The sequence below is a fragment of the Coffea eugenioides genome, chromosome 10 (assembly GCF_003713205.1).
Source record: "Coffea eugenioides isolate CCC68of chromosome 10, Ceug_1.0, whole genome shotgun sequence".
Classification (NCBI taxonomy): Eukaryota; Viridiplantae; Streptophyta; class Magnoliopsida; order Gentianales; family Rubiaceae; genus Coffea; species Coffea eugenioides.
The window spans coordinates 17,257,680-17,388,621 of NC_040044.1; the positions used below are offsets into that span (position 1 = coordinate 17,257,680).

Consider the following 130,942-nt stretch of genomic DNA (forward strand, 5'->3'; position numbering starts at 1 on the left):
CATTCCCGACACCATTCTAATCAAATCTCCTCCATTTTTTGCTCTTAATTCTTCTCCCTTTTTCCTTTCACTCATTGATGGCTTCAAATGTTTTCTGTCCTAGTATGTCACTTCTATATGGCAACTCAAGGGTAGTTTGGGAATGAAACTCAAGGTCTTTCCAAAGGAACTATGTGTACACATTGCCACTAGATTGCATAGCCGGTTACAGGTTAATTTTCACTTTAGTTATGAAGTTTATGGTGTTTATGTGGAGGTTTCTAAAAATGCTAAGGGGGTAAGGCATTTTATCACTAAACCACATGGGGGTTCCGTGTTTTTTACCAATAAATATGGTATCACAATTCCAATCCCATCAAACCCACATCCCAAATTTTCAATACCCATCCTGCCTAAATTATGGTTGGACATGAATATTTAAATGAGACTTGGGCCTTATTGCCAACTCTAGGAGCCGGTTACATGCTCTGGCAAGTTAAAACCAAAGGGAGGTAACTGTTATGTTTTTGAAGATCAAGGGGTCTATTTGTAGTTTGGCCATTGTACAAGGGAGATAAATGTAATTAATTCTAAAATATAGTAACTTAGATCATATGAAATTTGAGTAAATTCTTTTCTCATCGCAGGTTTTTTATTTACATCCCCTATCCATGAGATACCCAAATAAACTCAAACAAACCCATCAAATAAATAGGTATTACAATCCCAATCCCATCAAACCCATATCTCAAAATTTCAAAATCCATCCCACCCGCCCAAATTATAGATGGGCATGAATATTTAAATGAGTCTTGGGCCTTATTGCCAACTCTAGGAGTTGGTTACATATTCTGACAAGTTAAAATCAAAGGGAGGTGACTATTATTGTTATTTTTTGGAGATCAAGGGGTCTATTTATAGTTCAGCCAATGTACAAGGGAGATAAATGTAATTAATTCTAAAATATAGTAACTTAGATCATATGGAAATTTAAGTAAATTCTTCTCTCATTGAAGGTCTTTTATTTACATCCCACATCTTGGTTAGGTTGCCAAATCATCCATTCTTGGTATTTGAAAGCATTTAATATAAGTATGATAACATAGGCATAGTTCACAGATGACAGAACGTGAACTACTCAAAGATTTGGCAGGATCTCCCCCTGCAAGCTCTTTATTTTAGTTGATTTGCAAGTTCAAAAATTTCATGTACATCAAATTGAGGAGTTTAAATTTGTGTATACAAGGTCTTAAATTGTTTTATTGCTCTTCTATCCCGACGTAGTGCTTTGTTTTTCTTTTTTTTTTTAATTCCAGAAAAGATCAAAGGATGGACTTTTGCTTTGTGCTCCTATTCTATTACTTCTTGTTAGTGGTGGCGGGTATTTCAAAGTTGAAATGATTCTTGTGGCAAAAACCAAATTAGGAGCTTGCATACTTTGCTTTTTTTTTTTTCCGGAATGCGAAGTGTGTACATTATGCACTAGGGCAACTAGACTCGTGTATGAATCACACATCTCTCTTTAGCTAGGTAAATATGTGTAGACAAATTGTGAGACCCACGTCAAAGATATATAATCTTTTTTCGCTGAAGATATATAATCTTTCTTTTATTGAATGGATATAAGAGTTAATATCAGAACATCAATGGGGAGTTGCCAATCGGGCAACGTCTCGCAGATTCAGGAAATTAATCAAACTTCACTCAGTTAGCTTTTTGGTTGTGCTTGAGCCAATGGTTGATACATCAGCACTGTCAGGGTTTATGGCAAAGTTTGGGTTTCATCTTGGCTTATTTAATATTTCGAATAAGATCTGAGTTTGCTGGTCAAACACATTTGCGGTGAATGTTCTCAGCAACGGGGACCAATTTCTTCATTTGGCGATCACCCACGAGTTCATCCCAACAGTCTTCTATGGCAACTTTGTGTACGCGAAGTGCACCAGGCACGAGCGACAAGAGCTATGGTCAGCCCTATTGGAGATACGCAGTATGATTGGCCACCATCCATGGCTCTTAGGAGGAGACTTCAATACAATAGCCTCCCTGGAGGAGTACTCAGGCACCTCTCCTCAGGATATAGGTGCGATTGTGGACTTCAACTCCTACCTTCATAGTTGCCTGCTTAAGCATGCGAGGATGGTTGGAAATAAGTACACTTGGACGGGGATTTGCAATGGGCGGAGGATTTGGAAGAAGCTGGACCACGTTTTGTATAATAACGAATGGGAGCAACACTTCCTGCGACTGTGTGTTCATCATCTCAATCGCACATCGTCGGACCATTCGCTCCTACTGTGCTTGTTTGATTATCCCTCTCGGCCATCCTCGGCTTCTTTTAAGTTTCAACACATGTGGATTCGGCATTTAGCCTTCATGGATATAGTTCGCCAAAATTGGAGCTTGTCGTTTGAGGGGTATGGGATGTATGCCCTGACTGGCAAGTTAAAGCGCTTGAAGCAGTGCCTATAGGCTTGGAACAGAACTACCTTTGGGAATGTATTTGACAACGTGGTACAAGCAGAGGAACTTGTTCGTCAGAAAGAAATTTGCTTGGAGCAGGAGAATATGGCGAAAGCTTGTCTGGAATGGAGCCAGGCCCAAGCAAAACTTCTCCAGGCATTGGCCAATGAGGAGCTTTTTCGAAAACAAAAGGCTCGGGTCAAATGGCTTAAAGAAGGGGACTCCAATACAAAATTTTTTCATGCGTACGTGAGGGATAAGAGGGCGAGGCTGAACATCAGTCGCATCAAGACCTCTAGAGGAGAGTGGATTGACGATTTGGACGCTATAGCAGTGGAGGGCGTAGCTTTCTTTCATAAACTGCTATCCCAGAGATCAAGCTGCTCCCACTGATGCCCCAGCAGAGGAGCAAGCGACACAGCGCCTAATGCAAAATATTCCTTTGTTGGTCTCTCCGTAGCAGAATACCAGTCTCATACGAACGGTGTCTCTCGAGGAAGTCAAAAACGCGGTGTTTGGCTTGGATGGCGATAGTGCAGCGGGTCCAGATGGGTTCTCAGGGTTGTTTTTTCGACACTGATGGGATATTTTGGCGACAGACATCTTCAATGCAGTCCAGGAGTTCCTTATTGGTGTTCCCATCCCCAAATCCATTTCAAGCACGCTCATAGTTCTTGTTCCGAAGAAGGAAACATATAGCTCCTTTGACGACTTTAGGCCAATTAGCTTGTGCAACTTCATTAACAAAATTTTCAGTAAAGTGCTCTGTAATCACTTGAAGCCCCTGCTGCCATCGCTAATCTCAAAGGAGCAATCAGGCTTTGTTCAGGGCCGAGAAATTACAGATAACATTTTGCTGGGACGGGAGTTGGTGGCTTCCTTGGATAAAAAGGTACGTGGCAATAATATTATCTTTAAGTTAGACATGATGAAGGCTTTCGACAAGATCTCTTGGTCACTTGTATCTAAAGTATTGCAAGCATTTGGTTTTCACTCTCACTTTGTCGCGTTGATCTTGAGTAACTTGACTGCGAGCTGGTTTTCTTTATTGATCAACGAGAAACCCTGTGATTTTTTCCAAGCTTCGCGGGGGCTTAAATAGGGGGATTCGTTATCTGTTTATCTTAGGGGTAGAAGCACTAAGCAGAGGACTCAATAAGCTTTCCGAGACTGGGGCAATCGCTAGTTATAGGCTACCGCGTGGGTGTCCGTCAATCTCCCATTTGAGCTTTGCTGATGACATTATGATTTTTGGGAGGGCAAATAGAAAATCACTCAGGGGCTTGATGGATTTTCTAACATTGTATGAATGCGGGTCAGGCCAAAAGGTAAACACGATGAAGTGTTTCTTTGTTCTGCCTCGCAGGTGTTCCACGGCTCAGTCGCATCTGGTATCCTCTATTACAGGAATGCAGTGTAAACAACTCCCAATAGATTACTTGGGTTGCAAACTATTCAAGGGGAAGACAAAATCGTCTTATTTCCAGTCTCTAGTCGATAAGCTTCAAAAGTGTCTTGCGGGATGGAAGGGCAAACTTCTGAGTGCAGGAGGCAGAATGATACTTATCAAGCATGTGCTGGCGACTATCCCTCTATACACGTTGTCGGTGCTCGATCCTCCGAAACAGGTGTTAAAGCGGTTGGAATAGTTAATGTCTGTCTTCTTTTGGGGGGCTTTGGATGGGACAGCCAAAAGGCATTGGCTCTCTTGGGACAAGTTATGCTACCCGAAGGAGGATAATGGCCTCGCCTTTCGGAAGCTAGGGGAGGTTCAACGTGCGTTTGGTTGCAAGCTTTGGTGGAAATTTCAAAAGAGCTCTTCCCTATGGGCTAATTTCATGGCGGCAAAGTATACTAGGGATTTTGCTCATGCCTCTCTGAGCACCCCCCGGCAATCTGATTCACCGGTTTGGAGAAGAATGCTACGATCAAAAGATATCGTGGTCGGGAACACTCGCTTACTAGTACATGATGGATCCTCGTCTTTTTGGTTTGAGAACTGGCTGGGTGAGGGGCCGCTAGCAAATGACCAGGCCGCCGTTCCAACTCCAGAGGCTCGAATCTCAGACTTCTATAACGCTGGTACTTGGCATTTGGAGACGTTGCCGTTATTCATTTCCAGCGGGTTGCGAGATCATATATGACAGTTTACTTTGGCTAATGAGGTACGGGACGAGGTAGTGTGGCGTCGCACTGCCTCTGGTCGCTTCTCCATTTCATTTGTCTTTAGCATCATCCGCCAACGGCAACCACCTATGATCTCCAGGAGATACATTTGGAGCTCCCGCATCCCACTACGAATATTAATTTTCATGTGGCGACTTCTGAATCAGGCTATCCCCTTGGCGGATGTCTTGGAAGGGTTAGGGTTTAATATGCTCTCCAAATGTTTGTTCTGTAGTAGCTGTGAAACAGTGGACCATCTGTTCTCCTAGTGCCCACTTACGGATGATGTCTGGAATTTCTTTGAGCGCTTGCTGGATATTCCAAGTGAACGCCACTTGGATGTTCTTACCCGTCTTCAAGGTTATTGGGCGCGTGCTTCCACCTCTTTAACAACTGGTCATCTTCTAAGCATCTTGCCATCCCATCGTCTGTTGGGAGATTGGGAAAGCACAGAACCTCCAATTCTTTGATGATGTTGTGCTATCCGCTTTCCAAATCTGCCGTCGGATTCTAGCTGAAGTTCATGCCATTCCATTACTAGCCCTTTCACACATAGGACGACAGCCAACACGAGGCTCCTTTCAACGGGTGTGGTTCCTTGTCTCAAACCACGGGTTCCCCCCAAAGTTACTACCCTAAATTGGCAGGCACCAGCATTTCCTTTCCTCAAGCTAAATGTGGATGGCTCCTCGCTAGGAAAATCTGGGGCACTCAGGAGGGGGAGGAATTCTTCGAGACTACTTGGGTCAAGTGATCACTGCATTTTCCACGCATTATGGCCATAGCACCAGTTTGCAGGCGAGATACAGGCTCTGTTGGAGGGTCTCAAGACTTGCGTCACGCTTGGCCACATCAAGGTGGTGGTTGAAATGGACTCTAAGCCCTTGCTAGACGCGGTTCGCCGGCAAACTCACTATCCATGGTGCATCGATGCTTTTGTTCGGTAGGTCTGGAATATAGTTCGGAATGGGCAATTTCATCTTGTACACAATTATCGAGAGGTCAACTCTGCAGCCGATGCCCTAGCTTGACACGCAAGTACAACCCACTCATCTGCTACTTACCGCCCTCAGAATTTGCCGGGCCTAGTTAGAGGTTTCGTTAGCTTAGATAGATTGAATTTCCCTTACTTAAGAGTTTCATTACCATGTACTCCTTAACTTTCAGATTAATAAAATATTTTTATTAAAAAAAAATCAATGATATATTGTTTGCCAATAATGGTAAAGAACACTATTATGCCAATAACGGTAAAGAATACTATTATGGGACATATGAAAAAGGGAATTTTGATACTATCAACGAGATGAAGGAAGTATCATTCATACCTTCAATATTATATACTATTTTGATGTTGTATAAAGATTATGCTATTTCTACTTAGCATATACTAGATAAACTTGCAAGGTTGAATATTTGCAGGTAATACTTATTTTTTCTGAGTTTACGTTATGTTAAGTAGGGTTGAAAGCACTAGACCCCCTAAACATTACCCTTAGTTACACTTTATTCCTCTTAACTCAATAAATAAATACTTTGTCCCTGCACCTCCCTCCCCTCCACCAAGTTTTTATGTTTTAGGACAAAAGTGCCCATTCCATATTAATTATTATTTTATTTATTTTTTCTCCTTTTTTGCCCTTTTCCTATTTGTTCTTTTCCTTTATATTTTTTTAATTTTAATTTTTTCTCTTATGTTATCAACTACTTTGTTCTTTTTGCTGTTATTATCCATATATTTTTATTTATTTCTAGTTTTTCTACTTTTTGTTATTAGAAATAATAATTATCATAAAGTTTATGCTATAACAAAATATATGTCATCTATGCACATAAACTATTTTATACATTACTTAAATCAATATGCCTAGAGTTTAGAATAAATTAATTTTTAATAGCAACAATAATAAATTCAAATCATGCTAACATAGTGATTAAACAAAATATTGGTTACTTCATTTTTGGGATGTATTTTTAATTATTAAATAATTTAAAATTCTAGTTTGCTAATATTTTTTTAAACGGTCAAATTGCTAATAACATACATTTTTTGATTATGATAGGCATAGATCAAATTTTTACACTATGTAGTTTATCTTGAATTTTCTAATAGTGGTAATAAATAAAACAAGAATGAAATTATAAGTAAAAAATAATTACAATATTATAATAAACATACAAATTAGTAATACAAATAGAAAACTAAAATAGAATAGTAACATAAGAGAAGTGAAAATGAAAAAAAAGTGAAAGAAGAAAAAAATACAAAAATAAAAGAAAGTAGTGGATAAGGAAAAATAAGGGAATGAATAAAAAAAAAAGAAATAAAGTAAAATAGTAAGGGCACATTTGCCTTAAAATCTCAAATAGGGGGTAAAGTGCTTATTTAACGAGTTCAGGAGTGTAACGCATAAATGAAGGTGAAGTTCAGGGGGTTTAGTACATTTAACCCTTTTAAGTATTGTAATACATGATCGATAATTACAAAGTTGTAGCTATCTAAAGTTGAACATCTTAGTTCATTTAGTCTTTCTCATGCGAATGTCACTTTACACCAAAAGGTTTGTCTCCATGATCATTTGTTCTGTTTGCCTATTTTTGATATTTTAGTGAGTTTTCTTTTAATTATAAACCACGATGATAGACCAAGAATTTTAGTTTAGGGACAAACCATCAAAGGTATAATAGCAAAAATATATCATATTAAATAAAGCATACTAAATGTAAAATGAAATTTCATGATAACTTACAAGAATAAGATATTTTTCATAATAAAGTAAAACATAAAGTAAAATGTGAAAATTAGACTCTATACCATTCTATTCACTATCAATGTGAGACATTCAAAACTATGTTTGAAATTTCTTATTTTTGTATAATAGTTAAATATTCTTTTGTTTGTCCTTGATTTGCTATGTACATAATATAGTTTTATCTTGCTATTTTATAGTAATCATGGAAACTAAGAATTGGCTTGTTATAATACACTTGCTTAAAAGAAAAATTAATGTTTCCTTAATTGTTATTTAAAAATAATACTAATTCTATTGTAAATTATATACTCCCTCCGTCCCATTGATAGTGTCATACTTTCCTTTTTTATCTGTCCCAAAATAATTGTCACTTACTAAATTTGGCAATGAAAACTTTCACACATTTCTGCTCCATACCCTTCAATGTGACAGCCTTTTCTTATCATTTAGTGGGCCCAATGTGACACATTTCCTCTCACTTACCAAGTACCAACATGCACTTAATAGTTCGTGACTCCGACGTGAAATGCAAATAACACTCGTGCATGACACTTTCCTCTAAAGTAGTGTGGAGACATTTCATACTTTTGGGTCCCACATGTCTTATCACAACTTGTGGCCCTTTTATCATTCAACCACATAGAATACATTAAAAGTCAAGGGGGTATTGCCGGAACTTAAAAGCAAATCATCTAAAAGTCTTGCACTGTTGATAATAATTGCAATTCCCGAAACGCGACATACTTTCTGGGACGGAGGGAGTACTAACTATAGCTATTAAACTTGACCTAGTAAGGAATCCCGTGAGAGACCGGATCGATAGGTCGTTGGTTCAACTAGTGGGTCATTGTTATAAGAAAATCGGTCTTTTGTGACAACAAAAAGTCATCACTAAAAGCCAAAAAGTCGTCATTATACAGATATAGTGACGACTTTTTCCATTGTCACATGGTTGTCACATATTCTATATCACAAATGGGTCCATGTGACAGCCCTTTGAAAGTCGTCACATAATCTTGTTATTCAATGACGAGGACAAAGTTGTCACTAATGGATATCATTTTGTGACGACTATTCTTGTCACTATTTCACCTATGTTTTTGTCATAAATGTAGTAAAAGTCATCACAAATTTGAAGTCTACAGTGACGACCTGAGCTTGTCACAATCAGTCCTATTATTCAGTGACAAAAATGGTCGTCACTTAGTGAAATTGCATGTTAGTGACAACCTTCAAAGCATTTGTCTTGAAGAATTGAAATTGACCATTACGAATATAGCATTGCCATAGCATTTCCAACAAATTATAGCAGAATATTCAATTTGACAAAAGACAAAATTAACGTAGAATGAAACCACAAATTCATATATATGGCCATAAACGTCTATAAATTCATCAAAACAAAAGTGAACCACAAATGTTGGGTCCCAAAGCCCACATAATAAGTTCAAGCAGTAATGACCAATACATATCCTTCCCAAAAAAAGAGTACTAGATTTCTAAACTAAAGCATAGACCACGACACCAATGCCAGACTTCAACCATCTCTATCATCATATCCAACAGCCTCCTCATGATCAATATCAAGCTGGACTGCATTGAAAATAAACTATTAAATGCATTAGAGTAGACTTTAGTAAGAAAATATTCTATTACAACCTTATACTGCTGAATTTGAATCAATAGTCATACGAAACAAGACTCCAACTACTGGTAACTTGATAAGAAGTAAAAGAATTAGTCAAAATAGAGTTTCAGCCAAAATAAATGCAAAGAATTTATCTCCTCACCTTTTCAATAGTCTGTCATTTGCGCAAGTCTTTCATTTGGGCAATTAACTCCTCGTACAACCCCCTAGTTTCAAGTTACTGCTCTTGCAAGTTCTTAATTAGCTCCTTTTGGGCACTGAATTCTTCTGCAATTTGTATAGCTCATTCATCTGCTGCAACTACCCTTCTTTGATGCTCTTCAATTTCACTTCTCAAACGGTCAAGCTCAATTGCTTGCCTCTTGGTTGTGCTGCAGCCACGAAGCTGTCTAGGTATGAGATAATAATTAGTACCTTCTTTAAAGAGATAAGTTAGATATGAAACAATAAAAAAAAGAGGTGAATCTGTAAAGATATAAGTGCAATTCCTACTAATAAACAAGGAGCTTACATGTGAAGTTTTAATCTTCAGTTACAGTTGATCATGCAAGTGCTGCCAAAAAAAAAAACAAATTTAGATTCCATGAGCCTAATTTCTATAAATTTGTAAAATTAGCAAGAATTTTTTCTACAAGCAGTATATTCTTTCCTAATGTACATAAGTAGCCATAAGGTAAAAGACTAAATTACAAATTTTCAGTATAATTACTTATCAAAAGCATACGTAAAATGAGCAAAAGTTAAAACATATATAAGAGAAATAATAGATTATGCGATTCTTGATTAGAAACCAATTCATATAATTGCTGTCTTATAATTTACACTATCTTAAAACAATTTACACTGTCTTATAATTGCTCATCACAGTACATGTCTAGTTCTAATGCTAGAAAATGACAATCATGTTGGAGATAAAAGTGGAGAGTAAATTGATTGATCTCAATGGTAGACCTCAACAGATACATGGACAAGCTTCAAGTAATCAGGTGTTCATATAAGACAGGACAATCTAGAATTCTCAATGTTTTTTCCAGATTATATGTTAAACGCATACTTTTGCTAACTTAGACAATCATCCATGAATTTTATTTTGAAGGAACAAGGAATGGAAATGTTAAGTGGTAGCAACCATGAATCTGTTAGTGTTGTTCCAGTTGCATCTTTTAAAAGAGACTGGCAAGTGATTTAAACACGAGTTGTTGGAAGAGTGTTATCTGATTTGGTTTGAGTTTCCATTGATTCTTTGGCTTTTGGTCATTGTACCAAGAATGCTTTGTGGTGCACAGTTTACATCCAGGAAGTAAGTAGATTGTTCGAGTAGACTGGACAACCAATTAATCACAGTTCCAGTTCTAAAGTATGTATTAGATTTTCTCAAAAAAAGCTGAATGTATCAAGCATTGATGCTGGCTCTTCCTCCAGATACAGATATACAACAGTTTTCATAGTACTCCTGATAATTCTAGTTGTAATCTCATGACAGTAATGAAGTGGACAATGATGCCTGTATCAGATATGTCATCATTCTCCCAAAGATATCAGATATGTATCAGGCTAGAGAACCTAGGTAAGTGATTCTAAAACCAATTGTAGGATCAAACGTATTAATTGAAAGGAAAAAAACCAAAATGTTAACTAAAATCCCAATAGAAAGGCAACTTAAGATTTGTTTCAGAGTCTAAGAAGGAAATTAATGGACATTCACGTTGTCTACTTGTATACTAAAATAAACGGACAAAGTCATGGTCCATGGCAAGATATTGAATATTCCCTCCATCCCACCATCTTGATCCATTCATTTCCTTAAACTGAAGATCAAAAGAGAATACTTTAGTCCAAGTCAATCAAGAAAAATGGTTCAAAATACAGGTGACTTTCCCCTTTCCCTCATTTTGCCTCTTTCTGTCACCATATGAATTCAGTTAAAGTAATAATCAATCTATGTGAAGTAATAATATGCACCTCAATAAGCTTAGATAGTGATACAAATTGTAGAATTTCAAGTGGAAAGATAACTAAACCTTAGCTGCAGTTATCACAAGCTCTGTGTCAATGCCAGAGCTCTGAATTGCCTCTTGAGCTTTCTTAGATGCCTCTGAAATTGCCGGGGAAGCAAGCTCAGAAGCTTGCTCTGCTACTTGCTTTAAAATAGGCAATGCAGCATCAATCCCAGGCTTCACAACTTCAATCGCAGCACCAATCACTTTCCCAATGACATCAAATATACTCGAACCCACATCTTGAACTTGATCAATCGTTGACTCCACTTGAAAATTTCAGCAAAAAACACCTAAATTTTCCTGAAATCTGCAGTCCCTTGTGAAGAATGTGTCAAAAACTTGGGGAAAACTCAAAAAAATAGTTCGCTACAAGAAAATTTCCACATCCAAAATTGAAACATGAATTTTCTCAGGGAGTCTGGACAGTTCGTTTCACAAAGGATAGCTGCCCTTCCACTTCGTGTCACTCTCACAACTCTGTCAATCTCTCACCATTGAAAGATTAAAGTGGAAGATTGGGCCCATAAACTCAAGATTTAGCTCACTTGACCTACATTTGACAGAAAATATTGAAATTAGATGGATAAATGTAATAGATTATTTACCTCAAATTATGCCGTGACAACCTTAACTCTTGTTTTCCTTAAGATTCAGTCTTCAAACTCTGGCTTTCCCCCAAAATTCATGGTCAATTTTCTGTGTTCTTGCCTGCCCTAAGTTAGGGATTTTTGCTATCTACAACTCCACTAGAGCTGTTGGGCAGCTCAAATTACGGATGAAAATGGCGGGTTAAAATGATTTTCTGGATAATTTCAACAAGATGATAGTGGAGAGAAGGAGAAGATGTAGTGTCCAAAAGTTGGCAAGAAAGGGGAAAGCAAGTTTTGTCCAAAATTTTTCTAGGTGTTATGGTGTTATTGTTGAACTCTTGCTAAAACGACGTCGTTTCTGCTTCTTTTGTTTACCCGCCTCTACTCCTTCAATTTTAAGCTTCCCACTTCCATTTTGGCTTTAGCCAAAAAATAACAGTTTCAACTATTTGAACCTTTCTTCACAAAAATAACGCCTTTTCTAATATTTCTCTTTTTTTCCCATCTATCTGTAATTAAAATTGTTTATTATTTTAATCTTTTTTTAGCTCACAAGCTATATTAAAACTTTATTTGTTATATTAAAATTTTAGAATATGAAAATTTAGTGTTTTTGGATAATTTTTTTTCTAACACAGGATTTTTTTTTGGATCTCTGCGAAAAAATAATGTTCAAAAACTAAAAAACTTGTTACATATATGTTTATGATTCAAAAAAAATATCTTTTAATGAAAATATTTTTGGTATCAATTTAATAATATCAATTATGTACAAATTGTGGTCTGACAAGACCTAACAATTAGTTTAGTTGATCAAATAACCAAAACAGTTTGCTAATACATGTGTGACAGCCCCACCTTCCCCTAAGGCGAACCAAAGGGTTAGCGGACTGCCTGCCCAGCTCTCGCCAGGACTAACGGTGCAGATTAGAGCGGTCTATCGCGTTCCGGAACTTATAACTCGCGTAAACAAGGCAAAAGGGCAAAATAACCCAAAATAAAAAAAAATGAAATTCGGAGTCGGCCATGAATAGTAACCGACCCGTCAGAACGCAACCAAATATCAAACAAACATTCACATCTTGAACTTTAGCAATTACAATCCAAAGTGACATACAAAAGTTTTCAAAAGTTAATATATACACGGTTTGCCAAATTGAAAGTGAAAACGGCCCTAAAGATACATTTAGGGTTTCACTTCATATACAATACAAAAGAGATATACATCTAGTTCATTCGGCAACCATCTATCAAGATTCATTCCAAAAAGAGTCATATTCCTATAAGGAAAACAAAAGGAACGGTGTGAGCTAATTGCCCAGTGAGATACTATCACTTACGCAACCAAGTGCATATAAGCATCAAGCTTTCATTCACTATAGTAAAAATAAGCAAAGGCACACGTCAAATATGGTGATAAAAGGATACAGATGGCTCTCAAGAGCCCTTTCCTCGTTTGCATTTCTTGATCGGACGTCATTGACTCTCCGTCAATGTTCAAAAGTAACCAACTGTAGACTCCACTTTACTTCCACTCCTTCCACCTAACATACCCCTACCGGGCCTTAAATCCAAACACTTGCACTTTGGTATTACTCGAGTAAACCGGAATCGAGAGTCTCTCATACTACAAGATTCCATATAACACTTCCCCAAGGCACATCAATTGGCACGACCAAACCCTCGCCGGCTCGATTCAATCAACTACCAATGGGGTTGAGCTCATTGATAACAATTGTAGTCGTTGGATACTCGTCCAAACGACACCAAGTCATGTATTTTCATTTCAAGTAACACTTCGTGTAACATTCCAATCACATGATAACAAGGATATAAGGCACACAGTGAGAGTGATAAAGTACACTTTCACTTCAAGCAATTAACATTCAAAGCACCAAGTTCAAGTATCAAAGCCATATATTAACACACAAGTGAGTAGTACACTCACCAGGGTCAGTGTAGATACCTCCCAAAAGAGAGCTTTAATCACCAAGAAACCCTAAAATAATCCAAGGAAAACAATTGAAGGTTCCACTTTCAAAATCGAGTATACAGAATGCACATGTGAGGCTCGACTACCAGTCGTATGCCTCACCAAATAATTACTAAAGCAAGGGTGCAAAACATGATTTTTGGTAACGAAAAGGTAACATGAAGACCTAGGCTCAAACAACTCAAAAGCTCTTCGTTCAAATCACAAGTAAATCCAAGTAGCTTTCAAGAAAAAATTTTGGCAGCATATCACTTGTGTTTACCTATTTTCCAGCCATCATGGCTTCATTATTTCCTCAAATCAGTCCCAACATCTCGTACAAAAATAATCTCATTCCCAAAAGCCGTTCACTAGGCTTAATGGCATTCAAGTACAAAATTTAGCTAGGAAATGACCGGATATGAAAGTCAAGCCCTAAACTATTCAAATAAACACAATAAGACTCGATTACAAGTCATAAACCAATTCTACATACTACCAAAACAGGGTTCCCTAAGCATACACAAACAATAGAGGAAACCAGAAAAATCCGGAAACGATTTAGCTTTGGCCCTGAAAAAAAATAGTTTTTGACCTCTTTTTGCGGTAATGGCACCAAAGGCACTACAATTATCGGATGAAGGTGTAAGACCAACCGTTTCGAACCTAAAATATAGGGATACAATATTACAGAAGGTCACTTAACCCATTTTTGAGGGTAATCAGGTCAAAAATGCAAGATACTACACCAAAACCCGTAAAACAGAATCACAGAACGTATTCTAGCGGAAACATCATAACTCAGGCTCTCCAAGTCCAAATCCAGATATTCCAAAACCAACTGAAAGCTAAGAAATAGGGCTACATTTCATCAGAAGGCCGTAACAACCAATTCGGAATCAATTCCAGCCAAAACAACCAATTACAGGCGCAATTCTTACATTCGGGTAAAACCAGAATAGCAATAGTAATTTCGACTTTTCTCATTCTACACTACTCCGATTGACCTGAAATTTTGTAAGAACCTCTAAAATGTCATTCCCTACAACTTTCATGTTTTAATCCAAGGCCAATTCGGTCTCTAACTAGGAGCTAAAAATTCAGGCAGAATGCTCCCACAAAAACCCTAATTTTCTGAAATTTCTTCCAAACCAGAAATTGGTTGCAATTAATCACTTTTTCCACCTCCTAGAGTCATTATATACCATTTCCAATCATCATAGATAGCCACACAATCATGATCATATTAAAACAGAAAAATCCCCAAAAATAATAAAACTTCATCACTTCAACCACAAATCAAGAAATAATCCATAAACTTGCATCTCATACTACCACTAAGCATGATTTAAGCATCAATTAAGGGAGGAGGGTGGTTCTTCACAACTCACCTTAAAAACAAGAGAGAGAGAGCAATTGGTCACCTTAACTTTCCAAATAACTTCACACAACAACTCACAAACACTACTTGAAGAGGTTTTATGGAGAAATTGCTAGTTTCAATGGTTGGTTTTGATGATTTGGAGCAAGCTTGAAGAGTTTTCTTCCTTGTGCTTAGAGTAAGAGAGAGAGAAAGAGAGAGCCGGCCACCATGGAGGATTTTTTTGATGATTTTTGGTCATTTTTAGTTTATTTAAGTCAAATGGTAAGACCATGAATAGTGGTCTTAAGGTAAGAAGCAATCACATGGTGATACTTGTCACCTTTTATTAAATACTTACCTAACTTGTCTCTCTTATACCAATCCACTTAACCTCCTCTAATTATCTCTTAACATCTGGTAAATTAATTCCAGTATCCAAAACTTAACCTAATTGGCCAAATTTCTCCGAACTTTTCGCCTTAGTGGGTCCCACGTCCGGCATACGCTCTTAATTTCTCAAAACCTATTTGATACTAGAAAAATCATCTAAAAACTATATATGCTCATAAAAATTATCTAGAAAATTTTCCGGATACAGAAAGTGCAGAAAACAAGCCATTGAATATAATAAAACCTAGAAAATGGGAGAATTACGGGTTCTCACACTCTCTCCCCCTTAAAGAATTTCGTCCTCGAAATTTCTCACCTTGGTTCACAAACAGTTCGGGGTATTCCTTTTTCACCTCCCAGGTAGCCTCTTCTATCCCATGATTTCTCCACTTTTTTTTTCTCATGAACACTATTCTCTCTTCTACCCAAATGCTGCGATCCTTACAAACCATACCAATGCTCAAACGATGTTTCCCCATAGGAATACTACTTTCAGGTCGTAGGGTATCATTGGAGCCACAACAGGTCCCCGATTCTCCTGAAATTGAGGAAGGTACGATTGTGGTATTTCTGCGGAAATATTAGTAGATCCCGGTGTTACTCATTCATTTGTCAACCCCAATTTTGATGGACAAATATACGCGAGCTGGCACCTTAGGTTTCGTCCCATTCCCTTTATCTAGTCCCATACTGGTCTTTGGCGCGATTTGAGCTCCCCTTTCGTCTTGCTTTAAGAGTGGACAGGTAGCAAGCTTGTGGTCTGCGCTTCCGCAACGCAGACATTTACCTCCCTTCTTCCAGCAATTATCTTCAGAGTGATTCGGCTTTCCGCAGTACCCACAGGGTCCGCGTACTGCAGAAGCCGAGCCTCCTCTCTGGTCTCTCCCCACTAGGCCGCCTTGTGACGGGCTCTCTTGTGACACTCCCGGCATCCTTTCTCCTCCAGTTCCTCGCCCAAACTTGGAAGGGGTACTCTCATCCCCCTGTCCAGAACTGCTTCCAGGAAAACCCCGTTTCTTCGCCTGAAAGTTCCGTACTTGTACCCTGGCGCTCTCTACCCGTTGGGCCTTCTCAACGGCCTCGCTAAAAGCGTTAATCTGGGCCACCGCGAGGTCCTTCTGAATTTCTACGTTCAGGTCCTGGACAAATCGCCGTATTATTCGTTGCTCGGTCATGATGAGTTCGGGCGCAAATTTGGATAGGCGGGTGAATTGGCTCTCGTACTCCGCTACAGATTGAGCCCCTTGGCGGAGGCGGATAAACTCATCTTCCTTTCTCTCTTGAACCAGAGGAGGTAAGAATTTCGCGTTAAACTCTCTCATAAAATTTACCCAAGTCCTGGGCGTTTGTTCCCGCTCCCATTTTTGCCGAATGACATTTCACCAGGAGCGGGCCGCCTCTTCCAGCTGGAAAACAGCAAAAGTCACCTGCCGTTCTTCGGTATAGTGCAGGGCGGCGAAAATATCGACCATCTTTTCGAGCCACCTTTCGGCGACATCCGGATCGGGTCCCCTAATGAACTTGGGTGGAGCAAACTTTTGAAATCGTTCAAGAGCTCTGTCTTCGCTCTCAACATGATTGCCAGGGTTTCCAGGATTAGGGTTTGGATTCTGGCCTTGTTGCTGCACCACTTGTGCCAGCAGGTTTGTCATTTGCTGCATAGCGGCAGCTATCTGTACATTGGGGTCAACTCTCGGTTCAGGATGGGGTCCAGAGGAGGTTTCCCCAGCACCCCGGTCTGGCGTAGGTTGCCTATTCCCGCGCCCACGCCCCCGTCCACTACGTGTGCCTTCCATACAATCTAAGTCGATCTAGGTCACAAAATAAATATACTGTTAAAGGGCACCTAACCCCTCCTTTTTGCAGCACTAAACAGGAACAAGTAAACAAGAACAATTAACTACACAACTCTCTCGTAGAGCATTTAAACACATAACACATATACAGAGAACATATAATAGGATCAACAAGTATACAGAACAGTCAGTCAGGTACATACAAAGTCATCCATAGAATCACAATTTCTAGTTCGCCCAATTCTTTCTAACCTAGACTCTCATCTCTTTCGTATCCGGGCGCAAGAATCCCGTTTAAGATAATTCACAACTCGAGCCGGCCGGTCCCAAGCGTAAATCATCCATATTATAGATTCCTACTCGACATACATATCTATCTTCCTCAAGTTTCACGATAAAGAGTTTTACACTTATAACATGCCCCGTTCATAACTTATGCTCAAAGAGCACTTAGACATATCCATGAAATCAGGACCATAACACCACTTAGCCCAAGCTCACTCCGCGCAGAGACCACGCGAAGTGGCTCTGATACCACCTGTGACAGCCCCACCTTCCCCTAAGGCGAACCAAAGGGTTAGCGGACTGCCTGCCCAACTCTCGCCAGGACTAACGGTGCAGTTTAGAGCGGTCTATCGCGTTCCGGAACTTATAACGCGCGTAAACACGGCAAAAGGGCAAAATAACCCAAAATAAAAAAAAATGAAATTCGGAGTCGGCCATGAATAGTAACCGACCCGTCAGAACGCAACCAAATATCAAACAAACATTCACATCTTGAACTTTAGCAATTACAATCCAAAGTGACATACAAAAGTTTTCAAAAGTTAATATATACACGGTTTGCCAAATTGAAAGTGAAAACGGCCCTAAAGATACATTTAGGGTTTCACTTCATATACAATACAAAAGAGATATACATCTAGTTCATTCGGCAACCATCTATCAAGATTCATTCCAAAAAGAGTCATATTCCTATAAGGAAAACAAAAGGAACGGTGTGAGCTAATTGCCCAGTGAGATACTATCACTTACGCAACCAAGTGCATATAAGCATCAAGCTTTCATTCACTATAGTAAAAATAAGCAAAGGCATACGTCAAATATGGTGATAAAAGGATACAGATGGCTCTCAAGAGCCCTTTCCTCGTTTGCATTTCTTGATCGGACGTCATTGACTCTCCGTCAATGTTCAAAAGTAACCAACCGTAGACTCCACTTTACTTCCACTCCTTCCACCTAACATACCCCTACCGGGCCTTAAATCCAAACACTTGCGCTTTGGTATTACTCGAGTAAACCGGAATCGAGAGTCTCTCATACTACAAGATTCCATATAACACTTCCCCAAGGCACATCAATTGGCACGACCAAACCCTCGCCGGCTCGATTCAATCAACTACCAATGGGGTTGAGCTCATTGATAACAATTGTAGTCGTTGGATACTCGTCCAAACGACACCAAGTCATGTATTTTCATTTCAAGTAACACTTCGTGTAACATTCCAATCACATGATAACAAGGATATAAGGCACACAGTGAGAGTGATAAAGTACACTTTCACTTCAAACAATTAACATTCAAAGCACCAAGTTCAAGTATCAAAGCCATATATTAACACACAAGTGAGTAGTACACTCACCAGGGTCAGTGCAGATACCTCCCAAAAGAGAGCTTTAATCACCAATAAACCCTAAAATAATCCAAGGAAAACAATTGAAGGTTCCACTTTCAAAATCGAGTATACAGAATGCACATGTGAGGCTCGACTACCAGTCGTATGCCTCACCAAATAATTACTAAAGCAAGGGTGCAAAACATGATTTTTGGTAACGAAAAGGTAACATGAAGACCTAGGCTCAAACAACCCAAAAGCTTTTCGTTCAAATCACAAGTAAATCCAAGTAGCCTTCAAGAAAAAATTTCTGCAGCATATCCCTTGTGTTTACCTATTTTCCAGCCATCATGGCTTCATTATTTCCTCAAATCAGTCCCAACATCTCGTACAAAAATAATCTCATTCCCAAAAGCCGTTCACTAGGCTTAATGGCATTCAAGTACAAAATTTAGCTAGGAAATGACCGGATATGAAAGTCAAGCCCTAAACTATTCAAATAAACACAATAAGACTCGATTACAAGTCATAAACCAATTCTACATACTACCAAAACAGGGTTCCCTAAGCATACACAAACAATAGAGGAAACCAGAAAAATCCGGAAATGATTTAGCTTTGGCCCTGAAAAAAAACAGTTTTTGACCTCTTTTTGCGGTAATGGCACCAAAGGCACTACAATTATCGGATGAAGGTGTAAGACCCACCGTTTCGAAGCTAAAAGATAGGGATACAATATTACAGAAGGTCACTTAACCCATTTTTGAGGGTAATCAGGTCAAAAATGCAAGATACTACACCAAAACCCGTAAAACAGATTCACAGAACGTATTCTAGCGGAAACATCATAACTCAGGCTCTCCAAGTCAAAATCCAGAAATTCCAAAACCAAATGAAAGCTAAGAAATAGGGATACATTTCATCAGAAGGCCGTAACAACCAATTCGGAATCAATTCCAGCCAAAACAACCAATTACAGGCGCAATTCTTACATTCGGGTAAAACCAGAATAGCAATAGTAATTTCGAGTTTTCTCATTCTACACTACTCCGATTGACCTTAAATTTTGTAAGAACCTCTAAAATGTCATTCCCTACAACTTTCATGTTTTAAGCCAAGGCCAATTCGGCCTCTAAATAGGAGCTAAAAATTCGGGCAGAATGCTCCCACAAAAACCCTAATTTTCTGAAATTTCTTCCAAACCAGAAATTGGTTGCAATTAATCACTTTTTCCACCTCCTAGAGTCATTATATACCATTTCCAATCATCATAGATAGCCACACAATCATGCTCATATTAAAACAGAAAAATCCCCAAAAATAATAAAACTTCATCACTTCAACCACAAATCAAGAAATAATCCATAAACTTGCATCTCATACTACCACTAAGCATGATTTAAGCATCAATTAAGGGAGGAGGGTGGTTCTTCACAACTCACCTTAAAAACAAGAGAGAGAGAGCAATTGGTCACCTTAACTTTCCAAATAACTTCACACAACAACTCACAAACACTACTTGAAGAGGTTTTATGGAGAAATTGCAAGTTTCAATGGTTGGTTTTGATGATTTGGAGCAAGCTTGAAGAGTTTTCTTCCTTGTGCTTAGAGTAAGAGAGAGAGAAAGAGAGAAAGAGAGAGTCGGCTACCATGGAGGATTTTTTTGATGATTTTTGGTCATTTTTTGTTTATTTAAGTCAAATGGTAAGACCATGAATAGTGGTCTTAAGGTAAGAAGCAATCACATGGTGACACTTGTCACCTTTTATTAAATACTTACCTAACTTGTCTCTCTTATACCAATCCACTTAACCTCCTCTAATTATCTCTTAACACCCGGTAAATTAATTCCAGTATCCAAAACTTAACCTAATTGGCCAAATTTCTCCGAACTTTTTGCCCTAGTGGGTCCCACGTCCGGCATACGCTCTTAATTTCTCAAAACCTATTTGATACTAGAAAAATCATCTAAAAACTATATCTGCTCATAAAAATTATCTAGAAAATTTTCCGGATACAGAAAGTGCAAAAAACAAGCCATTGAATATAATAAAACCTAGAAAATGGGTGAATTACGGGTTCTCACAACATGCATGAAACACTACATGTATTTGGTACAAGTACCGATTCATAAAACCATAAACAATTTGACTATTGTAATTAATAATAAACTCTAGTCATGCAATTGTGAGGATTTTACTTAATTTCATATTAAATTTTACTGTTTTTTGCCATCATTTTCATACTATGCCAATCACTAATTTTTCATGTGCTGTCAAGAGAACTAGATACGGAATCCATGATATTTTTACCTTCATAACAAGTTATTAACTAAGTTTGGAACAATTATAAAATATGCATGCATTTTTTATTACAATACCTTCCTCATTTTGCTAATGAAAAACATAGGCTAAATTGTAAAGGATAGGATGCCATAATAAAATTATTGAAATTACTTTATCACATACGAGGCTAAATTGCAAAAGATAAGGTGTCATGGTAGACTTAATGGAATTAGTTTACAACATATAGGGCTAAAATGTAAAAGTTAGGGTGTCATAATAGAATTAATAAAATTTATTTACAACATTTGGGGCCATATTGAAAAATTAGGGTGGCATAGTAGAATTAATGAAAGTGAGCTACGAACAAATACTTTAGACAGTGACGACTAATTGTTGTCACTAACTCTGAATCGGTAATTACATTATGACGACATCGTAAGTAGTCATTGTAGGCCCCATTTCAGTGACAACGTTTTTGCAAGTCATCACAATGGTGATTTCCCGCCACACCGGCCAGTTGCACGCCATTCATATTGTGACGAGTAATCCTGTGTTGTCACTGATGAGAGTCTACCCTCAGTCAACCATGACAACATCAAAAGTCGTCACTGAATTTGCTCAATTGTGACAAGTTTTTCTGTTATCACTGAGAATGTTGTCACAAAAGGCCAAATTTCTTGTAGTGTGGTTGAACTAGTGGGTTACTCGAATAATACTATTTATAAATGCAAAATAGTAATTTTATTATATGTAATATATCTAATAAAGTGCTTTTAGATACTAAATATTGTACTTATGAAGGCATATAATGAACATATAAATATTAATAGAAGACTTCATTTCACTTTTTTACATTCTTTTACACAAATAAATTGAATAGTCAAGTATAAAACAAAATTATGTCACTTACTTTCAAGGATACAACATCAATTTTTTATTATTTTATTCTTGTTTAAAAATAAAATATTTTTAACTATTCAAATATTGTCACATGACGATAACATTTTTAGTTTGAAAGTTAAAAGGATTTATTGTATAATAAAAAAATAAACAAGTTTATTTAAAGAAATATTGAGTTATCAAATAAAACTAAGCAACTGATAAAGTATTATGCACATTTAAACAAAGATCCAATGTTCAAATCTTGTCAAAAGCATATATACACTTAGTTTCAAAAATAAAGACCCACAATTGTTTTAAACAAAGTCAATAAAAAAATCATATTGGTTTCTAATTGAACCAGCAGGTCAAATGGGTTTGACCAAATCAACTATTTATGCGATTAAACTAGAGATCCTGCTTGACCTAATAATGGTTCATTGGCCAAACGGTTCAACCATTAGGCCTAATCGATTTTAATAACCATGATACTAGTAGTATACTTTTATAAGGAAACAAATAGTTAATTTTGTATAGAACACTTTTATAAAAAGAAATTAGGGAAAATAATCAAACGAACTATTAACAATCATATTTTGGAGGGGAGCAAAGTGATATAATTTTATTTTTGCTTTTTAATAGGATTTGTACGGATTATTATTTATGTCTTTTGTAATATAAAGCTCTTTAGTCTTTACTTATTTTCTTTTCCTAATTGAATTCATGTGGAATCCTGATGTTGAGAGAACATTAGTTTACAGAAATCTAGATGTGATGATATCTATGGAGGCCATGGACCATCCTTACTTTGCCATACGTTGTGTTCCAAAATAGAAATATTATAGTTTATTGCATTGTTAATAAGAATATAGTTTGGAGAGTTTTGTGCGTGTGTAAGTTGTAATTTTGCTATCCCTTGCTCAAACCAAAGTTTCTCTTCTATGTTTCATGGAAATGAGAAGACTTCTGCACCAAATGTATCTACATGTTTGTTTTTAAATTTTTTCCACCAAGGAAGCGGTGGGAGTGAGGAGGAAGAAGGGGAATTTGAACCGGAAACCTCTATGTCTTGAGGATATAAACACCAACAGCCAACCTAGCACATTCATCTCTGCCAATATTTTTGGTATACCATGGAATCCTCCAGCAATACACAGTTCTTTGTCAAACTTTGGTATCAATGGTTTGATGATCTTTACCTTTTGCAATTTTAATCTAAACCACCTAACTATAATAAGTGGAAGCCTTTATGATCATCTGGCATAACTTTTGTTGGCTGCAAAAGCAGATATATTAGTAATACCATAGTAAAATCATTACAACTATTTTTAGTTAATTCTGAGGCTAGCCTTTGATCTTATACATGCCCAAAATATAATATTGTATCACAAATACAATATCTAATCAACTTTATTAGGGGGAGATATAGTTGGAAGTTACTAGACAGGAGGGATCGATAAATGAAATTAAGTGAAAACAAAAATTATAACCAAGGAAGAAGCTCAACAATCATAATGTTTATCAAACAAGCATGACACATTTTTCCTGTTGTTTTCTTCTTCTTTTTATTCCTTTATTTGCTGCTCAAGTTTTCAAGATGAAGATTCTACCATTTTTCATTCTTTGTTCTCTTTTTAACATTTGTTTAAAGATGGATGGTCAAGGATAAGTTTAACACTTTTGAATAAATGTGTATTGCAAAGATAGAATTGAGGGACGGATTATAATCTATAGATTTCTTTGCATTTGTTAGTAACTTACAATCCTTCCCTGAATTAATTCTATCATTGCAATGCTTATTTATTCAAAGTTGTTAAACTTATCCTTGACTGTTTTACTTTAATCAAATGTTCAAACAAAAATAGAGAATGAAAAGTAGCAGAATCTTTGTCTTGAAGACTTGAACACAAATAAGAAAAAGAAGAAGGGAAAGTAGAAGAAGAAAATAGCAAGAAAAAATGTGTCATACTTATTTAACAATCATTAAGGTTGTTGGCTAACTCCTTTGCCTACAAGACATAGCCAGCAAAGCCATGAGCTCGTTTCCACTATTAAACTTTATTCAGATATGACTTCAATTTCATTTCAAGATACTTATAAGTATCCCAGAAGGAAAACATCATCAATTGGAAATCTATAGAGATAGATTCAACTTTCTAGAATTTGATATGATGAAACTAGAGCTGGTTTACAATCCTTTGCCAGCGATAGGTCACTTGGCATCTATAGTGCAGTTATCAATGCTACTTGTAAGTCGAAATGAGAAACGCTCTATTCGAATCCTCATTTTCAAACAGCCATAAGATGCCGGTGCAAATTCATACATTGAATCACTCTTCACAGAAACCACCTAAGGCATATAGCTCATTAAACTTCTACAGCCAGAATTACACGCCGAGTTATCTATGGAACTGGAGAACCCTTTCACCTTTTATTCTAGACGGAGAGATAAGCAAAAACCTAGTGTTAGACATTTCATTGCTCAACTAAAAAAGTCTGGCTCATCAAGAATCATAGGATTTGTCATGGATATGCAATGCACAACCATGATTGATTTGGCCAATGAATTTGAGGTCCCTACCTATCTTTTCTACACATTTGGTGTAGCTATTCTAGGCCTTAAGACTTTATGTCTAGACTCTTGTTGATGACAACAACCAAGATGTAACACAGTACAAAGACTTAGAGAACGAGGTTTCTGTTTCAACTCACATCAACCCTATTCTAGGTAAACAATTCCCTACATCAGTTTTGACAAGGAAGGTGCAAGCCTCAAACTCACCAGAAGACGTATTGGTGAGACCAAGGGAATCACGATTAACACATTTCTCGACTATCCTATGCAATCAAGTCCCTCGAGAGCAATGAGAAGATTCATGCAGTCTATCCATTAGGACCTCTGATCAACTTCAACGGTATTAAAAATAACCAGCTTGAGACAAATAGGCTTATGAGATGGTTAGATAATCTGAAGAAAAGTGTTTAAATTGGGGAAAACTTCTAGTATCTATTACTAATTGCAGTAGTTTGCTTATATACAGGTACAAGAATTGTGACAAAATGGGAAGATACAATCATTCCTAAAATCATGTAATGGAAAGCTAAAACTACTACAATTACATCATGACAGAAACATATATGGTAACAATATATATAGCTCTATGATTGAATATCTCAACACTCCTCCTCCAGTTGGAGCATGAAGATTAGGAATGCCCAGCTTGCTCAACAAATGGCAGAACTGAGCTTTCCCAAGTGCTTTGGTGAACAAGTCACCAATTTGATCACATAAGCAAACATGAGCAATATGCAACTTGTTGCTTAGTATGTGATCATGAATGAAATGACAATCAATTTCAATGTGCTTTGTGCATTCATGAAAAGCTGGATTTGCAGCAATGTGTAGAGCAGCTTGGTTGTCACAAAAGAGAGACATAGGTGATGCTAACGAAACTTTCAAATCTACAAACAAAGAATGCAGCTAGAGAAACTCACTAGTAGCATTGGCCATTGCCCTATACTCTGCTTTAGCGGATGAGCTTTTTAGACTTCCAAGAAATCGGGCTATCACCGAGGAAAATGATAGAACCACTAATCGATCGTCGAGATGTTAGGCAGCTTGCCCAATCTGAGTCACAATAAGCAGTTAGTTGCAGTGAACAAGCAAATGACAAGAAAATACCTTCCTTGTCCTGGCACCCTTTTAAGGTAGCTAAGAACTCGATATGTTGCATCCAAGTGAGGAACACAAGGATCTTACATACATTGACTGAAAACTTGTATTGGATAGCTAAAGTCTGGCTGAGTAATCATCAAATAAAGTAGCCTTCCAATGAGATGATGATATTGACCAGCATCTTTAATTAGTGCACCAATTCCTACTGCCAAGTTGTGTCATTGTTCCATAGGAAAGTCAGCAGGGTGTGCATCAAGATGACCAGTTTCTTCAAGAAGATCTAGAGTGTATTTTCGCTGGCTAAGTACTATTCCTTCCTTACTACGAGCCACCTCAATACTGTGACGACCCCACCGTACCCAGAGGCGTATCAAAGGATTTAGCGGATCGTCTGCCTAGCTCGCGCCAGGACTCGATACTTAAAACGAGAAAATAGACTTCACGCAAAAGAGAGTTCCATTTAAACTATTACATCTTCAAAAGTTATATAAACTATTATATCAAACCATACACACCACTACCACCAGAAAGTAAATCCTAAAGAAGTTACTAACTATAACCACCACAACAAATATGTACATCTTACCAGTCAACTTATAATAAGTACTAGGGCAAAATCAACTATTCTATAAACCAAAAGTCTATACACCTTCCCGAGCTTTTCCCGCGTCGGCCCCTGCTAAGGAAAACAAATGGAATAGGGTAAGCTATATGCTTAGTGAATAATCGGAATAAAACGTAAAATCACATCCAAATAAACATGTAAACCAAGATATTTCACATCAATAAAAAGAAATGTAACATCACAATTGTAGGATACAAGTGGCTTCAAAGTCAGTTCAATTCCCCGCTTGACCACCTATTGACACTCCGTCAACCAAAATACTCATAGTCCGTAGACTCCACTTACTTCCCGTTCACCTTAACAACCCCCGCTGGCCAGTCAACAGCACACAGCAGCTCGAGCAAAACAAAATCACTTTGCTTTAACAAAGAACGAAATCCCAAGGTTAGCATAGAACTAACTTCGACCAAGCCCCGGCCGGCTCGAAGAGTCCGTCTACCCTTGGAACTGGGCTGGAACTAAGTCCTGAGATATCCAATCTCTCAACAAAGGATACCTCTCAACAAAGTACTCATCAAAATACTCAAGTCATGTATTCACCCCAACAGCACACAGCACAAGAGGTGATACTCAATACAAGACATGTATTCTCACATATCAAATCAAGAACAGAGAATGAGCTTAGGTCGAGTGAGATAAAGTACACCCTCCCCTAAGTACCCATTTAGCATATACAAAGCACTTTGACAATTTATTATATAAACAAACCCAATTACTCACCCAAAATAACTAGCACGTAAATCAAGGCAATTTATACGGGTCCACCGACTCTTTCCGAGTTGTCACTGCCTGTGATAAAAGATTATACTTAACTATTAGTCAAACAACCATCATAATGGAAATAAGACCTAAAATGGCCAAAACAGCAAAAACGGCCAAGAAATGCATGCGTGTGCGCGGAAATGAAAACGGTGCGCGCGACGGAAAACTGTATGAAAATAGGTAGCACGGTTTTGAGCATAACTGGAGCTGTGGTTATCGAATCGAGGTGTACTAGGTAGAGTTTCGAAGCTAAGACAAAGGGTTACAACTTTCATGAAGACAAGTCAACCTAGTTCATAGTTGATCTAGGTCGAATTTGCAGATTACAGAACCAGAATTTCATTGTCAGTCCGGTTGTCAGCTCTGGATTCAAATGGCAATAACTCAAGTTACAAAAGTCTGATTGAGGCGTTTTTAGATGCGTTGGAAAGATGAAACATAGAAATAAAATTTTTGTGTTTTGACCAAATGCTGCTTTGATACGGATCAAAGTGAAAAACGAAGCCAAATTATGAAATCTCAAAACTGCCCGCGAAACAATGCATTTGGCAGTCAGGGGTAATTTCGTCATTGCACATTCTACAGTGCTCAGATTGAGTTCAAATTTTACAAGAAGCTATATAACTCCATTTCCTACAACGTTCATGTTTTGACCTAGGCCTCAATCGGCTTCTAACATGGACGAATTAAACAGATCAGAAACAGGGCAGATTCATCCTTAAGGTTGGAAATTTGATGATTCAATGCTTGAAAATCACATTTATCTCTTGAATCAATACCCCAAGTCTCTATCCAAGCTCACCAACGTCATATACTAGATAAAAAACAAGAATCACAACTGAAATATCAAACCCTAACTAAATATTCCACCATATCATGCAAAACTCACTAATTAACCGTCATAAGTCAAGAATATGAGTTTCTATCCAAACTTAAACAAGATTAAGGAAGAGAAAAAGGAAAGACACCATGATGATACCTTCCAAAAAGTGCTTGTAGGTGAGAACCACACCCCTTTCTTCCCAATTTTCAGCACCCCAAGGCTTCCAAGCACCAAAAAGGGAGGTTAATCGGTTTAGTTCGGTTGCTTGCACTCAAATAACGATAGATTCAAGGTGAAGGTTGCTAGTTTCTCTCTTGTGTTTTTCTCTCTTGAAGCTCAGCTGGAATGTGCAGAAATGAAGAGGAAAAGAAGTGAATTTGGTGATAAAAATGAAGAAAATTGGTTGGTCAAACAACCCTTAGATGGTTGCTACTTGTCACTCCAAGATTAAGTCTTCAATTTTTCTTCTTTTTCCTTTATTTTTGGTCAATAATTTCGGCCCTCTCTAGGATAATTAAGGGCTGATATTTCTGCAATAATAACAAGGATATTAAGGTAATAAAATAGTATTCAAGTGGTGCACTCAATCGGTAACAAACAGTACACGTTGATTCAACCTATTTTTCCTTATTTCGCACGTACTAGGGTTTTAACTTATAATTCACTTACTTATTATTATCACTTCTAATCACACACTTTTTCTTATATAAAACTCACTCCTAACCACCAAATCTAGTACACATATCTCACCAAGTGATCACACGGCCAAAATATGCAAAAAACCCTAATTTACCCGAACTAAGGGTAAAACTCTTAAATCTCTTATTCGTTATAACTATTGAGGGAGTGAATGCGTAGTAAAACTATCCTAACGTAATGGATTCCAACTAAAAGGAAATTTGTAAGAAAAACATGAGAGATTTTACAACTCTATAGATCACCAACTTAATTTAATCCAACAATCCATAAAGCTTAATTACCCCTTACGAGCCTACTAACCACCCACCTATTATAATTACTTATCATAAAGCATGCATTGTCATACATAAACTCAATTAAACAACAATATTTTTGTCATAAGTAAAACTAGGGTTTTTGATTAAAATTTAAGGTTTCTAGTCTTTTAAAACAAAACAAGGTTTTTAAAAAAAAACAAAAGAAATAAACCTTAATATCCTCTTTGAAAACAATATCCTAAAATTCGGTGCATCACAAATACCAAGAAAATATTTGAGTTGCCCAAGATCTTTAATGTGAAAAGCTGAATCAAGATGATGCTTCACACGATTGATAGTGGTTGAATCATTTCTAGCCAAAATAACATTGTCCACATAAACTAACAAAATAGTAAAGTGTGCTCCTCTAGTGAACGTAAAAAGTGAGTTATCTGCAGCAGATTGACTAAAACCAATATTCTACAAACAACTAGAAAATTTTTGAAACCAATTTCTAGAGGCTTGTTTAAGGCCATAGAGGGACTTTTGAAGTCAACAAACCCAATTTTCACCTGGTTTTGCAAAGCTTTGTGGTATTTTCATGTGTACCTCTTCATGCAGATCTCCATGCAGAAAGGCATTACTAATGTCCAACTGATGTAATTCCCAGTGTCGTACTGTAGCCACAGCTAATAGACAACTCAGAGTCGTAAGCTTTGCAACTGGAGCAAAAGTGATGTGATACTCGAATCCCCAAACTCTTGCTCTTGAAGAAATGAATTGCATAGGCAGGGAAAGGATCTATCTTGATCAGGCTATGAACAAACTAGTGGAAAATCGAAACCCTATAAACCCCTTGATTATGACCCAAGAATGAATTCTTACCCACAATAAGTGATAGATAGAACTAAGGTTGTAAGGTAGGACAACGCCACAATCCAACTTGGTCTTGAATTGATAAGTCAAAACTTGAACAAAGGAGACACAACTCACTTTGTATCAGGGGACGTTCCCAAAGGAACAAGAAGGAGATGAATCTCTCAAACTTTATTTCATAATCGTCTATCTCTGAAAAGTTGTATAAGGTTGGCTATTTATAGCCTTACATGACTCAAACCCTAATTCTAGTTGGAATATCATAAGACACAACTTCCTAAACCTAAATAATACTAATACTTGTGTCTTGGTATGCTAAATATGCCTTACTAGGCTTACAAGGACCAATCAGACGTGGGGAAATAGAAACTAACTTTTTTTTTTGGCCAAACCCCCAAGACCGAGGGAAGGGAGCCACCCCTTAGTTTTATTCAACAAGAACCAAACCTACCAAGGGACTATTACACGATAGTGCGACTACAATGAAAGTGAGGAAACGAAAGCTTGTCTAGATGAATGCACGCCCAAGCCTTTGCTGGGAGCTGCCAGACTCAGAAAATATCATATCTGAACCTAAGTTAGCGGAAGCCAGGGCATCTGCCGAAGAGTTCCTTTCCCGAAACACGAAAGCAAGTGAAGCCTTCAGATCTTTGAGCGTCAGTCGAATGTGCTGCAGCACTCGACACAGCGGCCACTTGGCTAGAGCATTCGACTGCACTAGGTGGACCAAGCCCTTCGCATCAACTTCAGCCAATAAATTTCGAACGTCCCGCTGCCTACAAAGCTGGAGTCCTGTCAGCAGAGACAACGCCTCCACCATCAGCACATCAACCTCTCCAAACTCTTTGTAGTACGCGAATACTAAATCCCGTACCGCATCACACAGTACCCCACCCCCTCTTCCCCCTGAGTCGGATACACTGGCATCCGTGTTTAGCTTAAGGAACTAGTCCGGAGGCTTCTGCCAGTGGACTACCTGAAACTGGAGTGAGCCCCGCCACTCTCGAACCAACCGGAACCAATCACAATCACGATCTCCCGCAAAGTGGGAGGGGTCAAAAACCTTTGATGCCCCTAGCTGAAGCACGAATTGTTCCACAAGAAATATGACCTGGGATGTCGAGAACGCACCCCTTTGGAAGCAGGCGCCATTTCTACCCTTCCAGACGAACCACAAGATCAGCAAGGGGAGCAAGACCCGTATATGCCTCGGAGTGACTGCCGAATGGGAGCAGAACCAGCTGACTAGGAGAGAGGAGATGCTGCCGGGGCGACCTAACCTGAAGCCAAAACGAGAAGAAAATAACGTCCAAACTTCAGTGGCCACAGGTCCATCAATAAATAGGTGAGAGACGGCCTCCGAGGCTTGGGCGCAACAGCTACATCTGGAAGCCAAGGTCACTCCCTTTTGTTGTAGCGTACTATAAATGGGAACCCAGTTCCGTACAAGCCTCCAAGCAAAAAAGGAAATCTTCAATGGAATCGCGCGATCCTAGATATGTTTCTCCACGAGCGACAAGTTCCTTTTTTGCCGGAGTGTCTCCCAAGTTGAGGAAACCGAGAACTCCCTATTGGACCCCGGTAGCCATAATACCATCTTATCCTTTTGGGAAGCATCAAACGGGATGTTAACGATCTCTGCCACTACCACCTCTGGCACCCACTCTTGTGATAAGCAAATATTCCAACCACCCGGGAAATAAAACTCACCTACCAAGGCATGCGAGGGTTGCTTACACCCAAACGAGAAGCGAGTGACTGATCGCCACACCAGATATCGAACCAAAAATCCACCAGACCCTCTCCTAGACACTAGCGAATCAGCTCGTCCACTCGATGTCTGACCCTCTCCAAGCGTCTCTAGGAGAAAGGAGGATGTTCCACTATCAGTAGCGAAGATGGAAGCCTTTGACATTGTGAGACCCCGGTGAGTCCTTAATTTTTGATATTATTTGAAAAAGGAGTATTATCGTTATTTTGCTATAAAATTTGGTTTTAAGGTTGGTGGTAATACTATATACTATGAAAACCCTAATTTTGCCAATGTTATGAAGGTTGTTGTTTTATTATTTTTATTTTGGATAAAGTATGTTTAAGTATAGGTGATTAAGATAGGAAAGTGATTAGTGAAGCAATTAAGTGGGAATACATGTTTTGGATTAGATTAAGTTTACAACTTATGGAGTAAATTGATAGAAAAGTAAAGGTTTAAGGGCAAGAGTGGAACAAAAGTTAAATTGAAGTACAAGGGCTAAGAAGCAAATAAAGTCCTTTTGTGTGATTGGTTGGCTAATAAATATCTCTCCTAAGTGGGTTTGCACCACATATTAAGTCATAGGAAACACAACTAAGTCATTGTATGACAAAACAAAACAAACAAACAAGAGGAAGAGAGAGAGAGAGTTGGAGCCGCGAGAGGGAGAAGAAGAAACCAAGGGGAATTTTGCTAAGTTCAACCAAATTTCTTCCATAGATTTTCATCTTGAGGCATAAAGAGTCCATCTTGGAGCTAGCTTGAGTTTCTTAGCCATCATACAACCTTCATCTTGAGGTAAGAAAGCTTCTATACAAAGTTAAAGGTGGTTGATGATACTTGAAATGGTGGAAATGATGATAATAGTTGTTAGTTGTGATTGATTATGGTTTCACTTGTGTTTATCACTTGTTTTTATGGAGTAATTTGGGTAAATTTGGGCCTTGATGATTCGGCCATAGGAGCCCTAATTAGGGTTTCATGCTAAACAAGTTAATTAGCTCTAATTTTGTGCTATGAAGATTGTAATAGTTGTGTTTGATGATTTGTTTTATTTGTTTGGTGAGTGGATGGTAAAAACTGATTTGGGTTAAGAAACCCTAGGCTAAAGAAAGGAGTATTAGTTTGGTTAGGGTTAGCTTGGTTGGGGTTTGATGCACAAATGGTTAGATTAAGTTAATAGGTTAGTGTTTGGTTAATTTTAGAGAATTTATTGGTGCAATTTTGGAGCGTTAGAAGGCTACATAAGAGATGGTTCAAGGGTGTATTTGGCGTTCATTTGATTGGAAATCTTGCATGATAAATACAAAAAAAAACGGATCATGCGTTCGAAGCGCGCGAAACCATTCAAATCAGAAAAACAGGGCAGCCCAGAATTTCGGTTTTGGCCCCATTGTTTCTGTATGTTCCACACGGATTCAAGGCTTTCCTAAAACATGAAAGTTGTAGCCTCTTAAGTCCTGAGTATGCCTACAAAATTTCAGGTCAAACGGATCAGTGTAGCCCGAGTTATAGCCAAAACACTTGCACCTGTTTGTACACTGGATTGTGTTACGTTTTTGAATTTTGCTTCTGACCATGCTCTGTCCGTTTTGATAACGTGCGAACTGGGGGTTGATCCCTTCATAAGAAATGTAGATATTGGTCTTAGCTTAGCCCAAGTATAAAGTGCATCCAAATGCGAGTCTCGTAGCTCCAGTTATGACCAAAACAAGATCGGTTGTCAGAACTACCTTCGAATTTGGACAGTTCTGACAGGAACTTTGAACCCCTTTTTCCCTATGCTCCATACTGATTCAGCTTTCAGTCAAAACACAAAAGTTATAGCCTTATAAATAAGCTTTCTAACGCCACTAGAATTTCTTGATTCCGATTTCTAAGTCATGAGTTATGGTCTTTCGAACAGGGCCTGTTTGGTAACCCGAAATGAAATGGCTGGAACTGTTTTGCACATTTTTGTCCTAGTTCCATTGAGATCTGGCTTGAGGTACCTTTATGAAAGTTGTAGCGCTTCTTCTTAGCTTCACAAAGGTACCTCATGCACTTCGATCCGATAACCATAGCCTAAAATTTGATCAAAACGGTTTGGGATGGCAAATCTGGCCGTTTCCGTTTTCGTTTCCGTTTCCGCTTCCGTCTCCATTTCCGTATGCCGTTTCCGCACTTACATGTGCTAATTTTGCCGTTTTACTTGAGTTAAGCATGTTAGTGGCCGTTTATGATATATTGTGTTGCAATCTTCTATTTCAGACGGTGACGGGTTAGACGGTGCCGGTGGGGCCTACTAGCTGTATACGTGACGTGATCCTTGGATTTTTGCAATACGTACTTTTGGAGTAAGTATTCAGGCCGTTTATGTGTATAAACTGCTTATGTGTTTTGATGTGAAAAAAAGGGGGACTTAGGCGAGAGTGTACTTTATCACACTCGACCTAAACCCTAGTTTGTACTTATGTTTCCTCAGGAGGTGTGTATACATGAATTATTTTGGTGCTGAACCCCTGGAGCTTGGAGCTCGGGGTGACTTTCGTGAATTTGTGAAATACGATGAAGTTGTGGGCCCGATCTCAAGACCTAGATGGACTATTCGAGCCGGCTGGGGTTTGGTCGAAACTAGTCCAACCTAGTCTTGAGGTCACCAAGTTCGTAGGTTCCAGTTGTGAACCAAGTTTGTGACCCGAGCTTGTGACTCAAGCTCAAGTTTGTGATTTCGTTAGCTCGAGCAAGTTTGTGAGGTGACTGGCCAGTGTGGGTGATAAGGTGTTAGGAGGGAGTACAAGTGGAGTTCTACGGACCTTATTTGTGGTCGACGGAGTGTCGGCAGAAGGTCACGCATGGCAAATAACTTGGCTTTGGAGCCAACCCGTATCCTACCATTGTGATGTTACATTTCTGTATTGATGTGAAATCTTTGGATTTATATGTTTATTGGAATGTGAAATTTACAGTTTTACCCCTGTTTACTTACTAAGCATATAGCTTACCCCGTTTCCTTTGTTTTCCTTAGCAGGGGACGACGCGGGGAACTCCTTGGCACATTCACTAGTATAGTTAGGTTTGCTTGTAAAAGTTGGACAATTAAGATAGTTGTTTTTATTTTGGTGGTTTGTATAGGGACCCTCCTTAGGGTTTACTTTCTGCTGGTTATTATCATAATGTAATGTAGTGGCCTGAGTAGCTACTTTTGAGGAATGTACATGGAACTCTTTTGGGATTGAATATAGTGGGAATGGTACTCTTTTGGTTTATATAGTTTTATTAGCTTTGTGTTTTGAGTCCTGGCGCGAGTTAGGCAGGCGTCCCGCCGATACCCTTGGGTTCGCCCTTAGGAGAAGTGGGGGCATCACAGACATACTTTGAGTGTATGAAGTTAGCCCAACAGGACTTCTTCTCTCGCAACCGCCACCATAGCTTACAAGAGAAAGCCCGAGACACATCGTCGAAGGAGCGAAACCCGAGCCCTCCCTCCCGCAAGGGAAAGCACAACTTCTCCCAAGAACTCCAATGAAGACGCTTCGCATTACTGCTCTAATCCCAAAGAAAGGAGTTACAAATTCTGCCTAGCGCTACTATCACGCCCTTCGGAGAGGACAACACCTGCAAGAGATACATCAGAATTAAGCCGACCACGTGACGTATCAGCACTATCTTATCCTCATACTTAGCAATTTTGAACTCCAATGGACAAGGCGTTGTTGCAGCTTAAGGAGAAGACCGTCAAATACCACGCACCCCAGCCTTCCCCACACCAGCGGAGCACCCAGATAGGTAACCGGCAGGTGCCCTTTCTTGAACTGAAGGACCGAGGAAACCAGCGCCACCTGGTCAGCCATCGCCCTAGAAGGACAGATGAATGAGCTCTTGCCCTCGTTGACATTTTTCCAGACATAGTTTGGTAAGAAGCAAGAAAATCGTGGATGGCGGTGCCAGCCTCCAATGAGCACCGTGTGAAAATGATCATATCATCTGCCAAAGTTGGGAATGGGATTCTGGATCCTGCCGAAACGTAGAAGAACTCAGCATGCTCCAAAAAGAGTTGGTGAAGGCCTTGCCCTAGGAATTCTGCAACCAGTAGGAAAAGGGCCAGGGACAGCGGGTCTCCTTGCCGCACCCATCGTTAACCAACTAAAAGAGCTATTGGACCTACGGCCCACATGGCCTAGACCTCTTTATTACATCCTACTAAACTAATAATGGGCCATAGACCCCCTTAGCCGAATCTTGAACTTCTAATATTCAGTGATGGCCGAGACTAGGACCGAGCCTAGCTTCGTTGAGGCCCTCGATGGCCTTTGGCTCTCCACTTGACTCTCGGGCCGCACGAACCAATGTTTGTAGTGTCTCATTCAATCTTTTCGCGCGAGCTCGTGTCATAGGCCCCAATGGTACCTTCACTTGCTCCACTTGAATAGCTCTCTCGACCTCCTCATCAATTTTCCTCTTCCACCACCATCCTGTTCTTTTTCTCCCTCTTTTTTTTCCTCAGTGGCGGAGCTAGGACTTTTCTTGAAGGGGTGCAATAATTTTGAATTGAACTTACAATAACTGATTTGTAAACTTTTGGTGCAACTTAGTTTTTATTAAAGTTTATTATGTATGAATCAATTTATTCAATATTACAACAATAAAATAAAAAAATCATGTATATAGGTTGCTATTTACGATGTATAGTTATTTTCTAGTTATCTAATGGTATCATATCACAGTTAATATTACGAACAAAATTGATGTACATTCTAATATAGAATAGGTAGATAATCTTCACAATTAAGCAATTAATGAATATATAGTTTGCATTTAATTCATATGGTTAGGCATATAAGTGAAGTTCAATTTTAAATAAACAAGATCTATTAGAAAAAAATAAATAGCATGGTAATTTATTTGAAGCTTCCATTTTATGAATCGTGAGGGCAACTATAAAAAATTTTAACAGTTTTGAGGGACAATTATGGGGTTCGATGGAATATTTAAAAAATTTAGGGAGGCAAATAGCATTAAAAAGCTAAAAGTTGGCATAGGCTATTTTATTGTTTTAAAAAATTGAAGAGGTGCAAAAATGAGTGTATTTTTGCCCTTGTCTTCCCTCCTATTCTTTCCTTCCCTTCTTCTCTCCTTTCCTTCTTTTCTCTCTACCCCTCCACCTTTTTCCCCAGTGAGTAGATATGGTTGCTGCAGAAGGGGGTGGAGGGGTGAGGAGAAAAGAGCCAAGGGCAAAAGGGAGGGGAGGAAGGAATAAGAAGGGGAGGGAAGGAAGAGAAAGGAAGAAGAAGGAAAAAGGAAAGAAGAAGAAAGAGAGAGTGGAACAAGGAGATAAGTAGTGGGAGTTGTGGCTGGCAAGTATAGTAATGGTGGCAGAAGGTGGTGGAAGAGGAGGGAGAGGGTGGCTGCAATAGTGCAAAGGAAAAGCAAAGTGAGAGGGTGGTAAGGGATGGTGTTGGAAAGAAGAGGAAGTGAAGGAGAAGGGGAAAGAGAAAAGGGAGAGATGGTGGAGGCAGAAATAAGGAGATAAAGGAGGAGGAAGGATACTGGGTGGGTAAAAGAGGACGGATAAATTAGTCGGTTGCTTTATATCTGGCTGAATATAATAAGTCAATTGTAATTTGCCTTTCAAAAATTGATAACATGATAGGTCCACTAATCAAAATTTGACCGAAAAAGTAAAAGAGGAAACAAATAGAACGTTTTTTGGATGTTAAAAGCTAAAATTTATCATTTTATTTCTAAGGAACTAAAATTCAATAAATGCAATATATGAGGTGCAATATATGAGGGATAGTCTAACACCATGTGAATGTACGTCCGTGACATTGATTTAAATGCCAAACATCTTATTTATTTATCCAATTAAATCATGTGAAACCATTATTGCATTGTAGCTTCCAACATTGTGCATTGAAAGTTCCACAAACTCAAGGAAATTTTGACATCAAGAATATATTTAGCAAAGATCGTTCTTCTTGAAGACTTAGGTTGATCAATTCTTGGTTTTGATGATATGAAATAAAATGATGATTTACACTAATGTTTTTATATCAGAAATGTTTAGGGACAGGTATCTTGCAATTTGAAAAAAGGATGATAACATATCAAGAAGGATTAAAAAAGAAATCTGCCTTTCGAATGCAAGGATTGGACACTCAGTGGAGTATCGGACGTCTGACTAACAGCGAGTATGTGAGAACTCGAAAATTTTCACATTTTCTAGGCATTATTTTTATTTTTGCCCACATTTTTATACTTTCCTTTAAAATATTAAAGTTTCTATGCATTTTTATAAGTAAGTACAATTTTAAATCATTTTTCTAGTATAAGTTAGTGTACGTTAAATTTGAAGTGCATTATAGACGTGGGACCCGCTAGTGTGATAAAATTTTGGTGACTAAGTGATTTTTGTGCTAAGGGATATTATTTTACAAGGTGCTAGGAGATGATTAGAGGTTAGTTAGATAGATTAACCATTGGGAGAAAGAAAATAAGCTTTAAACATTTAAAGGGCCAAGTGTCACCACCCCATTGGAGGTTGGACTTTGACTAGGATTATTTCACTTTCCTAAAACCAAATTTTGACCCAATTTCCTTCCCATTTTCTTTGTCTTGGCCAGCTGCTCTAAGGAGAAAAACAAGGAAAGGTTCTTCAATTTCTAGCTTCCAACCTTGCTTGAATCTTGAGTTCTAGCCAACCAAATTGGAAACTACTCCATACAAATGCTCACTAAGGAGGTTTAAAAGTTTTGGTGGAGTTATTTTGGAGGAGGAAGGTCTAAACTACCATTTTTCCTTGTGGTCATAAGGCATATTGTCAAGAAAATCCTTCTTTACTTCTAATAATTGCATATTAGTGGTTTAGAAATGAGAAATATGTAGTTTTATGAGGAATATTGTGATTTGAAGTAATGATTGAGGAATTTTCAGTTTTCTTAGAGAATTTTCTACCATCATGTGATGATTAATGGTTGGCCTTGATTTACTAGTTTCGATATGTGAAAAATCTAGTGATTTAGTGTTAGTTTCATTTGCCTAAAGAAATTTTCCAGCTTATGTGCACAATTCCAGCTTTAAGTTTTTGTACTGCCCTGTTCTGAATAGTTTCATTCGGCCATGATGGAGCCCAAATTGGGCTTAGCGTAAAACATGAAAGTTGTATAAAATGATGTTTTATAGCTAGCTGTAAAATTTCATCTCAATCTGAGTACTGTATCATGTGAAATGATAAAAATACCCTTGACTGCCGTAGGTAGAGTTTTGCAGACAGTTTTGACATTTCATCATTCTGGCTTCGTTTTTCACCTTGATCCGTATTAAATCAGCAGTTTGCCACAACATAAAAGTTGTAGTTTTATCTTTCCAACACATCCAAAAATGCCTCAATCGGACTTGTGTAGCCTGAGTTATTGTCATTTGAACCCAGTATTGTTATCCAGCCTGACAGTGAAATTCTGGTTCTGTAATCTGTAAATTCGACCTAGATAAACTGTGAACCGGGATGAGTTGTCTTCATGAAAGTTGTAGCGCTTTATCTTAGCTTCAAAATGGTATAAATTGTACCCCAATCTTATAAGCGTAGCTTCGGTTGTGACCGATATGCTAAGAGACGTCAAACCTGTCATTTTGTTCTTTACCTTAAACCTTATTTCCAGTCACTTTTCTAGCTTGGTTTTGTAATGGAATGACTTTTAACCTATTGAACGGCTATTGTAATGAGATTATTTGAGTGTGATTTTGGGGGCTGATTGAGGAAAATAATGAAGCCATAAATAGATGGAAAATAGGTAAATACAAAGGGCGTGCTGCCCAAATTTGCACTCGAGGGCTAGGTAAATGCACTCGCGACTTGAGTAAGGGTTGAGGATGAAACTAACTTGAATCATCTAAGGTATTCAAATCTTCTTTATTAGAGGTATATAAGTTAGAATCGGGCTGAAACTTGTACCTTGGAAAAATGAAATTTACGACTAATAGAAATACGTTTTCATCGTTTCTTCGACTCAAATGGAGATTTTAAAGTTTTACGAGCGATCATAAGTTTTACAAATATTTTACTCATATCCTTTGGTTTAAATGTACTCTTTTCATTTCCAAAATTATATTTATATATTGTCCTAGTAATTATTCGGATTTTTTCGATTCACCTAATCTTTGATGCTAGAACCGCAATGTGTTTTCTTGGTTACTCTTAGGGTTCCTTGGTGATTAAGAGTGTTATCCGAAAGGATACTTTGGACGATATTTTGTTTAAATAGGTGAGTGTTCTTTATATGTTATGTTTCCAATGACTATGTGGATTGTTGTGACTATGTGACTATTTGTGAATGTTGGATTAAATGTTAAATATTTTCAATGATTTCTAAAAATGAATTTTGCTAGGCGAGCGTGTACTTTATCGCACTCGACCTAAATGAATGTGAAATTTACAATGATTAAATGATTAAATATTTAAATATTACTTGTACATGAATGTAAGTCTTTTGGCTGAACTGAACCCTTGCCCTTCGTTGCCGGTCGACTCGAGCCAGAAGCGGATTCGGTCGGACGATTGGTGACCCTGGGTTAATGTTTGGTATGGTCGAGTATGACCACGAAATCTGGTGGAGACTGGCCAGTGTCCAGTAGGGGGAAAATGAAATGAATGAATGAATGGCAAGAACAATGGAGGGGTTTTCACTTGCAAATGAAATTATTTTTAATGCTGGAGGAATAAGGAAATGGTTGGTGGAATGAATGAACGAAGGTCTCCATGTGAACATGTATCCTTTTAATGAATGTATTATCATTACTTTATATTGTAAATGTTTTCTGGATTACTTGTTATCACATGATTAATGTCCTTGTTTAATTATTGGGCTATGTGTATGAAACCTCACTGGCCTTTTAGCTCATTCCGCTAGCTTTGTTTTCCTTACAGGGGATGCGAGCAAGGGCGTGAGTCCTGTGCAAACTAGCTTGGTCTAGTTTTTTGAAATTTTTTTTTTATTGTTCTCGCGCTAGTGCTTGGATAAGGTTGGATGTAGTAAGAACTTAAAACTTTTGTTCTAATTGGGATTGTATTTCTATTTGAGATGGATATGAATGTAAGTATATGTTTCAAGTTTGGGAATTATTTTTCGCTTAGTCTCGAGAATATATCTTATTTCACTTGATGAGAGCGATCGAGTCCTGGCGAGAGTTGGGCAGGCGGTCCGCCAAACCCTTTGATTCACCTTTGGGGAAGGTGGGGCAGTCACAGGTGGTATCAGAGCCACTTCGCGTGGTTTTTGCGCGTAGTGAGCTTGGGCCAAGTGGTGTTATGGTCCTGATTTCGTGAATAAGTATGAAGGATTAAGCGTTCTTTTGAGCTTAAGTTATGAATCATGAATTATTATAGGCCTTAAATCTCTCTCATGGTACTTGAAGAGAATAGATATATACGTCAGGTAGGAATCTCGATTGTAGATAATTTACTCTTGGGATTGGTCGGCTCGAGTGGTGAATTATCTTGGATTCTTGTACTCGAGTACGTGGGAGTTGAGGGCAATACTCAGGACTTGCAATCTTCATTTCGGGGAGTAGGAATGGGCTAACGTTTGGTGAGAGTAAGTGCAAGGGGTCAATGGACGTCTAATTCGGATAGTAAGAGAAGTGAGAGTTCGGACGGGAAAAAATTTTAATCGAGTGTGGAACGGCATGTCGCGATTTCTTCTTGTTTTACCCCTGTATTGTTACTGTATGTATTTGGCTTGTGGCATTTCAATACTTACATGTATAGTATTTGCTGTACATGATTTTGTCAACTTGATATGTCTCTTTGTGAATTTGGTGTGTTATATCTTGCCGTTTTAGTCAATTTTCTATGTTTACATACTAAATCACCTTTTGAAAAAAAAAAGAGAGAAAAAAAAAGGTATGGAGGGGAGACGTAGTCGCGGATGTGGAGCTAGTCGGGGCCGTGGGGTTAGGCAAGCTCAAGAACCAAGAAATGAAAGAGAAACAGCAGCTAAGCAAGATTGTGGGCCGAGGGTTGAGGCAGGAGACCAAGTAGCGACGGCGATACAACAAATGACAAATATTTTAACGCGATTAGTAGATCAACAAGGCCAAATACCGGTGAATCAACCCCAGAATCCCGAGATAGGAGAGAATAGGGCTCTGGAGCGGTTTCAAAAGTTTATACCTCCTAAATTCCTGGGAAGATCTAATCCAGATGTAGCTGAACAGTGGTTTGAGGCAATGATTAACATCTTCGCAGCCTTGAACTACACGGAGCAAAGACAGGTGAACTTTGTTGTATTCCAATTCGAAGGACCGGCCCGAACATGGCGGAATGTTATTAGGGCAAAGTGGGAGAGAGAACAGACTGCATGGACATGGGTGAACTTTATAAGGAAATTTAACGAGAAGTACCTCCTATCTTTGGTCCAAGAAAGGAGAGAGGATGAGATTATTGGGTTGCGTCAGGGAACCCAGAGTATGGCCGAATATGAGACTAAATTCACTAAACTGTCTAAGTTTGCGTCCGAACTGGTGGTTACGAAGCGAAGAAGAGTGAGACGGTTTGTACAAGGATTAAATTTGGAATTCCAGTAAGCTTTAGCAGCGGTTCAAATTAATACTTTTATTGAGGCTTTGGAGAAAGCTCAAAGAATTGACGACGCGAAAGCAGCACAGTAAAAGCTTTTCAAACGCGGAAAAGAGGTACATCTAGTAGCACACTGACGAATTTAGAGAAAAGATAACGCCTTCCAAAGTGCAAAAAGTGAACCACTTACCTCATCCACCATGGACATTTGGAGTATTAGATGAAGGGTCTACAGAAGAAAGTCAAATAGGACAAGAGGAAATTTCTCGAGAAGGTCAAACAGTAGTTCCTCGCTTGGCTTGTGGATACTGTGGGAAAGCAAATCACACTGAGAATGATTGCTGGAGGAAAGGGCAAAAGTGTTTGATTTGTAGGAGTAGCAATCATCAACTTAGCAATTGCCCAAAGAAACAGCCACGAGAGAATAGTACTCAACAAGTGGGTGGAATCAAATCGAAACAAACAAATGAAAGAGAGAGCCAAACAAAAGTACCAGCACAGGTATATGCCATAGACCAGCAACAAGCTCCGAGGTCATCTGAGGCAACGAAAGGAAAAAATTTCGAGAACGAAATTTCTTAAGGGGGAGAGAGTGTGAGAACCCGAAAATTTTCACATTTTTTAGGTATTATTTTATTTTTGCCTATATTCTTATATTTGCCTTTAAAATATTAAAGTTTCTATACATTTTTAAAAGTAAGCACAATTTTAAATCATTTTCCTAGTATAAGTTAGTGTACGTTAAATCATTATAGACGTGGGACCCGCTAGTGCGATAAAATTTTGGTGACTAAGTGATTTTTGTGCTAAGTGATATTATTTTACAAGGTGCTAGCAGATGATTAGAGGTTAGTTAGATAGATTAACCATTGGGAGAAAGAAGATAAGCTTTAAACATTTAAATGGCCAAGTGTCACCAACCCATTGGAGGTTGGATTTTGACTAGGATTATTTCACGTTACTAAAACCAAATTTTGACCGAATTTCCTTCCCATTTTCTTTGTCTTGGCCGGCTGCTCTAAGGAGAAAAACAAGGAAAGGTTCTTCAATTTCTAGCTTCCAACCTTGCTTGAATCTTGAGTTCTAGCCAACCAAATTGAAAACTACTCCATACAAATGCTCACTAAGGAGATTTAAAGGTTTTGGTGGAGTTATTTTGGAGGAGGAAGGTCTAAACTACCATTTTTCCTTGTGGTCATAAGGCATATTGTCAAGAAAATCCTTCTTTACTTCTAATAATTGCATATTAGTGGTTTAGAAATGAGAAATATGTAGTTTTATGAGGAATATTGTGATTTGAAGTAATGATTGAGGAATCTTCAGTTTTCTTAGAGAATTTTCTGCCCTCATGTGATGATTAATGGTTGGCCTTGATTTACTAGCTTTGATATGTGAAAAATCTAGTGATTTAGTATTAGTTTCATTTGCCTAAAGAAATTTTCCAACTTATGTGCATAATTCCAGATTTAAATTTTTGTACTACCCCGTTCTGACCAGTTTCATTCGGCTATGATGAAGCCCGAATTAGGCTTAGATTAAAACATAGAAGTTGTAGGAAATAATGTTTTATATTTTCCTGTAAAATTTCAGCTCAATCCGATCACTGTAACATGTGAAATGACAAAAATACCCTTGACTGCCGTAGGTAGAGTTTTGCGGACAGTTTTGACATTTCATCATTTTGGATTCATTTTTCACCTTTATCCGTATTAAATCAGCAGTTGGCCAAAACACAAAAGTTGTATTCTTATGTTTTATCTTTCCAAAGCATCGAAAAACGCCTCAATCGAACTTGTGTAGCCTGAGTTATTGTCATTTAAACCCAGTACTGTTATCCAGCCTGACAGTGAAATTCTGGTTCTGTAATCTGTAAATTCAACCTGAATAAACTGTGAACCGGGATGAGTTGTCCTCATGAAAGTTGTAACACTTTGTCTTAACTTCGAAATGGTATAAATTGTACCCCAATTCTATGAGCGTAGATTCGGTTGTGACAGATACGCTAATAGACGTCAAACCTGTCATTTTGTTCTTTACATTAAACCTTATTTTCGGTCACTTTTCGAGCTTGGTTTTGTAATGGAATGACTTTTAGCCTATGAACGGCCATTGTAATGAGATTATTTGTATGTGATTTTGGGGGCTGATTGAGGAAAATAATAAAGCCATAAATGGCTGAAAAATAGGTAAATACAATGGGCGTGCTGCCCAAATTTGCACTCGAGGGCTAGGTAGATGTACTCGCGACTTGAGTAAGGGTTGAGAATGAAACTAACTTGAATCATTTAAGGTATTCAAGTCTTCTTTATTAGAGGTATATAAGTTAGAATCTGGCCGAAACTTGTACCCTTGGAAAAATGAAATTTACGACTAATAGAAATACGTTTTTTTCTACTCAAATGGAGATTTCAAAGTTTTATGAGCGAGTATAAGTTTTACAAATATTTTACTCATGTCCTTTGGTTTAAATATACTCTTTTCATTTCCAAAATTATATTTATACATTGTCCTAGTAATTATTCAAATTTTCTTCGATTCACCTAAATATTTGATGGTAGAACCGTAATGCGTTTTCTTGGTTACTCTTAGGGTTCCTTGGTGATTGAGGGTGTTATCCAGAAGATGCTTTGGACATTATTTTGCTTAAATAGGTGAGTGTTCTTTGTACGTTATGTTTCCAATGACTATGTGGGTTGTTGTGACTATGTGACTATTTGTGAATGATGGATTAAATGTTAAATGTTTTCAATGATTTCTAAAAATGAATTTTGCTAGGCGAATGTGTACTTTATCGCACTCGACCTAAATGAATGTGAAATTTACAATGATTAAATGATTAAATGTTTAAATACTACTTGTACATGAATGTAAGACTTTTGGCTGAACTGAGCCCTTGCCCTTTGTTGCCGGTCGACTCGAGCCAGAAACGGACTCGGTCGGGCGATTGGTGACCCTGGGTTAATGTTTGGTATACTCGAGTATGACCACGAAGTCTGGTGGAGACTGGCCAGTGTCCAGTAGGGGGAAAATGAAATGAATGAATGAATGGCAAGAACAATGGAGGGGTTTTCACTTACAAATGAAATTATTTTCAATGCTGGAGGAATAAGGAAATGGTTGGTGGAATGAATGAACGAAGGGCTCCATGTGAGCATGTATCCTTTTAATGAATGTATTATCATTACTTCATATTGTAAATGTTTTGTAGATTACTTGTTATTACATGATTAATTTCCTTATTTAATTATTGGGCTATGTGTATGGAACCTCACTGGGCTTTTAGCTCATTCCGTTAGCTTTGTTTTCCTTACAGGGGATGCAAGCGAGGGCGTGAGTCCTGTGCAGACTAGCTTGGTCTAGTTTTTTGAAAAATTTTTTTATTGTTCTCGCGCTAGTGCTTGGATAAGGTTGGATGTAGTAAGAACTTAAAGCTTTTGTTCTAATTGGGATTATATTTCTGTTTGAAATGGATTTGAATGTAAGTATATGTTTCAAGTTTGGGAATTGTTTTTCGCTCAGTCTCGAGGTTATATCTTATTTCACTTGATAAGAGCGATCGAGTCCTGGCGAGAGTTGGGCAGGCGGTCCGCCAAACCCTTTGGTTCACCTTAGGGTAAGGTGGGACTATCACAGGTGGTATCAGAGCCACTTCGCGTGGTCTCTGCGCGGAGTGAGTTTGGGCCAAGTGGTGTTATGGTCCTGATTTCGTGAATAAGTATGAAGGATTAAGTGTTCTTTTGAGCATATGTTATCAATCATGAATTGTTATAGGCCTTAAATATCTCTCATGGTACTTGAAGAGAATAGATATGTACGTTAGGTAGGAATCTCGATTATAGATAATTTACTCTTGGGACTGGCCAGCTCGAGTGGTGAATTATCTCGGATTCTTGTACCCGAGTACGTGGGAGTTGAGGGCAATACTAAGGACTTGCGATCTCATTTCGGGGAGCAGGAATGGACTAACGTTTGGTGAGAGTAAGTGCATGGGGTCAATGGACATCTAGTTCGGATAGTAAGAGAAGTGAGAGATCGGACGGGGGAAAATTTTAATCGAGTATGGAACGGCATGTCGCGATTTCTTCTTGTTTTGCCCCTGTATTGTTACTGTATGTATTTGGCTTGTGGCATTTCAATACTTACATGTATAGTATTTGCTCTACTTGATATGTCTCTTTGTGAATTTGGTGTGTTATATCTTGCCATTTTAGTCAATTTCCTATGTTTACATACTAAATCACCTTTTGAAAAAAAAAAGAGAGAGAAAAAGGGTATGGAGGGGAAACGTAGTCGCGGACGTGGAGCTAGTCGGGGCTGTGGGGTTAGGCAAGCTCAAGAACCAAGAAATGAAAGAGAAACAGCAGCTAAGCACGATCGTGGCCCGAGGGTTGAGGCAGGAGACCAAATAGCGACGGTGATACAACAAATGGCAAATATCTTAGCGCGATTGGTAGATCAACAAGGCCAAATGCCAGTGAATCAAGCCCAGAATCCTGAGATAGGAGAGGATAGGGCTGTCGAGCGGTTTCAAAAGTTTGTACCTCCTAAATTCCTTGGAGGGTCTAATCCAGATGTAACTGAACAGTGGTTAGAGGCAATGATTAACATCTTCACAGCCTTGAACTACACGGAGCAAAGACAGGTGAACTTTGCTGTATTCCAATTCGAAAGACCGGCCCGAGCATGGTGGAATGTTATTAGGGCAAAGTGGGAGAGAGAACAGACTGCATGGACATGAGTGAATTTTATAAGGGAATTTAACGAGAAGTACCTCCCACCTTTGGTCCAAGAAATGAGAGAGGATGAGTTTATTGGGTTGTGTCAAGGAACCCAGAGTGTGGCCGAATATGAGACTAAATTCACTAAACTGTCTAAGTTTGCGTCCGAATTGGTGGTTACGGAGTGAAGAAGAGTGAGATGGTTTATACATGGATTAACTTTGGAAATTCAGGAAGCTTTAGTGGCTGTTCAAGTTAATACTTTTATTGAGGCTTTGGAGAAAGCTCAAAGAATTGTGGACGCGAAAGCACAAGTAAAAGCTTTTCAAACGCGGAAAAGAGGCACATCTAGTAGCACACCTGAGGAATCTAGAGAAAAGATAACGCCCTCCAAAGTGCAAAAGGTGAACCACTTACCTCATTCACCATGGACATTAGGAGTATTAGATGAAGGGTCTACAAAAGGAAGTCAAATAGGACAAGAGGAAATTTCTCGAGAAGGTCAAACAATAGTTCCTCGCTTGGCTTGTGGATACTGTCAGAAAACAAATCACACTGAGAGTGATTGCTGGAGGAAAGGGCGAAAGTGTTTGATTTGTGGGAGTAGCAATCATCAACTTAGCAATTGCCCGAAGAAACAACCACGAGAGAATAGTACTCATCAAGTGGGTGGAACCAAACCGAAACAAACTAATGAAAGAGGGAACCGAACAAAAGTACCAGCACAGGTATATGCCATAGACCAGCAACAAGTTCCGAGGTCATCTGAGGCAACAGAAGGTAAAAATTTCGAGGACAAAATTTCTTAAGGGGGAGAGAGTGCGAGAACTCAAAAATTTTCACATTTTCTAGGCATTATTTTATTTTTTTCCTACATTTTTATACTTGCCTTTAAAATATTAAAGTTTCTATGCATTTTTATAAGTAAGCACAATTTTAAATCATTTTCCTAATATAAGTTAGTGTACGTTAAATCATTATAGACGTGGGACCCGCTAGTGCGATAAAATTTTGGTGACTAAGTGATTTTTGTACTAAGTGATATTATTTTACAAGGTGCTAGGAGATGATTAGAGGTTAATTAGATAGATTAACCATTGGGAGAAAGAAGATAAACATTAAACATTTAAAGAGCCAAGTGTCACCACCCCATTGGAGATTGGATTTTGACTAGGATTATTTCACTTTCCTAAAACCAAATTTTGACCCAATTTCCTTTCCATTTTCTTTGCCTTGGCCGGCTGCTCTAAGGAGAAAAACAAGGAAAGGTTCTTCAATTTCTAGCTTCCAACCTTGCTTGAATCTTGAGTTCTAGCCAACCAAATTGAGAACTACTCCATACAAATGCTCACTAAGGAGGTTTAAAGGTTTTGGTGGAGTTATTTTGGAGGAGAAAGGTCTAAGCTACCATTTTCCCTTGTGGTCATAAGGTATATTGTCAGGAAAATCCTTCTTTACTTCTAATAATTGCATATTAGTGGTTTAGAAATGAGAAATATGTAGTTTTATGAGGAATATTGTGATTTGATGTAATGATTGAGGAATTTTCAGTTTTCTTAGAGAATTTTCTGCCATCATGTGATGATTAATGGTTGGCCTTGATTTACTAGCTTTGATATGTGAAAAATCTAGTGATTTAGTATTAGTTTCATTTGCCTAAAGAAATTTTCCAACTTATGTGCATAATTCCATATTTAAATTTTTGTACTACCCCGTTCTGACCAGTTTCATTCGGCTATGATGAAGCCCGAATTAGGCTTAGATTAAAACATAGAAGTTGTAGGAAATAATGTTTTATATTTTCCTGTAAAATTTCAGCTCAATCCGATCACTGTAACATGTGAAATGAAAAAAATACCCTTGACTGCCGTAGGTAGAGTTTTGCGGACAGTTTTGACATTTCATCATTTTGGATTCATTTTTCACCTTTATCCGTATTAAATCAGCAGTTGGCCAAAACACAAAAGTTGTATTCTTATGTTTTATCTTTCCAAAGCATCGAAAACGCCTCAATCGAACTTGTGTAGCCTGAGTTATTGTCATTTAAACCCAGTACTGTTATCCAGCCTGACAGTGAAATTCTGGTTCTGTAATCTGTAAATTCAACCTGAATAAACTGTGAACCGGGATGAGTTGTCCTCATGAAAGTTGTAACACTTTGTCTTAACTTCGAAATGGTATAAATTGTACCCCAATTCTATGAGCGTAGATTCGGTTGTGACAGATACGCTAATAGACGTCAAACCTGTCATTTTGTTCTTTACATTAAACCTTATTTTCGGTCACTTTTCGAGCTTGGTTTTGTAATGGAATGACTTTTAGCCTATTGAATGGCTATTGTAATGAGATTATTTGTGTGTGATTTTGGGGGCTGATTGAGGAAAATAATGAAGCCATAAATGGCTGAAAAATAGGTAAATACAAAGGGCGTGCTGCCCAAATTTGCACTCGAGAGCTAGGTAGATGTACTCGCGACTTGAGTAAGGGTTGAGGATGGAACTAACTTGAATCATCTAAGGTATTCAAGTCTTCTTTATTAGAGATATAAAAGTTAGAATCTGGCCGAAACTTGTACCCTTGAAAAAATGAAATTTACGACTAATAGAAATACGTTTTCTTCGTTTCTTTGACTCAAATGGAGATTTCAAAACTTTACGAGCGAGCATAAGTTTTACAAATATTTTACTCATGTCTTTTGGTTTAAATGTACTCTTTTCACTTCCAAAATTATATTTATACATTGTGCTAGTAATTATTCGGATTTTCTTCGATTCACCTAAATATTTGATGGTAGAACTGTAATGTGTTTTCTTGGTTACTCTTAGGGTCCCTTGGTGATTGAGGGTGTTATCCGGAAGATATTTTGGACATTATTTTGCTTAAATAAGTGAGTGTTCTTTATATGTTATGTTTCCAATGACTATGTGGATTGTTGTGACAATGTGACTATTTATGAATGTTGGATTAAATGTTAAATGTTTTCAATGATTTCTAAAAATGAATTTTGCTGGGCGAGTGTGTACTTTATCGCACTCGACCTAAATGAATGTGAAATTTACAATGATTAAATGATTAAATGTTTAAATACTACTTGTACATGAATGTAAGCCTTTTGGCTGAACTGGACCTTTACCCTTCGTTGCCGGTCGACTCAAGTCAGAAACGGACTCGGTCGGGCGATTGGTGACCTTGGATTAGTATTTGGTATACTCGAGTATGACTACGAAATCTGATGGAGACTGGCCAGTGTCCAGTAGGGGGAAAATGAAATGAATGAATGAATGGCAAGAACAATGGAGAGATTTTCACTTATAAATGAAATTATTTTTAATACTGGAGGAATAAGGAAATGGTTGGTGGAATGAATGAACAAAGGGTTCCATGAGAGCATGTATCCTTTTAATGAATGTATTATCATTACTTTATCTTGTAAATGTTTTCTGGATTACTTGTTATTACATGATTAATGTCCTTGTTTAATTATTGGGCTATGTGTATGGAACCTCACTGGCCTTTTAGCTCATTCCGTTAGCTTTGTTTTCCTTACAGAGGATGCGAGCGAGGGCGTGAGTCCTGTGCAGACTAGCTTTGTCTAGTTTTTTGAAATTTTATTTTTTTTATTGTTCTCGCGCTAGTGCTTGGATAAGGTTGGATGTAGTAAGAACTTAAAGCTTTTGTTCTAATTGGGATTATATTTCTGTTTGAGATGGATTTGAATGTAAGTATATGTTTCAAGTTTGGGAATTGTTTTTTGCTTACTCTCGAGGTTATTTCTTTTTTCACTTGATGAGAGCGATCGAGTCCTGACGAGAGTTGGGCAGGCGGTCCGCCAAACCCTTTGGTTCGCTTTAGGGGAAGGTGGGACTGTCACGGGTGGTATCAGAGCCACTTCGCATGGTCTCTGCGCAGAGTGAGTTTGGGTCAAGTGGTGTTATGGTCCTGATTTCATGAATAGGTATGAAGGATTAAGTGCTCTTTTCAGCATAAGCTATGAATCATGAATTGTTATAGGCCTTAAATCTCTCTCATGGTACTTGAAGAGAATAGATATGTACGTCAGGTAGGAATCTCGATTGTAGATAATGTATTCTTGGGACTGGCCAACTTGAGTGGTGAATTATCTCGGATTCTTGTACCTGAGTACGTGGGAGTTGAAGGCAATACTAAGGACTTGCGATCTTGATTTCGGGTAGCAATTGAAGAGGCTATTGGATTGGAATTAATTTCAAGTTTGGAAGAAATTGAAAGTTTTGGTTTGGATTTCTATCTCTTTCTTTTCATTTTTTGTTACTTAATTGTGCAATCTTTATTGCTCTACACTTACTTTATATTTGTGAATTTGTGCAATTAGTTGTAGTGCTGTTATTAGGTCAAAATTTATTTTATTTGTTTGGTTTGTGTGAAAAACTAATTCATCCCCCTCTTAGGGTGTTTTTGGGGCTAACAATTGGTATCAGAATTTGGTCTCTTAGAGATTGAACTCAATCGATTAGGAACAAAGATCGCAACCAATAATGCTTTATTTTTAGAAGGGCAATATATTATTAGACTACCTAAGTTTAATGGCTCATATTTTAGTAATTAAAAATAAAGTGTGGAAGTTTTCTTACAATTTATAGATATCAAACTTTGGTTTATTGTTAATCTAGATTCTTATGAAACTATTACTTTGGATGCAAATACGGGTAGAAATAGAGGAAAAACTAGAAATGAATTGAGTGATCAAGACAAGATTAATCTTACTTTAAATGCAAAAGTCATAAATGTTTGTACAATGCTTTCGATACTAATGAATCTACTAGAATTAAAGGTTATAAATCGGCTAAAAAAATTTGGGATAAATTGTGTAATTTACATGAAGGTAGTCAAGATATTAGAGAATAAAAAAAATCTCTTCTTGTTAAATATGAATCTTTCAAAATGAAATCTCATGAGAATATTGATAAGATGTTGTGTAGATTTAGTGACACTGTAAAAGATCTTGAATTGCTTGGTAAAGAATATATTTTGGGTGAGAAAAATAGAAAAATTTTGAATGCCTTATCCAAAAATTGAGAGAGCAAAGTTACGGCCATTGAAGAGGCTAAAGACTTAAATTCTATATCTATTGAGTCTCTTATAAATTCTCTAACCTCCTATGAATTGAAATTTGAATCTAAAGTGTAAGAGGAGAAAAATAATGGGGTCAAGAGAAGCATTGCTCTCAAAACTTATTAAGAAGAAGATGATTTGCTCTCACTTGATGGTGAAAATGTAAATGATGTAGCTCTTATGACAAAAACCATCAAGAAACTCTTCAACAATAAGAAATGATTGAAAAGAGGTGAATTATGCAACAACCAATTCTCAAATTCCACCAAAACAAGAGCAAATAGAAGACAAAACTTCTACAACTTCCAAATCACATGGAACGATTGTAATTCAGATGGTGAGATTGAAAAAAAGTACAAAAAGGGTCAAATGGCATTTATGATCATTAGAGATGATGGGGTATCTTCTAACTATTGCTCTTATGATGAAAATGATAATGATATTGAGATATTTATGGTTAAATTGCATGATGATTTAAAGATGTCTTATGCAAAAAATAAGGATTTGAAAATCAAGATAAATGCTTTGTTAAAGGAAAATCAAATCGTTTTCAAGAAAATAAAATATTGAAGAAGGAAAATGATGATTTAAAAAAACTTAAAGATGATATTATTTGCCATTAAAGTGATTTGAAAAAGAAATTAGATGAGAAAATAAAATTTTATGAAAAGATTAAATAAGAACAAATTTTGTTGAGAAAAAGAATGAATGATTTTAATGATTTTCTTAAAAAGGAGAAATAAGATGTTTTGGAAAAGAAAAAAATTAGAAACACTTTGGTTAATAAAAATTTAGTACCTATAGAACAAATGAATTATACTTTGTTAGATTCTCTCATGTGAGAAATACTTATATTTTATGTGATTATTGTTGTCAATATGGGCATATGAAAAGAGAGTGTTATGTAAAAAAAATGTGAATTTTGGAATAAAAACTATTTGGGTATTGAAGGATACAACTAACCCCAATGGATCTAAGAGTATTTGGATACGAAAAGTGAGTTCCTTTGTGTAGGTATCCATGAAAAATTTGATCCAAATGGTATTTGAAAATTGATGCAATATGTCACTTTGAATCAAAAGAACAAGAAACTTGAAAGTTTGAAAATGGATGAAAGAATGAAAGGTGGACATCAAAGACTATAGAGGTAACAAGTTCTTCAAATAGATACAATATTATGTCTGTGATGAGATATGTTTTTCAAAAGTTGAATTATGATATTTATTTCAAATCTTGAGTGTTGCAAATTTGTGATATCATTTGCCTACTTTGTACTTAAATGGAATGTTCTTAACCTGACAATGAATGAGGTAATTGCATCATATATGCATAATTATTGATAATATTATTGCATGCTCCTTGGTTCATGTTGATAAAAATTAATATAGACTCAATTTTAGAGAAAATTTCTTGCAATTTCTTCTTTTATACTATGTCCCTCTATAGTTATTTGTTTTTTAATGATGTCAAAAGGGGGAGAAGTTTGAATGATATTTCTTTGTATAATGGGTTAGGACTTAGGGGCAGTTTATTTGAATTTATCAAAGAAATTATCATTTTATTTGTCATAAAAAAAGGGGGAGATTGAAGATTTAGCTTGATCAATCTTTGGTTTTTATGATAATAAAATAAAATAATGATTTGGATGAATGTTTTTATATGAGAAATGTTTAGGGAAAGATTTCTTGCAATTTGAAAAAAGGAAGATAACATATCAAGAAGAATTAAAAGAATAAATCTGACTTTTGGACATAAGGATCGGACGCTCAGTGGAGTATCGGGCATCCAACAAACAACGAGTATTCTTCGGACGTTTCGATCGGACACTCATTCCTTCTATTGGTCATTCGGCACAAAAAAGATTGAAATTTGAACATTTTGTTTTCTATCGGACGCAGGCTATCGGATGCAGAGTAATTGGATCGGACGTCCTACAGAGTATCAGACGTCTGATATGACTGGTTCGGATGTTCGATAGATCCAACGGCCAGTTTTTTCATCGTTGGAGGAGCTTTTGGGATATAGGTTCACCATCTGTAAATGCCCCCAAGTGTGAGAAGAATAGAGGATTTTTCTTACACAAAATACAACCTTTCTAAGAGTGATTCTTGAGTAGAAAATTATTTTGATTGTTGTATAGGTGTGAAAAAGTTGGGTTTATGAGGTTTCTCAAAAGGAGATTTAAAATCTTGTGAAAGTGAGTCTTACTTGTATAATAACTCTTAGTTGGTTGGTTAGTTGGCAATCAATTGTAGCACAGTGAGAGTTAACTGAGAGTGTTGTAAAATTTTTTGATTCAACTAAAGAGTGTTTAGGGTGAGTAAAGAGTGATCCTTCTTATGTACAAGGTGGTTTGTAACACCATCAATTGAAGAGGCTATTAGATTGGAATTAATTTCAAGTTTCTTCCAAACTTGGAAGTTTTGGTTTGGATTTATATATCTTTTTTTAAATTTTTTGTTACTTAATTGTGTAATCTTTATCACTCTACAATTGTTTTATATTTGTGAATTTATACAATTAGTTATAGTGCGGTTATTGGGTGAAAATTTATTTTATTTGTTTGGTTTGTGTGGACAACCTAATTCACCCCCCCTCTTAGATTGTTTTTGGGCCTAACATTTGGTTTTCTAGAAATTAAAATCAATCGGCTAAGGAGCAAAGATGGCAACCAATAATACTTTATTTTCAAAGGGGCAATCTATTATTAGATCTTATGAATACTACAAAAGATCTTATCAATATTCTTGGTAAATAATATATTTTGGGTGAGAAAAATAGAAAACTTTTGAATGCCTTATCCAAAAATTGAGAAAGTAAAGTTACAACCATTGAAGAGGTTAAAGATTTAAATTTTATGTCAATTGAGTCTCTTATAAACTCTCTAACTTCCTATGAATTGAACCTTGAATATAAAGTACAAGGGAGGAAAATATTAGGGCCAAGAGAAGTATTGCTCTCAAAACTTATCAAGAAGAGAAAGATTTACTCTCACTTGATGGTGAGGATGTACATGATATGATTCTTATGATAAAAATCATCAATAAACTCTTCCAATAAGAAAGGATTTAGAAAAGCTGGATCAAGTAACAACCAATTCTCAAATTCCACCAAAATAAGAGTAAATAGAAAATAAAATTTCAACAACTTACAAATTACATGGAATGAGTGCAATTTCAATGGTGAGATTGAATAAGCATATGAAAAGAATCAAATGGCATTTATGGCCATTAAAGATGATAAGATATCTTCTAATTATTCCTCTTATGATGAAAATGATGATGGTATTGAGAAATTTGTAATTAAATTGCATGAGAGTTTGAAAATGTTGTATGGAAAAAATAAAGATTTGAAAATCAAAATAAATGATTTGTTAAAGGAAATTCAAATCTTTTTCAAGAAAATAAAATATTAAAAAAGGAAAATGATGATTAAAAAAAATTAAAGATTGTTTGCAATCAAAGTGATTCAAAAAAGAAATTGGATGAGAAAATAAAATTTTATGAAAAAAATAAAGAAAAACAAATTTTGTTGAGAAAAATTTGTATGATCTTAATAATTTTTTTAAAAAGGAGAAACAACGTGTTTTGAAAAAAAAAAGATTAAGAACACTTTGGTTAATAAAAATTTTACTACCTATAGAAAAAATGGATCATGTTTTGTTAGATCCTCTCATGTGAGAAATACTCTTATTTTATGTGATTATTGTTGCCAATATGGGCATATGAAAAGAGGGAGTTATGTGAAAAGAAATGTGAATTTTGGAATGAAAAACATTTGGGTATTGAAAGATATAACTAACCCCCATGGACATAAGAGTATTTGGGTACCAAAAGTGAGTTTCTTTGTATAGGTATCCAAGAAGAATTTGATCCAAATGGAGTTTGAAAAATGATGTAACATGTCACTTAGACTCAAAAGAACAAGGAAATTGAAAGTTTGAAAAGGTGTGAAAGAATGAACGGTGGACATGGAAGACTATAGAGGCAACAAACTCTTCAAATAGATACAATATTATGTCTGTGATGAGGCACATTTTTCAAAGGCTGAATTATGATATTTATTTCAAATCTTGAGTGTTACAAATTTATGATATCATTTGCCTATTTTGTATTTAAATGGAATGATCTTAATCTCATAATGAATGAGGTAATTGTATCATATATGATTAATTGTTGATGATACTATTGCAGGCTTCTTGGTTCATGTTGATGAAAATTAATATAGTCTCAATTTTAGGGGGAGTTTCTTTCAATTTCTTCTTTTATACTATGTCCCTTTATACTTATTTATTTTTGGATGATGTCAAAATAGGGAGAAGTTTGAATGATATCTCTTTATGTAATAGGTTTGTACTTAGGGGGAGTTTATTTGAATTTATTAAAGAAATCATAATTTTATTTATCATCATCAAAAAGGGGGAGATTGAAAACTTAGGTTGATCAATCCTTGGTTTTGATGATAATGAAATTAAATGATGATTTGGACTAATATTTTTATATGAGAAATATTTAAAGATAGGAATCTTGCAATTTGAAAAAAGGAGAATAACATATCAAGAAGGATTAAAAAAGAAATCTACCTTTCGGAAGCAAGGATTAGATGCTCTGTTCTACAAACAGCGAGTATTCTTCGAACACTTCAATTGCACGCTCATTCCTTCTATCGGCCGTCTGGCACAAACAGGGTTGAAACTTGAACATTCTATTTTCTATCGAACGCAGGCTAACAGACGCAGAGTTATTGGATCGGACGTCGTACAGAGTATTGGACATTCGACACGATTGGTTCGGACGTCCGACAGGTCCAACGAATAGTTTTTTGACCGTTAGAGGAGCTTTTGGGGTATAGTTTCACCGCCTATAAATATCCCCAAGTATGAGAAGAATAGAAGACTTTACCTACATAAAATACAAGTTTTCTAAGAGTGATTCTTGGGTAGAAAAAACATTTTGATTGTTGTATAGGTATGAGAAAGTTGGGTTTGTGAGATTTCTCAAGAGGAGAACTAAAATGTTGTGAAGGTCAACCTCACTTGTACAATAGCTCTTAGTTGGTTAATTAGTTGGCAACCAATTGTAGCATAGTGAACATTAACTAACAGTGTTGTAAAACTCTTTGATTTAACTAAAGAGTGTTTAAGGTGAGTAAAGAGTGATCCCTCTTATGTACAAGGTGGTTTGCAACACCATCAATTGAAGAGACTATTAGATTGGAATTAACTTCAAGTTTGAAAGAAATTTGAAAGTTTTGGTTTGGATATCTATCTCTTTCTTTTCATTTTTTGTTACTTAATTGTGCAATCTTTATTGCTCTTGTGATACCTCGACTTTTAGGATAATGTTTTTGTTTAGTCTCAAAGAGGATATTACGGTTTCTTTATTTTATTTTTGTTTTAAAACATTGTTTTATTTTAAAGACTAGAAACCCTACTTGTACTTTAAAACCCTAGTTTACTTGTGACTAACAGGTTGTGTTTAAATCCCTCATATTTGACTCAAACCCCTAATTTTATTCCATGGAATTGTAAAATTCATCACATTTTTCTTAAAATTCCCTTTTATTTGAAATACATTACCTTATTATAGCTATACTACTTATTTACATCCTCAAGGGTTAGAATAAAGAATAGAATTAAGAGTTTTACCCTTAGTTTTATAGTTCGGGTAAATTAGAGTTTTCACGTATTTTGGTAATGTGATTAAGTGTGGAGGTTTGTGTACTAAATTTAGTAATTAAGAGTGAGTTTTAGATGAGAAATAATATGAGATTAGAAGTGAGAATAATAAGTTAGTGAATTATAAGTAAAAATCCTAGTACGTGCGAGTTAAGGAAAAACGGGTAGAACCGACGTGCACCGTTTGTTACCGAGTGAGTGCACCACGTGAACACCACTTTATTACCTTAATACCCTTGCTATTAATTGAGTCAAATCAGCCCCAAAATATCTGATAAAGCAGCTGAAAAGTTGGACAAAAAATAAGAGAGAGAAAAGAAAATTTTGACCACCAATCAAATTGTGACATGTGTTAAACTTTGACCAAGCCTTTTTCTTGCTTTCTTATCTTTCCTTGGGCTACATTTCTTCTTCATTTCTGCACATTTGGCCGTGAGCGTGAGGAGAGAAAAGGAGAGAAAGAAACACTTCATTCCATCTTGATTTCTTGCTCAATCTTGCAAACTAACCGATAGATTCACCAAATAATCCATGGAAGTTGCTTAGGAAGGTGGATTGCCATCTTGGAGTGGGGAGTTTTGGTGGTTCAAGCTTCCTAGAGGCTGTTGTGCTTCTCCAATACTAGGTAAGGAAGGTATTAGTTCATGGTTGTACTACTTAATGGTTTACAAGTGAAAGTTATGGTTTGCTGGGTAGATCTCATGGTTTAGTAGTAGATTTGGTCAATTCCAGCTTTGTAGTGTAAAATTTTAGCTTTGGGTTTGAATGATTTTCTTCTTATACTTGCTGTATGTATGGTATATGATGTATATAAGCTTGTATATGAGGTTGTAGTGCTGGTTTCAAGCTTAAAATGAGAGTTATACCTTGAATGGAGAAAATTTCCAGAATATCGGTTTCTTATGGTTCAGTTCTGGTTGTTTCTGTTTGAGTATGTTAGAGACCGAACCAGCCTTAGCCCAAAACATGAAAGTTGTATATAATGATGTTTTATAGTTGTATACAAAATTTCAACTCAATCGGAGCAACGTAGCCTGTAAAAAGACTGAAATACCCCTAACTCTCATAGGTTTAGTCCAATGGACAATTTTGATATTTCACAACACTAACCGTGTCTGTTCACCATGATCCGTACTGATTTAGCATTGAACAAAACATGAAAGTTGTAGTGTTATGTCTTAAATTTCCCACGCCCCTGGAATCACCTTTATTGGACTTCGGTAGCCTGAGTTATTGTCATTTACGTATAGTACGGTTAAGTAGCCCGAGTGTGAGATTCAAGTTCTGTAATTTGAAATTTTGACCTAGCTAAACTACGAACTAGACTGAGTGGTCTTCATCAAAGTTGTATTTCTCTGCCTTAGCTTCGAAATGGTATAAATTTCACCCTAATCCGATAAGCGTAGCTCCGGTTGTGTCTGTTACGCAAAACAACGTCAAATCTGCCTTTTGTTTCCTAACTTAAACTTCATTTCCGCACATGTTCTTAGCTTGATTTTGTACTTGTATGACCTTGAGCCTATTGGGCGGCTAATGAAATGAAATTATGTCGTGTGTAACTTTGGGTTTGATTGAGGAAAAGAATGAAGCCATAAATGGCTGGAAAATAGGTAAATACAAAGGGCGTGCTGCCCAAATTTACGCTCGAGAACTAGGTAGATATGCTTGCGACTTGAGTAAGGTTTGAGAGCGAATACCACTTGAACCATCTAGGATATTGCACCTTCTTTTATCGAGGTATATAAGTTAGAATTTGGCCGACCTTGTACCCTTGGAAAAATGAAATTTGTGACTAATAGATATACTTTTCTCCATTTCGTCGACCCAAATGGTATTTCGAAGTATAATTGTTTCCAAGTTTCAAAGTCTTAAGAGCGAGCATGAATTTCTTAGAATTTGATAAGTATCTTGAATACTACTCAAACGAGTTGCATTTACTTGATTTTCTTGAAGCGAAACTCCTATGTTTCGAACTCTAGAAAATTTTACATTCGTAAATGATATTTTATCGCAGATTTGGACTCCAACCAAGGAGTTGGACCTGAACGTGTTTTTGAGAGGCACTAGACTTTTGGTGAGTGTTTCCAAATATCTGGTTGAACTTGACACTTGTTTTGATACTTGATCCATGAAAATACATGAAACGAGATTTGTTGATCGGGCAAGGGTGTACTTTATCGCACTTACCCTAATATGATATCTACGTGTTTATTGTTGCAATTAACTTGATATACTTGTACTTGATTTGTAAGTGTGGAGCGGCAGAATGTACCACACTCTATCCGAGTGGGAGGTGCCTCTCATTCCCATCTCCATAGTTTTATTTTAATTCAGTCGATTGGAGTGTTACCTCATCGACTTTTGGGGACCCCAAACCCCACTGGCTAGTTAATCAAGTCGAGCCGGCAAGGGCTTGATCGATTAGATAACGAACCATGGGTAGTTAGTAATGTCGAGTGGAGTGTTATCTCCTCGACTAATCGGTATACTCGAGTATTACCACCAATATTTATTGAGGATTTTGGGCCCAGTAGGGGGTGTGAATGGTGGACGGAAAGTAGTGTAAGTGGTGCTCTACTGGATTGGTTACTTACTTGAAGGTTGACGGAGTGTCAACTATTACTTGATCAAGCTCTGGTAATGCAATGGGAATTTGGCTCCTGAGAGCCATCCGTATCCTTATACTTTGGAGTGATTATTGTTTATTGGATTATTGTTCCTTTTGAAAACTTTTACACTCGCTCACTTTGAGATTTGCTACTTGAAGTATTATTGCTCACTTTTATGAACTTTTCATGCTCATTACTTTGTTACATGATACTTGCACTTTTAAATAAGGGTTAACTTGCTATTTGGAACCTCACTGGGCTTTTAGCTCATTCCACGTCATTTGTTTTCCTTACAGGGGGTACGAGCGAGGCGTGAGACGTACAGGCTAGCGTAGTCTATTTATTTTGACTTTTGGAATTGTACTCACACTAGTACCTGACTAGGGTTGATTGTACTCGTATTGTAAACGCTTTGAAGTATTTTGGTGTGTAGAATCTTTGTATCTGGATTTGAGCATCAAAGTATATATATATTAAGTTGAAAAGGGTGTGTTATTTATTTTCTAAGGATGTGCGTTGTTATTTTTTTTTCTTGAGCTATGAGTGAGTGAGTCCTGGCGAGAGCTGGGCAGGCGGTCCACCGAACCCTTTGGTTCGCCTTAGGGTGAGGTGGGGCTGTCACAGCTCTACACTTGTTTTATATTTGTGAATTTGTGCAATTAGTTGTAGTATAGTTATCGAGTGAAAATTTGTTTTATTTGTTTGGTTTGTGCGAACAACCTAATTCACCCTTTCTCTTAGATTGTTTTTGGGCCTACACTCCCCATTCAATTTTTTGTTTGATTTTGGATCTAAAGATGAAAGGTGTGAAGATTTTTTGAATATTTTGAATACTTCAAGTATGTTTTTACTTGATATCAGACCAAAAATGTGACATTTCCTAGAGTACTTTTCGTATTTTCGTTATCCAATTGTATCGTGAAATGACATCATTTGGAGGTTTTTGGATAATGGATGAGATTAGGAGAAATAAACAAGGGAGGATGCTACATACAAGATTTCCAATGTGTAATGAAAAATAATCAGGATATGCCTTCTCCAAAAAAATTTCACTAGAAATAGACATAACTCTTCCATCACGAGAAATGTTGCATAAGCATATCGTGATTTTTTTTTTCACTTTTTGTGACAATACTTAAAAGTTAAAATGGTTAGAAAGGATTTTAAAGCAAAAGAAGCCTTGGATTCAGGGTGAAACAACTTAAGTTAAAATTTTGAGAATGGGGTACCTTCAATTCTCACAAGTTGGAATGGGTAACTCACAAGTTGGTTGTTAGATTATAAATTTAAGTTGCATTTATCTCAATATTTGTAGGTTTGCTCATAATTTTAATGAGTTGTGATGTGTTAGCTCATAATCTTAATTTAAGATGGGGAAGGGAAAGGAGAAAAAGGAGATGTGGTGGAGGTGGAAATAGGGAGACGGAGCAAGAGGGAGGGTGGCAGCTAGGTAAAAAGGGAGAGAGAAATTAATCATTGGTGGTTTATTTTTTAGTGAACATAATAAGTTAATTGTCAAATTTGCCTTTCAAAAATTGATCATGTGATAGGTCCATGATCTATTCTAACCAAAATTTGACCGGAAAGGTAAAAGGGGACCAAATAGAATGTTTTCTATATATTAAAAACTAAAATCAATCATTTTAACTCTAAGGAACTAAAATTTAATAGATGTATATGCGAGGGACACTCCAACACCATGTTAATGTACTGTTCAAGGTCCGTAACATTGAATTTAAATACAAAACATCTTATTTACTAATACAATTAATTCCTATGAAACCATTATTGGATTGTAGCTTCCAACATTATGTATTGAATGTTCCACAAACTCAAGGAAATTTTGGCATCAAGAATATATTTAGCAAAGATAGTTCTCTCCATTCAAGTTTTTGCTTGATGTTTGATCCAAAGATGAAAGATGTGAAGATTTTTCGAATACTTTGAATACATCAAGCATGTTTATGCTTGATATCAGACAAAAAATGTGACATTTCCTAGAGTACTTTTGGTATTTCTGTTATCCACATGTACTGTGAAACTATATCATTTACAGGTTTTTAGATAATGGATAAGATTAGGAGAAATAAACAAGAGAGAATGCTACATACAAGATTTCTAATGTATAATAAAATAAATCAGGAAATGCCTCTGTGACGACCCCACCTCCCCCTAGGCAAACCCCAGTGTTTAGCGGATCGCCTGTCCAACTCTCGCCAGGACTCACTCACTCACGTCAAGAAAATAAGTTGCAACTTCAAAAGTAAAGGAAACTATAGTTTCCAAGCTTAAAAAGTACATTTACATTCATTGGTATCTCAACCATTCATACATATCCGAATATAACAAGAGATTCAAGTTCTGGTTACACTTATAACCCTAATCAAGCACTAGCGCTAGTGGACAAAAGTTAAAAGTCTAGAGAAAACTAGCCTTTCCAGCTTCACGCCTATGCTTGTACCCCTTGTAAGGAAAACAAAAGCTAATAAAGTGAACCAAAACTCAGTGAGGTTCCAAAACTTCATGCAGACCCAAGTAGCAAGTTGGTCATTATGTAAAACTTGAAATCTTAAAATGAGCGAGTGTAAAAGTTTATAAAAAGAAAGAATAACACTACAAGTAACAATCATTTCCAAGTATAAGGATATAGATGGCTCTCAAGAGCCAAATTCCCGTTCCATTACTTGATCCGAACCCGATGATACCCTGTCAACGTTTAAAGAAGCAAAATCATGACCGTAGATCTCCACTTTACACCAATTTCCATCCACCAATAAATCCCTTACTAGACCCGAACTTCAAAGTAAAAGTGATGGTAATACTCGAGTATACCGAATCTAGTAGACCATATCCAAAAGATTATACAATAAATAATAAATAGTACTTATGGTTCGCCAGTCTCCTCGACCAAGCCCTTACTGGCTCGATTCGACTGACTAACCAATAGGGTGAGGATAAAAGTAGTGAGACAGGATGAGAGACACCTCCTACTTGGATTGAGTGTGGTACATGTTACCGCTCAGTACTTACAAGTCAAGTACAAGATCTCAGGTAGTATTCAAGTTGTACACATGTATATCAAGTCAATAATAACCAATAAACAGTAACAAATTGCATTAGAGCAAGTGTGATAAAGTACACCCTTGTCCGTCCAAACAAGTCATGTATTTCTTTCAAATATCAAGTTCAATCATGCACTTAGAAACACTCATCAACAATTTATTTCTTTTCAAAATCATGTCCAAGGTCAACTCCTTGGTTGGAGTCCAAATCTATGATAAAAATCATTGGACAGTTTGAAAGCAATTAGGGTTCAAAATATAAGAGTTTCGCTTAAAGAAAAGCAAATAAATGAAACTCGTTGAAATAGTATTCATTTCACTTATCAAACTCTAGAAAATTCATGCTCGCTCGTTTGGTTTCGATAAAGAAGCGATTAACATTTTTAAATTCACAACTTGGTCTAAAAGATGAGGAAAACGTATTTATAGCGGTCGCTACTTTCGCCTTTTAAACGTATGAGTTTTGGCAAAAAATTCAGCTTACATGCCTCTACTAAAGGAAACTTAAATACCCTAGACAACCGAAGTCCAATTTATCCCCGAATCACAGCTCAAGTTCCAAGTTCACTCACTTAACCTTCGAATGAAAATTTGGGCAACATACCCTTTGTATTTATCCATTTTTCCAGCCATTTAAGGCTTCATGTTTTCCCTCAAATCAATCCAACTCAAGCACCACAAGTAAACATATCAAGATAGCTCTTCATCTAGGCTTAAAACCATCAAAATATAAGTAATTTCTAGCAAATAATCAACCACTACCAAAGCTGGAATTTTCTTATCAAAGCTGGAAATTCATCTTTTAACACTAAAAAGTAACAACCATGCCACTAATCACCTCACAAGTTCAATATCCAAGCTCCATACCAACATAAGATAGTTGAACAACATAAATCAAGGCTAAAATAGCAAACCCTAGCTAAATTTTTTTTTTGGCAACCCCCAGAGCTGGGGTTGGGATGCCAGCCCCAATTTTATTACTTTAGGACAGTTCCTGAGGGGGGAATAAACCTGACCTCATCTATACAAGCCCAATATAAGACACTTACTTAACGCGATGTCTTCGAATAGACGGGTAAGCCAATTTATCCAAACGATATTCGCCCCTGGCTACCGCTGGCAGGCTATTTAGATGTTCATAGAAACAGACCAACTCAGACAGGGTACCCCGACATTGGCCAGAATATCCGCAACCTTATTAGCTTGTCGGTAATAATGCTTGAATTGTATACTCCGCTTAGAAAGTGTGCAGCACTGCTCGACCTCACCACTAATTGACCACCGGCATTGGGAATTATTCCTCAGAATCTGTATTAACAACCTCTAATCCAATTCAACAATCAACTGCCGTACCATCTTCCTCTGGACACACAGTTGCAACCCAAGCAATAACGCTTTAGCTTCAGATTGCAAGCTAGTCCCATAGCCAAAGGATCCTGCGAAGGCAAAGATAAAGGACCCCGAGACATCCCTAAGGATCCCCCCTCCACCACTTAGACCCGGATTTCCTTTAGAACACCCATCTATATTCAACTTAAACGTTCCCAAGACTGGAGGTCCTAGTTGAAATTTCACTAAACAATCCAAAACTAGAAAATCATCCATAATATTCCAAGATTCAAAGCTTCTATAGCATATTTAGCAAGATTAAGAAAGAGAAAAGAAGTGGATGAACTTATACCTTCTATAACCTTCTTGAAAGTGAGGAACCAAGCTATTTCTTGCAAAACTTTCACCACACCAACCTTCCTAACACCCTTGATGCAAGTTTAATCGGTTTAGTTTTTGTGATTCAACTCAAACAAGGCTAAATTAAGATGAAAATGGAAGGTTTTCCTCTCTTGTTTTTTCTCTCCTAGAGCTCGGCCAAGATGAAGAAATAATGAGGGAAAGTTAGCCAAAATGGAAGATAAGAAGAAAGGAAAATGTCTTGGTCAAACTTCCATGGATTGCCAACACTTGTCACTTAAGATCTTTTCTTTGTTTTTGTTTCTTTTCTTCCTTTTCTTTGGTCAATAATGGTGGCTGACTTTAGAGTTAATTTAGGGGAAATTAAATGAAACAAAAATAAGGAAATTAGGGTAAGAAAGTATTGGTCAAGTGGTGTACTCAATCGATAACAAACGGTGCACGTCGGTTCAAGCCTATTTTCCTTAACTCTCTCGTACTTGTGTTTTAACTTATGATTCACTAACTTATTATTAGCACTTCTAATCACATACTTTCTCTTACTTAATACTCAGTCTTATCCACCAAAATTTAGTACACACACCTCACCAAGTGATCACCCTACCAAAATATACAAAAATCCTTATTTGCTCTAACTATAAAAGTAAGAGTTTTACAACTATTGAGGGAATAAAATTAGTAGCAAAAGAATTATAAAATAATTTATTCAAAATAAGAGGAAATTATAAGAAAATATAAGCAAATTTTCAAGTCATCACAGCCTCTCCTGTGAAAATTTCACTGGAAATAGACATAATTCTTCCACCACTAGAAATGTTGCATAAGCATATTGTGATTTTCTTCTTTTTTTTTCACTTTTTGCGACAATACTCAAAGTTCAAATGGATAGGAAGGATTTAAATCAAAAGCAGCCTTGGACTCAAGGTGAAAACAACTTAAGTTAAAATCTTGAGAATAGAGTACCTAGGTTCAATTCTCACAAGTTGGATGAGTTGGTTGTTAGATTAAAGTAACTTTAAGTTGCATTTATATCATGATTTGCAGGTTAGATCATAATCTTAATGAGTTGCAATGTGTTAATACTAATCCCATCATGATGGATTAATTATAATGTTCTTGAAACAAAAAAGACATTCAAAACCTAGTCTAGTGAGAATTTAGAGATCCTACTCATCAATCCTTGTTACATTCCAAATGCAACTCATTCAACAAATCCTAGAATCTATTCGAAAGCATCCTTATTAATCCTATAATTTGCAGCTCAAAGATTGCCCTACACAGCATTGATTTATAGAAATAATTAAGGATATTAATGAAGAATCACAAGATTTTAAAAGACATTCAAAACCTAGCCTAGTGAGAATTTAGAGATCCTACTCATCAATCCTTGTTACATTCCAAATGCAATTCATTCAACAAATCCTAGAATCTATTCGAAAGCATCCTTATTAATCCTATAATTTGCAGCTCAAAGATTGCCCTACACAGCATTGATTTATAGAAATAATTAAGAATATCAATGAAGAATCACAACATTTTGTGCATAATTTTCAAGTAAAACTTCCAATATAGAATGTCTATTGCTGAGAGATGCACATAATTAGAAGTCAATGCAGGATTGCAAGAACTCAAATAAACATACTTGCACTACGTTCGTATTCACAACCTAAGTTAAAAATGTTCAAATATGCAAAATATATAAGCGTTTTGATGTTTTATATGGAGGTAGGGAAATCAGTGCTATTAAGCCAAGTCAAACTCGAGCAAAACCATGGTTGAACTCAAACTCGAAAGATATGGCCTTGGAGAAGGCGATGTCTCTTGAAAAACATGGTCCAATTTCTCCTCTTTCATTTTCTGATTTCAACTTTCTTAACTTTTTCAAGGGCGTAGAACGCTAAAGGTGGGTTCAGGCTTTCCCCAGACTCCTCTCATCAATGGACTCCTGACATATACAAGGGAGTGCAGTTCGTTCAAGAAATTCCTACCCGTCTGTCTATCTCTGACAACCTTACTATCCTCATTTCCTGTCCCTTGACTAAAAGGTGATTTAAACAAATTTTAAAAAGACAATGAAGGCAATAAAGTGGTAGAATTATCCAGTCGCTATTTTCTTGAAAATTTGAGTTGCAAACAAAAATGAGACAGGACATTAATAAAAAAAAATTTCAAACTTGTTTAACAAAATATTAAGGTTGTTTACTAATTCCTTTGCCTACAAGACATTGCTAGCAAAGCCATGACCTCATTTCCAAATTTAAACTCTATCCATACTCAGGACTTCAATATCATTTCAAGATACTTATAAGCATCCTGGACAAAAAAAAAACATGCTAGTTGAAATCTATTGAATACTTAGATTCCAATTTCCAGAACTTGATATAATGAAAGTAGAGTTGGTTTTCATTCCTTTGCTGCTACGGGTCACTTGATATCTATAGTATAGTTAACCAAGCTACTTGTATGTCAAAACGAAGAAATCTCCATTTGAATCCTCATTTTCAAACTGGCATTTGATGTCACTATGAATTCATACATCCAATCACTCTTCACAGAATCCACAGAAGGCATACAATTCATTGAACTATCGCAGCAAGAATCACAAGCCGAGTTATCTAAGAAACCAGCGAACCCGTTTACCTTTTTGTCTAGGTAGATAGACAACCAAAAGCATAATGTTAGAGATTTTGTTGCCCAGCGAAAGAGTCCGGCTCATCAAGAATCTCAGGATTTGTCGCGTCACGGATATGCACTGCATAGCCAAGATTGATGCGTCCAATGAGTTTGAGTTCCCTACCTACGTTTTCTACACATCTGGTGCAGTTGTTCTTAGCCTTAGACTTTATGTTCAGACTCTCGTTGGTGACAACAACTAAGATATAATTCAGTACAAAGACTCAGAGATTGAGGTGTCTGTATCAACTTACATCAACCTGTTCCAGGTAAACAATTCCCTAAATCAGTTTTTGACAAGGAAGGGATGAGCCACAAACTCACCAGAAAAAAATTATTGGTGAGACCAAGGGAATCATGATTAACACGTTTATCAACTTAGAATCCTATTCAATAAAGACCCTCGAGAGCATAAAGAAGATGCCACCAATCCATCCAATAAGGCCATTGTTAAACTTTAGTGGTGTTAAAAGTAACTAGCATGAAATTGATAGCATTTGACATGGCTAGATGACCAGCCTAATTCGTTCGTGAAGTTCCTTTGCTTTGGTAGCTTTGGGTCTTTCTATGGTGACCAACAAAATGAGATTGCACATGCAATTGAGCATAGTGGATGCCAGTTCTTGTGGTCCTTACGAGGTGCCCCACCAAACATGTCTAGAGTATGTGAGTATGAAAATCCTGAAGAAGACATGTATAAGGTTCTTGGACTGCACTTTCGGGATTGACAAAGTGATCAGATGGGCACCACAAGCACCAGTTTTAGCCCATCCTGCTGTGCAAGGATTTGTGACACATTGCAGTTGGATCTTAGTGCTGGAAGTGCATCATTTGAAGTGCCATTAGCAGTGTGGCCAATGTATGCTGAGCAGCAGATGAATGCCTTTTTGATAGTTAAGGATTTTGGCATAGCTGCAGAGATTAAAATGGATTACAAGAATGATATTATGAATGAAAATGATGTTATTGTGAAATCTATTGAAATAGAGGATGGAATTCGACAATTGATGCAGCCAGACAGTGAAATAAGGAGAAAGGTGAAAGACTTGATGGAGAAGGCAAGAATACCCTTGGTGGAGGGCGGTTTTTTTTTTTTTTGGGTAGATGGTGGTTCTTCTTACACTTCCTTAGGAAGTTTAATTGAGGACTTCTACAACTTGTGTTAAGTAGCTGATAAAATAAAATTTGTATGAGAATTTCAAGACAAGCAAAGTCCAATTTATCCTCGAATCACCGCTCAAGTTCCAAATTCACTCACTTAACTCTCGAATAAAAATTTGGGCAACATACCCTTTATATTTATCCATTTTTTCAGCCATTTAAGGCTTCATGTTTTTCCTCAAATCAACCCAACTCAAGCACCACAAGTAAACATATGAAGATAGCTCTTCATCTAGGCTTAAAACCATCCAAATATTAGTCATTTCTAGCAAATAATCAACCACTACCTGTGACAACCCCACCTCCCCCTAGGGCGTACCCTAGGGTTTAGCGAGTCGCCTGCCCAACTCTCACCAGGACTCAATCACTCGTACCTCGAGAAATAAACTTACATCCATAAAAGTAAATAACACGATAATTCAAACTTATAATGTACATCGATGCACAAACCAAGATACAAAGCTTTATACACCAAAATACTTTATAGTGGTTACAATTCAAGTACAAATCACCCTAGTCGAGTGATAGCGCGAGAACAAATCAAAATTCAAAACATCTAGACTACGCTAGTCTGTACACGTCTCACGCTTCGCTCGTATCCCTGTAAGGAAAACAAAACTAATGGAGTGAGCTAAAGCTCAGTGATGTTCCAAATAGCAAATTTACCATCGAATAAACTAAAAGTAGCATAATAGTGAAATAGCGAGCAAAACAAGTCAAGAAATGAGTAATAATATTTCATATAGCCAAACAATAAATATTCCGCATTTCACATATAAGGATACAGTTGCTTATATCTCGGCTCCACCATAGCTTGATCGATTGGTAGTTGACACTCCGTCAACTTTCAAGTATGGTAACTAGTCCAGTAGAACACCACTTAACTCCAATCTCCATCCACCGACCAACCCCCTTACCGAGCCCGAACTCCACAATAAACACTGATGGTAATATTCGAGTATACCAATTAGTCGAGTAGATAACACTCCACTCGACATCACTAACTACCCAGGGTTCGTTATCTAATCGACCAGACCCTTGCCGGTTCGACTCGACTAACTAGCCACAGGGTTTTTGAAATTTCATGCAAAATACAATTCAGATGCATGTATATCAAGTCAAGTGAAATCGATGAATAATGATAAATCACATTAGGGCAATTGCGATAAAGTACACTCTTGCCCTATCAATCTATTCATATATCATGTAATCACATTGGTCAAATATTAAACACAAATTTCAAATTCAATAAGGTATTTGGAAGCACTCACCAAATATATAGTGTCTCTACGGGTCACGTTTGGGTATTACTCTGGGCTTGGAGTCCAAATTTGAGAGAAAATATCGTTTAAGATCTTTGAAAATCAACTAAGGTTCAAAACTTGGACGTTTCGTTTAACAAGAATCAAGTAATTGAAATTTATTTGAAAAATATTCATAAAACTCTTGCTCGCTATTCAAACTGTGAAACTTGGTAGCAATTATACTTTGAAATACCATTTGAGTCGAAGGAACAAGGAAAACGTATTTCTATTAATCGTTATTTTCATTTTCCCAGGGGTACAAGTTTCGGCCGAATTCTAACTTATATATCTCGATAAAAGAAGACGCAAATATTCTAGATGGTCCAAGTGGTATTCGTTATCAAATCCTTACGCAAGTTGCGAGTATATCTACCTAGCCCTTAAGCGCAAATTTGGGCGGCACGCCCTTTGTATTTACCTATTTTTCAGTCATTTATGGCTTCATTCTTTTCCTCAATCAGTCCCAAAATCACACACAGATAATCTCATTACAACAGCCATTCAATAGGCTCAATGTCATACGATCACAAAACCAAGCTAGAAAAATGACCGGAAATAAAGTTTAAGACATAGAACAAAAGACAGATTCGACGTCTCTTAGCGTAACGATCCCAACTGAAACTACGCTTATCAGATTGATGTACAATTTATACCGTTTCAAAGCTAAGACAAAGGGTTACAATGTTGATGAAGACAACTCAACCCAGTTCATAGCGTATCCAGGTCAAATTTACAAATTACAGAACCAGAATATCACCGTTAGGTTGGTTAATAGTACTGTTTCAAATGACAATAACTCAGGCTACAAAAGTCTGATTGAGGCGTTTTCAGGTGCGTTGGAAAGCTAAAACACAGCACTACAATTTTTTGTGTTTTGACCAAATGCTAATTTAGTACAGATCAGGGTGAAAAAATGTGGCCAGAATGATGAAATGTCAAAACTGTCCACAGGGCTCTGCCTATGGTAGTCAAGGGTATTTTTGTCTTTTCAAATGCTACAGTGATTTGATTGAGTTGAAATTTTTCAGGAAGCTATAAAACATGATTTCCTACAACTTTCATGTTTTGAGCTAAGCCTAATTCGGCATCCATCATGACCGAATGGAACTGGTCAGAACAGGGCAATCTAAAAACTCAAACCTGGAATTTAGTGAATTCAAAGTGTAAACTTCACATTTCTAGCTTGAACCACTACTACAAATTCCTATACAATATTATATACACCATATACCTTCTAAACAATAAGAAATATAAGTAAACAATTCAAAACCCTAACTCACAATTCCACAACCACAATCATCAAAATCACTTAAGTAGGTATCACAAGCCAAGAATACAAGTTGCTACATAACTTAAGCAAGATTAAGGGAAAGAAATAGAGTGAGCAGCCATACTACCTCAATAAAATGCTTGCAAGAGATATCCTTCCCCTCTCCTTGTAAAATTTTAGCTCCCCAAGCTTCCTAAGCCCAAATTTAGAAGTTAATCGGTTTAGATTTCTTGATTTCTCACTCAAACAAGCTAAACTCAAGATGGAAATGTAGTTTTCTTTCTCTTGTTTTCTCCCTCAAGGCTCACGGCTGGAATGGCTGAAATGAAGAGCAAGTTAAGTGATTTTTGGTGATAAATATGGAAGAAATTAGTTGGTCAACAACCTTAGGATGATCGCCACTTATCGCCATGAGATGAACTTTCAAATTTTTTTCTTTTTCCCTTGTTTTCTAGTTAATAATTTCGGCCATCAAGAGCTAAGTAAGGGGCTGATATTTTGCACTAATATCAATGATGTTTTATGGTAGGAAAGTGGTGGCCAAGTGGTAAGTTAAATCGGTAGTGAACGATACCCGTCGGTTCAAGCCAATTTTTCTTAAATCGCGTATACTAGGGTTTTGACTTATAATTCACTAACTTATTATTATCACTTCTCATCACACACTTAATATCATCTAAAACTCACTCTTAATCACTAAATTTAATCCACACTCCGTACCGAATAGTCACACTACGAAAAGGCGTAAAAATCCTAATTTGCGATAACTTGAAAACGAAAGGAAAAACCCTTAATTCTATGTTCATTTACACTTTTTGTGGGGTAAATGAGTAGTAAGGCTAGTTTAAAGTAATAAAGTTCAAATAAAAGGGAATTTTAAGAAAATTATAAGGGATTTTACAAGTCCTCACACTCTCTCCCCTTTAAGAGAATTTCGATCTCGAAATTCATACCTTTAGTTGTAAATGGGTCTGGATACTTCTCTAGCTCCCAAATTGCTTCCTCCACTCCATGGTGTTTCCATAGAACCTTCACTAATGGAATCTGCTTGTTTCTCAAGTCTTTCACCCTCCTATTTAGTATTCGAATGGGTCGTTCCTCATAGGCTAAAGACTCGTCCAATTCAATATCTTCTGGGGCCAAAATGTGAGTTGGATCCGGATGATATTTCTTAAGCAAAGAAATATGAAAAATGTCATGGATCCGAGACAAACTAGCTGGTAACTCAAGTCGATAAGCTACCTTTCTTATCCGCTGAAGTATATTAAAGGGTCCTATGCATATCGGTTGCAACTTTTTTCCTTTTCCTGCTTTAATCTTTCTTTTCAAGGGAGTAATCCTAAGAAACACTTTATCTCCTATCTCAAATTCCAAATCCTTTTTCCGATGATCGGCATAGCTCTTTTGTCGGCTTTGGGCTGTTTGAAGCCTCTGACGAATCACCTTTACCCTTTCATAGGCTTCCTCAACCCATGGTATTGTAGCCGGATCAATAATCTTCCTCTCTCCTACTTCATCCCAATGGATTGGCAATCGACACTTTCGTCCATACAATGCTTCATATGGGGCCATTTGAATAGAAGAGTGATAGCTATTGTTATACGCGAACTCAACCAAGGTTAAATATTGGCTCCAACTCCCTCCAAAATCTACAATACAGGCTCTCAGCATATCTTCAAGAGTTTGAATGGTTCTCTCAGATTGTCCATCGGTTTGAGGATGATACGCTGTACTATAATTCAACTTAGTTCCTAGAGCCTCTTGCAACTTTTGTCAGAATCGAGACACAAACCTAGGGTCTCTATCGGATACGATACTCACTGGTACCCCATGTAGTCTCACCACTTCATCCATATAGAGTTTGGCAAGTTTCTCTAAAGCATATTTCATATTAACTGGCAGAAAATGTGCGATCTTAGTTAATCGGTCTACTATCACCCAGATCGCATTATGACCTTTTTGAATTTGTGGTAACTCTGATACAAAATCCATCGTTATGTGCTCCCACTTCCATTCAGGAATCTGTAGAGGCTGTAACAGACCCGATAGTTTTTGATGCTCAGCTTTCACTTGTTGGCATGTAAGACACTTTTGTACAAATTGGACAATCTCCGCTTTCATATTATCCCACCAATACAGACTTTTGAGATTCTGGTACATTTTACCACTACCTGGATGCACCGTATATCTAGAACGGTGAGATTCCTTCAAAATCTTCCTCTTTAATTCTTCATCCCTAGGTACAACGACGTGATTTCGGAACCTTAAAATTTCATCAGAATCTAGGTTAAAGTTAGGCAATTCTCGTTTCTTCACTCTTTCCACCCACTTTTGTACCGTCGGTTCTTTCATTTGACCCTCTTTAATCCAATCCAATAGTATCGATTTTACCTCAATATTTCTAAAAATAACTTTCTGCGACTCCAGACGAGGGTTCCATTAACATACATCTTCTAATAAGCTCCATTCTCCTACCATTGAACTTGCTAGTTGAGCCTTTCGACTTAAAGCATCTGCTACAACGTTGACCTTTTCTTGATGGTAGTCAATCATACAATCATAGTCTTCTAAGAACTCCACCCACCGACGTTGTCTTAGATTTAGCTCCTTCTGGAAAAATAAGTACTTAAAACTCTTATGATCCGTATATACCTCAAATGTCATTCCGTATAAGTAATGCCGTCATTTCTTAAAGGCAAACACAACAGCTGCAAGCTCCAAGTCATGGATTGGATAGTTTTGCTCATGAGCCTTTAACTTTCGAGATGCGTAGGCAATCACATTCCTATTTTGCATCAAAATACACCCCAACCCCTCTTTCAAAGCATCGGTATAAACCGTATAGCTATCCTTCCCATTGGACAAAGCCAACACTGGAGCCATGGTCAATTGCCTCTTAAGATCTTGAAAACCACTCTCACACTTAGCATCCCAAATGTACTTTCCTTGTTACTTTATCAAGTTCGTTAGGGGTCCCACAATTCTTGAGAAATTCTTTATAAACCGGCGGTAATACCCGCTAGACCCAAAAACCTTCGTACTTCAGTAGGATTCTCTGGCCGTTTCCATTTAGCTACAACTTCCACTTTGGCCGGATCCACAGTAAGTCCGTCCTTTGAAATTATATGGCCTAGGAACGCCACTTTCTCTAACCAAAATTCACACTTGCTAAATTTAGCAAACAACTGGTGCTCTTTTAAGGTTCGTAATACTATCCTCAAGTGTTGCTCATGCTCCTCCCTTGTCTTCGAATACACTAGGATGTCATCAATGAACACCACCACGAACTTATCCAAATAGGGTTTAAACACTTGATGCATTAAATCCATGAACGCCGCTGGGGCATTAGTTAAGCCAAAAGGCATTACTGCAAACTCGAAATGCCCATATCGAGTGTTAAAAGCCGTTTTTGGCACATCTTCCTTTCTAATTCTCAATTGATAATACCCTTGTCGAAGATCCAAAACACTTGATGCATTAAATCCATGAACGCCGCTGGGGCATTAGTTAAGCCAAAAGGCATTACTGCAAACTCGAAATGCCCATATCGAGTGTTAAAAGCCGTTTTTGGCACATCTTCCTTTCTAATTCTCAATTGATAATACCCTTGTCGAAGATCCAACTTAGAGAACACCACAGCCCCTTGTAACTGATCAAACAACTCATCAATGTAAGGCAAAGGATATTTATTCTTAACGGTTGCTGCATTCAAACCTCGATAATCGATGCATAACCTTAAATCCCCGTCCTTTTTTTTTTTGACAAATAGCACTGGAGCTCCCCATGGTGACTCGCTCTCATGTATAAACCCCTATTCCATCAAGTCTTGCAATTTCAATTTTAACTCAAACTAGTAGGTGCCATTCGATAAGGGGATTCGAAATGGGAGTAATTCCAGGTGCTAGTTCAATCTTAAATTCAATTTCTCTTTCGGGTGGCAAAGACCCCAACTCCTCCGGAAATATGTCCGGATACTCACTGATCACCGGCATGTCTTCTAGCTTCATCTTTTCTCCTGGGGTGTTAACTAGAAAAGCTAAATAATCCCGTGCCCCATGACTAAGTAATTTCCTAGCCCTTATTCCCGAAATGAGCGCAGATGAGGTAACATACCCCTCATGTCTAGCTTGAAAGTTGGCTTACCTAGTATGCAAAACTCGATCACCTTCATCCTACAATCTACCCGAGCATGATAGTGAGCGAGCCAATCCATACTTAGAATAACATTATATCCCTTAATGGCTAGACTTATGAGGTCGACTACTAATTTTCGCTCACCAACCCAAATATCACAGTTTCTATACATCTCATTCGCAAGTAAAGTTTGATTACCTGTAGGTGTTCTTACTTCTAAGTCATATGGTAATCTTTCAGTTTTCACATCAATTTCAAGTATAAAGGTGGGGCTAACAAAAGAATGGGTGGCACCAGGGTCTATCAAAATTTTGGCTAAACGATGGAAAATAGGAATCGTACCTTCCACTACCTCCGTCGGCTCAGGTACCGATCGTTGGTCCAAAGAGTAAACTCTGGCTGGCACCCTCGACTTGACCCCTCCTACATTGGTTGGTTTTGGGTTCGCTTGGCCAGTCGACTGTGCATCACTGATAAGTGGGCAGTTAGCAATCTGATGCTCCGTACTTCCACACCTTAAACACTTCCAAGCCTTTCTCCAGCAATTATCCTCGATATGGTTTGATTTTCTACAATATCCACACGTTACTCGGGAAGTGGAGGTCTGGCCCCCCTGTGGACCACATCTCCCCTGTGCTCTTCCACTTTGGCCTCCCCTCGAAATACCTGTAAACCTTCCACCCCCAGCTCCACGATCGGCTTTAGAAGATGGCATGTTTTGATCACTTTGTGCCGGTCTTTGACTTCCGCTAGGCGCCCCTTTTCATTTTACGTGAAAATTTCTCATTTGTGCCCTGGCAATTTCTATTCTCTGGGTCTTTTCCAAAACCTCAGTGAAAGTATTGATTTGGGCCGCCGGTAAGGTCTCATGTATTTCTACATTGAGCCCTTGCACAAATCTCATTATTCTCCTTTGCTCCGTAGCTATCAATTCAGGAGCAAATTTGGACAACCTTGTAAACTGGGTCTCGTACTCAGCTACACTTAAAGTTCCCTGCCGGAGTTTAATAAAATCGTCCTCTCTCTTCTCCTAGACGATAGGTGAAAGGTATTTTTCGTTAAACTCCCACACGAAATTCAACCAAGTCCATGCGGTTCCTTCTCTCTCCCACTTAGCTTTTACTACATTCCACCAAACCCTGGCTGGACCCTCGAACTGACAAATAGCAAATTGCACTTGCCTATCCTCCGCATAGTTTAGAGCGGCAAATATATTGATAATGGTCTCTAACCATCTTTCCGCTCCCTCAGGGTCCGGTCCTCCCAGGAACTTAGGAGGAGAAAATTTTTGAAATCTCTCTAGGGCTCTATCTTGCCCCATATCAGGATCCCTAAGTTGATTCACAGGGGTTTGACCTTGTTGCTCTACCAGACGGGCAAGGATATTTGTCATTTGTTGAATTGCCGTCGCTATCTAATCCCCCCCTTCCGCTCGGGGTCCGGGTTGCAGCTTAGCTGTTTCACCTCTCTCCCTCCTCGGTTCTTGCACTGGTTCCTGTACCTGTCTACTCCCATGCCCACGATTAGAGCCACGCTCTCGAGTAGCTCCCTGATCCTGACTTCTTCTACCTTCTATGATTCTTGACTAACCAACTATAGAAATATAAACAAAATAAGGTATGGCTCAATAAAATGTTTTCAAATTATAAAACAAGGGCAGTAAGCCACATTCAAGATAAACATTGCCTTTATATACACAGCAAAATAAGTCACACAACAAGTTAAAAAGTACTATACATGCCAACTTAGTCAAGTCAAAGGCGCATACTAGTCAAGGGACATAGAACAAAATAAGCACTATATACATCAACCTTAACACGTCAAATTCCAAAAACAAAAGCGACGTGTCATCCCACTGTGTCCCTAACTACCTCACGAAAATCCCTCAAACCTTAAGTAGAGGTCTAGCTAGATGCCGACCCAACCGACTCGGCAGGTGCAATCGGCTCCTCCTTCGGATCCTCTTCAAGATCCTCCTCGGGGTCCTCCTCCGATTCCTCCTCAGGAGCACTAGGGACCGCCTGCCCTTGACCCTCCTCGGCCAAGTCCTGAACCACATCATCTACTAGAGCCCCGCACTCGGTCAGAATACGGTCGGTCTGGTCTCTCACATCTCCAACTACCCGAACAAGACGACCAGTAGTCGCTTGAGCCTGCTCCCTGAAGGCATTAGTTCGCTCCTGCTCTTCCAGAACCGAAGCCTCAAGCTCTCGCATCCTGACACTGTGTACTCGGAGGGCTGTCTGGAGACGCTCTATCTCCGTCTGGCACCTACGATTGGCGCTACCCAATAGCCTCCGCTCATCGTCCACGGCTAGTACTATCCTATCGGGGTAGGAGTAGGTCTTCCAGCAATCGCAACGTCAAATCTTGCTCACTGGAGACCACCGACACATGGGCCCATCGGAACTCTCCTGGTAGGTCAGTACACGACATACAGGCCCACCGGGACTCTCCTGGTAGGTCAGTACACGATATACAGGCCTCTCAAGGTGTACCTCGTCGGCAGGTACGGGCTGAGATGGCCCGGCACCCCCAGCAGCATCTTTACCCTCCATCACCTACATTACAAGTAACATTGCAAGAAGAGGCAAGTTAGACATATAAATCGAGGCTAAAGGCTTATTTTCAAGTGTGAAACCCTAGCCTATCATAACCAAACTATAATCAAGGCATGACAAGTATAAATCACTCAATCTACCCAGATCAATTCAAACCTAGGCTTTGATACCACCTGTGACGACCCCACCTCCCCCTAGGGCGTACCCTAGGGTTTAGCGAGTCGCCTACCCAACTCTCGTCAGAACTAATTCACTCGTACCTCGAGAAATTAACTTACATCCATAAAAGTAAATAACACGACAATTCAAACTTATAATGTACATCAATGCACAAACCAAGATACAAAACTCTATACACCAAAATACTTCATAGTGGTTACAATTCAAGTACAAATCACCCTAGTCGAGTGATAGCGCGAGAACAAATCAAAATTCAAAACATCTAAACTACGCTAGTCTGTACACGTCTCACGCCTCGCTCGTATCCCTGTAAGGAAAACAAAACTAATGGAGTGAGCTAAAGCTCAGTGATGTTCCAATTAGCAAATTGACCATCGAATAAACAAAAAGTAGCATAATAGTGAAATAGCAAGCAAAACAAGTCAAGAAATGAGTAATAATACTTCATATAGCCAAACAATAAATATTCCGCATTTCACATATAAGGATACAGTTGCTCATATATCAGTTCCACCATAGCTTGATCGATTGGTAGTTGACACTCTGTCAACTTTCAAGTAAGATAACTAGTCCAGTAGAATACCACTTAACTCCAATCTCCGTCCACCGACCAACCCCCTTACCGGGCCCGAACTCCACAATAAACACTGATGGTAATACTCGAGTATACCGATTAGTCGAGGAGATAACACTCCACTCGACATCACTAACTACCCAGGGTTCGTTATTTAATCGACTAGGCCCTTGCCGGCTCGACTCGACTAACTAGCCACAGGGTTTTTGGAATTCCATGCAAAATACAATTCAGATGCATGTATATCAAGTCAAGTGAAATCGATGAACAATGATAAATCACATTAGGGCAAGTGCGATAAAGTATACTCTTGCCCTATCAATCCATTCATATATCATGTAATCACATTGGTCAAGTATTAAACACAAATTTCAAGTTCAATCAGGTATTTGGAAGTACTCACCAAATATGTAGTGCCTCTACGGGTCACGTTTGGGCATTACTCCGGGTTTGGAGTCCAAATCTGAGAGAAAATATAATTTAAGAGTTTTGAAAATCGACTAAGGTTCGAAACTTGGACGTCTCGTTTAACAAGAATCAGGTAATTGAAATTCATTTAAAAAATATTCGTAAAACTCTTGCTCGCTATTCAAACTGTGAAACTTGGTAGCAATTATACTTTGAAATACCATTTGAGTCGAAGGAACAAGGAAAACGTAATTCTATTAATCGTTATTTTCATTTTTCCAGGGGTACAAGTTTCGGCCGAATTCTAACTTATATATCTCGATAAAAGAAGATGCAAATATCATAGATGGTCCAAGTGGTATTCGTTCTCAAATCTTTACGCAAGTCGCGAGTATATCTACCTAACCCTTGAGCGCAAATTTGGACGGCACGCCCTTTGTATTTACCTATTTTTCAGCCATTTATGGCTTCATTATTTTCCTCAATTAGTCCCAAAATCACACACAGATAATCTTATTACAATAGCCGTTCAATAGGCTGAATGTCATACAATTACAAAACCAAGCTAGAAAAATGACCGGAATTGAGGTTTAAGACACAGAACAAAAGACAGATTCGACGTCTCTTAGCGTATCGGTCACAACCGAATCTACGCTTATCGGATTGGTGTACAATTTATACCGTTTCGAAATTAAGACAAAGGACTACAATGTTGATGAAGACAACTCAACCCAGTTCATAGCGTAACCAGGTCAAATTTACAAATTACAGAACCAGAATATCACCATTAGGTTGGTTAATAGTACTGTTTCAAATGACAATAACTCAGGCTACAAAAGTCTGATTGAGGTGTTTTTAGGTGCATTGGAAAGCTAAAACACAGCACTACAATTTTTGTGTTTTGATCAAATGCTAATTTAGTACAGATCAGGGTGAAGAAATGTGGCCAGAATGATGAAATGTCAAAACTGTCCACAGAGCTCTGCCTACGGTAGTCAAGGGTAATTTTGTCTTTTCACATGCTACAGTGATCAGATTGAGTTGAAATTTTTCAAGTAGCTATAAAACATGATTTGATACAACTTTCATGTTTTGAGCTAAATCTAATTCGGCCTCTATCATGGCCGAATGGAACCGGTCAGAACAGGGCAATCTAAAAACTCAAACCTGGAATTTAGTGAATTCAAAGTGTAAACTTCACATTTCTAGCTTGAACCACTACTGCAACTTCCTATACAAGATTATATACACCATATACCTTCTAAACAATAAAAAATATAAGTGAACAATTTAAAACCCTAACTCACAATTCCACAACCACAATCATCTAAATCACTTAAGTAGGTATCACAAGCCAAGAATATAAGTTGCTACATAACTTAAGCAAGATTAAGGGAAAGAAATAGAATGAACAGCCATACTACCTCAATAAAATGCTTGCAAGAGATATCCTTCACTTCTCCTTGTAGAATTTTAGCTCCCAAAGCTTCCTAAACCCCAATTTAGAAGTTAATCGGTTTAGATTTCTTGATTTCTCACTCAAACAAGCTAAGCTCAAGATGAAATTGGAGTTTTCTTTCTCTTGTTTTCTCCCTCAAGGCTCACGGATGGAATGGCTCAAATGAAGAGCAAGTTAAGTGATTTTTGGTGATAAATATGGAAGAAATTGGTTGGTCAACAACCTTAGGATGATCGCCACTTGTCGCCATGAGATGAACTTTCAAATTTTTTTCTTTTTCCCTTGTTTTTCTAGTCAATAATTTCGGCCATCAAGAGCTGAGTAAGGGGCTGATATTTTGCACTAATATCAATGATGTTTTATGGTGGGAAAGTGGTGGCCAAGTGGTAAGTTCAATCGGTAGTGAACGATACCTATCGGTTCAAGCCAATTTTTCTTAAATCGCGTATACTAGAGTTTTAACTTATAATTCACTAACTTATTATTATCACTTCTCATCACACACTTAATATCATCTAAAAATCACTCTTAATCACTAAATTTAATCCACACTCCGTACCGAATAGTCACACTACGAAAAGGTGTAAAAATTCTAATTTGCGATAACTTGAAAACGAAAGGAAAAACCCTTAATTCTATGTTCATTTGCACTTTTTGTGGGGTAAATGAGTAGTAAGGCTAGTCTAAAGTAATAAAGTTCAAATAAAAGGGGATTTTAAGAAAATTATAGGGGATTTTACAAGTCCTCACACTTCCAAAGCTGGAATTTTCTTAGCAAAGCTGGAAATTCATCTTTTAACACTAAAAAGTAACAACTATGGCACTAATCACCTCACAAGTTCCATATCCAAGCTCCATACCAATATAAGATAGTTGAACAACATAAATCAAGACTAAAATAGCAAACCCTAGCTGAATTTTTTTTTGGCAACCCCCAGAGCTGGGGTTGGGATGCTAGCCCCAATTTTATTATTTTGGATAGTTCCTGAGAGGGGCATAAACTTGACCTCATCAATACAAGCCCAATATAAGACAATTACTTAACACAACTTCTTCGAATAGACGGGTAAGCCAATTTATCCAAACGATATTCGCCCCTGGCTACCGCTGGCAGGCTACTTAGATGTTCATAGAAACAGATCGACTCAAACAGGGTACACCCGACATTGGCCAGAATATCCGCAACCTTATTGGCTTGTCGGTAATAATGCTTGAATTGTATACTCCCCTTAGAAAGCGTGCAGCACTGCTCGACCTCACCACTAATTGACCACGGGCATTGGGAATTATTCCTCAGAATCTGTATTAACAACCTCGAATCTGATTCAACAACCAGTTGTCGTACCTTTTTCCTCTGGACACACAGTTGCAACCCAAGCAATAACGCTTTAGCTTCAGCTTGCAAGCTAGTCCCATAGCCAAGGCATCCTGCGAAGGCAAAGATAAAGGACCCTGAGACATCCCTAAGGATCCCCCCTTCACCACTTAGACCCGGATTTCCTTTAGAACACCCATCTATATTCAACTTAAACGTTCCCAAGACTGGAGGTCCTAGCTGAAATTTTCACTAAACAACCCAAAACTAGAAAATCATCCATAATATTCCAAGATTCAAAGCTTCTATAGCATATTTAGCAAGATTAAGAAAGAGAAAAGAAGTGGATGAACTTATACCTTCTATAACCTTCTTGAAAGTGAGGAACTAAGCTATTTCTTCCAAAACTTTCGTCACACCAACCTTCCTAACACCCTTGATGCAAGTTTAATCGATTTAGTTTTTGTAATTCAAATAAAATAAAAATAAGGAAATTAGGGTAAGAAAGTATTGGTCAAGTGGTGTACTCAATCGGTAACAAATGGTGCACGTCGGTGCAAGCCTATTTTCCTTAACTCTCTCGTACTTGTGTTTTAACTTATGATTCACTAACTTATTATTAGCACTTCTAATCATATACTTCTTCTTACTTAATACTCAGTCTTATCCACCAAATTTAGTACACACACCTCACCAAGTGATCACCCTACCAAAATACGCAAAAATCCTAATTTGCTCTAACTATAAAAGTAAAAGTAAAACTCTCGATTCTATTATATATTACAACTATTGAGGGAATAAAATTAGTAGTAAAGGAATTATAAAATAATTTATTCAAAATAAGAGGGAATTATAAGAAAATATAAGCAAATTTTCAAGTCGTCATACTCTTTTCCCCTTAAAAGAATTTCGACCTCGAAATTCATACATTTATTCGTAAATAATTCAGGATATTTTTCTTGCACGTCTGTCTCTAGCTCCCAGGTCTCACCATAAGCCAAAATTTAGCCAAACAATGAAAAACATGAATCGTACCTTCCCCCACTTTAGATGGGTTAAGCATTGGCTGTTGGTTTAGGGTTTGACCTGAGGGGATAGGATGCAATCTGATGCTCAGCACTACCACACCATAAACATTTCCATGCCTTTCGCCAACAATTATCCTCAGTATGATTGATCTTTCCACAATATCCACAAAATAAGTGAGGATTTGATGTTTGATCTACTTGTGAGACACCTTTCAGTTGTCCTCCTCCACCTGGGGCTCCTCTCGCAGTAACTTCCTTGGATGTCCCTGAAATTCTCACACCATCAGCTTCTCGACCCATCTTAGAGGGTAGCATACCTAGATCACCTTGTTCTCGCCCTTGGTCTCCACTAGCCGCACCTTTCTTTCTTGCATGAAAAGCCTTCACTTGCGCTCTTGCAATCTATCTTCTGGGCTTTCTCAAGAACCTCCGTGAAAGTATTAATTTGTGCCGCTGCTAAAGCCTCTTGTATCTCTATATTCAATCGTTGCACAAACCTCCTTACCCTCCTTAGCTCCGTAGCTATCAATTCAGGAGCAAATTTCGATAACTTGGTGAATTGAATCTCATACTCAGATACACTTAAACCTCCTTGATGTAGCCTAATGAAATCGTCCTCCCTTTTCTGCTGGACTATTGGTAGAAGATATTTCTTATTAAACTCTTGCACAAATTTCAACCAAATCCATACTGCCCTTTCTCTCTCCCACTTAACCCTAATTACATTCCACCAAGCTCTGACTGGTCCCTCAAATTGAAATATCGTAAAATTCACCTAATTTTTCTCCGTATAATTCAGGGCGGCAAAAATATTAATCATTGCTTCCACCCATCTCTCGGCTACCTCAGGATCTGACCCTCCAAGAAACTTGGGAGGAGAAAACTTTTGAAACCACTCTAGGGCCCTATCTTCCCCTATTTCAGGGTCCCTAGGCTGATTGACAGGGATTTGACCCTGCTGCTCTACCAATCGAGCGAGAATATTGGTCATTTACTGAATTGCCATCGCCACCTGATCCCCTCCTTCGCTCGGGGTCCAGGTTGTGGCTCAACTGTTGCACCTCTCTCTTCTCTCAGTTCTTGTACTTGTTCTTGTACTCGTCTAGCCCCACGTCCATGGTTAGAACCACATTCTCGACTAGTCCCACGTCCCTGATTTCGCCTACCCTCCATGCCTATAGACGATATGGGTATAACCAAAATTGACGATATAGGTATAAGTAAAATAAAGTAGTTATAAAGCTCGATTTGAAAAATAGACGATATAGGTAAAAGCAAAATAAAGTAGCTATAAATCTCGATAAAAGCATTTTCAAATCATAAAATGAAAACAATAGAACATATTTAAAATAAAACACTCTCCTTATATACATATCATAACAAGTCACATACCTTCTGAGCCATTAACCCCAGGTATTGCTCAAGCACTACACTTAATCAAAACTCGAAAAAGTACAATCAGGTATGCACACTTGAATAATAAGGGTCCCAAATCTCACTAAAATCTTCAATATCTCCCAAATCCAGACTATTCGCATTTCCGATGCCTTGGCTTTCGCCATCTAGACTTATCCCAATATTACTTGGGATATCAACTTAGCCTAAAGGTATCACTCGTTGATACTCGGGTATAAGAATCCGAAAATATGATAATTCACCACTCGAGCTGGCCAATCCCAAGAGGAAATCAAGCACTTTTGAGATTCTTACCCAATATACACATCTAATTTTCCTCAATAACAGAGATTCATTCCACACTTATAGGTCAATTCCCACAGTCCGAGAACCCTCTCCTGGTATGAGCTCAAAAGAGCTCTGATACCACCTGTGACGATCCCACCTCCCCCTAGGGCATACCCCAGGGTTTAGCAGACCACCTGCCCAACTCTTACCAAGACTCACTCACTCACGTCACGAAAAAAAATTGCAACATCAAAAGTAAAGGAAACTACAGTTTTCAAGCTTAAAAAGTACATTTACATTCATTGCTATCTCAACCATTCATATATATATCCGAATATAACAAGAGATTCAAATTCTGGTTACATTTCTAACTCTAATCGAGCACTAACGCTAGTAGACAAAAGTTAAAAGTCTAGACAAAACTAGCCTTTCCAACTTCACACCGATGCTCGTACCCCCTGTAAGGAAAACAAAAGCTAATAAAGTGAGCCAAAACTTAGTGAGGTTCCAAAACCTCATGCAGACCCAAGTAGCAAGTTGGTCATTATGTAAAACTTGAAATCTTAAAATGAGTGTGACAACTGGAAAATTTGCTCATATTTTCTTAAAATTCCCTCTTATTTTGATTAAATTACTTTATAATATATTTACTACTCAATTACTCCCTCAATAGTTGCAATAAATCATAGAATTAAGAGTTTTACCCTTAGTTTTATAGTTCGCGTAAGCTAGGGTTTTCGTGTATTTTGGCCGTGTGATTAATTAGTGAGGTGTGTGTACTAAATTTGGTGGTTAAGAGTGGGATTTAGATAAGAGAAAGTGAGTGATTAGAATTGCTAATAATAAGTTAGTGACTCATAAGTGAAAACACTAGTACACACGAGTTAAGAAAAATCGACTTGAACCGACGTGCACCGTTTGCAACCGATTGAATACATTACTTGCACACTACTTTATTATCTTAATTTCCTTGTTTTTAATTGATCTAATTAGCCCTTAATTAAACCTTAAGTCAGCCACCATTATTGACTAAGGAAAAGGAAGAAAAAAAACAAAACAAAAGAAAAGATCTTAAAGTGACAAGTGTTGGAAATCCATGGAAGGTTGACCAAGACATTTTCCTTTCTTCTTATCTTTCCTTTTGGCTAAAATCCTCTTCATTTTGCTTCCTTCTTGGCCGAACTAGAGAGAGAGAGAAGAGACGGGAAACTTCAAATTCCATCTTGGGTTTTTCTTGATTTGGAGAGAAATCAACAAGAACCACAAATCTAATCCGAACAAAGGTGCAACAAGGTGACAAGGAAGCTTGAGGTGGAGTGATTTTGCATAGACAGCTCTTGTTTTTGTATTTTCCTTGGAGTTTTGAAGGTATGAAGTTGAGGAACTTCCTTCTCTTTCTATTCTTGCAATTTATTAGGAAGATGACTTGAAATTAGAAGTTTTATGGAAGACAACCAAGATTTGTGAAGATTGGTGAAATTTCCAGCATAGGGTTTCATTTTCCAGCCATGAGATGATAAATTTCAGTTTGATTGATATTTCCCAGATTTGATATAAGTTATTTCATCTTTGATTTAGCATGTATATGATTAGTAGAAGCTAGTGTAGTGTGAAGGTAGAATTTCTAGCTTTTAATCGCAATTAGTGATGGTTATATGCAAATTTTAGTTTAAGAAGTGTAATTTCAGTTTTGCCCTGTTTTTGGAACCGATCTGACCTGCATACTCGTCCATGATAAAGGCCAAATCAGTTCTTACTCAAAACATGAAAGTTGTAGGGCATGGAGTTAACTATCTATCTGCAAAATTTCAGCTCAATTGGAACACTATAACTTGTGAAATGACTAAAATACCTCTGACTGCCAAATGTCCTATTTCTCGGGCAGCTTTCTGTTTTCTTTGAAATTTCACATTTTGACCTTGAGAATGCACGAACTGGGTGTCCATGTCTTCATAGGAAATGTAAGTATCTGTCTTAGCTTCGAAACGCCATAAAATGTACCCCAATCCGATTATCGTAGCTTCAGCTGTGACCAAAACGCCAGAAGATGTAAAACCTGTTAATTAGCTATTCTTCTTTAATACTAGTTTCTAGCTTTGATTTTGATCGTTGCATTGCTAGAATTGCCTTGTATTGGGATGACGTTGAGCCTAGTTGAAGAGCTATTGTGTTAAGATTGTTTATGTGTGAATTTGGGTTGAGTTGAGGAAAATAATGAAGTCATAAATGGCTTGAAAATAGCTAAATACGAAAGGGCATGCTACCCAAATTTCTATTACTTGCTCTTATGAATATTAGTAAGATGTAAGATTTGATTTTAGGGTTAGTTGGATCTCAAGTTACATATGTATCATTGAATGCACTTCAATAGTAGTATGTGAGTTGTTTTTGACCAAGATTTGGTATCAACTAAAATGAAAAGTGTTAGTTTTATCTCGAAAACTTTGAATCATATTTGCTCACTTCAATTTGGGATTGGTTGTTCTTTCAACTACTGATTCTTGGAATTTTCTTTCATTATGTTTGAATTTGAGAAATGACTCAAGATTTTTCGTGAATTGGAAGTTCAAATGTTATTATTTACTCTAAAACTGTATTTTCATATTAGCACTAGTAATTTCTGGATTTTTGAAGGTTCATCGAGATTTTGATTAGTTGAACCATAATACTTTATTCTGACTAATCAAGGTTTCTTTGGTGATCCGGAGTACAACCCGGAAGGAAACTTTTGACACATCTCTTGCTCATATTGGTGAGTGTTCCTTGTGTGTTTGTACAACAAGTGACTATGTGACTATTTGTGAATGTTTGCTTGAATGTTAAATGCTTTCCAAGGATTGTTAAATGGATTTTCGATGGGTGAGTGTGTACTTTATCGCACTCGACCCAAGCCAAAATGAATTTTCAATGATTGAATGTTATTTGTGCATGAATGTAAGACTTTTGGCTGAATTGGGCCCTTGCCCTTCGTTGCCAGTCGGATCGAGCCAGAAGCGGATTCGGTCGGGTGGTTAGTGACATTGGGACAGTGTTTTGGTATACTCGAGTATGACCACAAAGGCTGGTGGAGAACTGGCCAGTGAATTGGCTAGTGGCAGGAAATAAAATCAATGAATGAATGTCAAGAACACTGGAGGAGTTTTCACTTGCAAATGTTTTTTTAATAATTGGAGGAATAAGGAAAATAGTTGGCGAGTTAATGAATGAATGGCTCCACGTGAGCATGTATCCTTTTAATGAGTGTGTTCTCATTGCATTTATATTGTAAATGTTTTTCTAATTGGTTGTTCTTAAATGACTAATGTGACAGCCCCACCGCCTCCTAAGGCGAACCAGAGGGTTCGGCGGACCGCCTGCCCAGTTCTCGCCGGGACTCAGTCGAATCTCAATCAAACCCGAAATAAAACCACAAGATCAAACGAAATAACAATCCAAAACTTAAAGCGAAACTTATATACATTTCTATCTCAAAAGGAAGTACAAATATCGAATATACAAAGGTTCTCAATTCGTCATACATCCAGCCCGTGCCAAGCACTAGGGCGAGAACCATTACCAAACAAAAAAACTGGACTAGGCTAACCTACACTGGGCTCTCGTCTTTGCTCGCATCCCCCTGTTAAGGAAAACAAAACTAAAGGAATGAGCTAAAAGCTCAGTGAGGTTCCGAACACATAGGCAACAAGAAGTTCAATGCATTCATTACATATAACCAATAATTCAAGATACAAATACAAAATAAAGCGATAAACACATTCATTAAAAGGATACGGGCTCACAGGGAGCCATATATTCGTTCGTTCGTTCGTTCTCCTGTCATTCCCTTTATTCCTCCGGTCAATTAAATAAAATGCATTTTTTGTAAATAAAACCCTCGTTCGTTCTTTCGTTTCGTTCACCCCCTCCTGGAAATTGACCAGGCTCCACCAACCTACAAGGTAATACTCGAGTATACCAACGTTCACACCCAGGGTCACCATATCGCCCGACCGAGTCCGCTTCTGGCTCGAGTCGATCGGTAACGAAGGGCAGGGCCCAATTCAGCCAAAAGGCTTACATCATGCACAACTAATGCATCAATCATTAAATCGTTGAAAATTTCACGTTTCATTTAGGTCGAGCGCGATAAAGTACACGCTCGCCTAGAAAATTCGTTTTGGAAATCATTGGAAACACTTAACACATTATCAAACAATAACAACAAGTCATGAAGTCAAGGAGAATATAACAAACAAGGAACACTCACCTATGTACGCAAAACAACGTGCAAAATATTCTTCCGGATATTATCCTTAGTCACCGAGAAAATCTAAGATTAAACGAGAAAGAATATTACAGCTCATCTAGCACAAACAATTAGGTGAAATCAAAGAAACTCAACAATTGATGAGTAGAACGTATAAAAAGACTTTAAAGTGAAACGAGGACATTTGGACCCGTGGACAAGAATAATTAGGGTTTCGTAGACCAAACGTAAAACCAAACTAAAGACAAGTCGGAATCCAACTAGATAGGCTAAGAAATACTATTTTCGGAATCGTTTATATGGTTCAAAATCATCTCATATTCAAGTAGATATTATACACTAAAGGTCTTAATGAAATTCATGAAAAAAAAGAGGTCAAAATACCCAAGAAAACCCTAAACCACTCCTCTTTATTTGGGTAAGAGTAAGTACACATTTGGAGTTTCTAATTGAAAAAGGATCATGCTTTAAGATGGAAAACGGTCATAGTATTTGCCAAACGAAAAATATACAAGTTCAAATAGAAACTTAGCCCTCGAGCGAAAATTTGGGCAGCACGCCCTTTGTATTTACCTATTTTTCCAGCCATTTATGGCTTCATTGTTTTCCTCAATCAATCCCAAAGTCACACACAATATCATCTCATTTCAATAGCCATTCCATAGGCTCAAAGTCATATAAGTACAAAAATCAAGCTAACAACATGTGCGGAAATGAAGTTTAACAAAAGACAGATTTGACGGGTTTTACGTAACGGACACATCCGAAGCTACGCTTATCGGATTGGGATGTAATTTATACCGTTTCGAAGCTAAGACAGAGGGCTACAACTTTTATGAAAACCACTCAGTCCAGTTCTCACTCTAACTAGGTCAAATTTACCAAAATAACTCCAGATTTTCCAGTTCGAAATTCACTGCAGAAATCAACTAGCAGTCCTGCTTTATTCACTCATATCTCAGCACACACAACTCCAATTCAGGTAATTCCAAGCCATTTGAAAACTAAGATACAAGGATATAATTCTTAAGAAGACATCATCAACCAATTTGGTAATATTCCTGGTCAAACTAACCACTTACAGAGGCTGATTTTTCATTTTCGGACAGAAACAGGGCAGCAGGGGTATTTCGGTCTTTTCACAGGCTACGTTGCTCCGATTGGGCTGAAATTTTGCAGGCAACTATAAAACATCATTCTCTACAACTTTCATGTTTTATGCTAAATTCGGCCTCTAACCTAGTCCAACAAAAACGGGCAGAACTGAGTCCTAGATTTCCAGAAATCTGGAATTTTGGGATTTCAAGGGAAATCTCTTCATTTTCTTGATTCAATCACTACCACAACCTCTTATACAAGCTTATATACATCATATACCATTCATACAACAAGTATGAGAAGGAAATCAGTCAAACCCTATCTTACATACATCACCCCAAAATCATCACAACAACTTGTATAGCTACTAATCTAACCAAAACATGGAGCTATATAACAACTTAAACAAAAATAAAAGAACCAAAGCCATGGGTCAGACCTTATACCTCAACAAAAGGGCTTGCAAGAGTAATACTTCACCTCCTCTTGAAATTTTTGGTTCCCTTAGCTTCCCAAGTTCACAACTCACAAGTTAATCGGTTTAGAATCTTGTTTCTTTCACTCAAATGGTGCAAATCAAGATGAAAGAAGGTTGTTTCTCTTGCTCTCTCTTTCTCTCTCTCTTGTCTCGGCCAAACCAGAAGAAAAATGAGGAAAAATGAAGCTAAATGGAAGATAAAAAGACAAGACAATTGGTTTGGTCAAAGAGCCATAGGTGTGTGACACTTGTCACCACCAAAAGCCTTCCAAATTTCTCTTTCTTTTCCTTGCATTTTGGGCCCCATATTTTGGTCACATGGCTGAGGATGAGGGGGGATATTTTGCAAAAATATCAAGGGTATGTGGTGGTAAGGAAGTGGTGGTCAAGTGGTGGGTTCAATCGGTAGTGATCGATACCCGTCGGTTTGAGCCGTTTTTTCCTAAATCACGTATACTAGGGTTTTTACCTTCTAATCACTAACTTATTATTATCACTTAAAATCATATAATATTTCCTCATCCAAAAGTCAGTCTTAGCTACCAAATTTGATCCTCACTCCGTACCGAATAATCATACTACGGGAAAACGTGAAACCCTAATTCGCTCTTAACTTGGAAACGAAAAGTGAAACCCTACTTTCTAGGTTCATTTGCACTTATTGTGGGATGATTGGATAGTAGGGCCATATTAAATGAATAATTTCCAAATAAAAGGGCATTTTAAAGAAAAATATAAGGAATTTGCAAGTCCTCACAACTAATGTTCTTGTTTTGATTACTTGATTATGTATATGGGAACCTCACTGGGTTTTCAACTCATTCCTTTAGTTTTTATTTTCCTTACAGGAGGTACGAGCGAGGCGTGAGACTGGTACAGGCTAGCGTAGTCTAGTTTTTGAAAATTTTGTAATTGTACTCGCGCTAGTGCTCAACTAGGGTTGAATGTATCTGGAATTCAACACTTTTGTCATATTTGGGATTGTATGAATGTTTGGGATAGAAATTAATGTAAGTATACGTTCCAAGTTTGGGAACTGTTATTTCACTTATTGTCGAGGTTATACCTTATTTTATTTGAAGAGATGAATGAGTCCTGGCAAGAAATGAGCAGACGGTCCGCCAAACTCTGGGGTACGCCCTAGGAAGAGGTGGGGTCGTCACAGGTGGTATCAGAGCTCTTATCGAGCTCATGCCGGAAGAGGGTTCTCGGACTGTGGGGATTGGTTTGTTAAATATGGAGCAAATGTCTAATGTTGGGGACCTTAGATATGTATATTGGGTAAGAATCTCAAAAGTGGTTGATTTCCTCTTGAGCCTATCTAACTCGAGTGGTGAATTATCATATTTTTCGGATTCCTGTACCCGAGTACCAAAGGGTGATACCTTTATGATAAGTCGATATCTCGAGTAATATTAGGATAAGTCTGGATGGCGAAAACCAAGGCACGGGGGATGCGAAAAATCTGGACTTGGAATATATTGAAAATATTAGTGAGATTTGGGACCATTATTATTCGCAAATAAGGTACGATTCGTGTTTTCCATTGTTTAGCTAAATTCTGGCTATGGTGAGACTTGGGAGCTAGAAACGGACATGCAAGGAAAATATCCTGAGTTATTTATGAATACATGTATGAATTTCGAGATCGAAATTCTTTAAGAGGAAAGAGTGTGACGACTGGAAAATTTCGCTCATATTTTCTTAAAATTCCCTCTTATTTTGATTAAATTACTTTATAATATCTTTACTACTCAATTACTCCCTCAATAGTTGCAATAAATCATAGAATTAAGAGTGTTATCCTTAGTTTTATAGTTCGCGTAAGTTAGGGTTTTCGCGTATTTTGGCCGTGTGATTAATTGGTGACGTGTGTGTACTAAATTTGGTGGTTAAGAGTGAGTTTTAGATGAGAGAAAGTGTGTGATTAGAAGTGCTAATGATAAGTTAGTGAATCATAAGTGAAAACACTAGTACGCATGAGTTAAGAAAAAATCGACTTGAACCGACGTGCACCGTTTGCTACCAATTGAATACATTACTTGAACGCTACTTTATTACTTTAATCTCCTTGTTTTTAATTGAACTAATTAGTCCTTAATTAAACTTTAAGTCAGCCACCATTATTGACTAAGGAAAAGAAAGAAAACAAAACAAAACAAAGAAAAGATCTTAAAGTGACAAGTGTTGGAAATCCATGGAAGGTTGACCAAGACAATTTCCTTTCTTCTTATCTTTCCATTTGGCTAAAATCCTCTTCATTTTGCTTCCTTCTTGGCCGAACTAGAGAGAGAGAAAAGAGAGGAGCAACTTCAAATTCCATCTTGAGTTTTGCTTGATTTGGAGAGAAATCAATGAGAACCACAAATCTAATCCGAACAAAGATGCAACAAGGTGACAAGGAAGCTTGAGGTGGAGTGATTTTGCATAGACAGCTCTTGTTTTTGTATTTTCCTTGGAGTTTTGAAGGTATGAAGTTGAGAAACTTCCTTTTCTTTCTACTCTTGCAATTTATTAGGAAGTTGACTTGAAATTGGAAGTTTTATGGAAGATAACTTAGATTTGTGAAGATTGGTGAAATTTCCAGCATAGGGTTTCATTTTCCAGCCATGAGATGATAAATTTCAGTTTGAGTGATATTTTCCAGATTTGATATAAGTTATTTCATCTTTGATTTGGCATGTATATGATCAGTAGGAGCTAGTGTAGTGTGAAGGTGGAATTTCTAGCTTTTAATCGCAATTAGTGATGGTTATATGCAAATTTTAGCTTAAGAAGTGTAATTTCAGTTCTGTCCTATTTTTGGAACCGATCTGACCTGCATATTCGTCCATGATAAAGGCCAAATCAGTTCTTGGTCAAAACATGAAATTTGTAGGGCATGGAGTTAGCTATTTATCTGCAAAATTTGACCTCAATCAGAGCACTGTAACTTGTGAAATTAATAAAATACCTTTGACTGCCAAATGCCCTATTTCGCGGGTAGCTTTCTGTTTTGACCTTGAGAATGCATGAACTGGGTGTCAATGTCTTCATAGGAAATGTAGGTATCTGTCTTAGCTTTGAAACGCCATAAAATTTACCCCAATCTGATAATCGTAGCTTCAGCTGTGACCAAAACGCCGGAAGATGTCAAACCTGTTACTTAGCTATTCTTCTTTAATACTAGTTTCCAGCTTTGATTTTGATGGTTGCATTGCTAGAATTTCCTTGTATTTGGATGACATTGAGCCTAGTTGAAGGGCTATTGTGTTAAGATTGTTTATGTGTGAATTTGGATTGTATTGAGGAAAATAATGAAGCCATAAATGGGTGAAAAATAGCTAAATACGAAAGGGCATGCTGCCCAAATTTCTATTACTTGCTCTTATGAATATTAGTAAGATGTAAGGTTTGATTTTAGGATTAGTTGGATCTCAAGTTACATATGTATCCTTGAATGCACTTCAATAGTAGTATGTGAGTTGTTTTTGACCAAGATTTGGTATCAACTAAAATGAAAAGTGTTAGTTTTATCTCGAAAACTTTGAATCATATTTGCTCACTTCAATTTGGGATTGGTTGTTCTTTCAACTACTGATTCTTGGAATTTTCTTTCATTATGTTTGAATTTGAGAAATGACTCAAGATTTTTCGTGATTTGGAAGTTCAAATGTTATTTTTCACTCTAAAACTATATTTTCATATTTGCACTAGTAATTTCTGGATTTTTGAAGGTTCATCGAGATTTTGATTAGTTGAACCATAATACTTTATTTTGACTAATCTAGGTTTCTTTGGTGATCTGGAGTACAGCTCAGAAGGAAACTTTTGACACATCTCTTGCTCATATTGGTGAATGTTCCTTGTGTGTTTGTACAACAAGTGACTATGTGACTATTTGTGAATGTTTACTTGAATGTTAAATGTTTTCCAATAATTGTTAAATGGATTTTCGATGGGCGAATGTGTACTTTATCGCACTCGACCCAAGCCAAAGTGAATTTTCATTGATTGAATGTTATTTTGTGCATGAATGTAAAGCCTTTTGGCTGAATTGGGACCTTGCCCTTCGTTGCCATTCGACTCGAGTTAAAGCAGACACGTCGGGCGGCTGGTGACCCTGGGACAGTGTTTTGGTATACTCGAGTATGACCACGAAGGTTGGTGGAGAACTGGCCAGTGAATTGGCTAGTGGCGGGAAATGAAATCAATGAATGAATGTTAAGAACACTGGAGGAGTTTTCACTTGCAAATTTTTTTTAATAATTGGAGGAATAAGAAAAATGGTTGGCGAGTGAATGAATGAATGGCTCCACGTGATCATGTATCCTTTTAATGAGTGTGTTCTCATTGCTTTTATATTGTAAATGTTTTCCTGATTAGTTGTTCTTAATTGACTAATGTTCTTCTTTTGATTACTTGATTATGTGTATGGGAACCTTTACCTCATTCCTTTAGTTTTTATTTTCCTTACAGGGGGTACGAGCGAGACGTGAGACTGGTACAGACTAGCGTAGTCCAGCTTTTAAAAATTTTGTAATTGTACTCGCGCTAGTGCTCAACTAGGGTTGAATGTATCTGGAAGTCAACACTTTTGTCATATTTGGGATTGTATGAATGTTTGAAATAGAAATGAATGTAAGTATACATCCCAAGTTTGGGAACTATTATTTCACTTATTCTCGAGATTATACCTTATTTTATTTGAAGAGAATGAATGAGTCCTGATGAGAGTTGAGCAGACGGTCCGCCAAACCTTAGGGTACGCCCTAGGGAGAGGTGGGGTCATCACAGGTGGTATCAGAGCTCTTATTGAGCTCATGCTGGGAGAGGGTTCTCGGACTGTAGGGATTGGCTTGTTAAGTATGGAACAAATGTCTAATGTTGGGGACTTTAGATATGTATGTTAGGTAGGAATCTCAAAAGTGGTTGATTTCATCTTGAACCTATCTAACTCGAGTGGTGTCATATTTTCGGATTCCTGTACCCGAGTACCAAAGAGTGATACCTTTACGATAAGTCGATATCCCGAGTAATATTAGGATAAGTCTGGATGGCGAAAGCCAAGGCACGGGGGATGTGAATAATCTGGACTTGAGATATATTGAAAATATTGGTGAGATTTGGGACCCTTATTATTCGCAAATAAGGTACGATTCGTGTTTTCCATTGTTTAGCTAAATTTTGGCTATGGTGAGATTTGGGAGCTAGAAACGGACATGCAAGGAAAATATCCTGAGTTATTTATGAATACATGTATGAATTTTGAGATTGAAATTCTTTTAAGGGGGAGAGAGTGTGACGACTGGAAAATTCGCTCATACTTTCTTAAAATTCCCACTTATTTTGATTAAATTACTTTATAATATATTTACTACTCAATTACTCCCTCAATAGTTGCAATAAATCATAAAATTAAGAGTTTTACCCTTAGTTTTATAGTTTGCGTAAGTTAGGGTTTTCGCGTATTTTGGCCGTGTGATTAATTGGTGAGGTGTGTGTACTAAATTTGGTGGTTAAGAGTGAGTTTTACATAAGAAAAAGTGTATGATTAGAAGTACTAATAATAAATTAGTGAATCATAAGTGAAAACACTAGTACGCGCGAGTTAAGAAAAAATCGACTTGAACCGACGTGCACCGTTTGCTACCGATTGAATACGTCACTTGAACACTACTTATTACCTTAATCTCCTTGTTTTTAATTGAGCTAATTAGTCCCTAATTAACCCTTAAGTCAGCCACCGTTATTGACTAAGTAAAAGGAAGAAAACAAAACAAAACAAAGAAAAGATCTTAAAGTGACAAGTGTTGCAAATCCATGGAAGGTTGACCAAGACATTTTCTTTTCTTCATATCTTTCCTTTTGGCTAAAATCCTCTTCATTTTACTTTCTTCTTGGCCGAACTAGAGAGAGAGAGAAAAGAGAGGATAAACTTCAAATTCCATCTTGGGTTTTGCTTGATTTGGAGAGAAATCAACAAGAACCACAAATCTAATCCGAACAAAGGTGCAACAAGGTGACAAGGAAGCTTGAGGTGGAGTGATTTTGCATAGACAGCTCTTGTTTTTGTATTTTCCTTGGAGTTTTGAAGGTATGAAGTTGAGGAACTTCCTTCTCTTTCTACTCTTGTAATTTATTAGGAAGATGACTTGAAATTGGAAGTTTTATGGAAGATAACTTAGATTTGTGAAAATTGGTGAAATTTCCAGCTTAGGGTTTCATTTCCAGCCATGAGATGATAAATTTCAGTTTGAGTGATATTTTCCAGATTTGATATAAGTTATTTCATCTTTGATTTGGCATGTATATGATTAGTAGAAGCTAGTGTAGTGTGAAGGTGGAATTTCTAACTTTTAATCGCAAATAGTGATGGTTATATGCAAATTTTAGCTTAAGAAGTGTAATTTCAGTTCTGCCCTGTTTTTGGAGCCGATCTGACCTGCATATTCTTCCATGCTAAAAGTCGAATTTGTGACGCCCCTACTTCTCCCAAGAGCGAACTCAAGAGTATCGGCGGGAAGTCTGCCCAACTCTCACCGGGACTCACTACAATTCATAATTCAAAACTAGGAATACTTCAAATAACTTCAATATAGATATTTAAAGTACTCCAAAACACTTCATAATTATAATTAGTTGGCTTTCAAGCTTAATACAACCCAAAAAAATATGTACTACAGCCATCTGCTATAATACAACTTAAAGTTTCCAAAAGGAAACAATTTAATACTATTCACGGGCACTCTCGGTGTTGAACCCTGTTAAGGAAAACAAAAACGTGGAATGAGCTACATACCCAGTGAGCTTCCAAGACACTCTAGCAGTTCTAATAAATCAAGTAATTTGAGCATAACACATGTATGGTTCAAGGTCACACATTGGCACATTAACATGAAACAGTTATCATTATACAGAAATAAACACATATTGAAGGATACGATGTTCCAGTAGAACCATTTCGGTCAACTTCACCTTATAACTTCAGATCCCCTCGATTTGTCTGGCCATCATCTTATCCCTCTAGTGGTAATACTCGAGTATACCAAAACGGTGTCCCAGGGTTCCAACCTACCCGACCGAGCCCAGTCCTGACTCGACCAGGTTAGTAACCAAGGGCAGGGCCCAGTTCAGCTTAGAACTTTCAACATGCACAAGTAATCAAGTGAATTGGTAAACGGTAAATGGTAATAGTTCTTGATTAACGGTAAAAATCTATAATTTTAGTAGGTCGAGTGAGATAAAGTACACACTCGCCTTAAAACGGTGGGCAATTTCATATGAGCAATTATCAATAACACTTAACACTTAAACACGTAAGCAATATGCAGTAATTTCATGTGAACATGTAATTTACAATAATCAAGTAATCAAATAGTCAAGTAATCAAGTAAGCAGGTAATCAAGTAAATCGGTAAACGGTAAAAGGTAAACGGTAATCGATAAACAGTAGTAGTTCACGGTTAATCGGTAGACATTTATCATTTTAGTAGGCCGAATGAGAAAAAGTACACACTCGCCTTAAAACGGTAGAAAAGTTTATAGGAGCAATTATCGGTAGCACTTAACAGTCAAACACATAATGACCATGGAGTAAACATGTCGTAAAACTATTCAAGTCACGTACTCCTATATGGAACACTCACCAATTGAAAATAAGTGAGTAAAGAAAGTCGTTAATGATCCACTTCGGGATTCTCTTCGAGACCTTCTTGATCGCCTGAAGAAAAGTGACCAATAATCACCCTCACAATTTCACAAATTTCTTATCAAACAAGAAAGAATGCACACATGCTTTAGAATTCAAGTCAATGTCTTTATAAGAGCTTCATTTTATCGAAAGTTAAGATTCAAAATTATGGATTTTAAAGTTACTGAGGAAACTCATATCCTCCATGTAATTGGGTTCAAAACGATAGATTAATATCAAGATAAGAAGTCAAGCTTCCAAAATTTCATTTTCTAAGAAATCGGCAAATTTCAGGTTTGTGCGTCAAACTTAGAAAAATCATATCTTGCACTCAATAGGTCCAAAAATGGAAAATTTGATACTGTTGGATAAAAGATCCAAGGTACTAAAAGTTCCTAGAAGACACTTTTCCAAGTTTCTAAATGGAAAGTATTCATTTTCCAGCTTAAAGTTTCAGTTTTGAACAAGCAAGGTAGAATCAGTCTTGTTTTTCGACAAATTTTGGAAATTCGGAAAAATTCACAAAACATGAACTAGCCCATGAAATTTGTAACACAATATTAATTCCAATCAAGGTTTCAAACACAACAAACGGAATGAAATTCGGAGTTTTGAGCATCAGGATATAGTAGCTCAAAGTCGGCTGAAAATTACTCACTAACCAAGAGTTTCCAGATTTGAAAAACTATCTTTGAAGTATCATTTGGCCATCGAGATGGCATTGAAAATACACCAAATTTGATACACTAAATCTTTCATATGTAAACTATATCTCTACCAAAATTTAGGCAAAAAATCATACAGGAAGGTGGTTAATGAAATAACCAAAGTTCGTGAAACTCTCAAGGCTAATCTGCCTATTCGAGTTTCTCTTTCCTTTTAAAAGTTTTGTCCTACACAATCAACCTCAATTCACTCAAATGTTGAAGCCAATGTTCCATAAACATCCAATGAGCAATCTAGGGATAATTGACATCAAATTTTTTGAAACAAAACATTCCAAAACAAGTTTGACCATTCGGCTAAGAGAAAAAGAAAAGTTTTCCAGATTTGAAAAGCAAACTTTGGGACATCATTTGGGTATCGAAAGGTTGTTGAAATAACACCAAATTCTGTACACTTGAACCTCTATATGTGGACTACTCCTGTATCAAATTTCACTCAAAAAATTACATGGGAAGGCAGTTAACAAAATGATTGAAGTTCGTAAAATGTTTCAAAGCAAATCTGTCTTCTTGCTTACCTTTCTTTTCAAAACATTTTGCACCATGAACTCAGTCCCATTTTGGTTCATTTTTTAAACCAAGGTCCTACAAACATCTATTATATATTTGGTAGGTGATTGACACTAAAATTTTCAAAACAACATGTCCCGAATCAAATTAGACCAGTCGGCTAGCAAGAAGGAAGGATTTTCCAGATTTCCAGCTTTGCCGCAGTTTGAAAATTGAACCATATCTCACTCAATACAACTTGAAATTGAGAATGGTTAGTGGTGTTGGAAATTAAATTCAAAAGGCTACATTTCATCAGAAGACGTTGTTTTGAAAATCAGTTCATAGGTAGTTCGAATTCAAGCGAAAAGACACAGCTTATCACTGCCATTCGAACAAAACAACAAAACAGAACAGGAAACTTTGGCGAACTACTACGATTCACTCAGTTCGAATTAGGAGATGCATTTTACACCATTAGAAAACTAAGGATGTCTAGTTTCAATGCCACTGACGGCACTCAATTCCGACCTCCGTACAGAGAGATATGTTCAATTAAAGAGACACTGCTCATCAGCCCAGAACACGTTTTCCAGTTTGCCTTTCATTTCGAAATTTCAACTTTTACTCAACCAAATCAATTGATTCTTGGTAGAAACTTTCTACATATCATATACAACATATATACATCAGTTTCAAAGTCATTTGAGCAACAAAAATTCGAGTTAAAGCCACGGCAAAACAGATTAAATTTTCGGTCAGCTTTCCTAGCAAATTTCCTTCAACCTTTCTTTTATTTTCTATCCATAATCTCTTCAAATAACATGTAAACAACATCAAACAATCATTATATCATCATCTCAGATCATATATCCAATGTGGAAATTCATAGAGCCCACTCCAACATTTAAACTCAAATCACAACAATAACCATGAAGCTACAAGCTTCCTAGCAAAGATCCATCCACTAAAACCAAGACTAGAAGATTAGATGATTACCTCCTAGTTTATTGAGATAAACCAGAAATTTTACCACTAAAAACCCCAAGAAAACTGCCAAGATGAAGCTTCCTTCCAAGCTCAAGTGAATCTCCAAGTGGTTTTGTGGTTAGTTGCAAAGTTAGAGGTGATTTGGAGCAAGAATGATGTAAGATGATGGAGAGCATTCTTTCCTTTCTTTTCTTTGCTGGTCAGCCGTGCTTATGGAGTGAGAGGAAGAGAGTGTTTTGTGTCTTGTGTGTTTAGCTTGTAAGGGAAGCTTGAGTGATGAATAGCTAACAAACTTGGGACCAAAGAATGTAGTTTTTCTCTCCCCCTTTTACCCTTGGCTGGCCGAGAATGAGAGGTGGTGAGGGAGTGGTTGTGTAGTGAAACTTGGGGAGAAAGAATGAAGAAAAGCTACCTTAAGTTGTGCCAAGTAGGGTTGTGCATCGAAATTGAAATCGGTAAATCGGAAGTTTGAAATCAGAATTTTTCGAAATTTGGACATGAATTTTCCTGACCAATTTCGAATTCGAGTTGGCCAATTCCGATTTCGAATTTGATTGAATTCACCAAATTCAAACCTATTCCCTTTTTTTTCCCCCTTGTTCAAAAACGAAAAAACCTGTTCGAATTCAATGACTTCCCCAGTACTGGAATGGTGGAACACAGTACTGGAATGGTTAATCCAACAAAAGGGAAAAAAGGACAAATTGGATCCTTTGCTTTTTTTTGTCTGGACTAAGAATCCAAAATGGCAGCAGTTTCCGCTACCCCAATTTGGGTCACAAGTTCAGGTTCTCCTGTCCATGATTTTGACTTCCCTTCATCTAAAATTACCAAAAGAAAACATTGAAAAAAGATACATTTCCCTTATTTTTAAAATTGCTGACGTTATTATTTCCTACCCGAGGGTTCAAAATTGAAATAAAATCCACGGGAGTTTGAGGTGCGAGGGAGGATGAGTCCAAGATAGGGAGGGACAGAGCAATCCAAAGCAAAAGGGCAGAGGCTTTGATATCAGAAGCTATTGGAAAGAGAAGAAGAAGGGTTACCGAATACTGTGGGTGTTTCTGAGGAATGGCAGAGCTTTGCTTGATGGCTTCACATGGCTCCCATCCTGTGTGACACCCCGAAAGAATGAGGGTTTGTTTTTATATATATATCTTTGTTGGATGAGCGAAGGAGCGCAGTTTTTAAATTGGAAAAGAAACGAAAAATTTGGTGAAAAGCTGAAGGGCCAAATCCGGCCGCAAATCCGGCCAGTTCTTGGCCGGATTGCTGGCCGGATTGTTGTTGGTTTTTGAAAAAAAAATGGTTTCGTCTCTGCCTCAAATCCGGCCAGAAACCGGCCGGATTGTGACGTGTCACAGCCGGTCAGCAGTTTTGACCGGCTGTTTCCTTCCTTCTTATCCCACTTTTTGGCCCAAAATATCTTCATTTCTTCCCTGGTTCATCCGTGCCTCTTGAGAGAAAAAACAAGAAAAGCTCTTCATTGTTCCATCTTCAATTTCTACTTAAATCTTGAGTTTTAACCGATGGTTTTGGAAAATATTTCACACAAGTGCTCTCTAGGGTGGTTTAAAGCTTTTGATGGATTGATTTTGGAAGGGAAGCTCTAAGTTGATAGCTTTCTTGGATTTGAGGTAAGTTGGATAAACAAGTTTCCTTTTGTTCTAAAGTTGGTTAATTAAGGGTTTGTGGTGGTTAAGTATGTTGTTTTGTGGAGTATTTCAAGGGTTGAAGGAATTTATGGTGATTTTCTGATTTATTGGGTATTTTTCTGATTTTATATTATAATCATGGATTGGTCATGAAGTGATGGATTAGAACGGTGTAAGATGGAGCTTGTATGCGTTAATTGTAATCGTTTGCGGAAAATTTCTGGGTTATGCGGAAATTCCGGTTTCTAGGGTTTAATTTGGGGGATTTTCTACGGTTGGCTTGTAAGATTCTAATTGGCTTGATTGAGGGGTATTGTGGCCCTAATTGGATATGTTTTATCGTTTACGAACCGTATGTGCGAGTGTGGTTAATTACTATATGATTGGGTATTTGATTGTAGGTTGGACAAATAAAGAAATTAAGGGGGCATGCTGTCCGAACTTTGAGAGGGCTTGATTACCTTGAGTTGGTGATCTAAGGCTTGGATTTGAGCAAGGCAATAATATATGATAGATGGTTCTTGAGCCGTGGAGGTGAGTGATCTCAAACTATTTCCAAAGCTATTTATGAACTGTTTCTTGCATTATTTATTCAATTGCATATCATGCGTGCTTGCATGTGAATTCATGACATGTTTTGGCTTCAATGAGTTCTTGGGGAGTCTTGTGCTAAATACCAACGTCTCCATCACTGTTCATGTTCATCTGGAGCTCAAAAAAGGGGCTCCCTCTTACTGTTATACGTTAAGGATCAATTTGAGCGTTGGCTGTTTGGGTACAATGATTTCACTGGCTCACGAGAGCAATAAACGTACATTTGATTACTAATTCATGACATCATTGAAATGAATTATTGAGAAACTGATTTGATGATTGCTTTTACTGGTTACTCGCTGAGCTTCTAGCTCACCCCAAAACTATTTTATTCCCCTCCACAGGGCTCGAGGTGAAGGAAGCATTTGTATTAAAGTTTTCCGTGTGAATGGTTGGATGATCCACTGTACAGTTGGAGTTCTAGTTTTAGCTTGTGTAATATTTGAAACTGCGATTGTACTTGTACTTATGTGAGAATTGAAGACCTTTGTTTTATTCGGGAAATTACTTTTTCTTATATCTCTTGAGGTTTTAGCTTGTAGTGCCAGTGAATTTGTGGAATTTGATGCATTATTTGAGATATATCTTGTAATTTCTTTGAGGAGTGAAGTGAACGACTGAGTCCCGGCGAGAGTTGGGCAGGCGGTCCGCCGAACCCTTTGGTTCGCCTTAGGGGGAGGTGGGGCTGTCACAGTTGGTATCAGAGCTTAGGCTTCAGATCTCTGTAGTGTATCCTAGGCTTAAAGTTTAGGATGCCGGACTGTGGGTATGGTTTGAAATATAAGTGATCTCTTGTAGGACTGAAACTCAGACAAGTAGGTGTTGTTTGACTCTTGGTGCTTGTTTGGAATGTTTGAGTGACTTTTGAGGATTTTGGATCTGGTAGGGACAAGTGGGAATGTCGAGGACGACATTCTTTTAAGGAGGGGAGATTGTGACGCCCCGAAAGAATGAGGGTTTGTTTATATATATATATATATATCTTTGTTGGACGAGCGGAGGAGCGCAGTTTTTAAATTGGAAAAGAAACGAAAAATTTGGTGAAAAGTTGAAGGGCCAAATCCGGCCGCAAACCCGGCCAGTTCTTGGCCGGATTGCTGGCCGGATTGCTGTTGGTTTTTGAAAAAAAAATGGTTTCGTCTCTGCCTCAAATCCGGCCGGGAATCCGGCCGGATTGTGACGTGTCACAGCCGGTCAGCAGCTTTGACCGGCTGTTTCCTTCCTTCTTATCCCACTTTTTGGCCCAAAATATCTTCATTTCTTCCCTGGTTCATCCGTGCCTCTTGAGAGAAAAAAACAAGAAAAGCTCTTCATTGTTCCATCTTCAATTTCTACTTAAATCTTGAGTTTTGACCGATGGTTTTGGAAAATATTTCACACAAGTGCTCTCTAGGGTGGTTTAAAGCTTTTGATGGATTGATTTTGGAAGGGAAGCTCTAAGTTGATAGCTTTCTTGGATTTGAGGTAAGTTGGATAAACAAGTTTCCTTTTGTTCTAAAGTTGGTTAATTAAGGGTTTGTGGTGGTTAAGTATGTTGTTTTGTGGAGTATTTCAAGGGTTGAAGGAATTTATGGTGACTTTCTGATTTATTGGGTATTTTTCTGATTTTATATTATAATCATGGATTGGTCATGAAGTGATGGATTAGAACGGTGTAAGATGGAGCTTGTATGCGTTAATTGTAATCGTTTGCGAAAAATTTCTGGGTTATGCGAAAATTCCGGTTTCTAGGGTTTAATTTGGGGGATTTTCTATGGTTGGCTTGTAAGATTCTAATTGGCTTGATTGAGAGGTATTGTGTGTGAGAACCTTGAAAAAAAAATAATAATAATAAATAAATATGTACTTATATATATTTACACTTGTTGCTTGTACATTTTAGACTTTGAATGAATTTTATTATTGTTGGTTCTTAGATAAGTTTGTAAAAATAAGTTTAAAGTCGCAAATAGGTTAATTGTGCAAAATATTAGATTATTTGAATTTTTGCCAAGTTAAGTTAATATTTCTTGACGTTGAGTGTTTTATTGCTTTAATATTAATTCCTTGAATTTCAATAGCTAATTTTAAGTGTTAATAACGTTTGGGGTAATTGGGAATCTAGAATTAAGACGAAATCGTTTTAACTCAAAACTTTTTATAATTTCGTTTAGGACGTTGAATCTCGATAGTTTAATTTTGCGAGACTAGTATGCTAGTAAGCTATCGAATTTCATTTGAGGTTGTCGCGTCCCATTTTTTATAAGAAAAATAAATAAATGGTTTAAAAAGTGAATTTTTGATTTGAAAAGTGAATTTTGATTTACAAAGAAAATGAAGAAAAATATGGGTTTAAATGGGACTTGAAAATGCGACGATTTGACCCAAAATATAGTTTAAAAATGATTTTTTCGAATAAAAAATGGAGGCGCCACGTGGTATAGAGTTAAGGTGTACCAAGTCACCTAAAAAATGAATTTTTAAAGAAAAACAGTAGAAAACCATTTTTAAACGACTCCAAACCTACGAAAATCAGAGAAAAAGATTCGGGAGTCACATTTGAAGAAAGGGAAGACAAGGATAAGAATCCAAGGCACCCTTTCAACCTAGCCAAAGCTAGTTGCGCGATTTAGTCAAAGATTTTCTTATTTTAACCTAAAGATTTCTCACATTTGGATGTACTATATAAATGCAAACCCTAGACCTAAGAGGGTATCGGGGGGCTCGAAATTTCTCTTCAAATCTCACTTGGTACCAATCACATTAATTGTGACGCCCAATAAAGACTCTTTGAAGAGGTCACGAATAATACGAGACTCTAAGAAAAGAAAAAGGAAAATAAAATAATTATACAAATATACGTGACCTAAAGGAATGCATCATGTCGAGTGCGTGGGACTAATGTTCATGACTCAATTTTCCCTTTAATAGAGGGAATACGAGCGTGCTAAGGCTAGAAAGCCAAACTCGTCCATATCCCATACTCAAGGGGTATTCCCTAATCTAATCAAGCAAATGCACTAACCTAGATCTAATGTTTAGATGAAATGCAAGTCTAATGTCATGTTTCATACAAAGGGGTAAGTAATATACATATAAGGGAAAATACGGGGGAAGGGAATATGTATAAGGAGGGATGTCATGATAAAAGACCCTAAAAGGTGAAAAATGCATGAGATGAAGTGATTTTATCACACAACCATGATCTAACGCTCGAGGGGCTCCTAAGGTCTAGCGTTGGACTAGCCCATGTCTACAATTTCCCACTAGCATTGGACTAGTGAGAAAAGTCGGAACGAAGGGCCACAACTAGCGTTGGACTAGTGTGGATTCGCGAAATTGACCACAACTAGTATTGGACTAGTGTGGTGACGTCACACATCGGTTACAAACAAATAAATCATGTAAGACCTAATAAAAGCATGTAAACACATAAATCACGCGTAGCACATAACACATAAGCATGGTATCTAGATGCAAGACCCTAAGAAAGCGATAACACATAGCACATAGACATGCAAAACACACATAAGACAAATAAAGCAAATAAAGCCCTAACTATTACATTCGGGGGGAGCCTACTACAATCTAAAGGGGGAAGTAAAACTAAATAATTAAAATAAATACCTAACTATTACAAATTTGGCATTCAAGTGCCTTTCAAATGATCAAAATTGAACTAAAATGAAATAAATATACTTAATTAAATAAAGTGAATAAATAAATAAATAAAATGAAGGCATGCAATTGAGCACATAAAGTCACATAAGGCACATAGGGTCAAATAAAGTAAAAAATAAGGGACAGAGTGTACGTCCCTTGAGTTGATGCCCTAATGGGGTGAAATTACTTATTTACCCTCCAAAATAAAAGAAAATGTCAAGGTACCACTTTAATTAATGAATAATCACAAAAGATAAAAAATGAATCATGAAATTGAATCCATTGAATCATATAAACAACCCACATTCAAGAAGTCAGAAGAATAAAAGACTTGATTGCAATCATTAACAAAGTTTTGGGGTCCAAATTAAAGAAAAATAAAGTTTAGGGCCCTATTTGCAATTAAATTAGAGATCCAAATGAAAGAAATTGAAAATGTCCAGGGCCACAGTATAGTTAAGGAGAAATCCAGGGACTGATTTGCAAATCCAGTTACCAGATTCTTAGAAAACAGGCCATTGGGCCATTTTATTATTTGTTTGGGCCAAACCTTCCCCAGCCCAATCGAAACCCAAACAAAATAGATGGGCTAGCCTACACTTTACAACAAAATAAACCCAACCAAAAGAGTGGGCTGTTACTTCCTAAGCCCAAGTCAGAAACCCTAACAAAAATGAATTAAACCCCATTTTATAAACCCAAACAAATATTATGACCCACAACCTAAACCATAATACTAAACCCAATAAGATAAAACCCAACTAAAATTACTAAGCTTTGATTATGCATTAAATCCCCAGAATTAATCTATCCAAAAATCACATTAACTCGTATCACAGAAGAAGACATTTAAAGGGACAAAATTGATTAAATTTTCTAATTCTCTGGGACAAAACAGAACAAGGGGCAGCTTGAGGGGTTAGAATACAATGAAAATAGGGACCTAATTGAAAGAATTATGAAAGTGTTGGGGTCCAATTATAAAGTCATAAAACTTTGGGGAACAAATTAAAAATAAAAGAAAAATTGAAGGACTAAAATCGCGATTTATGGAATTGGGTCATCTTCTCCAATTGATGGAAGCTCCAGACGACTGCTTCTTTCACATAATGAAGTTCGAATCCATACAAACAGGAAAAGTAAGAAAAAAGGAAAACCCGTGCATCAAGACCCCTCAAAAATCTCACTTCTTCCCGGAAAATTAACAATTATCTTCCGGCAAGCATTGTACTTGCTGGAATTTCACTTTCCTCAAACGCGCAAGCGTAAATCATTTGTCATTGGTTTTGTTCAAATTTTGTTTGAGCATTTTGTCGAACAGGTGAGATGCATCTGAAAGTTGAAGGAAATTCTTCCTTCTATTCGTTAGATAAGGGCCCAGAATCTTCTTTTTTTTTATCTCTACAAATTTCAGTCCAATGAACATCAAAAGCATACACAAATCGCGAAATCACATATGAAGCTATAGGCAACTAAGAAAAGAAGAAAAAAAATAATCTCAGAAAAATAAACAATAAAAGCTTCAACAATCCAACACTGAAACTCGAAAATTAGAGAAGAAAAAGAAAGTTTACAGGGTTAATCTCGGTGAATTCGCAGGTGGTGGTGGTGGATTCAAGTGCTGACCACAAGATTCAACTCTTCCGCCCAAGCTCTTCTTCTTTTCCCTTTCCTTCTTGCCCGAAATTCCTCCTCAGTTTCTGCCTTTTGGTTCGGTTTCTTTTTTTCCTTTTGTTCTTTATTTTCCAGATTTTTCCTACCTCTCTTGCTCGGCTTTCTTGTTCAGTCATCCCTCACCTCCTTTCCCCCTTTTTTCCGTAGCTATTTCTTACTCCCTTAGCTTTTCCGTCGCCCTCACAGCCGAAGTCTTCACTGCCCGAAACTTTCTTTTTGTTTTTTATTTTGATCAACCCCAAAACCCTTTCCCTTCTGATTTTTCTACTGCCGAAGCCTCCCTCTCTTTCCCTTCTGTCTTTCAGCTCCCCTGGACGAAGCCCTCTGTTTTTTTTTCTTTTTTTTTGCTCTCCTCAGCTGCCTTGTCTGCCGCCCCTCCCAATCCTTTTTCTTTTTTTGTTCCCCCAAAATTCCTTAAGCCACCAAATGTCTAGACACCTCACCCCTTAGGTGCTTAGTTGTCTAAAATATACTATGAGGCATAAAACGCGCGTTGCGCGTTGGGATAAATATAAAATATGCCCCTTTAAGCATGTGGATTCATGGAACAAAAAGTTTGTTGTTTAATAATTTGTGTACACAGCTAAGCAAAAATATACATGAATAAGTAGACGGCAAAATCATTTCACAAAAATGGTACGAATATTTATTTAGATTTATAGAAAGGTACTGCTAGGATTTAACGTTAATACTTTTTTAGTTAATATTTATTACTCATTTAGCATGAGAATAAAGTTCAATATTTTTCATGAAGTGCAGAAGCATAGGATGTGATGATTTGAATATATCGTACGTCATAAGAGAGCAAAAGTACTGTCGCGATATAAAAACTACTTTTGTTGGAACTTGGGAAATTCTTCTTTCATCTCACTCCATTTCTTTTTTTTTTTTCATCACAGTGGGTATTTGGGGCCGAGGTACGCCCCAACTAATCCCACTGCGTGACCGCGAGAGGCTGCCCGACATCATCGGTCAATGGTAACGACTGTGATTCGATCCTTGGTTGGTGGCTCTCACCCAACTGGGCTACAACCACCGGACCGAACCCAGACTGGGCTATCTCACTCCATTTCTTGTTTAACATGAAAATCAAGTTTACTATTTTTCATGAAGTGTAGAAACATAGAGTGTGACCACAAGTATATATTATGCTTTGCAGGACAAAAAGGGAAATACTAAGCTAAATTTGAAGGCATTTTCATTATATATAGCAATATTGATCCAATTGTGATTATAGTAGCTTGAAAAAAAAAATTATTGAATTCTCATATTAGTTGACTATGAGTTAACCGAATTGAACAATGAATCAAAACATCAATTAAATCAATTATGGTTCATACACTTCCTGAGAATCACAATATCACAACATCTTTAAGTTACAATTTTTGGCCTATCTCGTCTACTTGAAGTTGCTGTGAGTTAGCCTGGAACTCTGTCATTTGTACATGATTGCATGAGGACTGTACTTTTGAAAAAAAAAAAAAAAAAGTCATAAGAAGGAGGGTCCTATTTTACATCTGACTGCTTCAAAAGCCCAGTCAAATTTGACTACTTCTGCAACAATGTGGAGTGTAAGGAGGAGCTACACAAGACAAACTCTTTTTTAATGGTTGTATTTCCAAAAAGAAAACACGCGGACACCAGAATTTGATTATCATCAATGAATGATGTAGGACCTGCTGCCTTTCCTCCAATACTACCAGCAGTAGAAAATCATTGAAACTCCAAGCTCTACATACGTCTAAAATGATATCCCTGCTAACTTATCAACTCCCGCGCAGAAACGAAGACCAGAACCAATTTGCTCTGAGGTGGGACATACCCAGCAAAAGATATGTGGTCCTAAAGCCTGCAAGTCAAGTAAATCACCTATAAATGCCTAGAAAGCTAAGACCATATGTCGGAGAGCATGTAGTACCATGATATCTACAGTATTAGTTAGTAAACTTCTATGCATAAAGAGCCTAATTTGATCAGCCAAATGAAATGCCTACTCTAGACTCTCTTATTTGCTACTAAGAACAAGAGAAGAGAGAAACAACTTACTGATATCATATTCTCATAAGCACCAAGATCATATGGATGTGAATACAGATAACCTCCTTTTTCAGCAAGCCACATAGCTCTCACACCTTCATGGTACTGTACGGTAAAAAAGGTAGGAAGTGGTCATCAGACTTGATTAGATGCCAGATAGATGAAAAAAAATTACTATCACCACCAATGCAAACCTCTATTGTGGTCTTGTTTTGCAGAATAAGATAAACATGCCAAAACACAAAGATGGTCAGCACAAGAGTCAATGACACCAGCAGGAGCCCTGAAATGACCTGAAGGCTAATCTGTTCAAGTTGAATGCAAGGATATGCAAAATTATAACTTGTTGAAATATATATATAGTAAGAAGTTTATACACAAGATGCGCGCTAGCAACTAAACAGTACATGCCCAATTAAACATAAATTATAAAAGCACTCGTCAATGTTTCTATGTCTGTACATCTTTATCTATAGTATATACATATTTGTTCTTCAAGCAAGTCACTGTAGCAAAGCATTGTGAATTTGATACAAACATTATAAACCAAAAGTATAATGAAATAGTATGTTTTGAGAATAAAAACCTAATCCCTGAAGCAACTTTTGTCACGAGCATATAGTTTTCTTAAATCAGGATCAAACAAAAGGATTTGCCATTTGAAAATATATTTATCCCGGCCATCATCCAAATATTATACTTGTTTGTGCTATTCTTTTCTAAAACCATCTATATTTTCTTTTCCAATTGAAAAAACCGTGACACTGGCATGTCTGCATTGCTGCAAAGCAACCCCAACCAAAGTCTCTAAATTCTCCAAAGCAACCACAACCGGAGACTCCATAGTTTGGATGGCTAGCCATATCAAAAGCTCTCCTATCAGTGAGCAAGCGACAGAAATCTCTTGTACATGGTCAAAAATTAGCACAGAACTTAGCATAAATTCAATAATAATCAATAAGAAGACAAATATGCAACAATAATGCTGTCTTCGAATCTTTCAATACCATTATCCGGAGCACTTTATCACTAATTGCAAGCAAATGTTCAAAGCACTGATAGTGAAGAATGCCACTAACTCATTAGACCTCTTAGATACAAAATTTATGACCTTAATTTACTGGAATTTAGAGTCAAAAGTGAAACTTAAGCAAAGGCAATAAGTTGTCAACTCTATCAACTTGATCTTGGTGGTGCCATGGTCAATTAAAAGATGTTCTCAATAGTCCTGCATTTTTGACTTGATGCATTTACCAATACTGCCTAAAAGTACTTTTATCTGCATTTTTCAAAACTCAACATTATCAGTACGTAGAACCTTATATCTCTATAACCAAACCACTAAAATGCAGATCCACTGTCCCCAACCTGCCACATAGAATGATGAGACCAACATCCTAATGCTCAAAAACTAAACGAAAATGATACTAAGGGTGCCTATTTATGCCACATGACTGCAGTATACAGGTTAAATTTTCTTTACTTTCTAGTTAAAAGATATGCAAAAAATTGAACTCGTGCAGAAGTAAAAGTACAATAGCTAAATTCACAAAAGTTTTGTATCTTTTCAGTAACAAAAAACATCAAGAACAATTGTTCTGAATCAGTACATGAAAAATATCAAGCCTCATAATGAATATAGATTCTGCTGTCTAAAATCCTAATGTAACATTGTTCAACTCTAGATTAAACTCCAAAATGTAAGATAACAGAGCTAATTTGCAAAACTTTCATCCTCTGTAGATTCGTCAGTCCCACAAGCTAGAATACATCATTCAATTCTGATATCAACTGTACCGGTTAAAAAGAGAAAAATGACGAGACCAATATGTTGCAGCCAACAACCTCAAACACTTTTTAAGTTCTTAATTGCGATTTTCATGAAAACATAAGGTAGAGCAAAACTACCACCTAAGTAAAGCGATTAATCTTCTCATGAATGTGAGCAATCTCCATCAGCACTTGTTCAAAGCCGACAATGGTGTTGCCCTCGCCCTTGGTATGCGCAACTTCCCTTCGACAAACCAACCACAACTTCAAAATATAGAGAAACAGAACCAAAAATATTAGAAATTATGCTTCACAATTTATAAAAAACCATAAGTTCAAACAAACAAAAGGAAAAATATCAGCCAAAGGAACAAAGAAGGATCTCCCCTATAAGACTTACAGTCACTACATTAATTTCAAATGTATTTTAGAAAAGCCAAGCTACTAAAATCTCAGGAAAAAGAAGCAAACAAACCACACAGAAGTAAGAGCATCTCTCCCAAATTTTCTCATCTCCAAACTGGTGAAATAAAGAAAACAAGCATGCTAGCAGAGGAAGATCTATAACAAAAATAAACAGAAGGAAGGTTAAATAATGTTCAAGGTATTCTAGATAAAGTAGAAGCATGGAATAGATGACTACATGCATGCATAACCATATTCATTTTAAAGTTTAGGATTTTTATGCTGTAAAAAAGGATATAAAGGTACATGATGGCAAAGCCATTCGTGGAGAAACTAATATTGCCTCTAGGCTGTCTGAACTTAAGTGTGGTGCTTGAATCTGCTTGGAGCCATTGAATAAGTGTTTGCAGGGCAAAAAGGTGATTTACAACTCTACAATCGCTTCATATCTACAACAGAAAGAAAGGCAATACAAGTACTAAAAATAAAACAAGAATCTAGCTGGATAAGGAAGAATTGGAATAGATTGTTCAAACAGAGAAGAAATACAGAAAGAGACAAACCTAAATCTAGGTGATTCTTTCTCATGAAATGCATTCCCAAGTATCACTGCCACCAACCAAAAATCCAAACATTAGAACTCAGAAAATCAACCCAAATTGTTACAACAAAGACTCTTAGAAAAACCTTGAAACCCAGTTAAGCATTCAACCTGCAAACACATTAGTTTCTTAATTAAAAAATTACACACGATTACAGGAAGACAGAAAAGTATTTCACAGGATTCAGGATTATCCCTTAAACTTACTTCAAAAGTTTCATCTTATCAATATTCATTAACAAATATATAGCTTTCAAATCATATCTTTTATACCAATTACCCTAACACTTTCCTTAAGAGTTAAGAATTTACAAAAAAGGAAAGAGGTTCCACCATAGTTTCACAAAGGCCTCATTAGAATCTATACCGACTTTTCCAAATAGATCACTTTCATATTTTTCTAACCAAAAAAAAAAGTGAAATAACACATTACCAGCTTCCAGTATTATAGACAAATTCATAATTACAAAAAATATCCTCAAGATAATTTGGCAATTTAAACTTTATAAATACAAAATAAATTGAACACGTAAAACCAATGATTTGGGAAAAAAGGGGAAAAAAGGAACTGTTGCTCGATGGTGGCATTACTTGAAATAATCTATCTTTCTTTCTGGGATCACTGTTGCTGCTAATATAGCTATTAGGATTGTTACAGTCAAACCTGCAATAGTAAAGTTTAAGCACTCAATTTATAACAATACCAATAATAAATAAAGGGAAATAAATGAAGATGATCAGATGGTCCATACAAATTTATAAAAATAAGTAGATCCTAGTTCAAATTAAGGAAAAAAAAACCTTAGGAAATAAAAGGGAAAAAAGAATGGCTTTTTATTTTCTTTCCTTTCAAGAAAATTCAGGGGGAAAACCCCATATGAAATGAAATAATTAGGAAAAATAAAGAAAATCACATATGTTTCACTATACTACTTTAGCTTCTATTGATGTTCTAAGATAACGACGATCTAAATATCAAACACCAAAACGGATACGAGGGAGTATGGTACTCTGATCCTTGTAGGGTTTGAAGCTTTTTCATTCAGATCATCTCAAAGAGGGCAAAAGAAAAAGGACAGATTGGTTAGAAATTAGAAAAAAATAGAAAAGAAAGTAAATAGACAAATTTAAGGAGTTACCGATGTTGGCTAGCCTGTGGTGGGTGTGCAGCTCTAAAAATGCATAGTATTTGAAACTCCATGTTTGAACAGAAATATAATAGCTGACCGATCTATATAGTCAAACACAGATTTGTCAATTATGCATGCAACTTTGTTGGAATCCTTGCGCACTACAAGCACAGATACAGAAATTGAGTGACTACCTTGATGTTTCACCTAGCTACCCTTTTGTTTATGAGATTCGAGCATATTGATAATGGCAATAATGAAGGGATCATCGATGTTTTTGGCATTGAGTTGGATTTCTGTGATGCTGCCAACTCAGAGAAAGAGGTCCTCGAGCTGCTAGACATGCTTGATTGGAAGTGAAGGGCTGGGTAGTTGCTTTCTAGTCTGAACACCTTGCTGCTGAAGATCAAATCTGACCTGGTTGGTGTTGGTTCTTTCGAATCCAAAGTTTGTATATATGTTCCTGTCAATGGTCAATAAGTATCCTGGAAAGCTTTTGATATTGATCTCTATCTCTTGTTTGTAACATGCCGAACTCTTCCCTTCGCCGACTCATTCCATTTCTACACGTTTCCTCCACCAATCTAAGGTGCTCGCCCTATACCTGTCTCTCTCTCTCTCTTTCAAGTATCTGACTTGTATTCATCGAATGAAGAGTGGTTGCGCTCAGAGATTATTGTTGCTTCGGGTTAATTGCTTGCCGGAGCAGACCACTATAGAAATTGAAGAAAACTCTGAGACCCACCTGCAATAGGAGGAAAGAAAGAAGAGATGAGGGCAAGATAGAAAAGAAAGGAAAACAAATGCAGGAGAGAGGAAAAAATAAAAGAGAATAAAGAAGAAGAGACCAAACGTTTTAGAGAGGAGGAGTTCTGAGGCGGCAGAGTTCTGAGGAGAAAAGAAAAAGAGTGAACCCTAGCAACTCACCAAGTATTGAGATTATCACGATCGGAAGAGAACAACCAAAACACAAAACACCGTCGTGGCACTTGTCCAGGAAACACGCACAATCCATGTGAGAGGACGACCAAGACGAAGTCGAACCAGAGAGCCTTTCGGCTCATAAACCCAAGCAACACAAAAAAAATGGAGAAAACACAGAGTCAATGAAGAAACGAGCTACGAAAAAAGGAGTACCAGGAAAAAATGTAGAAAAACAGAGCAGCTGGGCGAAAAAGTTTCAACGCCGGGGGACGAATCTCTCAGAAGCAAAACAACAATTTCCTTTACCCTGCAACAGCGCTCAAGTAATTAGAAAAAAATAAGACTAAATATTAGCTTGGTAAAGGCCGGGGGAATAGGCAATCAGATCCAACCACTAATAGAGCTAATGCTGAACAGAGGAAAATGAAGAAGACCTGGGAGAGAAAGCAGCAAGGCGAATAATGCTGGGAGAGTAAAAGGCTGAAGAGAATAATGCTGGGAGAATAAGCTCGAACCCATTAATGCTCCGGCTGAAAAGCTGAAAAAAAAGGCTGAAGAGTAAAAGCAAAAGTAGTACAGTTATTAAATGAGGACGAAGGCTAGCTGGATTACTGTAATTGGAGCGACCAAGGGCAGACAGGAGGAAGGCTAGCTGGATTAGTGTAATGGGAGACACCATAGGCAGACAGCCTTTCTGATATACGACAGTGGCGGACGTCATGGAAGAAGACAACGAAGCTAAATCGTGAAAAGAAAATGAGTGAAAGAGGCGAACAACACAAAACGACGTCGTCAGGAACCACGCACAGAGCACGTGAGAGGACGACGAAAACCTCCAGGTCACCACAGCTCTTCGGCTCTTTATCTACTTATGTTGAAAAGAGACACTTGTCCAAATGCATGTCTCCCCACTTGTCATTTTCACACTTTTTTCCTTTTTCTCCTTTTTCCCTTTTTCTTTTGTTTTTCTGAAATTTAGTATGAAAACAAAAATAAATAAAAAATAAAAACCAGAATAAAATAATAAAATAAAAATCCTAGAATTGAAGCAAATAAACCTATTAAATTAATTAAACAAATAAAGTTAAAAAAATAAAAAATTTGGTATCTACAGAGGTAAAACTTGGGGTTAGTTACAAATGAGGGACCTAAGTGGAAGGTCGAACAAGTTGCTAAAAGACCAAAATAGCCCTTCTCCAATTCAAATCCACCATGCAGCCATGGAATAATTCTTGAATAAACTCAATTTCAATCACTTCCAATTTCTGCCGGTTCCATTTCCACTTCTCAATCTAACACCTTCCATTGCCATTGCCGACTCAATTCCACTCACAACACCTCAATATATATACATTCCACTTCCCTCATCTGCGGCTTAGCTTTCCATTTCAGCAACCCCAACATTCCACAACACCATTCCAATTCACTTCACTTCACTTCACTCCCAGTTCAATCAGGTATTTGGAAGCACTCACCAAAATGAAGTGCCCCTAGTAATCACGTCTTGTTTATACTCCGGGTTCGGAGTCCAAATCTGCGATAAAACTTTGTTTCAGAACTTTAAAAATCAACTAAGGTTCGAAACGTAGACATTTCGTTCAATAAGAATCAAGACATGGAAATTCACTTGGAGAATATTCGTGAAACACTCGCTCACTTTTCAAACTATATAACTTTGTAACATTTATACTTGAAAATGCCATTTGAGTCGAAAGTACAAGGAAAACGTATTCCTAGTAGTCATAGTTGTATTTCTCAAGGGTACAAGTTCGGCCAAATCCTTACTTATATACCTCGGTAAAAGAAGACGCAAATATCCTAGATGGTTCAAGTAGTAATCACTCTTAACCCTTACTCAAGTCACAAGTATATTTCTCTAGCCCTTGAGCGTAAATTTGGGCAGCATGCCCTTTGTATTTACCTAATTTTTCAGCCATTTTTGACTTCATTATTTTCCTCATTCAAACCCAAAGTTATACACAATATAAATTCATCACACTAACCATTCAATAGGCTCAAGACAATACAAGGACACAAATTCAGGCTAACAACAAGTGCGGAAATGAGCTTTAGTAAAAGAAAGATTTGATAGGGTTTTGTGGAATAGACACATTCGAGGCTACGCTTATCGGATTGATGTTCAACTTATACCGTTTCGAAGCTAAAACAAAGGTCTACAACTTTCATGAAGATCACTTAGTCAAATTTCCAGTGTAACCTTGTCAAATTCCCAATTCACAGAACCAACTTCCAACTAACCGGCTAGTTAACCGTACTACATTTAAATGGCCATATTTCAGGCTGCCAAAGTCCGTTTAAGGCGTTCTTGGAGGCGTTGGAAAGCAAAGACAGAGTACTAGAACTTTCATGTTTTGGAAAATGGCTAAATCAGCACGGTTCATAGTGAATAGACACGGTCAATTGGATGAACAGTCCAAAACGGATCACTGGATATATCCTAGGGCAACGAGGGTATTTTGGTCTTTTTACAGGATACGTTGCTCCGATTGGGCTAAAATTTTGTAAGAAACTATAAAATATCATTCTCTATAACTTTCATGTTTTGTTCCAAGCCTAATTCGGACTCTAACATCACAAACTGGAACCCGACAGAATGGGCTAAAATTTTCCAGAAATCTGGAATTTTTCATTTTCACTGCAACCTTTCTTGATTTCTTGCTCCAATCATCACTACAACCACTTATATAAGTTTAGATACAACATATATCATCCATATAGCAAGTATAGGCAGCAAATACCTCAAACCCTAACTCACATATGTCACCTTTAAATCATCATAACAACTTGTATCACTACTAATCCAACCACAACATGAATTATACAACAACTTAAACCAAAATAAAAGAACCAAAGCCATGGTTTAGCCTTATATCTCAACAAATGAAGCTTGCAAGAGTAATACTTCACCTCCTCTTGGAATTCTTGGTTCCCCTAGCTTCTCAAGCTCACAACTCACACTTTAATCGGTTTAGAATTTTAATTCCTCACTTGGATAGCTCAACTCAAGAAGAAGGAAGTTTGTTTCTTGCTCTCTTTCTCTCCTCTCTTGTCTCGGCCAAGCAGCAGAAAAATGGAGGGAAATGGAGCAAAATGAAGGATAAGAAGGTTGGACTTTTGGTTTGTTTAAGTAGCCATGGTTGAGTGACACTTGTCACCACTAATACCAACTAAAATTTTCTTTTTTCTTTCTTGCATTTTTAGCCCTAAAATTCGGTCAAAGCTAGCTGGAAAATGAGAGGATATTTTACTCAAATATTAATGAGCTTGTATGGTAAGAAAGTGGTGATCAAGTGGTGGGTTCAATCGGTAGTACACGGTACACGTCGGTTCGCACTGTTTTTCCTTAAATCACACGTACTAGGGTTTTTACTTCCTATTCACTAACTTTTTATCATTGCTTCTAATCACATATTATTTCTCACCTAAAAGTCACTCTTAAGCACCAAATTTGATCCTTACTCCATATCGGATAATTACACTACGGAAAAACGTGAAAACCCTAACTTGCTTCAATCTTGAAACGAAAGGTAAAACCCTACTTTCTAGGTTCATTTGCACTTCTTGTGGAATGATTGGATAGTAGGGCTATAATAAATGAATAATTTCCAAATAAAAGGGCATTTTTAAGAAAACGTGAGGGATTTTACAATTCCATAAATTGAATTTAGGGTTTCGGTTAAAATATGAGAAATTTGAGAAAATGGTCAGTCACAAATGAAACTAGGGTTTTGATTAGACTTTATTTCTAGAATTTAGGGTTTCTAGTCTGTAAAACAAAACAATAAAATAAAGAAACCGTAATATTCTCTTTGAGGCTAAACAACAATAGTATCTTAAAAGTTGGGGTATCACAATCTCCCCTCCTTAGAGCTGTTAATCGAACCGGGCAGCTCGCGAGCGAGCTCGACCCGGCTCGATAAGGGCTCGACTCGGCTCGTTTATTGAGAGAAACGAGCCGAGCTCGAGTTTAACTTGATGCTCGTTTAATAGACGAGCCGAGCTATGCTCGGCTCGTTTAAGCTCGATAGGCTCGAATAGTAGGGGTATTAGTGTCATTTCATTATGTATTTGATACTCTACAAGCTCGATAGGCTCGAGTTCGAACTCGAAATTGCTTGAATAGTAAGGGTATTAGCGTCATTTTAATTGTGTATTTGATATTCTACAGGCTCGACAAGCTCGAGTTCGAGCTCGATAAGCTCGACTCGATTTTGAACTCGAGTTCGAGCTCGAGCTCGAGTTTTCTACCGAGCACATCGAGTCGATCTCGAATAGTTTGTGAAGCTCGAATTACTAATCGAGCGAGCTCGAGTTGGCTCGATTAGGGGTTCGAGTCGAGCTCGATTATCACATGCTCGAGCTCGACTCGGCTCGTTAACAGCACTACCCCTCCTTAAAAGAATTTCGTCCTCGAAATTCATCCATGCACTCCTAAATAGCGTAGGGTATTTTCTTGTATATCCATTTCTAGCTCTCAGGTCTCACTGTAGCCAAAATTTAGCTTAACAATAGAAATCACGAATCGTACCTTTTACTATCTCCGATGGTTCAGGTAATGCCTGTTGGTCCAGGGCGTACACTCTAGCTGGCACTCTTGGCTTAGTCCCTCCTACATTTGCTTGATCAGGGTTTAGGTGTGACCTACGGGGACAAGGTGCAAGCTGGTGCTCGGCACTACCACACCATAAACATTTTCCTGTCTTTCGCCAACAATCATTCTCCGTATGATTGGTCTTCCCACAGTACTCACAAGATACTCGAGTTTGACCTCCTTGTGAGGCACCTCTTGCTTGCTCCCGGCCACGCGAGGCTCCTCCTGGAGTAATTTCCTTAGATGTCCCTGAAATTTTCTCACCACTATCTCCTCGACCCATCTTAGAGGGTGGCATGTCTAAATCACCTTGTCCTTGCCTTTGACTTCCACCAGGCGCACCTTTCCTTTTTGCATGAAAAGCTCTCACTTGTGCCCTAGCAATTTCTATTCGTTGGACCTTCTCCAAAACCTCCGTAAACGTATTAATCTGGGCCGCCGCTAAGGCCTCTTGTATATCCACATTGAGCCCTTGCACAAACTTCCGGACTCTTCTTTGCTCCGTAGCTATCAGTTCAGGAGCAAATTTAGACAACTTCGTAAATTGGGTTTCATACTCAGCTATACTCAAAGTTCCCTGCCGAAGCTTAATAAAATCATCTTCTCTTTTCTCCTGGACAATAGGTGGGAGGTATTTTTCGTTAAACTCTCGCACGAAATTCACCCACGTCCATGCGGTCCCCTCTCTCTCCCACTTAGCTTGAACCACATTCCACCAAGCCCTGGCCGGACCTTCAAATTGAAAAATGGTAAAGTGCACTTGTCTATCCTCCGCATAGTTCAATGCGGCAAAGATATTGATCATGGCCTCTAGCCATCTCTCGGCTCCCTCCGGGTCTGGTCCTCCCAAGAACTTAGGTGGAGAGAACTTTTGGAATCTCTCAAGAGCCCTATCTTGCCCCATATCGGGGTCCCTAGGTTGATTTACAGGGGCTTGACCCTGTTGTTCCACTAAACGGGCCAGAATGTTCGTCATTTGTTGGATTGCAGTTGCTACTTGATCTCCCCCTACAGCCTGGGGTCCAGGTTGTGGCTCAATCGTTGCCTCTCTCTCCTCTCTCGGTTCTTGCACCGATTCCTGTGCTTGTCTACCTCCACGGCCAGGACTAGGGCCGCGTCCTTGGTTAATTCCCCTGGCTTGACTTCTTCTACCCTCCATGTTTTGGGTTTAACCAACTATAAACATGTAAACAAGGTAAGGTATGGCTCATGTAGCACATTTCAAAAGGATAAACAGAGGCAATAAAACGCATAATAAACAGGTTCTTTATATACATAGCAAACAAGTCACATAACCTATAGGACATTAACCCTAGGTATTGCTCAGGCACTACACTTAATCAAAACTCGAAGCACGTGAATAATAAGGATCCCAAATCCCACGAATATCTTCAATATATTTCAAGTCCAGACTATTCGCATTCCCCGTGCCTTTGCTTTTGCCATCCAAACTTATCCTAATATTACGCGAGATCTCAACTTATCGTAAAGGTATCACTCTTTGGTACTCGGGGACAAGAATCCGAAAATATGATAATCCACCACTCAATTTGGCCAGGCTCAAGAGTAAATCACCCGTATTAGAGATTCCTACCCAACATACATATCTAAGGTCCCCAACAATAGACAATCGTTCCACACTTAACAAGTCAATCCCCACAGTCCGAGAACCTTCTCCCGGCACGAGCTCGATAGGAGCTCTGATACCATCTGTGACGACCCCACCTCCCCCTAAGGCGTACCAAAAGGTTCGGCGGACCGCCTGCCCAGCTCTCGCCAGGACTCACTCACTCGTATCACGTGCATACATCCATAGATAATAAATAGCGAGACAATTCAAACTTATAATTTACATCGATGCACAATCAATATACAAAACCTCTATATACCCAAACAGGTTTAAAGTGTATACAATCCAGGTACAATCATCCTAATCGAGTGATAGCGCGAGTACAAGTCAAAAGGCAAAACAAATAGGTTACGCTAGTCTTTACATATCTCACGTCTCGCTCATACCCCTGTAAGGAAAACAAATGGAGTGGAATGAGCTAAAAGCCCAGTGAGGTTCCAAATAGCAAATTGACCATTATTTATAAGTACAAGTTTTCGAAATAGCAAAGTAACGAGCATGAAGAGTTCATAAAAGTGAGTAATAACACTTCAAGTAGCAATCTCAAAATGAGCAAGTGTAAAAGTTTTCAGAATAAACAGTAATCCAATAAGCAATAATCATTCCAGAGTATAAGGATACGGAGGGCTCTCAGGAGCCAAATTCCCATTGGATCACCAGGAGTCTGATCATGTAATAGTTGACACTCCGTCAACTTTCAAGTAAGTAACCAATCAAGTAGAACACCACTTACACTACTCTCCGTCCACCATTCAAACCCCCTACTGGGCTCAAAATCCTCAATAAACACGGGTGGTAATACTCGAGTATACCGATTAGTCGAGGAGATATCACTCCACTCGACAAACATGAGACCCAGGGTTCGTTACCCAATCGACCAAGCCCTTGCCGGCTCGACTCGAGTAACTTGCCGCAGGGTTTCTGGAATTCCAGGAATTCCGCACATCATAAACAAGTATATCAAATCGATTTCAACAATAAACAAGTATATCAAATAAGGGCAAGTGCGATAAAGTACACTCTTGCCCGATCAAACCAATCATATATCATTTAATCATATTGATCAAGTATTGGAAACAAGTGTCCAGTTCAATCAGGTATTTGGAAGCACTCACCAAAATGAAGTGCCTCTAGTAATCACGTCTGGTTTATACTCTGGGTTCGGAGTCCAAATCTGCGATAAAACTTTGTTTCAGAACTTTAAAAATCAACTAAGGTTTGAAACGTAGACGTTTCGTTGGAAAGCAAAGACAGAGTACTAGAACTTTCATGTTTTGGAAAATGGCTAAATCAGCACGGTTCATAGTGAATAGACACGGTCAATTGGATGAACAGTCCAAAACGGATCACTGGATATATCCTAGGGCAACGAGGGTATTTTGGTCTTTTTACAGGATACGTTGCTCCGATTGGGCTAAAATTTTGTAAGAAACTATAAAATATCATTCTCTATAACTTTCATGTTTTGTTCCAAGCCTAATTCGGACTCTAACATCACAAACTGGAACCCGACAGAATGGGCTAAAATTTTCCAGAAATCTGGAATTTTTCATTTTCACTGCAACCTTTCTTGATTTCTTGCTCCAATCATCACTACAACCACTTATATAAGTTTAGATACAACATATATCATCCATATAGCAAGTATAGGCAGCAAATACCTCAAACCCTAACTCACATATGTCACCTTTAAATCATCATAACAACTTGTATCACTACTAATCCAACCACAACATGAATTATACAACAACTTAAACCAAAATAAAAGAACCAAAGCCATGGTTTAGCCTTATATCTCAACAAATGAAGCTTGCAAGAGTAATACTTCACCTCCTCTTGGAATTCTTGGTTCCCCTAGCTTCTCAAGCTCACAACTCACACTTTAATCGGTTTAGAATTTTAATTCCTCACTTGGATAGCTCAACTCAAGAAGAAGGAAGTTTGTTTCTTGCTCTCTTTCTCTCCTCTCTTGTCTCGGCCAAGCAGCAGAAAAATGGAGGGAAATGGAGCAAAATGAAGGATAAGAAGGTTGGACTTTTGGTTTGTTTAAGTAGCCATGGTTGAGTGACACTTGTCACCACTAATACCAACTAAAATTTTCTTTTTTCTTTCTTGCATTTTTAGCCCTAAAATTCGGTCAAAGCTAGCTGGAAAATGAGAGGATATTTTACTCAAATATTAATGAGCTTGTATGGTAAGAAAGTGGTGATCAAGTGGTGGGTTCAATCGGTAGTACACGGTACACGTCGGTTCGCACTGTTTTTCCTTAAATCACACGTACTAGGGTTTTTACTTCCTATTCACTAACTTTTTATCATTGCTTCTAATCACATATTATTTCTCACCTAAAAGTCACTCTTAAGCACCAAATTTGATCCTTACTCCATATCGGATAATTACACTACGGAAAAACGTGAAAACCCTAACTTGCTTCAATCTTGAAACGAAAGGTAAAACCCTACTTTCTAGGTTCATTTGCACTTCTTGTGGAATGATTGGATAGTAGGGCTATAATAAATGAATAATTTCCAAATAAAAGGGCATTTTTAAGAAAACGTGAGGGATTTTACAATTCCATAAATTGAATTTAGGGTTTCGGTTAAAATATGAGAAATTTGAGAAAATGGTCAGTCACAAATGAAACTAGGGTTTTGATTAGACTTTATTTCTAGAATTTAGGGTTTCTAGTCTGTAAAACAAAACAATAAAATAAAGAAACCGTAATATTCTCTTTGAGGCTAAACAACAATAGTATCCTAAAAGTTGGGGTATCACAGAAATCCTGGATGAATTGTGATTGAAAGTAATTGTTTGATGTCAAGAGCTAATGATTGATGAAGCTCTTGGCCATTTGAATAGTTTTTGCAAGAATTTAATTTCTGGTGAATTTGTTCAAGTGGTTGGCGGAAATGTACTTGGAAGGTCTATGGTTTGCAATTTGGAATTGTTTTGATACCTTGGACTTCCTTTGTTGAATGTTATTTGGAGTTGAATCTGTTGAGACTTAGGGCTAATGATTGATGAACCCCTAGTGAAATTGATGATTGAATTGTGTTTTGGCTATTTTGGCAACCGGGAATACAATGTGCAAATGATTTGAAATCGTGAAGTCCGTTTTGATCCTTTGAATTGAGTACTTTTTAACCAAGCTTTATTGAAATATTTTATCTTAATATCAAGTTATAGAATTATGTATAGTACGACAAAACTAAAATTTAAATATTGAGACTTTTAAAACCTTGCTAACTAGCTAAGTCTTTTCTTTGCTTGAACTAGTTTTATTATCTTTAAGAAATAATTATATTAACTTCCAAACTTTAAGTTTTTCATAAAATTGTCCTTGGCTAGTTGTTTTAGCGAAAAATTGTTAAAAACACTAGATTTGAACAATTTCAAATAAAAGGCTTGGAAAAACTTGTTTGGCAAGAAAACTTGTTTGAATTAGATTGGTTTCAGTTGTACCTCTGGAAAGAAAAGTAGCTTTACAGGAATTATACGAAATATTTTATTACTTTACTAGCTTTGCAAGAGTTTTATTGATTTATTCCGAGTATATAAATTAGCTTTATACCAGATAATCTTTTGTATTTAAACCAAGGGTTGTTTAGTAAAACTTATAGTTTAAAACTTGGATTTCTAGGGTTTAGCGAGAGCGTGGACTTCGATTTCCAGCTTGACTTTTGAGCTTCACTTTTGGTGAGTGTCCGTGCTTGTTCTATGACTAAAGTGTTAAAGTACTTTCTTGACTTGTTATGTGATATTTGGAAAGTGGTTTTCCTAAACCATCGAAGTGGCAGTGTGTACTTTATCGCATTAGCCTTTCGAGTGGTGGCTTGCTTGAAATGTTTTTCTCGAATATCATTCAATTGTTGACTGGAGCGTGGACTCGTCAACTAATCTACCAGGCAGGGGAACGTACCACACCTTAGGGTGGGGGGGCCTCTTATCCTGACCTGGTAACCACTTGTTGTGACGTCGTTGGGTGAACCCCTCGACTAGTTTACAAAAAGGTATACTCGAGTAATACCAAACTCTCTCGTGAGGCGTGCGGGCCCGGTGTGGGAGTAAGTTGGCTGGAGCGTGTTAAGGAAAAAAATATGAATCTACATGGACTTTAGAGAGTGAGAGTTGACGGAGGGTCAACTGCGGTTCATTTTGATCAAGTGCGGGGAAATGGCTCTTGAGAGCCCCTGTATCCTATCCTGTGCTGTTATACGCTTTCCTATTTGTTGAATTTAAGTTTGAAACTGTTATTTGCTATTTGCTTTTATGATTGCATGTTTTTGGGCACCACTGAGTTTTAGCTCACCACACGATATTTGTTTTTCCTTAACAGGTTTCAGCATCCGGAAGTTTTGAAGTCTGCTTAAGCTTTCATAAATGTAGTTCGAGTCATTTTTGTATCTTTGTTTTGGGTTGTCACTTGAAACTGGAAAAGTGCAAACCCTAAGTTCTGGCTTGTATGAATTTATTTGAGCTCTCTGAGTTTATTGTGTGGTTTGTAACATATATATATATATATATATTTGTAGTTTGTGTTGAACTAGTTGGAGATGTACTTAAGAGGGAACGTTTGGATGTTCAATGGTAATGTTAACTCTGAAGTTAATATGTTTTAGAATTTCAGTTGTTTTAAAGCTTGGGTGTTCGGGTGACGAATGGTGTTCTGGTTTTAAGTTATACATGGATTTTTAGTAGGTTTACTTGCGTGAGTTCTGGCGAGAGTTGGGCAGGCGACCCGCTAACCCTCTGGTTCGCCTTAGGGAAAAGTGGGGCCGTCACAGGTGGTATCAGAGCCTAGGTTAGAATTTATTTGAAAGATATAATAGATATATTAGGAACCCTGAACCTCTTTAGAGTTAAGAAGCAAGATAATTAGACACATCTTAAGTAGTACTTGAGTAAGTTAGCCATTTAAGTATTAACCTTTGGATTTTGGGTTATTTTGCAGGTATGGAAAACGAAAATGGACATGCTAATGGACATGAAGAGCCTCTTAGGTCCATCTCCTATAGGCCACGAGACGAAGGACCTCGTATACGTTATACACCAGCTGATAGGTTTCCCTGATGTGAGTATAGAGTCATGTATACCTACCCTAATGAGTTAGTGTTGTCTTTGGACAACGAGCGTCGCCTGTTGAGGGACGCTAATCACATTTTGACCCAGGATGTCGAGGAATTGAGCATCATGGTTGATACTCAGATGGATCGTATAGCTGAGCTCGAGCAGAGGTTAGCAGCCGAGAGGGCTAGGTCAGAGGCTGCTCGTGAGGAGTTAGGGAGGCAGAGGTCTCGATTGACTCGAGTAGCGGAGGAGGTACGAGATAGGAGTGCGGGTATTAGGGCCGACGCCACTATGATGATAGACGAGGTCATGGGGATCATTGAGGGTACTGCTCAAGCAGGTGTGGAGGAGGACCCGGAGGAGGATCCGGAGGAGGACCCTGAGGAGGACGTTGCTCCTGGCAGCCCTGCTGAGGGTTAGACTAGGCTTGCCTTGCTTGTAAATGGGTATCCAGTGTTAGTTAGGGTGATACTAGTTTAGGTCCTAGCATTTTGTCTAGTTAGATGGCCTACTTTTGAGGCACTATATCCCTATTTTGGTTTAAGGGATTGTTTGTACATATTTACTAAATTTGTGTGCCATACTTTTGGAAGGCACCCTAACCTGCTAGCTGTATGAACTTTGGTATGTGAATATGTGTTTTAAATGTTTTATTTTCTTTCTCTTGATATTCATGATGACTTTACTTGATAATAATAAGTAAATAAATAACAATAATTTTCGTTTAATCATTTTATTTATATCAATAGGCATAACTAGGCTATGGATCGACGCGTTAGAGATAACTGAAGGTTGGTGGGAGAGAATTTCTGATATTTTTGCCGCTCTAAACTATACGGAAGAGAGGCAAGTGACTTTTGCAGCATTCCAGTTCGAGGGGGCTGCTCGTTCCTGGTGGAACCTAATTAGGGTTAATTAGGATAGGAACCATATTCCTAGGACCTGGGCGAACTTCACTCCGGAGTTCAATGCCAAGTTTCTACCCCCTCTCATCCAAGAGAAAAGAGAGGATGACTTTATCAAGTGTAGGCAGGGAGCGGTGAGTGTCGCCGAATATGAAATTCAGTTCACAAAATTGTCCCGTTTTGCTCCTGAATTGGTAGCCACGGAGCAAAGGCGTGTAAGGAGGTTTGTGCAGGGACTGAATGTAGAAATCCAGGAGGGATTAGCGGCTGTTCGGTTAGACACGTTTGCTGACGCTGTTGAAAGAGCTCAAAGAGTTGAAGTTGCTAGAGCTCAAGTAAAATCCTTCCAGGCTAAGAAAAGATTTGGCCCTAGCAGCAGTCGGGAGCCGACTAATGCAAATACTCCACCGGCCAAAGTAGGTCGAGAAATGGGTGGAGTAAATAATCCTAGAGCACCATGAGGCGCTCTGGCAAGAGGAACTGGGGCAAGAGGTACCGGAAGAAGAGATATCGATACTAGAGGAGGACCAAGTATAAGGAATCAGACTAGGAACGCCCTGCAAGGAGGTCGTGTGACCACCCCTCAAGTAATTTGTGGGTATTGCAGGAGGGCTGGCCATACTGGGAATGAATGTTGGAGGAAAGAAGGGAAGTGCTTGAGGTGCGGAAGTAGCGAGCACCAAATTGCTGGCTGCCCAAAAATTCAAGAAGGTGGTACCCCAAATGTTAAACAAGCCACTTCTGGGGGAAATAGGCCAAAAGTTCCGACTAGGGTGTACACCATAGACGATCAACTTGTACCTGATTCCTCGGAGGTCGTGGAAGGTACTCTTCCAATCTTTCATCGATTAGTTAGAGTACTAATTGATCCTGGCGCAACTCATTCATTTGTGAATCCAATTTTTATGGCCGAAATTGATGTACAACCTGTTAGATTACCCTTTGATCTTGAAGTTAGGACACCTATGGGTAATAAGGGTATAATTACTAGCCTGGCCTATAAGAATTGCGAGTTTTGGGTTGGAGAGCGTAAGATGTTAGTAGATCTGGTCAGTTTGGACATAAAGGGGTATGATGTAATCATAGGAATGGATTTCCTAACTCATTACCATGCTAAACTTGATTGTAGAGCCAAAGTGGTAGAATTTTGGATTCCCGGGGAAGCAACCCTGAGATTGGACGTGAAAGGTAGGTTAGCATCATCTGCCATGATTTCGGGAATTCGGGCAAGAAAAATGTTATATCGAGGAGTACAAGATTTCTTAGCTTTCCTGATTAATGCTCCTAGTGACCAAGTAAAGTTGGAGGATGTACCAGTGGTAAGGGAATTTCCAGACGTGTTTCTCGAAGAATTAAAAACATTACCTCCGGAGAGAGAAGTGGAGTTTAAGATTGAATTAGTACCGGGAATGGCCCCGATTTCTAAGACCCCGTACCGAATGGCTCCTGCAGAGTTAAAAGAATTGAAAATACAATTACAGGATTTATTGGAGAGAGGTTTTGTAAGAGAAAGTGTCTCGCCATGGGGTGCACCTGTTCTATTTGTTAAGAAAAAGGATGGAAGTTTGAGGTTATGTATTGATTATCGGAGTTTAAATAAAGGTACAATTAAGAATAAATACCCTCTACCATTGATTGACAGCTTATTTGATCAGCTGCAAGGATCAGTAGTTTTCTCTAAGTTGGACTTGAGTCAAGGGTATTATCAGTTGAAAATCAAGAGAGAAGACATACCTAAGACTGCTTTTAATACAAGATATGGACATTTTGAGTTTGCAGTCATGCCATTTGGATAAACTAATGCACCAGCTGCTTTCATGGACTTGATGCAGAGAGTCTTTAAGAAGTACTCGGATCAATTCGTAGTAGTTTTTATTGATGATATCCTAGTATACTCTAAGACTCGAGAAGAACATGTGCAACACTTGAAAATGGCTCTGCAGATTTTAAGGGAGCATAAATTGTATGCTAAATTTAGTAAGTGTGAGTTTTGACTGGATGAGATTTCTTTTCTGGGGCACAAAGTTTCTAAAGATGGAATTGCCGTAGATCCGGTAAAAGTTGAGGCAGTCACAATGTGGAAACAGCTAGAAACTCCAACCGAGGTTAGAAGTTTCTTGGGTCTAGCAGGCTACTACCGGCGATTCATTAAGTACTTTTCAAAGATTGCTGGACCTATGACGGAGCTGACAAAGAAAAATAATAAGTTTATTTGGTCTCCAAAGTGCGAATCAAGTTTTCAAGAGTTAAAGAAGCGCTTAACATCAGCTCCTATTTTGACATTGCCTGATGGAGTAGAAGGTTATGTCGTATACTCTAATGCCTCTAAGGAAGGTCTAGGATGCGTACTAATGCAAAAGGGTAAGGTGGTTGCTTATGCCTCTAGAAAGTTGAGGCCACACGAACAAAATTACCCAACGCATGATCTAGAACTGGCGGCAGTGGTTTTTGCATTAAAGAAATGGAGACATTACTTGTACGGTGTGACCTTTGAAGTTTTTACGGACCACAAGAGCCTTAAGTACTTGTTCTCCCAAAAGGAATTGAACTTGAAACAGAGGCGATGGGTAGAATTTTTGGAGGATTATGATTGTTCAATCAACTACCACCCAGGAAAAGCCAATGTGGTAGCAGACGCTTTGAGTAGAAAGGCTCAAGTGGCGGGGTTGATGGTAAAGGAATGAGACATGTTAGAAGAAGTTTGCATTTGGAACCCTCGCTTGGAGAGATTGAAAATTTTATTTGGAAACTTGTCATTGAAATCACCGTTATTGAAACGTATTAAGGAGGCACAGAAAACAGACCCTACAATCCAGGAAAAGGTAAAGAAGTTACAAAAAGGGGAAAACTAGACTTTAAGTTAGGATCTGAAGGAGTGTTAAGGTTTCGAGATCGAATTGTGGTTCCGGTTGATGAAGAATTAAGGAAAGAAATTCTAGAAGAATCACATCGATCGAGGTATACTATACACCCAGGAGTGAACAAAATGTATCACGATATGAAAGAGTTATACTGGTGGGACGGTTTAAAAAGGGACGTGGCAAAATTTGTGCAAAAATGTCTAATATGCCAACAAGTAAAAGCTGAACATCAAAAGCCTTCCGATTTATTGCAGCCACTAGGAATTCCTGAATGGAAGTGGGAACACATAACCATGGATTTTGTAACAAGTTTGCCTAGAAGCCAACAAGGATTTGATGCGATTTGGGTGATAGTTGACCGGCTTACCAAATCTGCGCATTTCCTACCTGTGCATATGAGCTCCTCTTTGGAAAAATTGGTCAAGTTGTACACAGAAGAAATCGTGAGATTGCATGGTATTCCTATAAGCATTGTGTCCGACCGAGATCCAAGGTTTGTTTCCCATTTTTGACAGAAATTTCAAGAGTCATTGGGAACTAAGTTGAAGTTTAGTACCGCTTATCATCCCCAAACAAATGGACAGTCAGAAAGAACAATTCAGACTTTGGAGGATATGTTGAGATCATGTATATTGGATTTTGGAGGTAAATGGAGTCAGTATATGGCCTTAATAGAATTTGCCTATAATAACAGCTATTACGTTTCAATTCAAATGGCACCTTATGAAGCATTGTATGGAAGGAGGTATCGATCTCCGATTCATTGGGATGAAGTAGGAGGAAAGAAGATTTTAGATCCAACGGTTATTCCTTGGATGGAAGAAGCTCATGAGAAAGTGAAATTAATTAGGGAAAGGTTTCAAACTACCCAGAATCGGCAAAAGAGTTACGCCGACACAAGAAGGAAAGATCTGGAAGTTGAAGTAGGGGACAAAGTGTTCCTAAGAATTAAACCCGTGAAGGGCGGAGTAGGGTCCAAAAAGGGTAAAAAGTTAAAGCCGAGGTATATTGGACCTTTTGAAATTTTGAAACGAATCGGAAAGGTGGCGTATCAACTGCAATTGCCTCCGAGCATGGCCAAGATTCACAATGTATTTCATGTTTCTATACTCAAGAAATATCACCCCGATCCAAGCCACGTGTTGCAATTGGAAGGAATCGAAGTGGATGAATCATTAACTTATGAGGAAGGACCAGTTAAGATTCTGGAAAGAGAAGTGAAGGAATTGCGAAATA

General features: G+C 37.7%; 2 protein-coding genes and 1 long non-coding RNA gene across 3 annotated transcripts; 1 reads left to right on the top strand and 2 right to left on the bottom strand.

The window, feature by feature from the left end:
• The first annotated feature begins 41,232 nt into the window (after nucleotides 1-41,232).
• LOC113750527 (UDP-glycosyltransferase 71E1-like) lies at nucleotides 41,233-73,243 on the top strand. The gene is made up of 5 exons (XM_027294492.1): nucleotides 41,233-41,601; nucleotides 67,640-67,693; nucleotides 67,919-68,125; nucleotides 68,228-68,482; nucleotides 73,178-73,243. Exons 1-5 carry the CDS (start codon nucleotides 41,233-41,235, stop codon nucleotides 73,241-73,243), a joined length of 951 nt encoding a protein of 316 aa, XP_027150293.1.
• A 598-nt stretch (nucleotides 73,244-73,841) lies between these two features.
• Nucleotides 73,842-76,008, bottom strand: LOC113750528. Its single transcript, XM_027294493.1, has 2 exons — nucleotides 75,492-76,008; nucleotides 73,842-74,032 (listed from the first exon to the last, which is right to left on the bottom strand). Exons 1-2 carry the CDS (start codon nucleotides 76,006-76,008, stop codon nucleotides 73,842-73,844), a joined length of 708 nt encoding a protein of 235 aa, XP_027150294.1.
• A 36,565-nt stretch (nucleotides 76,009-112,573) lies between these two features.
• Nucleotides 112,574-113,996, bottom strand: LOC113748806. The gene is made up of 3 exons (XR_003464472.1): nucleotides 113,902-113,996; nucleotides 113,717-113,808; nucleotides 112,574-112,585 (listed from the first exon to the last, which is right to left on the bottom strand). It is a non-coding gene; the product is annotated as an uncharacterized LOC113748806 (long non-coding RNA).
• Nucleotides 113,997-130,942: the final 16,946 nt, after the last annotated feature.

What these genes read in the sequence shown, in the direction of transcription:
- LOC113750527 (XM_027294492.1), top strand. Translation starts at nt 41,233, where the DNA reads ATGGAGGGGAGACGTAGTCGCGGATGTGGAGCTAGTCGGGGCCGTGGG. An exon ending in CTTACATCAACCTGTTCCAG is followed by an intron (nt 67,694 to 67,918) that starts GTAAACAATTCC and finishes TGAAATTGATAG; the next exon opens with CATTTGACATGGCTAGATGA. An exon ending in TGAAAGACTTGATGGAGAAG is followed by an intron (nt 68,483 to 73,177) that starts GCAAGAATACCC and finishes ACTTCCATTCAG; the next exon opens with GAATCTGTAGAGGCTGTAAC.
- LOC113750528 (XM_027294493.1), bottom strand. Translation starts at nt 76,008, where the DNA reads ATGCCATCTTCTAAAGCCGATCGTGGAGCTGGGGGTGGAAGGTTTACA. An exon ending in AGAAGTAAGAACACCTACAG is followed by an intron (nt 74,033 to 75,491) that starts GTAATCAAACTT and finishes CCATGGCTCCAG; the next exon opens with TGTTGGCTTTGTCCAATGGG.